General features: G+C 40.1%; 8 protein-coding genes across 11 annotated transcripts in view; 7 read left to right on the forward strand and 1 right to left on the reverse strand.

Annotated features, from left to right (window-relative positions):
* The first annotated feature begins 2,741 nt into the window (after positions 1-2,741).
* cntn2 (contactin 2) lies at positions 2,742-48,623 on the forward strand. 2 transcript variants are annotated; one of them, XR_002751835.1, is made up of 24 exons: positions 2,742-3,044; positions 4,790-4,915; positions 6,102-6,243; positions 7,481-7,653; positions 7,802-7,897; positions 8,507-8,719; positions 9,475-9,577; positions 11,058-11,239; positions 11,349-11,485; positions 11,780-11,909; positions 12,810-12,960; positions 13,427-13,554; positions 14,387-14,562; positions 16,073-16,193; positions 17,056-17,214; positions 19,697-19,846; positions 20,304-20,374; positions 23,775-24,009; positions 25,060-25,172; positions 26,184-26,370; positions 27,188-27,300; positions 27,590-27,758; positions 28,848-30,443; positions 46,890-48,623. XR_002751835.1 is itself a non-coding variant. In XM_005798199.2 (23 exons), exons 2-23 carry the CDS (start codon positions 4,861-4,863, stop codon positions 28,946-28,948), a joined length of 3,105 nt encoding a protein of 1,034 aa, XP_005798256.1. In that variant the 5' UTR covers positions 2,742-3,044; positions 4,790-4,860; the 3' UTR covers positions 28,949-32,165. The 2 variants fall into 2 exon arrangements, 1 of the variants encoding a protein (XP_005798256.1); XM_005798199.2 differs by lacking the exon at positions 46,890-48,623 and having other exon boundaries at positions 28,848-32,165.
* Positions 34,304-39,910, forward strand: LOC102216741 (acidic mammalian chitinase-like). Its single transcript, XM_023324601.1, has 12 exons — positions 34,304-34,381; positions 34,534-34,593; positions 35,562-35,594; positions 35,686-35,890; positions 37,059-37,115; positions 37,210-37,375; positions 37,594-37,718; positions 38,322-38,445; positions 38,735-38,917; positions 39,128-39,244; positions 39,329-39,455; positions 39,554-39,910. Exons 2-12 carry the CDS (start codon positions 34,575-34,577, stop codon positions 39,760-39,762), a joined length of 1,365 nt encoding a protein of 454 aa, XP_023180369.1. The 5' UTR covers positions 34,304-34,381; positions 34,534-34,574; the 3' UTR covers positions 39,763-39,910.
* Positions 48,624-50,435: 1,812 nt separating the features above from the next.
* On the forward strand, positions 50,436-56,363 carry LOC111605809 (acidic mammalian chitinase-like). Its single transcript, XM_023324599.1, has 12 exons — positions 50,436-50,484; positions 50,726-50,785; positions 51,755-51,787; positions 51,879-52,083; positions 53,252-53,308; positions 53,403-53,568; positions 53,787-53,911; positions 54,777-54,900; positions 55,190-55,372; positions 55,583-55,699; positions 55,784-55,910; positions 56,008-56,363. Exons 2-12 carry the CDS (start codon positions 50,767-50,769, stop codon positions 56,214-56,216), a joined length of 1,365 nt encoding a protein of 454 aa, XP_023180367.1. The 5' UTR covers positions 50,436-50,484; positions 50,726-50,766; the 3' UTR covers positions 56,217-56,363.
* Positions 56,364-65,862: 9,499 nt separating this feature from the next.
* On the forward strand, positions 65,863-69,003 carry LOC102223025 (acidic mammalian chitinase-like). Its single transcript, XM_023353499.1, has 12 exons — positions 65,863-65,901; positions 66,006-66,072; positions 66,171-66,197; positions 66,300-66,504; positions 66,639-66,695; positions 66,856-67,021; positions 67,121-67,245; positions 67,316-67,439; positions 67,717-67,899; positions 68,016-68,132; positions 68,209-68,341; positions 68,488-69,003. Exons 2-12 carry the CDS (start codon positions 66,048-66,050, stop codon positions 68,733-68,735), a joined length of 1,410 nt encoding a protein of 469 aa, XP_023209267.1. The 5' UTR covers positions 65,863-65,901; positions 66,006-66,047; the 3' UTR covers positions 68,736-69,003.
* Positions 69,004-73,513: 4,510 nt separating this feature from the next.
* arfrp1 (ADP ribosylation factor related protein 1) lies at positions 73,514-78,322 on the reverse strand. 2 transcript variants are annotated; one of them, XR_002754578.1, is made up of 7 exons: positions 77,985-78,322; positions 77,195-77,282; positions 76,969-77,051; positions 75,865-75,946; positions 75,695-75,778; positions 74,427-74,527; positions 73,514-73,889 (listed from the first exon to the last, which is right to left on the reverse strand). XR_002754578.1 is itself a non-coding variant. In XM_005798197.3 (7 exons), the coding sequence occupies exons 1-7, from the start codon at positions 78,075-78,077 to the stop codon at positions 73,802-73,804; spliced, it is 606 nt and encodes a 201-aa protein (XP_005798254.1). In that variant the 5' UTR covers positions 78,078-78,322; the 3' UTR covers positions 73,514-73,801. The 2 variants fall into 2 exon arrangements, 1 of the variants encoding a protein (XP_005798254.1); XM_005798197.3 differs by having other exon boundaries at positions 75,695-75,765.
* Positions 78,323-86,505: 8,183 nt separating this feature from the next.
* LOC102216482 (ETS-related transcription factor Elf-3-like) lies at positions 86,506-90,561 on the forward strand. Its single transcript, XM_005798265.3, has 9 exons — positions 86,506-86,650; positions 86,790-86,938; positions 87,694-87,927; positions 88,061-88,168; positions 88,255-88,401; positions 88,492-88,566; positions 88,655-88,774; positions 88,898-89,093; positions 89,684-90,561. Exons 2-9 carry the CDS (start codon positions 86,797-86,799, stop codon positions 89,799-89,801), a joined length of 1,140 nt encoding a protein of 379 aa, XP_005798322.2. The 5' UTR covers positions 86,506-86,650; positions 86,790-86,796; the 3' UTR covers positions 89,802-90,561.
* Positions 90,562-103,883: 13,322 nt separating this feature from the next.
* On the forward strand, positions 103,884-116,469 carry p3h1 (prolyl 3-hydroxylase 1). The gene is made up of 15 exons (XM_005798264.2): positions 103,884-104,406; positions 106,293-106,445; positions 107,167-107,356; positions 107,441-107,572; positions 108,347-108,486; positions 109,354-109,443; positions 109,552-109,604; positions 110,600-110,727; positions 110,807-110,934; positions 111,037-111,132; positions 112,023-112,173; positions 113,498-113,615; positions 113,705-113,780; positions 115,681-115,821; positions 115,935-116,469. Exons 1-15 carry the CDS (start codon positions 103,942-103,944, stop codon positions 116,361-116,363), a joined length of 2,490 nt encoding a protein of 829 aa, XP_005798321.1. The 5' UTR covers positions 103,884-103,941; the 3' UTR covers positions 116,364-116,469.
* A 13,759-nt stretch (positions 116,470-130,228) lies between these two features.
* cldn19 (claudin 19) overlaps positions 130,229-142,711 on the forward strand; it is a 13,932-nt gene continuing 1,449 nt past the window's right edge. The window contains exons 1-5 of one of the 2 annotated variants that reach the window (XM_005798195.3): positions 130,229-131,038; positions 135,397-135,561; positions 135,847-135,931; positions 138,080-138,226; positions 141,505-142,711. The exon at positions 141,505-142,711 is cut by the window's right edge and continues 1,449 nt beyond it. In XM_005798195.3, the coding sequence (XP_005798252.1) occupies positions 130,816-131,038; positions 135,397-135,561; positions 135,847-135,931; positions 138,080-138,226; positions 141,505-141,541 (657 nt within the window). In that variant the 5' untranslated portion in view covers positions 130,229-130,815 and the 3' untranslated portion in view covers positions 141,542-142,711. The remainder of the gene's footprint in view (positions 131,039-135,396; positions 135,562-135,846; positions 135,932-138,079; positions 138,227-141,504) is intronic. The other variant, XM_005798194.3, reaches the window with a different exon arrangement.

The following is a 142,711-nucleotide window of genomic DNA, read 5'->3' on the forward strand; positions in this document are numbered from 1 at the left end:
GGCCAACTACATTAACACTTAGATCAAAACGTAGTCATGTGTTAGAATGTCTCAGTCCTAAAATTTGTGGCACGACTTAAAAACTGCTGCTCAGAGATTCTCTTTATTCAACCTGAAGGAGTTTGAGCTGTTTAGCAAAGAAAAACATGCAGACATTTTAGTCACAAGAGCTGATGGGGACTTCCTGCTGCATTAAAGGGCCGGTATTATGTAGTTTTTCAGGCACATAGTTCCATTTTATAGCATAATCAAGTAACTATGTTACCATCAGTTGTCATATAAATGCTATGTATATATCAAAAATGACTTAAAAGAAATTTGACTTTGTAATTTAGTGCCTTGAAATTGGGCCTCTGTCTCTTTAAGAAGCTCCTGCTTTTTCTGAAACTCCGCCTTCATTGCAACAATCTAGTCTCAGTTAAGCCTGTTTCAGACTGAAGTCAAACATGGAGCCCTCACCATAAACCAAAACTGGAACAGCTAATGAATACATATTCTGTACATCTGACCCTGAAACAGCCTAACAGTCTGAAGGATTGGTAGAGTTTCTCTTTAAGCTCCACCCCTCAACCTCCATGTTGATCCTCTTCACCTGTCACTAAGGATTTAAGATGTCGCTCATTGCTGAAACTTTTGTGATTCCTCACAAGCCTTTTATCAAGCAGGATGTCCCCACCACTTATTATTTCAATCAAACTTTTACACATTAAACTCAACTCAAAGGTACAAAGACAAATTGAACAGTAAAAAGCTGTTTAACTGTGGCAGTGCCTGAGCTGGCTCTGTGTTCAACCTTTTTCAAAAATGTTTTGTTCCAGATTATTATTATGAGCAGGGAGAAAGGAAAGGCTCGTCTTTTTTTATTTTTTGAATTTTTCTTTACATGAATATAGCAGCCACGACTGTCGAGTTTTTTGCACAAACACAGTAAATTGGAATTATGTGATGATTTCTGAAGTATTGTGTGACATTCCCAACCCAAATCAGATCTGCTTGCGGTGCAGAACTGGAGAGCCCTCTTTCTTCTTACTGGTAAGACGACTCCACCCACAGCCCAGCTCCCCTGGGAGGAGCAGGGGAGCGGGAGGAGGAAGAGCACGGGAGGAGGAGGAGGAGCTGAGACAGCACCTGCCACCCAGCTTCTGCCTCACTTCTAGGCAGCCAAGGCCCACAAACAAAGGACGCTCACATGGGTCTGCAGCCGGTCCTGAACTGAGCTCAGACTGGTGCTGGTCTTTTCCTTCGTCACTGTGTACTTTTGTTTTGCTAAGCACCCAAACAAGTCTGGAGAAGAGTCAAGAAGTTAAGATTTTCTGCCATTTTCACATCGACGGTAACCAAATGTGATCCTATATTTTACAATGAACCACATTTATCAGCAGGAGGCTTAAAATAGTTTCTGTTTGGTCAGAGATCCAAACAGAAAACGAAAAAAAAGTATCAATGAAAATGAGTTCTAGTAACGGCTGAACTAATTTGTCTTTTTTTTTTTTTTTATTATAGCTTACAGGCCAAGCAGCTTGATGTTAGATGTGGACGAAACTGTCTGGAGAGAGGCTGGGACTCAACGATCTCACAACGGGGCAGAACTGACCCAGAGCCGCATCAGGGGGCAGGAGAAGCTGCCTTATAAAGCTGCTGGAGGCCATTCTGAGGCCCTTAAACCAGGGCCCCAACTCTACCAGGGCCCCAACTCTACCAGGGCCCCAACTCTACCAGGCTTTACCTACAACCCTCCCTGCATCCTTACCCTTACCTTAGCCTAAATCAATCACAAACTACATGCAACTCGTACACTAAAATATTATTTTTTTTTTTGGTTGAATAGAGCTTATACCGTTGTTTTCTGCGCATGCGCTCTCCGTCAGTAACGTTATTATTAAAATTTTTTTAAAACGTAAAAGACTTTCACAAGGGTGTGTGGGGCGTTCAGGTGGTGTTGGGGCTCACGGTGGTCTGCAGCGCTGGTGTGTCGCCCTATGCGCACCAGGCTGTAGGAGCCAAACCGTTACCGGAAACTGACCCGCGTTGCCTTCAGAATAAAAGCTTGAGTTTATGTTTCGTCAGAGTGAATATATACAGGTAAATCTAGACAATCCAAACTTCTTTTGGTGTGAAAAAGTTCGATATTATTTGTCCGTGATTTCAGAAAGTGAAACCTGTCTTTATTTCTTTACATTTTATAATTGGTTACAGTCAATGAAAGCCGCCTTATTCACTTTTTGCTGGAAAAAAATTATTATTGTCAAATTTTGGAAAGTCATGGTGTCATAAGCAACAGGAGCCTCACAAGGAGTCAATATCTTATCAGATAAGTTCTTTTTTTTTTCTTTTGCAAATTAAGGTCCCAGAATCTGCAGGAAGAGTAGAGAGGCACTGAATGCATCTCTGATGCTTCATATCCAGAGTGAAGTTTCCTCAGTCAGTGATTTGAAGCACGGCCTGCTGTAGTATTAATTAAGCATACTTTAAGCCAATTTTTCTGTATTTATAGCTAGTATTTTTTTATTGGTCTGATGTAATTCTAATTTCAAATGTCATGTTTGTATTGGTAGAATCCCATCATAAAGCAAAACATCCATCTCTGTGTAATGCATCTATATGTTGTGTTTCTCTTAGTAATAAAGCTCCAATAAATGGGCTTTTCAATAATATTCGAGTTTATTTACAGACTGAGAGAGAAATAGCATAAAGGCTGTTGTTACTGGTCGTATAAATGAGGGCCGTACTGCAGATTTTTGTGTGCGATAACAGACCGGAAGTCGTTGAATTTCCGCAAACTTGACTACAGTGATGGGACAAGAACGCGATTCAAAGAAAGGAGGGATGACACTGAGGTGATCAGACAGAGGTAGAGAGCAGCGGCGGAACTGGGCTCCACGGGCAGAGACGACGCGACGGTAGCGACGAGGACCGAGTCCGGGAGGAGAGCGCGGAGGACAGCCAGCCCGGCCGGCCGGACAGCCGCCCTCCATCTTCCGTTCCAGCGACCTCCGTCGGAGCTCCGTCCGCATCGCCGCTCCAAGCAGAGCATCTTGGAAAAGGTAAACAACCCGACAGCACCATCCCCTCCCCGGTTCGTTCCAGATCATCTTCCCCTCCGGGATGCTGCTGCTTTTCTTTTTCTTATTTTTTATCTTACTTTGCGGTATGGAGCCAGGGGTTTACACAATAACACATCAGCTTATTGTTTTCCATCGAGCAGAGCTTCCTGCAGACAAACCTGACTCCATTTCCAGGGTCCTCATAGTCTGAGGCTGCTGGTCTGGTCCCTCTGCACAGATCAGGCAAATTATAATGACCACCCAGAGATAAAGTTAATCTCACACATGATCGCTTGATCATGGCACATGTTAGTGGTCGGGATGTATTAGGCAGCAAAATCGTTATTATTAGTTCCTCAGAATTAAGCCTGCAATAAGTAATTAATCAGTGATCAATTAAATTGAGCTCGATAATTTCCATCCTGACGATTAATATTTTTTGAGGGGCAATTTATCATAATCCATTTTACTTAATGGCATCAGTTGTGTGAGATTCATTTATCGCCTTTCATTGTGTTTTATTTTGTCTATTTAAAATATCTTCCATTTGCAGAGTGGAGTTTTCTGTACAAAATTAAAGTTTATTAGTCTTCGAGAGGGCGATTTTTCATTGATCAGAAAGAGATCACTTGAAAAATAGTCTCAAAGACAGCGTTATCGTGTATCGCAACGATTTCTGGGACAATTTATCGTCCAGCAACATTTGCTATTGTGAAGGGCCTACTCAGAGCTGACCTTATAAGGAGAAATAAATAGTAAAAGTATTTGAGGGAGTTTGAAACGGTCCATATTATGTGGGCTAATTCAGAGCGTCTGTTAGAACTGACCAGAGGAAGGAACGATGGCTCACCGATAGAAGAGCCACAGCTTTTTACATGGGCCTCTAGATGCTAAAGCAGTGGCGGCTGGTGAAAAAAATCTTAGTGGGGTTGATGTGCCAGTAGATTTCTCTTCCTAGTCCAGAATAATTATATAATATAGTTCAATTAGCTAAAAGTAAAAAGGTCTTTCACAATTAAATCACAGTCAGTCAAAATGTAGCTTTTCTGACAACAAAAGAAAAAAAACATTAACCAAAAACCCGATAATGTCAAAATGAAGACTGATTTCTACAAACAAAGCCTATTAAGTAAAAATTTTAACATAACATAAGTGACTGCATGAATATTCACTGTAATGGCACTGCAGGGTCCAAATATGCAAGCCTGATTGAAACCTGTCCAGGCTCTGCTGCGATTACAGCCAATGGTGCATCTACTAAATACTGACTTGAAGTGGGTGAATATTTAACATTTTAGGTTAAATATTTTATTTAGTTGTCTTTATTTTTGCAGAAATCCATATTCACTTCGACAATAAAGGTTGTTTAAAAAATCTGAGTTGATTTGTGACGTGTAATCGGAGTTTGTTAAACTTAATTTGTTCATGTTTGTTTGACATGACAACTTAATGAACTTAATATAGTCACTTGAATAAACTTAATTGTATTACTTGTAACAAATTAACTCTTTTTTTAAAGTGGATTACCTGTTTTCGGTTTTCAGTGTAATTTCTGAGTCAGTTTTAAAGGTAGATTTTCAGAGGATGTTTTTTGACTCTTATGTTTTAACCTTGTGCTACAGTTGTGTGAAAATTGCTCAGTGTTGCCGGTACATTCACTTTGTTTGGTTACGTTCATGCAGCAGTAACTGGGATTCCACGTTCTTAGGTTTTTATGAAAGTATTTCTTCATCATTTCTGCTCAGGCACAGAGCGGGCAGTCCTTCCTGGGAGGAAGAGATTTCTCTGCTGATTGTGACCCAGTTGGATTCAGAGGATGGACGTTTTGTTGGGTTTGCTTTTCCTCAGTTCTGCCGCTCTGAAGGCAGCTGGTAAGTTTCAATTTTCACACCTCTGAGTTATTAGACAAATTAATGTTTCTGCTGACAAACACACACATGAGCAGCAACAACTAATACACTCCTGAAACCTTACCGCACCGTTTGGAGGTATTTATTGCAATGATGATCGTAGTGACAATTAAATCATATTAGGTGAAGAGTTTCATCACTCTCCATGTTCCAAAAAATATGAATGTTTTCATGGTTCCTACACAGTCCTGAAAAATTTCCCAATCTGGTTAAGCAGGACAAAAGTAAAACGTTTCGTTTCTAGACTTTCTACTTTGTAGCATCTTCTAAAGGACAAAAGGTTAATAAAGAATGCAGTTTTGATTTTACAGTTTTACACATTTGTTTTTTTTTTTTGACGCACTGGCAGAATGCGTGTTCAGAAATAAATATTAAGTTTTAAATTCATGTTGAACTCGAGTTGTGGTTCTGAAACCTGTTCTAAAATGCCAAAGATTTAAAACGTCAATTTTTAAGAATTTAAAAATGAAAGACAACGAAGTCAAGTTAATGCCCATTAAGTGTAGATTTAACAACCACGTTGCTCATGTAACAAGTTGCAGATTTAGAAACAGGAGTGATCTACATTCATTTATGTGACACAAAAGTATTAAAAATAGCCTTATGCCACACCATGAAACTTTGAAAATAACTTTTACCTCATGAAGTACAACTTTTACTGTAAGTCATGAGATAAAGGCAAAGGACCCTACAGTCATATTGATACTGATAAAAATATTTAGCTTCCTTTGTGAGATGCATTTGTTGCATGCAAAGTTATGAAGGTCATTTTTAGCAGAAGAAACAAGATGCATGTTTTACGTTTGGATGTTTTCTCCCTCATTCATATCTTTTTTGGGTCTTCTACTCTTTCATTACCAAAAGCACCACTGCTGATTTACTCCTAATAGTGATAATAATACACCTACAGCAAAATTTTAACAATTGTAATTCTGATTTTATATGACAAAATGAGGCAATGTTTGAGTACCTCACTGCACAAATTAAGGCGAGTGAGAAGTTTCCTCTGGAAAACATCTCACTAATGCGAACTAGCTTTTTTTTTCTTCTTTTTTTCTTTTTTTAACGTGTTATTAATATTGCACAACAAAGCAAAATGTGGAGATGTTTCTGATCCGCCTTGTCCTCCTTGAAATCTGGTTTCCAGTAGGAAACGTGTGTGTGTCGGGTCACGACAGAGGACCAGTGTTTGAAGAGCAGCCAAGCAGCTTAATTTACCCAGAGGGCTTGACTGAAGGCAAAATAACTCTGAGCTGCCAGGCTAGAGCCAGTCCACCCGCAACCTACTCGTGGGTAACACACACACACACACACACACACACACGCACACACACACACACACACACACACACACACACACACGCACGCACACACACACACACACACACACGCACACACACACACACACACACACAAATTTGTGTTTCTACCCATATTAAGACTGTGTTGACTTCCATTTATTTTTGGTTTCATTTTAACTGCGTTTATGCATGACCAACACATCGGACATTTTTTTTTACCCTAACTGTACTTACTAACCCAAAAAGTGTGTAATTATGGAGTGATTGAAAACATTTCAGCAAATTAATAACCAGAAAGGTTCACATTTACTGTTATTGAGGTTTCATCCATATAACAACATGGATGAACACACACACAGCAGGATATTTAGTGTTTTTTACAAGGTACTTAAAGGTATTTTACTGTAAATTCAAATTGTATCCTTTTACTTAGTTTGTTGAAGTATCGGCAACCGATCGAAGGAAATGCATCCTTTATCTTTTAAAAAAGTTTTTTTTTTAGTTTTTACGTCAAAACCTAAAAGTAGAAGAATTTCCTATAAAGTCTATTTCTGAAAAATGATGTTCTTCTTTCCAAAGTTAATGTAACATTTGTGGCTCTAAACAAGTTTTATTTAGATGCAGTCCAACTTTTCTACATCTGTATGGAGAACTAGTTAATGTCAGAGAGTAGCTGCATTTCCATTACAAATGTGTGCAAAACTTTGTCACTATTCAGCTAATATAACAAAACACAATGTCAAAACAATTGCAGTGTTTCCATTAAGCAAAAAGCGCAATTAAAATCACACAATAAGTTTGTTCTCGTGATAAGTCATTACAAAACCATTATGATCCTCTAACTACTTCCTGTCATCTTCTTCTTCGTGGTTTGCGCCAGTAGAAACATCCGGTTGTTAATAATGTCACTCGTGTGATACAAAAAATGTGTTTCCATTGTAGTTTTGTGAAAGAAACCGATTTGATTTGGCCAAAAAAACTCACCTCATCCTAGCGCCAAAACTTTTGACCAAAAACGAGTTTTTTCAAAATTGCTGTGTTTCCACCAAGCAACTTTATTTTCCGAATGTCAAATTGCACAACTATCTGGTCAACAGACATGCAGCTAGTAAAGCACACCACCAGTTTAAATCTTGGAGAAGAAATTGACTGGTGGCCCATATAAAGTAAAACACGTGAAATTTGTACGTTTTTTGTTTTTATTCCGTTGACTCTGACCCTGCAGGTGGAAACTGAACGGCACAGTCCTGGAGCTGGGGTTGAGCCGGCTCACTCTGGTGGCTGGCAGCCTGGTGATCAGCAGCCCTGACAGTTCCCAAGATACCGGATCGTACCAGTGTCTGGCTAAGAACCCGTGTGGGACGATCATCAGCCGAGCTGCTAATCTCAAGTTTGGCTGTGAGTCAGACCTTTCTGGATGAGTTGCTCTTTGTTTAATTTAGTACCAAATCTTCATGATTTTAAAACATTATTCCTCCTTTAAGCCCTCCATGTATCAGGAGTCTTTGGTGTTTGATATTTCCACCTTAATCTCATCTTTCTTCAGACCTTCATGACTTCCCTCCTGACAGCAGGACGTCACAAACCGTGTTTGAAGGCGCCGGCACTTTCCTTGCCTGTCATCCGCCCCCACATTACCCAGGTAGCACCTCTGCTGCAGTGCTTCAGCATAATGCTGCCAACACTCACACTAGCCCAGCAAGTAATACTAATGTGACCTGTTATATATAACATTGTAATAAAGTGTCTGTTGGAATAGATAATAAACTGGACATGATCCCTGTTTTTGTAAAATCTAATATATTTATTTACTTTCTTAGTGGAAATGCAAACCTGTGAGCCCCGTTTGAGATCACCATGACAACCCTGACACTTGCATATGTCTTATTACCTATATACTGTCATATGTGTGACGTAAATCACCATGTGCAAAGTACCCTTTGACCTTTGCAAGTCATCAGAAAGAAACTGTACTAGTACAAAGTCACGTTTTTAAGTTCTAACATAAAAATACATTTTGAAGTTCTTTTCATTGGAACCATAACAGAGTAAATTAGATGTATGTGTCTGAAAAATGAGTTGTAGGTTAAAGCTGTTGGGTAAAAACCTTCAAATTCTTTGGACTAAGAGCAAGTAACAGCTGAAATGCCCTTAACATGCAACTCTCTGTAACCATAACCCCACATAAGTGATCAGTGTAATTCCTGATTGCGATATCTTTCACAGTATATGGCCTCTTTGTCTTCTGCAGCTCTGTCCTATCGCTGGTACTTCAACGAGTTTCCCAACTTCATCAGAAAGGACGACGGACGCTGGTTTGTGTCGCAAGTCACTGGGAACCTGTACTTGGCCAAAGCAGAGTTAAATGACACTGGGAACTACTTCTGCTTTACTACCATCAATATGGACATCAGCACCAAAAGCACTTTTAGCAAGGGCAGCCTGCTCACTGTAATGCCAGATGGTAAGATCACCGGATGTCTTTCTGCTACTGTGGTGGAATAATTATGTTGGTTGTTTTTCAGTTTTAGGATTCAAGCATGCATTTTTATCAGAATGTACACATCAGGTGTGTGTCTGGGCGTGTGTGTGTGTGTGTGCGTGTGTGTGTGTGTGTGTGTGCAACACAACCAGCCACCCTGTCCTGTGAAGCTGATCACCTGACATAAAAAGATAGATTTCAACAGTCATATAGCCACGTTGTTGAAATTTTACAGCTGTTGAAATTTTACAAAAGTTGCATTAAGAGTCCAGGGTAACTTACAACATCAGTGAACAGACTGGATTGGTTGAAAATTCCACACACAAACAATAAGAAAGGATTCAGTATAAATATGCCCCACCTGGTATGAAAGATTTTTGAATGACATAAAACTTTTATTTTGAGTCCAGTTTGATGACGAAGTTTTGATATTTGCCACTTTTCCACTACCAACGAATTGGCGTCCAAAGTGGGGCCTGGAAGTTTGGTTCTGAGAAATCAGAGAGCAGAACATTTCTGTCTCAGTTTTGAGAAAGTTTAGTATAAAGAACATTTATGACTCTTCGAATCCTCCAGAGCTTTTATTGTGACTGATGTTTCATGTCTGTCCATATTTATAGTGATTTTAAAGAACTTTATTATTCATGTAATTGGATCAGAATTTTGATAATTTTTCGATGTCAGAGCCCCAACTAATTCTGCACCATTAAATGATCTGTTTTTCTTTTCTTTTTCAGCCAATCCCAGGAGGTCAGCACCAAGCATCAGACTGCGCTTCCCAGCGGAGACTTACGCCCTTGCTGGACACACCGCCCAGTTGGAATGCTTTGCGAACGGAAAGTACGTTTTCAACAAGAAATTAGAGAATATTCTAGAAGAACTTTAATGGAGACATTTTTAACTCAACTCACCTCTAACTTCATTTTTTAGAGCAGAACAGAACTTGATCAGAGGGTGGATGAAAGCAAAGAATCTGTAAAAATACACGACTTATTCAAAACACGGTACAATATAATTCTTTTTTTTAGGAAGCCAAATTTGCACACTGTACATGGAACAGGAATTTATATATATACTTTGTATATTATTAAAATGAAAATACATTTATTCTCAAAATTTCTGTAAAGTTATATGTCAACACTATAGTGGTTTATATACTATGTCAGTGCAAGTCACTAAAATGATAAGGAAGGAACTTTTTTGGTAATTACACTAATAAATTTCAATTATGAAAGAAGGGAAATAAATAAATAAAATGGTAACATAAAAATACTTTATACATTTCTAAATTATAAGACAGATTGAAAGTAAGCACTCAGATGGTCTTTAACACATTAAACATTTAACTTAAAAACAATAAAACTGGAGCTTGTTTTTATTTAAGGTTGCTCCGATTATTGCAGCAGTGGTAAAATAAAATGAAATCAGGCAGCAGCGTCTTATGGAAAATGTGGTAAAATGGGTTTTAGCTCAATTTCTCATATATAGAACGACATACAGTATATGCAACACATAGGACCTCTGTTTATATAAATATGTACTGTTTTATTAAAAAAATATAATTTTATTTAGAAACAAATTCATATATAGAGAATGACTTCGTTCACAAGGAGTAATTCTCCTCTTGTGAAAGTAAATCTGTGCAGTGGGATCAGTCGTATCAGAGACCTGCTGACTCAGCATGTTCAGACCTAAATGAGGAGAGGCGCCGTCGGAACATCGTCACTGAAAAATCTGAGTTATGCAGAAACTGTTGGTTCCTTTAAATCGCGACTAAAAACATTTTGATCACAGATTCCGAACGATGAAATGTTTGCCTTTGTTAAGCACAAGGGTAAAGACTCAATTTGGACACAAAGTTTTCTTTATTATTGGTGTTTTGACCATTGTTTAGAAGTTTTACTGCTTTCTTTTCCCACAGATCAATGTTGTTTTCTTGTTGTCTTTCCTTTGATGTCCTGTGAAGCTCTTTGCCTGGGTTTTAACATGAATGTTGCTCTATAAATAAACTGGCCTTGTCTTAATTATGGAATTTGTAGCAATCCAGCAGCCAGTCAGGCGTAATGATGCCCCCTGCAGCTTAACCGTAGAAATGAAACGCTATCATTCAATTCAAATGAAAAACCCACCACTTTGGCTTGTGAGTTCAGTAGCTTCACAACTTCATAAAGTTCCTGGATAAGCTTCAGACATTCATTAAAACCTGCGTTTTAATCCAGACTCACTTGCCATCGCTCCAGTGACTGAGCAGTCATACGTGACTCACTGATTTGTTGGTTTTCTGACTGTAAGTATGTCTAAATTCTTTTGTATTTTTCAGTCCAGTCCCAAAGCTTCGGTGGAGGAAGGTCGATGGTTTAATGCCGTCCAAAGCAGGCTCCTCTACACAGAGTCACACCCTCACCCTACCTGAACTCTCTTTTGATGATGAGGGAATTTATGAGTGTGAAGCCTACAACTCAGAAGGACGTGACACATTCCAGGGACGCATCATTGTGCAAGGTACCACGCATAGAAGATTGTAGTGAAATATGCCATTTATCTGGGGTGTCTTGTCTCTGTTTGACCAGCCTCTCCGTCTCTCTCTCTCTCTCTCTCTCCATTCCTGCAGCTCAGCCGGAGTGGTTGCAGGTGATGAGCGACTCGGAGGTGGAGATCAGCTCAGAGCTTCACTGGAGCTGCTTAGCTGCTGGAAAACCTCGACCCGCTGTCCGCTGGATACGCAACGGATTGTTTCTCACCACACAGGTAACACAACAGAACCTCTGTTGATCATTTCTGCTCCTTTCGATATCCTGTTTTAGATATTTTGTTTCTGAGCTCAGAGAGTCCTGATTTTACGTCATGCCTGGTGAAATTCTAGTTTTAAATAATTTACAGCTCTACCGCTGCTCTGGCAGAACAGCATTGAGGTTCTTGGTTTTTATCCATAACTAAATTAGCTCTTGCTCAGTCGCTTTGCTGTTCAGTTGAAGACAGTACTGACAATTACTTCACTCTTTCCTTCACGTTATTTGGTTCATGCTTCCTGTCGTGAAAAAGGATCGGGTGATGGTGAACGGAGCGCATCTGAAAATCAGCAACCTGGCCCTGGAGGATTCAGGGATGTACCAGTGTGTGGCTGAGAACAAACACGGCACTATTTATTCATCTGCCGAGCTGAGGGTCCAAGGTAAGAGAGGCAGTGCAGTTAGAGACATTTTTAACCGCACACTCGGACAAACCGATAAAGTGAAGTGTGGAATTTTTTAAGGATTTTATGCCAGTCAGAAACACCCAATCAGAGCCAGGAGGAGGGTCTTAGAGCTGTCAGTCAACCTTCTGCACTCGTTGCTTAATGTGCTGATGGCAGAAAACAACTTACCTTTCCAGGAAAACTGTTTATCCGCCGTCATTGTCAGGTATGCTAACTAGCATTAGCGTTCATGGTAGGCTGTGCTATCAGGACTAAACTGTAGCAAAGCAGAGAAGAAGGAGGAGGCTGTGAGCAGCCCATACTCAAACTGACTGATTGCAATAAGACCCTCCCCTTGGCTCCGATTGGTCGTTTCTGACAGTGCGTTGTATTTCAGCAGATGGCTGTAGGACCACAGGAAAAACACAAAGGAGCTTGATTTTTTTTTTTTATTAACGAAACTCCCCCAGGTCGGCTACAGATGTTTAAAAATGCTTGTGTTAGGCTTTTAAACACCATGTGAACTCTCTCTCTGTGAGTTGGAGAACTGTGGACTCAGTCGTCTTTTTTAAAAAAAAAAAAGCAGCTCTTTGTAAAATGAGGTAATGCTCTTGTCCATTCGTTTGTTACTCTGGAGTTTCGTTTTGTATCATGTCATTGCAGTAATTTTAGCCTTACAACATTAAACCCACTTCTGTTACCTTTTCTCTTTTTCATTTGCTTCTAATACTTTTTGTGCACCACTGTTTTATACTGTATAATTTTATAACTTACTGTGAATCATCTTTTTTTCTTTTTTTTTTTTTTTATCTGGGAAAGGAGTTGCATAAATAAAATGTGTTTACACACTGAATGACGCTGCATTCTGACTTCCTGCATGCCGTGTCCCTGTTCCAGTCCAGGCTCCGGATTTCAGGCTGAAACCAGTGAGGAAGCTGATCCCGGCGGCCAGAGGCGGCCAGGTGGTGATCGAGTGTCGCCCTCGTGCGGCACCAAAGCCCATCCTGTTCTGGAGCCGTGGGACGGAGCTTCTGACCAACAGTAGCAGGTACCAGACTGTAGCAGAAACAGGAAAACATACATTGTTGCTCCCAGGCAGAAGAAAGACAAACATTTCTGAGATTTGATTTTTTTTCCCCCTTCGACATTCCACAACAACGTCTTACAAAGTCATAATGCTGAAGGCAAACTTTGGTGCCTTCAGTGGAGTATTATATAAAAAGTTGTATATTACAGGGCACAACCATTTTCCTGCTCACACTGCCATACTCTGCTAATCATCAGAAAAGAAGTTGATCTTATGCTAAATCGAGTCAGATTTGAAAAAATCTACATATTGTCAGACATTGAAATTTCATAATAAATTAAAAAGTCTTTTTTTTTTTCTTTTTAACCGATAAATAGATGATATGAAAATAAGACAGAAAACTGTGCTTATATCTGTTAGCAGAGCTCTGGTGATCCGCCTGTGTGTTTGTGTTTTTGTTTTACGCTTTGCGTTTGTCTCCTCCCAGAATCACAGTAACTCCAGATGGCACGCTGTGGATCTACAACATCAGCCGGGCAGATGAAGGAAAATACACCTGCTTTGCTGAGAACTACCTGGGCAAAGCCAACAGCACCGGACACCTGTCTGTCAGAGGTAAACTGTGGCTTCACGTCTCAGTGATGCCTAACATTCTGCACTCTGGCTGGGTCCCTGTTGCCAACTTGAAGTTCATCCAATTTGTTTGCCGCAGATGTAATGTTGCCCATTATCATTGATGGAAGAGATGGTTTGAACTCTGCTGCTATATCTAGGACTGTAGTTCAGCTACTATGTGAGTTTTTGAGATGCTAATCAGATGCTACCTGTTGTGTAAGAAAAACACTTTGTTGCTGTAATCAACAGATCATGACAACTCATTTGTGATCTGTGACCAAATGTTGACCAAACTTTTCAACATTAGCTTCATCTGACCACAAACGTTGCCTCAAAAAATGCTGTAGCTTTTTCCCTAAGTGCATTTATTCAATCTCTAATCTGGCTTCTGTTTGTGTTTCATTTTGAATAATGGCCTCCTCCCTTCTGAGTGACTTTACAGCTAACACAGGACTTGTTCAATGTAAACATTAACAACTGCTGATAATTGGCATACTGTGTTGGTGACTGTCTGAAAATCAAGGCCCGGTCCTAGTTTGCATGGAATATATTTGCAACAAATTGGAAACTTTAGGAACCATCTGTGTAAAGCTCCATCATTTACATATACCTAGATTTTTTTTATTATTTTGCAGATTAAAGTGCCAACCAGGTTTGGTTCAATACTTGTTTCTATGTCACTCTTCTTACTGTGTTGCCGTCTGTCCCAGCTTTTGCTCTTAGGAACGAGAAGATAACTAAAGATCCCTAAAGAGAGTCTCTACCTCTTGCACTTTGCTAGCCCAGCTCAATATTATCTCTTAACATTTACAGACATGTATTTAACTTGCAGATGCCACCAAAATCACACTGGCTCCCTCCAACGCTGACATCAACCAGGGGGAGAACGTGACGCTGCAGTGCCACGCCTCCCATGACCCCACCATGGACTTGACCTTCACCTGGGCCCTCAACGGGGTTCCGCTGGACCTGGAGAACTCGGCTGGGCCGTTCCAGCGGGTGGAGGCGGTGAGCGCCGTGACCCAGAGCCTCATAACCTCATCTCTGTGGCACAGCCTGAAGTCCTGATTGTAGAAGGACGTTTCAGTCTGCTGTGGGATCCTCCGTCTTTTATGATCCATTTGTCATGATTAGGCCTTTCAAGACAACAGACTTTCTCGGACGATAATTGTCCCAAAAATTATTGTAATTCATAACAATATTGTCATTTTGACCCCATTTTCAACTAATATGACGATAACGGCATAATAATCCAAGTACCCCTCAGCCTGTCGCGATTCATTTTACTGGATGATAAATTGCCCTAGAAATTATTGTGATAAACGATAATATTATTGTTTTCAGGCAATTTTCAAGAAATATATTTGTAATGACATAATAATTCAAGTGTGTCCCCGTAAACACAAATAAACATGAATTTTGTTAAGAACACTTCACACTGGAACTGGAAGACATTTTATTAAATATCCAAAATAAAGCAACCAAACGCAATTTAAAAAATAAAGGAAAGGAGAGCTACACACAACTGAAACCATAAATAAAACGGATTACGAAGTCTCTGTAAACCAAATTCCCCTTCAAAAGATATGAATCATCAAAATGAAAAATATTGAGCTCATTTTCATTAATTATGTAATTGATTAATTGCTTATCCGACAGGCATAGCAGGCATGGTCATGATTGAAGGTGACAAGGTAGAGAAATTGTGAAGAAAACATTTTCTATCTTAGCACTCTGCTGCTGATTTCTGTTACACCACACCTGGAATTCACAGCACAGTCAGCGCTTTCATTACTGTTCTATTTTCAAGTATGGCCCTTCTATGAATAAGAATAAAATTACACTATACATAACACAAAGGATTCAGCTGCTTGTGACTAAAATAGAACGCTTGGTGACTTTACAGCAAAGAACCTTCACAGGAGATGCTACATCTGATTAGTTTCTTATTTCATTCATTTGTACTGAAATATTTTTAATGTACTCTTAAAGCCAGATCCTCTAAGTGTACCAGTAGCTACATTTCCCGCTACATATGGGCGCGAAACATTTCTGATATATTCCGCTAATGTCGAATCGCCCCCTTCCTCCCCTCTGGCGCCCTCCGAGATTTTGTAACTGCGGAGTTGCGCAGTGACAATCACGCGTGAAAAAAGTTGTTCAAGCGATAAGTCATTAAAAACACATCATCCATGCTCCAGCTGCTTCCTGTCTTTTTCTTCGCCTCGTCCGCCTGTAGCAACCGTCGGGATGTTGATCACGTGACTCGTGTGACGCGATACAGATGAAAAACCACCTCATTCTGGCGCAAAAAACCAAATTCGATAGAAAAACAAACAACGAGGTGTTGTTTTTTCCAAAATTGCCGTGTTTCCATTAAGCGAATTTATTTTTGTAATTCCTCTTTGCGCAATTATACATTTAATGGAAACGCCGCTAGTGACTTCACAGATTGTTTTCCGTCGGCAGAGCAGAACCTAACTCCCGATGTACTCCGTCTGTCCCTCTGTCCTTTCAGAAGGAAAACATCGGCGACCTGCTGATTGTAAACGCTCAGCTGAGTCAGGCCGGAATATTTACCTGCACAGCTCAGACTGTGGTGGACAGCGCTTCTTCTTCTGCTAAACTGGTTGTGCGAGGTGAGTAACATCAGAGCTTCTGACACCTGCTTCATTTTTAGAAAATGGGAGAGAATGTTCAGGATGTTATGCTATATAACTTTCATTTTTATGCCATTATCAACACATTATTTTGAAACTGTCTCATTTCCCAACACTTTCATATATATATATATATATATATATATATATATATATATATATATATATATTTTTTTTTTTTTTTTTTTTTTTTTTTTTTTTTAATTAAATCATTCAAAGTCCCACTGATATCGATCTGTTTAGCTGGTACTGAACAGAGTTGGAATGTTTAATGATGTTGAAAGTGTTGGGAAATGAGACAGTTTCAAAGTAACATGTTGATAATGGCGTAATAATGCAAGTTCACCCTCTCAAAGATCAACACACGTCCATGTTGTAAAGAACACTCCTCACTGGAACTGGAAGACATTTTAAATATCCAAAATAACACAAACAAAATCCCACAAGCATCCAAATCCACAAATAAAACAGATCATTTATCTGCTGTCAGGAAAATATTAATGATCAGAATGGAAATAATCAGGCTCATTTTAATTTATCGTGCGGCTGATCGGCTCATCTCTATTGTTTTAGCATATTTATGTTTGCAGTTTAAACACTAAACTCGCAGCCATACAGCTTTAGCAGCGGTTTGCTCTACATGTCGACTGCTGTAAGATAATATACTTACATTTATGTGATACAAGATTTTATTTTATTTTTTGCATCTGCTGCTGAATTTCTGCAGTTGCAGAGACAAATTGCTAACCATGTTGATTTGATTTGAGGCGTGGAGTCAAAGCCCAGCTTCCGACTGATTCATGTGAATACTGTGGACACAACGTGCTGTTTTGGTGCCCAGGACCCCCAGGACCACCCGGTGGTCTGCTGGTGAAGAACGTGGCCGAGACGTCGGTGGAACTCAAGTGGAGCCGTGGCTATGACAACCACAGTCCCATCGGCAGATACGTCATAATGGGTCGATCGTCTCTCTCGTCAGAGTGGAGGAAGATGATGACAGGTGTGTGATGATGTGGCGTTTGGTCCAATGGGCAAAATGTCGTCATGTGCAAAATCACTTTTTGAGCCAGAAAGTGAGAGAGACAAATTTTCCAGAGGTTTGTTGAGCGATTTATCGTCCTCTCACGTTTAATAGAACCTCTCCACTCCATTATTAGCAGCTACAATGTAGCTCCAAGGGACTTTAGTTCTATAAACTATAGTATATATGAACAAAATGTCAAGTTTGAGCTTCCAAACTCTAGTTGACAATTACCCTTGAACATCTACAGTGTGAATAGCGAGATCATCAAGTGCCGAACGTTCAGTAAAATACCATTCCAGTGTGCAAATTATTACTTCACACAAATAGAATGGAAGTGACAGGGTAACAAGTAATAAGCCACGTCATTTCATTTAAAGACATGAACGTAGAAAGTGTCACAACACTTAACACACTGACCTTTTAGTCAAGTGCGATGGCACAGAGGTAGAAAACGAAACCAATTGGGCTAACAAAAAAACCAGCCTGTCCTACCAAATAGAAATGAAAGACTTAAACGCACAAATTAAGCAAATCATTGTTTACGTTTAAACAATAACTAAACATTTGTTTTACAAGATGTTAAAAAGTGTTTCTTCCTCCATGTTTTTTTTTTTTTTTTTGTAAAACGCAAACATGAAGTGCAAAACTAAGAATCTTGATTAATGTTCTTAAAAGGATATGTTCCTTTTAAAATGCTCAAAAAATATGTCACATAAAGCAAAACAACAACCTGCAGACAGTAAAAACTTGAGCGGACTTCCTAGTGACCAGGGGCCTCATGCATAAAGCCTGCGTGCGCACAAAAAAAATGTGCGGCGCCATATTTTACGCACAAGTCAGCATGTATAAAAATGAACTATGTATCAAAGTTTGCGGAAATATACGCACACTTTTTTACTGGCGTGAAAATGTGCGGCAGCCACGCAAACCTTTTCTGTGGACAATATCAAACTGCAAAGCGTCAAAACTCACCTAAATACACTGAAATCTGACGACATTCAGTTATTTAGACCAAGAAGCACCAAACCCGATGTTTTTCTTTATCCTCAGACAATAAGCTAACACACAGACAAAATAAAGAAAATAAAAATAAAAGTATGTGAAAACCTCGCTCGAATGTAAATAGTACCATTCCTCAGTTTTTGTCTCATAAAGATGTAACGCATTGGTCCGTGACTCCGAAGTGCATGGAACGCATCTATGGGGTCATTTCATTCTCACTAAAAGAAGAAAACAGGTTTGGATCAGCAGATGAACTCAAACCTGCTGATTAAAAATAATATTTTTAAGGTGATCAAGGTGTGTATGCAAACACACGTATATAAGTAGCTGCGCAAAGGTGAACCGCGTAATTGTGGAGCTTTGGCTCTGATGGAGAACATCACCAATGGCAGGATTCAGATTGATTGATTGATCAGAGATCATATTGACCTGCTGGGAAATGTTGATGATGGTTTATGAGCGTTTAGATTAATCCAGACTGATCATCCTGGAGCTCTGAGTAAAACTTAAAGAAGAAGCCGTGCGGTACCGGTACCGGTCCAGCTGCAGTCATCCTTCAGTCGAGCTGCCCGCTTTGTGAATGCGCCTTATTGACACGAAGCATCTCTATTCTGTAAATGTCCAACTCATGCACATATTTAGAATAATAATTTATTTAATAAATTTAGAATAATCGTCCACATTCCCACTCAATGACTCTGACTCGCTGTCTGCCTTTAAATCCCGGCTGAACGCGCTGCTGTTCTAACAGGCATTTGCACAATCTCCTTATTTTTTATTTAATTTTTTTTTTTTTTATGTATTTTTATTTTTATGAGGTGACATTATGTGTCCTCAAAGCACTTTTCAAATAAAATATACAATAATTATTATTAGAAATACTTACACTGCTTCAAACTAGGACGTTGCCATGGTTATTGCTTCACCTGGTGGCAGACTTCCGGGTATTTATACTAATTTACGTATGTATTTATGGTGGCGACAGGGCGGACCAGCAGCTGCGCTCTAAATTTTTCCGTACGCCAAGTTTTAGTGTGAAAACTGCGCACTCTTCTATGCATGAGGCCCCTGAAACTATGTTCATTTTCATTTCCTCCTTCTGTCCCGGACATTTCCAGTGAAGTAACGACTGACTGTCTGTGTTTTGATGTTTAGCCTTTGTGTCATCAGTACATCGCGATAAAATGTATGATTTTTTTAAATTGGTATCGCAAATTATATGATGGGCCGTCCCAGCCATACATCTGCTATTCAGGCAGGGTGAGAAATGTAAAAGCGATGTGCTGTACAGCTACGTTCTTTGCTGTTGTTTGTGGTTATTTAAAGAGAGTCCAAATGTAACCCACTGTTCTTTAAAACAACAAAAAATCTTGACACATTTCTTTCTGTGTTCCACCTCGTCGTTCGAAATACGCCGCAAAGCCCATAGAAATAAACTCCTTAATGTTCACACCAGAACCAGCGAACATCGAGGGGAATGCAGAGTCGGCGCGGGTGACCGGATTGATTCCCTGGATGGATTATGAATTCCAGGTCATCGCCAGCAACATTCTGGGCAGCGGGGAGCCCAGCATGCCGTCCCACGTCATCCGCACAAAGCAAGCAGGTAACGTCCCAAAAAGAGACCCCAGTCTCACACCGGCGCCCTGGCAACCGTTTCAACACAGTCATTTTTGCTGTAAGTGAAATTCTCTAGAGCGGCCTAGCCAAACCGTTGAAAAATTATTGAACTTAACAAATAATTAGGATACATTAACGTTTGAGTAGAGACTCAAGAGTTGTGTTTGTGTTTTAGGGTTTTAAAACCATAGAAAGCCAACATGTTAGAGATGCCGAGGCTGGAGTTGCTCACCCAGAGCTAGTGAGGAAATAAATTACCGGACCTCTGACGACCAGAACTGTGCAGTTCTTAACTTCTGCAAATGTTAGGAAATATTTTGTTTCCAAGGCTACTTCTCCCTTAAATGCTTTAACTATTTTCCAGGCAGATTGTACTTTTTAAGCTAACGGCTAACCTAGAGGTTTCACACCTCGTGTTTTATGTTCTCATGTTTGGATCACAGCACCTACGGTGGCCCCAAGTGGACTCGGTGGAGGGGGAGGAAACCGCAATGAACTGATTATTACCTGGACGGTGAGTAGCTGGTCTTCAGCTTTTGTGTTGTCCATGACTACACACTGTCTTATTATTCATGTGACATTCACAGTAGAGTGCTGCTCTGCAACAAAACCAAATTTCATTTAATTTTTCCCCTTCCATTGAGGATTTACTGATAATATTTCAGAGAATGGGGTAGACCTTACAGGGTAACACAGGCACAAAGAAAGGCTGTGTAATTACAACTTGTCACATTAATAGCAACGTTTCACACAATGGTCTTAAAATTCCTGTTAATTTCACAAGTGACTTAATCAATAATCATATGCATACAATTTGGATTGTAATGATATCAAACAGTTTTGACCACAATTTAGTGGAAACTGTCATGTTTTGGCTTTTACGCTGCGATTCGTCCAACCACACATTTCCAGACGCAGCTGTGCTCAAAACGCCCCAGCAGTTTTACTCCTCACACTCTACTGGAGAAAAAGAGACCAATATTTCCATAAATAACTTTCTGTTATTTAGCTCTGTACTCATAGAATGTATTGATTCAGAGGAGGATCTATACACACCGACTATAAAGAGCAGGGGTGGGCACTCCCGGTCCTCGAGGGCCGGTGTCCTGCAACTCTTAGATGTCTCCCTGGTCCAACACACCTGAATCCAACAGCTGAATCTCCTCCTAAGTGCAGTCAAGTTCTCCAGAGTCCTGTTAACGACCTCATTATTTGACTCAGGTGTGTTGAAGTAGAGATGCATCTAAAAGTTGCAGGACACCGGCCCTCGAGGACCAGGAGTGCCCACCCCTGATAAAGAGCCTCACTCTTTATAGTCCGTGTAGAAAAATTAACACATAGATTTTGTTTTTCATCTTTTATTTGAAATTCTTCATTTTTAGCACCTCAGTCCCCAGATTGAATCTGGCATTAACCAAACAGTGATTAGTGGGTAGAGTAGTTGTCTTGTAATCAGAAAATTGTAGGTTCAGTGATCCGCCTTAATCTCACCATGTTAATGTGCTCCAATTCACTTTATCTCCAAATTGCCTACCAATCTGTGTATTGCTGCGTAAACAGGGGTCAAGTGCCTTGTTTTGACAGGAAAAGTGCTCCATAAGTTTTGTCCATTCCCAACTTTTATTTCCTCTCACCTAATCAAATCAGAACGTCTCATTGCACTAAAACTTTTCTTGCTCTTCTGTTGTCCACCCATGTTTAATCACTCAACATTTAACAATGTCATTAAGCTATGCTACAACTGAATACCTGATGAAATTGAGTTCCTGCGCAAGGATGCTGCCCCCTGCTGTCATCAGTTGCTCACAGACAATGGAGGAGGTGGCAAATTGTTTACTGGGGTATTTCTTTCCATAATTAATGTGGTAAAGTTCTAGTGCTTTAAAAAAGATAGTATGGGCCACTTTGTGTGGGTTTGCAGTAGGCCAGATGGTTCTGGTGTGGCATATCTATTATATTCGGCAGTGGTTCAATGATGATGATGAAACCAGGTGGGGTGTTTCGGGGGAACCACTCGTCGTCAAGGTTCCAGTCTCCAAGACGAACCAAACCAAGAACCAGACGAGGATTTTGGTATTGAGAGGAAGAGATTAGGCTTGTCACAATAAACAATAAATCAATTAATTGCATGATAAATTAAAATGAGTTCAATCATTTTTATTTGCATAATTTATCGTTTCTCTCTTTCTACCAAAAACTGGATGATAAAAGTCTCCATAATTAATTTTATTTGTGTTTTTCTGTTGTTTATTTTGGATATTTAAAATGTCATCCAGTTCCAGTGCTACATGTTCATTAAAATTTAAAGTTTATTCATCTTTGAGAATGTGTTCTTACATTATTATGCCTTTACCATTATATTGCTTAAAAATAGTCCCAAAGCAACAATATTATCATTTATCGCAATAACTTCTGGGACAATTTATTGTCCAATAAAATTTGTTATTGTGACAGGCCTGATTACACAATTAATGGAGTCTTTAAAATATGTTTTGAGCCAGTTTGGCACAGAATGATTGTAACAGATTGATCTTGGACCGCTCACATCTTGGTCAGGTCATTCTCAAACTGCGGTCTGATGGCGCCCCCTCGTGGTCCGCGAGGTACTGCATGGAAACCACCGTTAACTTGCCATAACGTGAGCTCAAAACTTAGCTTACCAAAAGATTGTGTTTAAAAATAATAAATGATAAATGACTTAAAACCGGATCACTCAAAAGAGAGACTGAAGATGGCAGAAATACTGTATGATCGGAGGAAGCCAAGTCATACGTGCTCAGATTATTGGCGTGACGTTCGTGAGAGATTCGATTCTTTTGAGCGAGTCTCTGTTGGTCTGAACTGTTCTGTTTTTTACGACTTTGCTTGCTTATAATGCTATGCTCTCACGTCAACAGCTAGCTATTTTTTATTTGATTGAAAATGATTTAATTTACAAATAAATACAATTGACTGAAAATGGTGGATAACTTTTATATTTAATGGTGCAGAAGAGGATATTTGTTTCTACCAAAGTAACTCGATTTTATTTTTCTTTTATTGTGTTTCTAAATTACAGATAGCGCCAAAATGTTATTAATGCATACAAACATTGGTAGTAAAGAACAACTTCTTCTTTTTTGATTTCCATGTAGTTGACTGTAGGAGCTATTTCTCCATTATTTTCAGTTAAAGTTTAGAATGTAGATTATTTAGTTTATTTTTTTGTTTTATAGTTGATTTATAATTAGAATGTTTATTTTGTTGTTTCTAAATAAGTTTTTGGTTAGTAATTCACTTAATTAGTTAATTGATTTCAGTTTGGGAAGTGGGTGTGTTTCACAGTATAAATACGTAGAGTTTAGATGAGTCTTTAGGCACATGGGTGGTCATATGGTTTTTTACCTGTCCGTCTGTCATCAGTCAGTGTTATCAGTGAGAACAGGTGCAGGAGTTAGGATAGGTTTATCCGAAGCCTGTAACTTGTTTTAGCAAAAGATTGAATAAAAGTAAACTAAGAGCATTTTGACTGTTTGACCTTTGTTGTACTGCGTAAACCAGAACCCATGATGCCCAGTATTGACTGTTTGAGTTTATTTCATTTTGTTTTGACCACTTTTTGAGATTTGAATTTTTTGATTTTGGAATTAAGTTTTCGGGACAAATAGTCAATACAGTTGACATAATTGGAAAGTTTTGAATCCACACATACAGAATCTGTAAATAACTCCAACCGACCCTGAGTAGATGTGTTCATGACTTTGTTGTGGCCAGTCCCATTTACAAAACAGCACCTCCCTTCTCACTAGGATGGACAAAGAAAACGACAATAAGAGACTAATATTTGAATTTTATGGACAGGCTAGTAATGCAAACAATAACAACTCCGTTGACGCTTTGCCTTTCTTGTTCTTGCTTTGTCCTCAATTGTCCAGCCCATGGCCAGGGAGTACCAGAACGGGGACGGCTTTGGCTACATCCTGGCCTTCAGGAAGAAAGACACGCCACCGTGGTCGGAGGTGCAAATCCCGCATGTCGAGTCCTCCCGCTACGTCTACTACAATGAAAGCCTGACGCCTTACACTCCTTTCGAAGTAAAGATCAAAGCGTATAACCGCAGAGGTGAAGGTCCGTTCAGCCAGATCTCAGACGTCTACTCCGCAGAGGAAGGCGAGTCTTTCAGCTCAGCTTTGAACTCTCACCGATCATATTCTCGTGGATTCTTGCAATGTTTGATCATTTGAGATTATTAATAGATCTAATTTAAAGTGTGATTAAATGCATTGGAAGTTGGGCTCTAAATATATGCAGTGAGATCATTTTGGGGGGGAAAAACATTCACACAGGTATTGTCAAAGGACCACAAATGGCGCCCAGGCCACACTTTCTACATCCCTGCCATAGATGGTCATAGAAACTCCCCACTGTAAGACGAACAGGAAAATCCTCCTTTACATTTTCTCCAAGGGCAATGTTCTCTTCCACCACTAGAGAGCAGTCACAGCTTTGGCACAACCGTGAAATATTTACATGTTGTGTCAGTTTGTACATAAAAATAAGACCTTTATTTATCCAGAAGAAATTGCTTTTTTAACTGTGACTAATGGAAGGTGACGGAGAAGGAGTTATAACATTGAGCAGCATTTAAAGTGACACAACTAGACGATATAAACATAAAAGAACCCAATAAACTAGTTATCGCTTGTTATCTGACGAGATGTGAGTGTGTCTGGATTTCCTGCATCAGACTTAAAGGACAACAAGCCTGTTACAAAGTTTTAGGAGCTGATAACAAAATGAAGTTTGCATATTGATTTGATCTTTGTCTGCAAACTGTCAGTGTATTAAAAAACACAGAGTGTAGTCAAGTCCGACTCCCAAATTTAGACATTCAGGAACCCTTTTTAAAGAAATTCCATCAAGGGTATGGATAGTTGATTGTAAATGGCATTTTTTTTGTTTGTTTTTACCAAACCACAGGACTTTGGTCTTAAAGGTATTTACCTGAAGATTTCAAAAGGATTGCACTGAGACTAAGTTGAAGTTGTTGGAAGACACAAGTAGAGAATTGTGTCATCAACATAGAGCTGTATACATGAAACCACACCAGATTTAGCTGCTTTAGTAGTAAATTGGTCAGACTGGCGGGGTCAAGTCGTAGAACGTTAGTTGGTATATTATAATTTAGTTTGCTTTATGACGTTTGTCGCCCCTCCGTAGAGCCAACTGTGAGACCTTCAGGCATCAACGCCACAGCACTGTCAGCCTTTGAGATCCAGGTGTCATGGGAACCCATCCAGCCGCTTAGCAATGGCATCCTACGAGGATATGAGGTAAGCAGCTTCACTCGCACTAACATGGCTGCAAATCAAATGCCATGGTCATTTCTGTGTGTTTTCATGGGAAAACCAGCCCCCAAAGCAGAGCAACCTGTACCAAATAGTTGAAGGGGGTTTTATGGTCAACAAGTTGCCCAGTCAGGGCAGCGTCAGAGAACCGAGGTGCATTTGGCAACCAAATATATGCATTTGTTAGTATGAACCGTTTCAGTTTCTGGTAATCTGGTGTAATTTCTATGAAAGGAAAGTTGTTTGATGAAAGAGCCAGCAGGATAATAAATCACTATCTGTTCTCTCAGACAGTTTTCATTGCTGCTTATGCAGATAAATTGCTTTGATCTATTGTAAAAGGTGGACTGATTGTTTATTACTCCACATTGCCATAATCCAGGCTCACATTATCAGCTTTTTTGGTTCCAGTCCAGTTCAAAGCAAAGGTGCTGACGTCAGCAGCTGATTACTGGTTGATAAGATTTATGACAATCAATTTTTATTTTCCTGTTTGTCAACCTCAGCTGGTCATTACGTGTGCACTGCAAAAGCACAAAATTTCACCCAGCATTTTTGGTCTATTATCTAGCGAAATATCTTAGTACATTTTAAATAAGACAAAACTAACTTACAAGTAACTTTTCAGCAAGATATAGAAGCTTGTTTAAAGTAAACAATTTCTTAATATTGATGAAGTATTTGTTCCATTAGCAGATTATTGAACTTAAAACACTGAAAAAAATTCTTGTTAGTGAAATAATTTGCCATTGGAACTAGAACGTTTTCATCAATATTAAGGCATTATTCACTGAAATGAGCTCCTATATCTTACTGGAAACTTACTTATGAGTTAGTTTTGTATTATTTCAAATGTATTAAGATATTTGCACTGGAAACTAGACCAAAACTACTGCATAAGATTTTGTGTTTTTGCAGTGCAAAGACTGGAAAACCCTAACTACGAACGAAGGGGCAGAGGAAACCTAAGTGTCTGCGTTCTGTGTTTGTCCTCAGATCCGATACTGGCGGCAGCACGAGAGAGAGGCGGCCGCGGACCGGGTGAGGACGGCCGGGCTGCAGCCGACGGCCCGGGTGTCCGGCCTTCGACCGAGCACGCGGTACAACGTGGCCGTTCTGGCGTACAACAGCGCCGGCACGGGGCCTCCGTCGCCTCGTACCGCCGTCACCACCAGGAAACCACGTACGGCCGCAGTTCTCCCCTAGCAACGCATGCATTCCAGTCCCAACACCACTCAGGCCTGGAGAGCTCTTTTAGGCTTTCACAAAGTGACTTTACCAAAGTCCAGCATACAGTAATTCTGTTCGCTTTACTACTTCAGCTTCCTGCAGTTTTAAAAAACAAAATCTTTTTTATTAGAGCCAAACAAACAAATTACAATACACAATTCTTATTGCACATATACACCCATCAACACACTTAGAAAATCAGAAATACAATGCACCAGTTTCAGCCCTTCTTGGTTGCTTTTTCAACAAAATGAAAACATTTTTTTATTGAAAATGAAACTAGAGAACAATCCCAACCAAGCCAGCCAAAAAAAAGACAACAAAAAACAAAACTTTGTTTTGTGCATGTTTCTTTGAGCATTGAAAAGACAAATAAATTACAATTAGTAACAAAAATTGTACAGAAGTGTAAAGCTAATTGTGATGACAGTCTGGATGTTTCCTGGTCACCTCTAGTCAGGGCAGACTTTCTATACCTTAGCTGTATATATATAATACCTTATTTGTATATGATATATATATATATATATATATATATATATATATATATATATATATATATATATATATATATATATATATATATACAGTATATACTATATATTACTCTGAATTTGAATCTCTGAGCAATTACAACCCAACATGTAAATTTTCTTAACTTTGTTGACTCCTATCAGAAAACTGGATCATTTCTGCCATTTTCCAAACCTGCCTTAGTTAATTTTAGTATTTTATATATAATATTTTTAACGCCTGTGCTTCAATTTCAGCTCCCAATCGTCCTCCGGGCAACGTGTCAACTGAAACCAAAGGCTCTGAGGTAACGCTGAAGTGGAGTCATGTGACGGCGATGCACAACGAGTCAGCCGTGTTGGGCTATAAGGTCAGTTCTCTGAACACAGGAAGTCTAACTGGTCAGCACTGACCTCAGCTGCAGCTCAAAGCAACAACAGGACAAAGGAATTTCTTCCATTTTGGTTCGTTTTAGTTTTATGCAAATCTCCTGTTTCCAAAATGCTCTCCTGTCCCTGTAACGAAAGTAAATCTTTATTTCAAGAGACTTTACAGATGCATTCATGTTGAAGATCCTGCCTCGCCGTTTCCCTATGAAAACTAATTTTGTTTGTTTTTTTTGTTTTTTTTTAAGAGCTGCTTGCGTTGCTATTTTTCAGATTCTGTACAGACACGAAGACCAGACTGTAATGAAGTTTCTGGACAAGTCGAAGACGTCAGTGACTCTGCCGCTAACTAAAGACTACGGCTACACGCTGCTGGAGATCCGGACGTGGGGCGAGGGCGGAGACGGGCCGTCTCAGGAGGTTATCGTGTCCCAGGACCCTGGTAAGATGTGACAGCCTGAGTGACATCTTTCACTATTGAGAAGTAAAATGAGATAATTAGAGGAAGCAGAAGAAGTTACCATGAACACCCACTCTTCTTTTTCTGCTTTAAACTGTTTTCCCCGTTTTTCTCCTTTTTTCCATCCATCCATTTTCTAACACCCTTGACCCTAGTGGGGTCAGCCCACTAGGGTCCATCTCCAGCCAACGTTTCGGGCGAGAGGCCCTGGACAGGTCACCAGTCTGTCGCAGCTTTCTTCTTCTTTTTCATACCATATCTGTGTCCCTTACGTTTGAAATAAACTAAACGCAAATTTGAATAAATAAATTTTTTTTTTATATATATATACATATAATCTGTAACACTCTGCTTGTGAAAGAAAATCTAACTATCATTCAAACAACAACGCTGAGAGCCACATTACCAGACAGGACATGGTAAAAAACCCCAGAAATGGACAGCAATAAATCAAATAATCACATGGTAAATTAAAACAAACTCAACAGTTTCCATTTGGATGATTTACCATTTTTTTCTTTTCTCTCTTTCTGTCCAAAATTTCAATGATAAAAGTCTTCACTCTGGTGCTTTGGTCTCAATTGTCCCATTTCTCGAAGGACAATTTTGTTTTCAGACACATCATAATTCAGTTTATTTGATATTTCTGTTGTAGTGTTTGTGTTAAATGTTAATTAGAATTTAAAGTTTATTGATCTTTGAGAATGTGTTCTTGCATTATTTTGTCATAACCATTATGCTACTTGAAAATGGTCTCAAAACAACAATATTATCGTGTATCGCAATAACATCTGGGACGATTTATCATCCAGCAGAATTTTATCTTGTGACAGGCCTATTTGTACCAGTTTTTAGCTTTTAACTAATTTTTGTCTGTTGTACCTTTGGCAAGTCAAAATACAAAAAAAAACAACTTAAGAACAGTTGACTGTATGTAGATCCATCTCTGTGAGTCTGAATATTTCAGTTTAAACCAAAAAGCTGAGACTCTTTCCTCCATTCAGCCCCACAGACACAGAAAAACACTCTGACCCACACTGAGCCGTGCTGTTCTCTCTCTCCATTTCACAGGAACCGGAATGATGGTGCAGAAGGACGCCTCCTCCGCCCTGACCAGCTCCCTCCTCCACATGGCCACCGGCCCGGTTCTGTTGGCCCTCAGCCTCCTGTGATCCTGTCTGTTACTGTTAGTGAAGCGAAGGCTGCAGGTGGACTTTAGATTTCATTCCTAATAATGACAGTTTTAACATCTCAATGCAGTGGAGAGAACCAGAACTTACCGCTCTGGGTTCTTTATGAACATAAGCTCTTAAGGTACAAACAGAACCGAGTGAGTGGATGGTCAGCATTGTTAACTTCTAGATGTGTGATCTGAAATTCACTCTAAGAGCAGCTATCTACATCGTTTAATTTGGCAAAAATCTTTCATCTGCTGCAGTTGTTTTCTGCATGCCAGGTCTCACTGTCTTCCTGTTATCCTGGACATGCATGGAGCAGCGTAACCCGACGGAATGAAGGCTGCATGTTGTTCCCTCCATCCCCTCGTCTCCACCCCAACGCCGCTGCAACTCCATCTTTAGAGAGGAGGGTCTTAATTGTTTCTGCAAAACCAGGGCCTGAGCACATGCTTTAAACTGGTTAAAGTTGAGTTGAAGCTTTTAACTTTAAAATATTTTTATATATATATATGTTTTGTTTTTTTACTTTTTGCCCTAATAAGCATGGCATTTCTGGGGTTAATATGGTTTCACTCTGCATTCACAGATATTTTAGGGAGGATGATTGGACAGCTGGGGCGGTCAGCTCTAAAAATATTGTGGCCATTCTGAAACCAAGAAAATCAGAATTTTGTACTCTGATGAAAACGAAGAGTTTTGTGTAACAAACCGCTGTAGCCGCCAGGTTAGTGCCTCAGCACGGCAGAAGAAAATGATTTGTTTCTGTTGCGCTCGTATTTCAGATTAGCTCATGGTAGCAAGTGTTAATGCAGAATATAGGCTTTTGTCTTTAAGTAAAAAAAAAAGTTGACGCCTTCAAAACAACAACTTAAGTTCCCGTAGATTAGAAAAATAAATGTCCTTTCTGCCATTTGCTCTGACCGCAGCAATCGGACGGACCTCTAAACTGACTCGCTTTGTTTGTGTTTTTGTCTCTGCTGTACCGCAGCAGACAGCAGAACATGTTCGCTCTTTTTATCAGTGATGGATTTGTGCCTGCAGTGTAAAAAAAAAACGTTCATGTTCGATGTGTTTATTGCCGATCGTTTTCTGCCGATAAGGCTAATCAGAGGGAGAGATGACAGAGTCGTCAGGACTACTGAGCTGTGGTCAGGCCACCGGCGCTGACGCAACACGTCTGATCCTCTGCGGTTCCCAGAACCCACCGAGCCTCTGGAACGCTCGCCGCCTTCTGTCGTTTCTGACGGTTCTTGCTGTTATTTATTTATTTTATTTTTTTTGCCTTATTTATTTAAATGTGTTGATTTTTATTTATATATTTCTTGTTTTGCCGAGAACTGTATTTTTTTTTATATATTTGCGCCATTTTTTTTGGTCAATGTTTGCACCATCTTTTATTTGTTATGCAGGATTTTGTTCAGGGGTGTCCAAAGTGTGGCTGGGGGGCCATTTGTGGCCCAAAACATTTAAAATGGTCTGTTTTGCTTAGGTAACAGTCCAAAGTCCTTTTTGTGTTTTAGATCTTCGATTACATTCATATTTCATAAAAGTTTGTTTATTGTTGAAAAGGTGAAAGAATAGACAAAAAAATCCCAATAAACCTTTTTTTTTATTTCATGAATCTTGTGACTCATCAGTAGTTTAAATTGGCCCGTTTGGACCCAGAGCTGCTGTTCTGTAACTTCTGCGCTGACTGGAAAATGGGATTATAGCCTATTTATCAAAACATCAGTGCATAGAGCAGATATGAAACGTTCTGGTTTTAATTTAAAGCTGCAATTCTGCTCATAACAATTATGATCCAAGACGTTTGGCTGATTTCATCATTTGAATAAACGGCAGCTATTACTGATAGTCTTCTGTGACCATTAGCCTCTGATCTGAGTCCATAAACTGGCAGGAAGTTATACAACAGCCTGTTTCTGCATCCTGTTTGTGCCCCTAAGCTTTCATCTGAAGCGGTCGGCAAAGTTTGGGTCCGCTTTCTCTTCAAGTGAAGACTGAAGCACTTACAAGAAAATGAGCCTGGTGCAAATGTTTCCGTCAAACTCTAGATGAAGTCCTAGTTAGACTTAAACTATACAGGTGATTTTACGAGTCTGACCTGTTGTCAACCTCTGTTGAAAACGAGATCTAGATCTCAACGGGGTTTACCCGATTAAATAAAGGAATATAAATATATAACCTGCAGTCTTTATATAGTGACAGAATTGTGAAGGAAGACTGCAGAGTTAATATTTAAATCAAATGCAAAAAAAGGGTAGAAATGTCCCCTTTTGTCAGTTTTGAAGGCAAACCTTTAGTTTATCGTTGAGTTGTGCCTAAATCCTTGAACGTCTTCGTATTTAAATGGCTTTGACGGCCAGACTTGTTTACTTTGCTGGTGGTTGGATAATAGACTTCTTGATTGTACACATGCAAATGCTTTATTAGGTCATTTCAACATATTTTGTGTTGCTGTTTTATGATTTTGAGTCAGTCAGTTTGTGATGTAACAGGAAACGTTTCCTGTAGTCAGCGATGCGTAGGGGTGGTGGTGGTGGTGGCAGATGAGTGCAGTGTAATGTTGCTGCTGGTTGTCTCCAGCAGTGGGTGTGAAGTTAAAACCTGGGAAACTTTTTCTATATTAGCTGGGAAAACAATGAAAACCAGATTATTTTCTTCTTGACATATGTAATCTATATTCCTCTTAGTGCTTACATTTTCTGAAGACAGTAGGTTGCCATTTTGCCTAATAGTTTTTAATTTGGGCTCTACTCTGAGGCAACGTGACCCACCATTCAACCCCTCATCCAGAACAGCTTATGAAATACATAACCTGTTTATACACGACTTTTAACGCCTGCTCTGTCTTCCACTCCCAAATGTAAAGCATCACACAGCAGTTGTCAGAACCACTGAATGTAGTTATGGTGTGTGTCGTTGTGCTTTATACTCTGTACAGTGTTGTTTTTTTGTGTTTTTTTTATGCCTTCAGTGTTCAACGCAGAGCCATAAGGATGTGTGACCATATATGGGAGCGCTGGCCAAACAGACCTGGCTGTATGCTTAGAGTTTACCTGCCTTCAGGTGGTTCCAGTCATGAGCTTGAATCAGTTCTGGCTTATTTTGCCTTTGGGTCTTTATTATTTTATTTTATTGTAACTGAATGGAAGAGGCAAGAAGGTTGCTACATGTAAAGCTGTTTTTAAATAAACACATTGGAATTATATTTGAGCAAAGTGTTTATTTTCTTTTATGTCAACTCATAAAAATCACTGCCTGACCCTTGTTGTTTTTTAATTTTATTCAAATAAAATGCAAGTAACCCCCACAAAGTTGGTGAATTCAGTTCAGTTCAAAAATATATTAATTCCAAAAGGAAATCAAATGTTTTTTGCCACTTGATGACTGGACAGGAAGGATTTCTTATACAAACACAATTATGTTCATATAAGACCAAAATATCCAACATGAAGAACAGAGAGAATTAAACTAGTGGGTTTGTTCCCCTCTGTTTACCAATAATAACTCATCCATTTCAACAAATGAATGATTCCTAAATCCATACATAATCCAAGTGGATGATGGGATGTATGAATTCATCACATTAAGTTCTGCTTTGTCTATCTATTGTAATGGTAAAAGCAGAATCAGCCAGAACCCAAAACAAGAGGATGGTTAACCAAAAAGTTTTATTACTAAAGTAAATGGTGTAGAAGGATGTGGTCACAATAGTGGGTCAGGGACAAGGAATCCACAGGGGTCAGGAGTCCAGCCGGGGGAGGGGTGGGTGAATGGACAAGGGGAGAGCTGTGGTGGTCTCAGGGGACAAACAGACGACAGGGACAAAATCCACCAACCAGAGGCTGAGTCGTGAAACGGTCCAGGGTCATGCACGGGAGGGTCTCAGGCAGTGAAAATCCAGAATCCAGAAGGCAGGAGGCAGGGTCAGAAACAGGACTTTCAACAGCAAAAGGATAAGGCAAAAATCTGTGGTCAAAAAGAGGCAGGATCAGAAACCAGAAAACACTTTGAAACATGAGACAAGGCTTGAAGGCTGTGACAGGGGCAACAGACGATCTCACACTGAGCTGGTGACGAGCAACTGTTTAAGTAGGGACCAACTCAGTGCAGGTGAGGGCAATGAGCAATCAGCACAGCCAAGCCAGAGCTGGAGGGCTGGAATCATGACATCTGTCCTCTGATTCACAACAAATGTGGCCTGAAAAACATGGAAAAAAAACAATTGTATAAAGAAAGATAGTCAGTTCAATCTATTGATATGAACTGAGCATGCATGTGGTGACAGTGGAAAGGAAAACTGCTTTAACAGGAAGCTGACCAGCCGTCTGCCATGACACAAAGAGAGAAACACGAGAAAAATCATTCAGCTTTTTGATGTAGAAAAATGACAAAAGAATTTGAACTTTTTTTGTCCATCATATTTGCTGGATGTAGCATCATGAAGCGTTTATCTGCTGATTTAATACCAACAAATAGCATCTGGATCTGAACAGCAGGAAAACCACAACATTCAAAACTATTTACTGATTTAGTCATTAACCAAGACTTATTGGAATTGAAAGAACTTTTTTTTCTGATTGTGTGTATTAAATTTAAAATGTGATTGTATTAATCACAATGCCTCAAATGAATTAAATAGATTTTTTTAATTGTTCCGCCTCAAGATTGAAGTCGTTTTTCAAAGTTTTTAAATCTTTCCTCACTTTTTAAAAGTAAAATGTAAATAGAAATAGAAAACGATTTGTTTTTATTCCTTTTACCATGTTTTAATTTGTTTTTAAAAATGTCAGAAACTATCATGTTGATTCAATTAAAAATAATGACATACTGATTCAATCTTAATGACATGATCTAACTGTACATGATATGGTTTTCTGCCCTTCCTCTGACTCTAACCCCTGATTTAACACAAGAAATGAATTAACTTTCAGGGTAAATATGAGTGACAGGAAGTTTGACATAACGTCTGAATCCTGAAAGGTTATTCCAGTTTCTCTTTAACGGTGTGGACACTTTTGCAACCATCACAAAGGCAATAAAGCTTTATTGTCTTTGTTCATAACACCATCTCAGTTATTACAAAGAAAAAAAAAAACTCAGGTAAGTTTGTAATTGTCATTTTGTGAAACTCTACATGTAAAACTTCTTAGTCGGCTGTAATATAGTTTTAAAGTTGAGTAAGCCAGCAACGTACAAATGTAGTGTTTGTGTGGAATTGCCCCTTTAATAGTAGCTCCCTTTTGGCTCATTAAATGCGCCTGGCCCCAGGGTCAAAGTTCATCGGGACGCAAATCAACATTCCAAGCAGGAAGTTGCAAGCTTCCTTCTCAGAGATATATCTAACCCTTTACTAGTACCGTAATATAAATAAGAACCCTCTTTAGTGAAGTCAGGACTCTGCCTTGTTCCTCGTGAAGAACGGTACTGACTTTTGTCTTATGCACAAACAGAATATTATTACTTAGAGAGAAATTTAATTGGTATTATATATATATATATATATATATATATATATTTTTTTTTTTTTTTCAAAACCTCCACCCTTTCTGTTATTAATTTCCTTGGTGTTGCAGATCTGCAGCAGTGAAGGGACTGGAACTCCAAACGGGACAAAATGACTAAACTACTCCTAGGTAAACCTTCTTCATTCACTCTTCAAGCCGATGAGCATTCAAAGCAAAGAATGGATTTTATTGTGTGTCAAATATATACGATTGTCAAGCTGCTGTTGCCGCTCCTCCTTCTACCTGCTCATCATGATCATAATCATTATGTAAAGTTTGGATTATAGATTTTAACTGTTTAGATGATCATTTAGTATAGATAATAAGATGATATAGGAGTCGGTACCTCAAACATTAAGAGCTTAGCAGCTGAGAAATAGTCTAACTTTCTTTTCAGTTATAGGTATGTCCAAATATTGAGATAAAGTAACATGGCAACATGAGAAATGAAAACCTTGTTTGTAATTGTGGCTGAACAAAAATGTAAGAAACTGAATTTCCTGTCAACAGTCCAGTGAAACAAAGAAAATGCAGCTTTGAAGTTTGTTTTTTTCGACTTGCTTCAAAACGCAGGGAGGACACTGAAGGCCAAAACACAAAAACAGCAATATATTTTTTATTTAGACCGAAACGTGTTAGTTATTATTATTATTATCATTGGCCAATGAGCCGATGCAAGAAAACTTTCTAAATTATTTGAATATTAAACTGAGTTTTATGCACTGTTTGATAACTACATAAGATTAATTGGAATGTATGTGTGATTGAATTGAAATTACATTTTTTGCAGTTTTTTGTGACAAGGTTTGTTGTGCGACAGAGCTGCAGAAATAAACTGAATTGAATTGAATTATTTGTACAGCTGTTGAAATATTTAAATTATATATATATATATAAATATATATATATACAAAAAGATACATACCGGAACAAATATGAACCAGACCATAGAAGCACAACAAATATATTTTATCTGCCAATCATGAATGCCATGGTCTTGCTGTTTTTTTATTAAGATGTGACATTTTATTTTTGTCAGTAAAGCATAATCTATAATTACTATATTTATAATCGTCCTTTCTCTCTTTGTCTGTCAGCCGCCGTGGGCTTTCTGGTCCTCGCCCACATCGGTGAGTTTCAGCTGTAAAATAAATAATAAAGTTGCTTTTTTTTTTGACCGAATGCTGACCATCTTTACGGCTTCTCTCCAAATGCCCTCAGCTTCATCCAATAAGCTGGTGTGTCACATGACCAACTGGGCCCAGTACAGACCCATCGGTGGTAAATTCACCCCGGACAACATTGACCCGTTCCTCTGCACCCATGTCATCTACGCTCTGGCCACCATCAACAGCTTCAACCAGATCACTACCATTGAGTGGAATGATCAGGAGATGTACGCCAGACTTGACGGCCTCAAGAAATAGTAAGTCTGCATAGCAACGCAATTTCTCATGTCTGTATTTGCCGAGTCCAAGAGCATCTGTCTGCCTTGGCCACCGATATTATTTCTGGGGCACAAAATTGACTAAAAACATAATGGAACCCTGAAAGCAACGCCAAGAAAGATAAAAACAAAACTGTTGTGGTGATAAATCTAATGGAAGTCTGTTACTTACCCTTAAACCTGAATCAAATTTCATTATCCAGAATGCTGGACCGCATACTGAAGAGGCAGTTCAGCGTTTTGATTCCAGCGTGTTGGAAAAAGACACGTCTAAAAGTCACAGAGCTTGTGTGCTGTGGTGGCGCAGGGGTTTAGCACAACCCATAAATGGAGGCCTTAGTCCTCGACTCGGCCGTCGCAGGTTCAATTCCCGGCCTGGTGACCTTTGCAGCACATCTTTCCCTTTTTTCAACTTTCCTGTCAGTTAACTATCAATTAAAGGCCTCTAGAGCCAACAAAACCTTTAAAAAAAAGTTGCAGAGCCATCAAAGACTGGAGTTTGACTCTCCTGATCAAAGAAAACCAAGCACAGTTAGCCAAAGCATTAACTTGCAGCATGCACTCCTCCTACGATGGTTCCAACTTTTAGGAAAGAGGACTAGAGAGTATGTTCCAACTCTCAAGAGACGGTACCTTCCTTACCAGGTGATATGGAAGAGACTCAGATGAATTGTTGAACCTTGGGCCATGTCCCATGGGGGACTTTGTGGGGGAATACTTCAGGAGTATGATGTATCTAGGATTGGAGAAACCTTTTCAACAATCTGTTGTAATGAACAGGATCTCAAAGCCCAGTTGTTCAAGAGTGGTTGGTTATTTGATTAGTTTGCTTTCTGTGCCTCCTTTGGAAGATTTCCCTGGGGAAGAGCCAAAACTCACATGAGAGATTATGTATCCCAGCTGGCCAAGGAATCCTTGGGATTCCCCAAAATGAGTTGTGGGTGTCACAAAGAAGAGGGGCATCAGGGATTTCCCCTGGACTTGATCCCAGATAACCACAAAGTAATGAATGGATGGATGGAAATGTTACGTTTTTCTAGCTCACTGCTAAGCTGTTTAAACTACATTGGCCTGGCATGATTATGATGGAAAATTTCTTCACTTGTTTTAAGGTTTACCCTATTTTCTGCCTGTCTTTGTCACTTAGCAACCCCGCACTGAAGACTCTGCTGTCTGTGGGAGGCACTGTAAATGGAGTGAGCCCGTAAGTCCCAATTTATCAAAACTTACTGTTAAATGCAGTGAACGTTTCTTAAGTACTGAATCCTTATAGCAGATATAAAATGTTTTCCTTTCAGATTCATTGCCATGGTTGGCAAACCAGAGACTCGACAAGCCTTCATTATGTCAGCAATCAGCTTCCTGCGCACCCATAACTTTGACGGGCTGAATCTGGACTGGGAGTATCCTGGACACAACGGCAGCCCACCGGAGGACAAGGACAGCTTCACTCTGCTGGTCTCGGTAAGCAGACCGTTCCTCACTACCCCTTACAGCAACTTCTAATGTGCTGTTATCTGTTATTTAACTTCTGCTTTGGAGAAGTTTGTCCTTAGTCCTTATGTAAGATAGGATCATTCAATTGTAGATGGAACAGTACATTAGATTGTTGCTTATTTTCAGTGTCAAAACAAAGGTTCTCATTTAAAAATTGAAATCTTTGTCTGTCTTTCTGCGTACAGGAGCTGGCCAATGCGTTCCAGGATGACGCCACAGAAAACAGGAAGACAAGGCTGCTGCTTTCAGCCAATGTGGCCGGCTTCATTTCGACCATTGACAAGGCGTACGACGTCAGCAATATCGCACCGTAAGTTTCGCGACCCTGAAGTCATTTATGCTTTTAATGTAATGTGCAGTCGTTATCTATTCCAGTCCAGACTGAGAGGAACAGAGACAGACTTAAATACCAGATCAGCAAACTAGTAAAAGCAACTGCTTATATAGAGGCAGTCACACTTGCTGATTGTTAAGAAAGGGAATTTAATCTGCAGCACCTGCTGCTTATTTTCCTCTTAAGCTTTATACAAGGAGCGAAGATCTTTGATTCTCACAAACAGGGTTAATCTTTATTTAACAAGTATTAAAAGTAGCTGCCTGTCGCATGATGTTGTACAGTTGGGGTCAAGTCTAAATGATTTTAAGATCTGGGAAATATCACATCCTTTTTGTCATACCCCTAAACACATGACCCTAGAAAAGGAGGATGGATTGTTTTATTACCATAATTTAATATTCTCAGCAAACAAAGATATTAAGAACATATTTTGTTTCATTTTTTTTTATTAATTGTTTGCTATCCTATACAGTTTTAAAAAAAATTTTTGTATATACAATGCTTTTACAGATCAATACTTGCATATGTGCACTAATTCACTCTTGCTTTTCCATTTTTCTCTCTGTATTCCAACAGCCACATGGACTTCATGAACATCATGACCTACGATTTCCATGGATACTGGGAGGCAGTGACTGGACACAACAGCCCACTGTACCGCAGCTCTGTTGACATCGGATCACAATTTCACTACAACATTGTAAGGAACTAGAACTAGATCACACTGGACACTGGACTGACTTGTAAATACAAGTCAATAACTTGTATTCAATCTACATTCACACTGAGTGAATATAGATTGAATAAAAAAGTGTGTCACCAGTACTTTAAAGTGGTATTTATTGTAAATATCGTATTCTAAAGTGAAGATCCTAGTTTACCGTTGCTTGTCAACCCAACCAGCCTTCTGGACAGACTTCATCAAATTTGAGTGAATGTTTTATATCCACATTGTAAAACCTTTCACTTTCTAAACTATTTTTCCACAGAACTCCTCAGTGGCTCACTGGAGGTCTCTGGGGGCCCCAGCGGAGAAGCTGCTCCTGGGTTTCCCAACATACGGCCGGACCTACCGTCTCAGCACATCGGCGAACGGCCTGGGAGCTCCATCCAACGGCCCCGCAGACGCTGGGCCCTACACCCGTACAGCTGGCTTCTGGGCCTACTACGAGGTACGGCTTCAACATTAACGAACTCGGTTCACTTTTTTGGCACAAGTCAGAAATAATTATGATAATGAGCAATTTTTGTAAAAAACAGTGGAATAAAATCAACGTGTAATGAGAAAAGACACATTTAGAGCAGAAAGTTGGATCTTTACGTTAGTTGTGCCAAGTTTAATTGCTTTATAACTCAATGTTCTGTTTGGGTTCTGCTCCCAGACCTGCGACTTCACCAACAATGCTGTAGTTTCCTGGATCTCTGAGCAGCATGTTCCTTATGCCACCTACGGCAGTGCTTGGGTGGGCTACGATGACAAACGCAGCTTTTCTTCCAAGGTAAGTAAAGCTGTTTTTCATTCATTGGTTCAGTCATAGTTCCTGTTTCTATCAACCTGATGGCCTTTTTTATTGCTCTTGTAGGTCCAGTTTATGACTGCAGAGTCTTTGGGCGGCGCTCATGTGTGGACTCTGGACATGGATGACTTTAGCGGATCGTTCTGTTCAGAAGGACCGTACCCCCTGATCAACCACCTCAGAATGTCAATGGGTACATTTTCTTCTCCTCTTCTACTATCTCTTAGCATGTTCTTTTTTAACCACTTAATCTACAGATTGATTTTTTTTTTCTGTTGTCCTCATATGAAGGTTTCGCTCCAAAGCCAACCACTACACCACGACCCACAACCACCAGGGATCCCATTGCCAGTTTTTGCGTTGGCCGTCCTGATGGGCTGTACGAGAATGCAGCTGATAAGAACACCTACTTCCAGTGTTTCCAGGGAAACACTTACCTCCACCACTGTCAGCCTGGTCTCGTCTACTGGGATCCCTGCAAGTGCTGCAACTGGCCCTAAGCCAGACAAGCATCCTCAAGAAATGATGACATCTCATTGAATGTTCACACCCAGAGCTACATGTTAGAGAAATCTGTCCACAGTGTCCATTACTGCTTAACCTCAAGTGTGCTGCTCAAGAGCCCAAAATAAATCAGTGATAAAATTTCATTGTGTCTGACTCAGTTCTGAAGACAAAAGAGGGTTTTTGAACAAATGCAACAAATATGATCCATATCACAATATCATATCGCTTTAAAAGACAATTTGTGTAAGGTGGTACCAGGTGGTACCAGGGCTTTGAGGTGCGTCGCGACTCGTGGTGATTGAGTTGTTTGGCAGACTGGAGGTAGGCTAAGTTTTTATGGTCCGTCCAGACTACCACTGGGTGTTCAGCACCCTCCAGCCAATGCCGCCACTCCTCCAGCGCCAGCTTGATGGCTAGTAACTCACGATCGCCCACATCGTAGTTACGTTCAGCGGGTGACAGTCTGCGAGAAAAAAACGCACACGGATGAGTCTTTTTGTCAGCGTCGGAGAACTGAGAAAGTACGGCTCCGACTCCTGTTTCAGAGGCGTCCACCTCCACTATAAACTGTCTATTAGAATGGGGTTGAATGAGAACCGGCGCCTGAGCGAAAAGTGATTTGAGGTGGAGAAAAGCCCTTTCAGCTTCGGGTGTTCATTCAAACGGTATTTTGGTGGAAATGAGAGCAGTGAGGGGTAGGGCCGTTTGGCTGTAGTTGCAGATAAAACGTCTGTAGAAGTTAGCGAAGCCCAAGAATCTCTGCAACTGTTTGCGGGTCTGCGGCACTGGCCACTCCAACACTGCTTTGATCTTTTCCGTTGTTGGCCTTACCTGCCCGCCCTCGAGTATGAACCCTAAGAATGTCACAGATGTTTGGTGGAACTCGCACTTTTCAGCTTATTCTCTAAGAGACGTTGAAGGACCATCCGGACATGTCTTTTGTGTTCTGCAATGTTCCTGGAAAAAATAAGAATATCATCGAGATAAACAAAGATGAAAATGTTGAGAAAGTCTCGGAGAACATCATTAACTAGGGCCTGAAAAAAGGCTGGGGCGTTGGATAAACCAAAGGGCATAACTAGATACTCGAAGTGACCTAGAGGGGTCTTGAATGCAGTCTTCCATTCATCCCCCTGGCGGATGCGGAGCAGGTGATAAGCATTCCGTAGGTCCAGTTTTGTGAAAACCGTAGCACCATGAACAGGTTCTAGAGCAGAAGAAAGAAGAGGTAATGGATACTTGTTTTTAACTGTAATCAAGTTCAATCCCCTATAATCAATGCATGGTCTTAACGATCCATCCTTCTTCCCTACAAAAAAAAATCCCGCTCCTAAAGGAGAGGATGAGGGACGAATGATGCCTGCAGCCAAGGAGTCCTTAATATAGGTCTCCATGGCCTCACGTTTGAGACGAGAGATGTTATAGAGGCGACTGGATGGTAAAGGGGCTCCGGGGAGGAGATCTATTGCGCAGTCATATGGTCGATGAGGGGGAAGTGAGAGCGCTTTAGTCTTACTGAAGACTGCTGCTAGGTCCCGATACTCCGCAGGGATTAGGGACATGTCGGAAGGGTCTACCTCCTGCGTAACCGCCGGTGGTGAACTTGGAGGCACTGCAGAGTGGAGACAATCTGAGTGACAGCGGAGATACCAGGATTCAATATGCGAATCTGCCCAGTTTATATGAGGGTTATACTTCTGAAGCCAATTGAATCCCAGGACTATAGCGGAGGTAGCTGACGGAAAGACAAAGAAAGAAATCAGTTCACTGTGGTTACCCGAAATGACTAATCCTAGTGGTTTAGTTTTGTGAGTTATTGGTGGTAGAAATTTACCGTCTAGGGCGGTAACGCAGAGAGGAACCGAAAGGGGAATGGTAGTGATGTTACGTGATGTGCCGAGGCTTCGAGGCGTGTGTCGAGTAATGGAGGGGGCGTTTCCGTAAAGCGCATATCGAGGCTTGCTTCATTTAGGGGAGGAGCCGAAAACGATGACGTCCGAAGCCTCGCTGCCCGGCTGTACCACGTGACTGCTTCGGGAAGTGGCTCAGATCTTGGCGCGGGGTTTGACAGCTTTAGAAACCCCACAGGCTCCATTCAAAATGTGGGTTGTTGTAGGCGAGTTACGGTCAGTTGAGAGAGTGGATAGAGTTTTGATAGTTTGGATAGCAGAGTTTGGATAGTGGTTATTTAGTTTGAGACAGTTAGTTTGGTGTTTGGAGAGTTTAGGAGATAGATAGATAGATAGATAGATAGATAGGAGATTTAGGAGTGCGAGGACAGGATAGGAGTAGGATGGAGCCGGCGAGAAAGAGGAGGATTTCCCCTATGTGGGAACATTTTGATTTGATAAGCCCTAACAAGGTAAGGTGAACTGAACATTTGCAGATGCATTAGTTTGCTTATGAGGAACTGTATTTTTCACTGTTTCTTATTTTCTGTAAAGGTGAGGTGTTTATTGTGCTCCAAGGAGTTGGGGTACAATAATAACACCTCATCCATGTAGTGTCAAAAAAGAGAACTCGTTTGAAACCAAAAACTGTGGAGAAATTGTTGTTTCTTAATAAAAATACATGAAATCATCCAAGTTACACAAGCATTAGCCTATTCACGACCCCCTCCCTAGTTCCACAAGCACTTTCACTGTCCTCTGCCTGATTAAGCCCATGCCATTTTTCTAGAGTCACAGAAAAACATTACACAACATGCCATATCACATGACACTACTATTTTGGGAATAATTACACACACAGAATACATTCAAACAATATTTTATTACACACATATGTGTATACATAATTTATGTAGACAAATGATTTCGTCCTACACCTTTTGTGAAGTTATTCCCAAGAGCCATAATAGACAAAAATTCAATGCATCACACGTGTTAAGATACAGCTGGCTGTGATTTTACACCTGGCCAGTAGGTGGTTTCGTGTGCACATGAAGCTTCAAGAAATGAACCCTTTCTCGAACCAGTTGGCTCAAGTGGTTCAATGCCTCATGAGGCTTCATCTCACCATCACTAGGGAATGGTTTCAATTGCCATCTGTTTGACTAAGGTGGAATCTATGAGATTCTGTTCGCACCCAGAATCTATGAGTACGGAAAAATTTAAAGAATCATTTCTGACAAACAGAGTGGCAGGGAGAAGTAGTCGAGGAGAATCTCTCTTTTCTTGTTTTAACTGGCCCGCCAGCCTCCTCTCATCTACTGACGGGCCTGGGCTTTTGCCCGACTAGGACAGGCAGCGATGTAATGGCCTGGCGACCCGCAGTACAGACACAGATGGGAACTCAGCCTCTTTTGCCGTTCCTCGGGAGTCAGTCAAGCTCTCCCAATCTGCATGGGTTCTGGTTCTGACAGGGTCTGTGAGGGAAATGGAGGTTGAGATAATTGTGACACTGGAGAGAGAGCAAACTTCAGAGGCGGACTCCTCCTGGTCTTTTCTTTATTACGATCCCTCATACGGTTGTCTAAACAAATAGCGAGGGAAATTAAGTCATTCAGAGAGTTTGGTTCATCTGTAGTGGCTAGTTCGTCCTTTAGTGACTCATTAAGGGCTTGAAAAAACATGCTTTTCAGAGCCCGTTCATTCCATCCTGAAGAGGCTGCCCTGATCCTGAAGTCTACAGCAAAATCTGCCACAGATCTTGGCCCTTGTTTAATAGACCATAGATTTCTAGAACTAGAGGCGTTATCGGGTTCTTGACAGAAAGTCTGTTTAAACTCCACCAGGAACTCGTCAAACGAGCAGCCAAAGTTGGATGGATCTTTAAATCTAGCCTCTGCCCAATCCAGAGCTCTCCCTGACAGATGGGAAATTATGTATGAAATCTTAGTTCCGTCATGAGCAAAACTCCGTGGAGAGTTATTAAAAGCTAGGGAGCATTGTAAAAGGAATCCCCCACAACGATTGATTTCACCTGAGTATTTCTCTGGGTTGGGCAGGCGAGTCTCAGAAAACCCGGGATGGACTGGAGGTGATGGATCTGGAGCCGAGTCTGGAGCAGGGACTGGATTGGGAGCTGGAGCGGCGCCGGCAGCAGCGCCCTGTTGAAGAGCCCTTTGTAACAGGTTAGCCAGGTTGTCCAAACGCTGGTTGGTTTCATGCTGTTGGTTGCCAAGGATCCTTAACGCTGCCTCATGCGATTGAATGAGTGAGTTTTGTTCTGCTACTGTTCTCCTGAGTGCTTCCGCTGGGTCAGTATGCAGGCCGGAGTGTTCTGTCATGTTGGACGCTATTCGCTTAACCCACATGCAGAACACAAACAGGAGATGAAGGAATCAGATAAATAAAATTTATTGATGAACAGATCAACAGTGAGAAATGTGAGTAAGTTCGAGCCCCCACTGGATCCGGGGCGTCAGTGATCTGAAGACTGGAGAGATGACAGGTAAGTGGTGTAGTAGTAATTATGGGGAAGGAGGAATGGAGCGGGCTTACTGGGAGAGAGGAAGAGGATTCGCCAGGGAGGTAGGTCGTAGAGAGGCTGGAGTCCGGGTTCTTGCACAAGAGAGGGGTTCCGATGGCGGGGAGTAGCCGAAGGGAGGCACGTCGGAGGGCGGGCAGGGAATCGGACCGTAGTCGACCGAGGGACGGTTCCACGGGAGGAATCCTGAGAGAAGGTCAGAGGAAAAAGGCTCAGATTAGCAGAGTACACGAATTAATTCTCAGAGAACTACGCTCAGAGGGGCTCAGGGTACCAAAACAGGTATAATACTCCGGCGCCGGCGAACTGGCCACCCGCTCCTCTTATGCTGGTGTTGATGAGGCTGATAACACACAGGTGCGCGGTGACCATCCTCCTCCAGAAGCCTCCTTGTGGCTCCCCCTGGTGGACAAAACAGCTCGCTACAAAAACTCCAGCCTCTAACAGTCCCGCTATTGCAAGGACGATTATGAAAATATAAATAGAAACAGTTTTTCTAACGTCAACATCAGACCTACATTTTTATTCACAAACCAGTGTATGAAAAAATATTCTTGCCCATAATTTGATAGTTAGAGGGCAGATCCTCCCTCCTCCTCCTCACCATGGACCAGGAGTCTGAACAACATGGAGGCTCTGAGAGTCATTATTACACTGAGGGCAGCCAGACTAGCTTATTTTGCTAAATTATTATATTTAGCTAAATATTATTGCTGAGGGACACAAACAGGCCTTATGACATACAGATTAAAAATAAATAGAAAAACAATTTTTGAAAAATAAAAAGGGCATTATTAGGGCTGTGTTTATTTATTTATTTATTTAGAATTAAGAGAGTCATGTGTCAGTAAATGCCATTTTAAACATCACTTAGAAATGTTTCTGCCATTTTCAAGGTGATTAATACATTTTTTTCTTCATCAAAAAATTCTGTGGAAATTAGCCTCTTGAAGATAGCTGTTATGAAATCAGAGAACAAAGCATAGATCCAGACCTAATAGATACCTAATAGATCAGACCTTATGCATAGGCCACATTGTCACTGATACCAGATCTAGAATAGTTTTTAGTATCAGGTCGGTGCATATCTAGTAGGCCCCAGATTATCTCTATGCTTTGCTGAAGCTTTACGTTCAGAAGTCATTCATAAGTGAGAGCTGCATGCACATGTGGATAAAAATGTCAATACCTTTCTGTTAATGTTTGAAAATCCCACAAAGAGCACTGAAATAACTTAAAAAGCAATAATCGATAAAAATATTAAATATTAATGATTAAAAATTTGATGTTACTTTTGAATTATTATTCAATCAAATCATTCTAAATAATACACTAATGATGATGATGATGATACCTCTAAAAAGACAACATAACTTGAACACAGGGACATGTTAAAGGCGTGTCCTCTAATTAGCATCACAGATGTTTTCAAGCTTGTAATCAGTTAGTTGGCCTTTTAATAGAATGACAGGTAGTTAATGTTTTACACTTTTTATATTTAGCAATATATATACATATACGTTCTTTGCTTATATGGCAATATATTGGAAAATACGAATTTCCCAGATATGAAATCTCATATATGGGAATATATTGCTTGATGTATTGAGTGATATTCTCCAATAAACAGCAACGTAGTTTTGTTTCGGAGCCTACGTGACTTTAGGTTGAAACTTATGGATTTCATATGACAGAATTTTAATATATTTGTTCTTCACTTAATTTTTATTCCCCTGAATTTTTATTCAGGGGAATAAAAATAATGAAACATTTGATTGAAATGATCTGATCTTACAAAGTGATAAGTGATATGCATAGTCAACATATCACTTATGTTATCAACAGAGAGATTAATCATTTACCTTTATTCTCTTACATAAACAGGATACAAGGTATAAAAAATAACAATGACTTTTTACACCCAGCTTAACGGCTTTCGTGTTTCTTGAAATATAAAAGATAAAGGCAATATAGATATGGATTCAGATCAAAAACCTCAGCTTACACTAGACTGATGGTTGCTACGTATGTCTGTTAGTGTCTGAGCTCACCTTGGCAACCAGTCTTACAGCGTCAACACACACTTCATGTGTATGCATGATTTTGGTCAACATGATGTAATAAAAAAGAATCTGGTTCTACAATGTTTTTGAGTTTTGAATGGCTGACTGAACTGCTGCCTGTACCTATTCATGGACTTTGGTTCTGACTTCAACACAATCACACAAAGAACACAGATGTAAAATTGTAAAAATACCAGTAGTTTCATTTATTAATGACTTTATTCAACTGGTGATAAGGAAGAACATGTCACCCAAAGACAAGGAAACAACACTAGACGTGTAAAACGTGTTAGCTATCACGCTAATAAATATTTATAGCGCAGTTAGATAAACAGGCCACTTTGATGACAACTTACAACATAAATCGCTAGTTCAAAGGAATCGCTGAAATTTGTTTTTTGCCTTATTTATTTCAATGTGTTGATTTTTATTTATATATTTCTTGTTTTGCCGAGAACTCTATTTTATTTTATATTTGTGCCATTTTTTTTGGTCAATGTTTGCACCATCTTTTATTTGTTATGCAGGATTTAGTTCAGGGGTGCCCAAAGTGTGGCTGGGGGGCCATTTGTGCCCCCCCTCCCCTCCTTCACCCCAAAACATTTAAAATGGTCTGTTCTGCTTAGGTAACAGTCCAAAGTCCTTTTTGTGTTTTAGATCTTCGATTACATTCATATTTCATAAAAGTTTGTTTATTGTTGAAAAGGTGAAAGAATAGACAAAAAAATCCCAATACATTTTTTTTCTTTCTTTTTTTTTATTTCATGAATCTTGTGACTCATCAGTAGTTTAAATTGGCCCGTTTGGACCCAGAGCTGCTGTTCTGTAACTTCTGCGCTGACTGGAAAATGGGATTATAGCCTATTTATCAAAACATCAGTGCATAGAGCAGATTTGAAACGTTCTGGTTTTAATTTAAAGCTGCAATTCTGCTCATAACAATTATGATCCAAGACGTTTGGCTGATTTTATCATTTGAATAAACGGCAGCTATTACTGATAGTCTTCTGTGACCATTAGCCTCTGATCTGAGTCCATAAACTGGCAGGAAGTTATACAACAGCCTGTTTCTGCATCCTGTTTGTGCCCCTAAGCTTTCATCTGAAGCGGTCGGCAAAGTTTGGGTCCGCTTTCTCTTCAAGTGAAGACTGAAGCACTTACAAGAAAATGAGCCTGGTGCAAATGTTTCCGTCAAACTCTAGATGAAGTCCTAGTTAGACTTAAACTATACAGGTGATTTTACGAGTCTGACCTGTTGTCAACCTCTGTTGAAAACGAGATCTAGATCTCAACGGGGTTTACCCGATTAAATGAAGGAATATAAATATATAACCTGCAGTCTTTATATAGTGACAGAATTGTGAAGGAAGACTGCAGAGTTAATATTTAAATCAAATGCAAAAAAAGGGTAGAAATGTCCCCTTTTTGTCAGTTTTGAAGGCAAACCTTTAGTTTATCGTTGAGTTGTGCCTAAATCCTTGAACGTCTTCGTATTTAAATGGCTTTGACGGCCAGACTTGTTTACTTTGCTGGTGGTTGGATAATAGACTTCTTGATTGTACACATGCAAATGCTTTATTAGGTCATTTCAACATATTTTGTGTTGCTGTTTTATGATTTTGAGTCAGTCAGTTTGTGATGTAACAGGAAACGTTTCCTGTAGTCAGCGATGCGTAGGGGTGGTGGTGGTGGTGGCAGATGAGTGCAGTGTAATGTTGCTGCTGGTTGTCTCCAGCAGTGGGTGTGAAGTTAAAACCTGGGAAACTTTTTCTATATTAGCTGGGAAAACAATGAAAACCAGATTATTTTCTTCTTGACATATGTAATCTATATTCCTCTTAGTGCTTACATTTTCTGAAGACAGTAGGTTGCCATTTTGCCTAATAGTTTTTAATTTGGGCTCTACTCTGAGGCAACGTGACCCACCATTCAACCCCTCATCCAGAACAGCTTATGAAATACATAACCTGTTTATACACGACTTTTAACGCCTGCTCTGTCTTCCACTCCCAAATGTAAAGCATCACACAGCAGTTGTCAGAACCACTGAATGTAGTTATGGTGTGTGTCGTTGTGCTTTATACTCTGTACAGTGTTGTTTTTTTGTGTTTTTTTTATGCCTTCAGTGTTCAACGCAGAGCCATAAGGATGTGTGACCATATATGGGAGCGCTGGCCAAACAGACCTGGCTGTATGCTTAGAGTTTACCTGCCTTCAGGTGGTTCCAGTCACGAGCTTGAATCAGTTCTGGCTTATTTTGCCTTTGGGTCTTTATTATTTTATTTTATTGTAACTGAATGGAAGAGGCAAGAAGGTTGCTACATGTAAAGCTGTTTTTAAATAAACACATTGGAATTATATTTGAGCAAAGTGTTTATTTTCTTTTATGTCAACTCATAAAAATCACTGCCTGACCCTTGTTGTTTTTTAATTTTATTCAAATAAAATGCAAGTAACCCCCACAAAGTTGGTGAATTCAGTTCAGTTCAAAAATATGATATTAATTCCAAAAGGAAATCAAATGTTTTTTGCCACTTGATGACTGGACAGGAAGGATTTCTTATACAAACACAATTATGTTCATATAAGACCAAAATATCCAACATGAAGAACAGAGAGAATTAAACTAGTGGGGTTTTTCCCCTCTGTTTACCAATAATAACTCATCCATTTCAACAAATGAATGATTCCTAAATCCATACATAATCCAAGTGGATGATGGGATGTATGAATTCATCACATTAAGTTCTGCTTTGTCTATCCTCTGATTCACAACAAATGTGGCCTGAAAAACATGGAAAAAAACAATTGTATAGAGAAAGATAGTCAGTTCAATCTATTGATATGAACTGAGCATGCATGTGGTGACAGTGGAAAGGAAAACTGCTTTAACAGGAAGCTGACCAGCCTTCTGCCATGACACAAAGAGAGAAACACGAGAAAAAGTCATTCAGCTTTTTGATGTAGAAAAATGACAAAAGAATTTGAACTTTTTTTGTCCATCATATTTGCTGGATGTAGCATCATGAAGCGTTTATCTGCTGATTTAATACCAACAAATAGCATCTGGATCTGAACAGCAGGAAAACCACAACATTCAAAACTATTTACTGATTTAGTCATTAACCAAGACTTATTGGAATTGAAAGAACTTTTTTTCCTGATTGTATTAAATTTAAAATGTTATTATATTAATCACAAAGCCTCCAATAAATTAAATAGATTTTTTTAATTGTTCCGCCTCAAGATTGAAGTCGTTTTTCAAAGTTTTTAAATCTTTCCTCACTTTTTAAAAGTAAAATGTAAATAGAAATAGAAAACGATTTGTTTTTATTCCTTTTACCATGTTTTAATTTGTTTTTAAAAATGTCAGAAACTATCATGTTGATTCAATTAAAAATAATGACATACTGATTCAATCTTAATGACATGATCTAACTGTACATGATATGGTTTTCTGCCCTTCCTCTGACTCTAACCCCTGATTTAACACAAGAAATGAATTAACTTTCAGGGTAAATATGAGTGACAGGAAGTTTGACATAACGTCTGAATCCTGAAAGGTTATTCCAGTTTCTCTTTAAGGGTGTGGACACTTTTGCAACCATCACAAAGGCAATAAAGCTTTATTGTCTTTGTTCATAACACCATCTCAGTTATTACAAAAAAAAAAAACTCAGGTAAGTTTGTAATTGTCATTTTGTGAAACTCTACATGTAAAACTTCTTAGTCGGCTGTAATATAGTTTTAAAGTTGAGTAAGCCAGCAACGTACAAATGTAGTGTTTGTGTGGAATTGCCCCTTTAATAGTAGCTCCCTTTTGGCTCATTAAATGCGCCTGGCCCCAGGGTCAAAGTTCATCGGGACGCAAATCAACATTCCAAGCAGGAAGTTGCAAGCTTCCTTCTCAGAGATATATCTAACCCTTTACTAGTAATATTTTATTTTATCACCTTTCTTTGTATCGTTTTCATTTATAGAGATGCTGTATAAACTGATTGCACCTCCCAGCCTGATACTGCGGCACATGTTCCCGGACCTCCAGATGTTTGACCGCTCTGCCCTTCAAGTCCTTTTATTAATCAATGTCATCAGCTCTCCATCACGCCGAGTTCTTATCAGCTGCACTTTGCCACCTTCTATTAGTCATTAATAAGAATAATATAAATAAGACCCCTCTTTAGTGAAGTCAGGACTCTGCCTTGTTCCTCGTGAAGAACGGTACCGACTTTTGTCTTATGTACAAACAGAATATTATATATATATATATATATATATATATATATATATATATATATATATATATATATATATATATATATATATATATATATATATATATATATATATACATACATATATATATATATATATATATATATAAATTTTATTAAATTAATTAAATTTTTTTAAGTTTTCAAAACCTCCACCCTTTCTGTTATTAATTTCCTTGGTGTTGCAGATCTGCAGCAGTGAAGGGACTGGAACTCCAAACGGGACAAAATGACTAAACTACTCCTAGGTAAACCTTCTTCATTCACTCTTCAAGCCGATGAGCATTCAAAGCAAAGAATGGATTTTATTGTGTGTCAAATATATACGATTGTCAAGCTGCTGTTGCCGCTCCTCCTTCTACCTGCTCATCATGGTCATAATCATTATGTAAAGTTTGGATTATAGATTTGAACTGTTTAGATGATCATTTAGTATAGATAATAAGATGATATAGGAGTCGGTACCTCAAACATTAAGAGCTTAGCAGCTGAGAAATAGTCTAACTTTCTTTTCAGTTATAGGTATGTCCAAATATTGAGATAAAGTAACATGGCAACATGAGAAATGAAAACCTTGTTTGTAATTGTGGCTGAACAAAAATGTAAGAAACTGAATTTCCTGTCAACAGTCCAGTGAAACAAAGAAAATGCAGCTTTGAAGTTTGTTTTTTTCGACTTGCTTCAAAACGCAGGGAGGACACTGAAGGCCAAAACACAAAAACAGCAATATATTTTTTATTTAGACCGAAACGTGTTAGTTATTATTATTATTATCATAGGCCAATGAGCCGATGCAAGAAAACTTTTTAAACTATTTGAATATTAAACTGAGTTTTATGCACTGTTTGATAACTACGTAAGATTAATTGGAATGTATGTGTGATTGAATTGAAATTAAATTTTTTGCAGTTTTTTGTGACAAGGTTTGTTGTGCGACAGAGCTGCAGAAATAAACTGAATTGAATTGAATTATTTGTACAGCTGTTGAAATATTTAAATTATATATATATATATAAATATATATATATACAAAAAGATACATACCGGAACAAATATGAACCAGACCATAGAAGCACAACAAATATATTTTATCTGCCAATCATGAATGCCATGGTCTTGCTGTTTTTTTATTAAGATGTGACATTTTATTTTTGGTCAGTAAAGCATAATCTATAATTACTATATTTATAATCGTCCTTTCTCTCTTTGTCTGTCAGCCGCCGTGGGCTTTCTGGTCCTCGCCCACATCGGTGAGTTTCAGCTGTAAAATAAATAATAAAGTTGCTTTTTTTTTTGACCGAATGCTGACCATCTTTACGGCTTCTCTCCAAATGCCCTCAGCTTCATCCAATAAGCTGGTGTGTCACATGACCAACTGGGCCCAGTACAGACCCATCGGTGGTAAATTCACCCCGGACAACATTGACCCGTTCCTCTGCACCCATGTCATCTACGCTCTGGCCACCATCAACAGCTTCAACCAGATCACTACCGTCGAGTGGAATGATCAGGAGATGTACGCCAGCCTTGACGGCCTCAAGAAATAGTAAGTCTGCATAGCGACGCAATTTCTCATGTCTGTATTTGCCGAGTCCAAGAGCATCTGTCTGCCTTGGCCACCGATATTATTTCTGGGGCACAAAATTGACTAAAAACATAATGGAACCCTGAAAGCAACGCCAAGAGAGATAAAAACAAAACTGTTGTGGTGATAAATCTAATGGAAGTCTGTTACTTACCCTTAAACCTGAATCAAATTTCATTATCCAGAATGCTGGACCGCATACTGAAGAGGCAGTTCAGCGTTTTGATTCCAGCGTGTTGGAAAAAGACACGTCTAAAAGTCACAGAGCTTGTGTGCTGTGGTGGCGCAGGGGTTTAGCACAACCCATAAATGGAGGCCTTAGTCCTCGACTCGGCCGTCGCAGGTTCAATTCCTGGCCTGTTGACCTTTGCAGCACATCTTTCCCTTTTTTCAACTTTCCTGTCAGTTAACTATCAATTAAAGGCCTCTAGAGCCAACAAAACCTTTAAAAAAAAGTTGCAGAGCCATCAAAGACTGGAGTTTGACTCTCCTGATCAAAGAAAACCAAGCACAGTTAGCCAAAGCATTAACTTGCAGCATGCACTCCTCCTACGATAGTTGCAACTTTTAGGAAAGAGGACTAGAGAGTATGTTCCAACTCTCAAGAGACGGTACCTTCCTTACCAGGTGATATGGAAGAGACTCAGATGAATTGTTGAACCTTGGGCCATGTCCCATGGGGGATTTTGTGGGGGAATACTTCAGGAGTATGATGTATCTAGGATTGGAGAAACCTTTTCAACAATCTGTTGTAATGAACAGGATCTCAAGGCCCAGTTGTTCAGGAGTGGTTGGTTATTTGATTAGTTTGCTTTCTGTGCCTCCTTTGGAAGATTTCCCTGGGGAAGAGCCCAAACTCACATGAGAGATTATGTATCCCAGCTGGCCAAGGAATCCTTGGGATTCCCCAAAATGAGTTGTGGGTGTCACAAAGAAGAGGGGCATCAGGGATTTCCCCTGGACTTGATCCCAGATAACCACAAAGTAATGAATGGATGGATGGAAATGTTACGTTTTTCTAGCTCACTGCTAAGCTGTTTAAACTACATTGGCCTGGCATGATTATGATGGCAAATTTCTTCACTTGTTTTAAGGTTTACCCTATTTTCTGCCTGTCTTTGTCACTTAGCAACCCCGCACTGAAGACTCTGCTGTCTGTGGGAGGCACTGTAAATGGAGTGAGCCCGTAAGTCCCAATTTATCAAAACTTACTGTTAAATGCAGTGAACGTTTCTTAAGTACTGAATCCTTATAGCAGATATAAAATGTTTTCCTTTCAGATTCATTGCCATGGTTGGCAAACCAGAGACTCGACAAGCCTTCATTAAGTCAGCAATCAGCTTCCTGCGCACCCATAACTTTGACGGGCTGAATCTGGCCTGGGAGTATCCTGGACACAACGGCAGCCCACCGGAGGACAAGGACAGCTTCACTCTGCTGGTCTCGGTAAGCAGACCGTTCCTCACTACCCCTTACAGCAACTTCTAATGTGCTGTTATCTGTTATTTAACTTCTGCTTTGGAGAAGTTTGTCCTTAGTCCTTATGTAAGATAGGATCATTCAATTGTAGATGGAACAGTACATTAGATTGTTGCTTATTTTCAGTGTCAAAACAAAGGTTCTCATTTAAAAATTGAAATCTTTGTCTGTCTTTCTGCGTACAGGAGCTGGCCAATGCGTTCCAGGATGACGCCACAGAAAACAAGAAGACAAGGCTGCTGCTTTCAGCCAATGTGGCCAGCTTCATTTCGACCATTGACAAGGCGTACGACGTCAGCAAGATCGCACCGTAAGTTTCGCGACCCTGAAGTCATTTATGCTTTTAATGTAATGTGCAGTCGTTATCTATTCCAGTCCAGACTGAGAGGAACAGAGACAGACTTAAATACCAGATCAGCAAACTAGTAAAAGCAACTGCTTATATAGAGGCAGTCACACTTGCTGATTGTTAAGAAAGGGAATTTAATCTGCAGCACCTGCTGCTTATTTTCCTCTTAAGCTTTATACAAGGAGCGAAGATCTTTGATTCTCACAAACAGGGTTAATCTTTATTTAACAAGTATTAAAAGTAGCTGCCTGTCGCATGATGTTGTACAGTTGGGGTCAAGTCTAAATGATTTTAAGATCTGGGAAATATCACATCCTTTTTGTCATACCCCTAAACACATGACCCTAGAAAAGGAGGATGGATTGTTTTATTACCATAATTTAATATTCTCAGCAAACAAAGATATTAAGAACATATTTTGTTTCAGATTAAGTGTTTTTTTTAATAAATTGTTTGCTATCCTATACAGTTTTTTAAAAAAAAATGTGTATATACAATGCTTTTACAGATCAATACTTGCATATGTGCACTAATTCACTCTTGCTTTTCCATTTTTGTAAAAAATAACTACATATTAGTAGCAAGAAAGTAGTAAGAAAGAGAAATTATATTTTTAAATATTTCTGTTCCAATTTTCTTCATTGAGATAAATCTGATTCTGAAATAGTTTGAAATCGTTCATTGACCAAAGTGAATGGGATCAGCAGACAGCCACACAGCAGCCGCTCACAGGACCTAATTGTTAAGAACAGCCTCATTTTCCAGGTTTCTATGAATTTTGCCTTCATGTTAATCAAAAATGCTGTTTCTATCTGTATTCCAACAGCCACATGGACTTCATGAACATCATGACCTACGATTTCCATGGACACTGGGAGGCAGTGACTGGACACAACAGCCCACTGTACCGCAGCTCTGTTGACATCGGATCACAATTTCACTACAACATTGTAAGGAACTAGAACTAGATCACACTGGACACTGGACCGACTTGTAAATACAAGTCAATAACTTGTATTCAATCTACATTCACACTGAGTGAATATAGATTGAATAAAAAAGTGTGTCACCAGTACTTTAAAGTGGTATTTATTGTAAATATCGTATTCTAAAGTGAAGATCCTAGTTTACCGTTGCTTGTCAACCCAACCAGCCTTCTGGACAGACTTCATCAAATTTGAGTGAATGTTTTATATCCACATTGTAAAACCTTTCACTTTCTAAACTATTTTTCCACAGAACTCCTCAGTGGCTCACTGGAGGTCTCTGGGGGCCCCAGCGGAGAAGCTGCTCCTGGGTTTCCCAACATACGGCCGGACCTACCGTCTCAGCACATCGGCGAACGGCCTGGGAGCTCCATCCAACGGCCCCGCAGACGCTGGGCCCTACACCCGTACAGCTGGCTTCTGGGCCTACTACGAGGTACGGCTTCAACATTAACGAACTCGGTTCACTTTTTTGGCACAAGTCAGAAATAATTATGATAATGAGCAATTTTTGTAAAAAACAGTGGAATAAAATCAACGTGTAATGAGAAAAGACACATTTAGAGCAGAAAGTTGGATCTTTACGTTAGTTGTGCCAAGTTTAATTGCTTTATAACTCAACGTTCTGTTTGGGTTCTGCTCCCAGACCTGCGACTTCACCAACAATGCTGTAGTTTCCTGGATCTCTGAGCAGCATGTTCCTTATGCCACCTACGGCAGTGCTTGGTTGGGCTACGATGACAAACGCAGCTTTTCTTCCAAGGTAAGTAAAGCTGTTTTTCATTCATTGGTTCAGTCATAGTTCCTGTTTCTATCAACCTGATGGCCTTTTCTATTGCTCTTGTAGGTCCAGTTTATGACTGCAGAGTCTTTGGGCGGCGCTCATGTGTGGACTCTGGACATGGATGACTTTAGCGGATCGTTCTGTTCAGAAGGACCGTACCCCCTGATCAACCACCTCAGAATGTCAATGGGTACATTTTCTTCTTCTCTTCTACTATCTCTTAGCATGTTCTTTTTTAACCACTTAATCTACAGATTGATTTTTTTTTCTGTTGTCCTCATATGAAGGTTTCGCTCCAAAGCCAACCACTACACCACGACCCACAACCACCAGGGATCCCATTGCCAGTTTTTGCGTTGGCCGTCCTGATGGGCTGTACGAGAATGCAGCTGATAAGACCACCTACTTCCAGTGTTTCCAGGGAAACACTTACCTCCACCACTGTCAGCCTGGTCTCGTCTACTGGGATTCCTGCAAGTGCTGCGACTGGCCCTAAGCCAGACAAGCATCCTCAAGAAATAACATCTCATTGAATGTTCACACCCAGAGCTACATGTTAGAGAAATCTGTCCACAGTGTCCATTACTGCTTAACCTCAAGTGTGTTGCTCAAGAGCCCAAAATAAATCAGTGATAAAATCTCATTGTGTCTGACTCAGTTCTGAAGACAAAAGAGGGTTTTTGAACAAATGCAACAAATATGATCCATATCACAATATCATATCGCTTTATAAGACAATTTGTGCAATCCAGCTAAGGTGTGACAAAATGTTTAACGCAAGACAGTCGTTGCATTTTGGTGGCAATTTCAAACATTGTTGTGTCGACATTAGCTTTTAAAAAAAAAGAAATATTGCTACATGACCGGTTTTTAAAGGAGGTTCCTGTCATATAATCCGTCAGACACGGTTCAGAGAAAAAAATAAACAGCAAAGCAGTCTCAGTGGAAAACGTTTAAATAATAAGACAAACCACCGGCTGCCTGATAACCCTGACCCAGTAAATGACCCAGTAAAGAGATGAACAATTCTTCATCAGACAAAATCAGATTTAGACTTGTTGATACAAATCCCCAAGCTGTGACCAACCTATCTTTTTTTATATATATGTTCAAATTCAGGTTCTCACACAGAATCTCACATTCAATGAACTTTATCTGTAAAGGTTGTCAAAAACAGAGAATTCCTTCTGCTAGAGCGCATCAATAACATATGAAAAGCAATTTAACGAGGTCTTACAAGACAACCAATGTCTAAAAGCAAAAACAACCAAATGTGTTCATTTTAAGAAGCCACAAGGAAATCATAAGAGCAGTCGCAGGTGTTACATCAAACTGAGTTAGAGATGTTACAGGATTTCTCTCATCTGTATGCTGATATATTTTAGTGTTGGGCCATTCACAGGAGGTTCGTTGAGAAGGAGAAAGTGTTACAGGTGGAAACAAGCAATATTTTCATCCCGTTGTTCCCGAGAAAGACACTAGGGGGTGCTGTTACATTTATCAATTCACTTTCGCAACCGGCTTTGAGGCGACTCAAACCCTCCCTCACGTTGTTGCATAAAAACTCTCAGACGCTTCTGACAAATGAAGCATTTGCCCTGTGGTGACAGGAAAAGGAGGTTTGTGTTACAGGTTAGTTGGTTCTAGGTCCAGTTTGGGTGAGTTAAACATCCTAACTGACCTGAAATGCTAATAAATGAAATTCACAACTGCACTGACATATTTCTATATGTAAAGGAGACAATTTAGCATTTTGAGAAGCGGTTGAATATTAGACCGCTTAGCAAGATAATCTGTTTGCAGCAATAACACAGGCTGGACTTTCTACTGTGTGAAATATTTCATGTTGCAGGCAACAAGAAAATAACTTACTGACCTTGTAGTGTATGCAGGGCCGTGCAGAGACCTTTGGAGGGGTCAAAGTTAAAAAGGGGCACATTGAACAAGATCTTAAAACACTGTACAACAACATAGCAATAACCCATATTAATCAATAATTTAATTGGATCCTACTGTATACAATGATGGCATAGTTACTTTGATAAAGTAACTTTAATTGGATTACTGATTACTCCTTGAAAAAGTAACTCATTTAGATTACTGATTACTTGATTTGGAAAGTAACTAAGTTACATTAAAAGTAACTTTTTTAATTACTTTCAGCAGCTGCTGACAACAACACTGTGAAAATTACATTGAGCTTTGCCAAAACTTCATTAATTGCAAATTATTTTATAATGGTAACATCAACAATGTATCTCCACTTAAAAGGTTGAACTGAAGGGGAAATTGTTTAAAGGTTGCAACAGCATAAAAAAAACTTTTGTAATGTGTGTTTGTTTTTGTGTGTTCCAGTATTGACTGGAAAACTATAAATAGGATTTTAACCCGCCCCGGCGTCCAGGTTCTGCGTTACGGCCCAGATGTCCCGCTACACAGACTTGTGACACTTCTCTTAATATTAATAATTATAATGGCGTTTAGTGGCACAATTTTACAGACACGTTCATTTGTGGCTGTTTTCACGACTATTGTGCTGCTCATATTAGTCTCGATGTGTGCAGGTTTTTTTGGATCGCAAAAAGCTCGACGTCAGTCACAGCAAATATATTAACTTGACATTAACAAAGACACAGCAGGACAGATCATCCAGGAAATGATGGACAGGCAGAGCCTGACTAAAACTAACTGGAGGTCAGACACATTCTGAAGTTTATGTCTGCTTATTTCAAGCCTCCAGCCCAGATCCAGTCAGCAGCGGCTTTAACCTGCCTGGTAGAAACGTTAAGGAGAAGCAGAGCGAACAGAGAGCAGGTGGTACCAGGTGGTACCAGGTGGTACCAGGGCTTTGAGGTGCATCGCGACTCGTGGTGATAGTCGCAGTACCGTGTCTTATATCAGGACGTCTGATATAAAGACAGATATTCTTTATATCAGTCGGTGGGACAGACTCAGACTGCCTGTAGTGAACCGGGCCTTTAGCAGAATGATAGTCAGAAGTTTCTCTGCAGCATTTCTGTGTTTAGTGGTGAGGCGGGTTTTGTCCCGCTATTGCAAGGACGATTATGAAAATATAAATAGAAACAGTTTTTCTAACGTCAACATCAGACCTACATTTTTATTCACAAACCAGTGTATGAAAAAATATTCTTGCCCATAATTTGATAGTTAGAGGGCAGATCCTCCCTCCTCCTCCTCACCATGGACCAGGAGTCTGAACAACATGGAGGCTCTGAGAGTCATTATTACACTGAGGGCAGCCAGACTAGCTTATTTTGCTAAATTATTATATTTAGCTAAATATTATTGCTGAGGGACACAAACAGGCCTTATGACATACAGATTAAAAATAAATAGAAAAACAATTTTTGAAAAATAAAAAGGGCATTATTAGGGCTGTGTTTATTTATTTATTTATTTAGAATTAAGAGAGTCATGTGTCAGTAAATGCCATTTTAAACATCACTTAGAAATGTTTCTGCCATTTTCAAGGTGATTAATACATTTTTTTCTTCATCAAAAAATTCTGTGGAAATTAGCCTCTTGAAGATAGCTGTTATGAAATCAGAGAACAAAGCATAGATCCAGACCTAATAGATACCTAATAGATCAGACCTTATGCATAGGCCACATTGTCACTGATACCAGATCTAGAATAGTTTTTAGTATCAGGTCGGTGCATATCTAGTAGGCCCCAGATTATCTCTATGCTTTGCTGAAGCTTTACGTTCAGAAGTCATTCATAAGTGAGAGCTGCATGCACATGTGGATAAAAATGTCAATACCTTTCTGTTAATGTTTGAAAATCCCACAAAGAGCACTGAAATAACTTAAAAAGCAATAATCGATAAAACATATTAAATATTAATGATTAAAAATCTGATATTACTTTTGAATTATTATTCAATCAAATCATTCTAAATAATACACTAATGATGATGATGATGATACCTCTAAAAAGACAACATAACTTGAACATAGGGACATGTTAAAGGCGTGTCCTCTAATTAGCATCACAGATGTTTTCAAGCTTGTAATCAGTTAGTTGGCCGTTTTAAAAGAATGACAAGTAGTTAGTGTGTTACACTTTTTATATTTAGCAATATATATACATATACACTCTTTGCTTATATGGCAGTATATTGGAAAATACGAATTTCCCAGATATGAAATCTCATATATGGGAATATATTGCTGGTGTATTGAGTGATATTCTCCAATAAACAGCAACGTAGTTTTGTTTCGGAGCCTACGTGACTTTAGGTTGAAACTTATGGATTTCATATGACAGAATTTTAATATATTTGTTCTTCACTTAATTTTTATTCCCCTGAATAAAAATTCAGGGGAATAAAAATAATGAAACATTTGATTGAAATGATCTGATCTTACAAAGTGATAAGTGATATGCATAGTCAACATATCACTTATGTTATCAATAGAGAGATTAATCATTTACCTTTATCCTCTCACATAAACAGGATACAAGATATAAAAAATAACAATGACTTTTTACACCCAGCTTAACGGCTTTCGTGTTTCTTGAAATATAAAAGATAAAGGCAATATAGATATGGATTCAGATCAAAAACCTCAGCTTACACTAGACTGATGGTTGCTACGTATGTCTGTTAGTGTCTGAGCTCACCTTGGCAACCAGTCTTACAGCGTCAACACACACTTCATGTGTATGCATGATTTTGGTCAACATGATGTAATAAAAAAGAATCTGGTTCTACAATGTTTTTGAGTTTTGAATGGCTGACTGAACTGCTGCCTGTACCTATTCATGGACTTTGGTTCTGACTTCAACACAATCACACAAAGAACACAGATCAGTCCCCTGGTCAGAGTTAGTCTCTGTTTCTGTGTCAGGTCTTACTACGTCTGACCCCGTCCTCCATGTTCGTGACACCCATTACCTGCTCTTCACACATTACAACAACACCGTCAGCAAACTTAAGCGATGACCCAACTTTAGTAGGTCTCATTTCGGAAGAGGAGGAGATGACGCACAGAGGCGAGACCCTTGAAGCTTGAGCTGCCAGCTGCACAGATAACAATAGTCCAGAGGTCATCGGCACAGCCTGAGAAAATCAGGGCAGTTAAAGATCAGGACCTCCTTCAGATTCTGTATTTGAACTGTGACCCTCAAAAGGAGTTGTAGGGTATTAAAGTCAAGGCCGATCAAATTGGTTTTATATGCATAAAGTTGAACAACAACAACTTTACAACTTTACAATACAATAATTGTGTATACAATTATTGTATTGTATACATAATACAATAATTGTGTATATTTATATGTATGTATGCATTTTTTAGAGTTACATTGCTCAATAAAGGTTTATTTTTCTAGACTAGGCTATTTGAAAATACACTTATGATTAACATGAATAGAATGTTACAGCTGAACCCAGATAGTTATGAATACTGTAAGTAATATGTTTTTTCTTTACTGCCTGGCATTGAATCAGACTAAAGATTTTGTGTTCCAGTTTTGATGAACAAAGTTAAAAAGTTCTTCAAATTCTGAAGTTTTCAAACATTTCCTTAAAATGAACATTTCTGTAGGATGGCCTATAAATTGTTTGACTTGGATCAAGTACTTTGGGTTTCCTACAGAAATCTCTTCAAATGAGTTCACTGGAAGTTTGGCCCATTCCTCCTGACAGAACTGGTGTTACTATATAATAATATAATCATCTGGGCTTTTCCTAACCGTTTAAAGGCATAGTAATCCTACTGAATGTAAACTTATGTTTCAATTTCTATGCCCATAATAGTTGGTTGGGTCTCCTTTAGCATGAATTACTGTGTCAATGCGGCACAGAATGCATAGTCAAGTCAAGTCAGGTTGATTTGTATAGCACCTTTCAGCTACAAGGCAGTTCAAAGTGCTTTACATCATAAAAACAATCAATATAAAGTCATAGAACACAGTCACCAATTGAAGCATCACATTAATAAAAGCCTCTCTGTTGCTTTCTAATGGATACCGCCCCTTTACACCTTTAGGGTCAACTTCCCAGGACTCCAACTCAGTGGCCGTCAACGATCTCTATTCAGAGAAGCCAAGGTCAAATGACCGTATATCTTCCTTTAGACTAGTGGTGCCCAAAGTGGGTTCTCGAGGGCCAGCATCCTACATGTTTTAGTTCTCTTCCTGGTTTAACGCTGGATCAAATGATGGCTCATTAGAATCGTCTAACTCTACATTCAGTCATTGACAACCAAATGGTGGTAAGCTACAGCCTGTCAGACTGCTGGGGTCATAGAGGTCATGCACTGGCACCTCCAGACTCTCTGAGCACCACCAGCAGGCAACTCAAGTGAAGTGTTTTGCCCAAGGTCACAACAGCAGAGCGAGGTCTTGAATGGGCAATCCACCGATTGAGAGACAAACTCCTACCACCGTCACCACCATCTACCACAACAATTTAAGACACTTTACTCTGATCTGCGCCAACCTGTTATAAATTCTCATCCTTTCCACTTGAACAATCATTTATTAGACATGTAAAACTACCAGTAGTTTCATTTATTAATGACTTTATTCAACCGGTGATAAGGAAGAACATGACACCCAGAGACAAGGAAACAACACTAGACGTGTAAAGCGTGTTAGCTATCACGCTAATAAATATTTATAGCGCAGTTAGATAAACAGGCCACTTTGATGACAACATACAGCATAAATCGGTAGTTCAAAGGAATCGCTGAAATTTGTTTCGTAACCTGTCTTTTGCTTGTTTCTGTAGTTTTTACTGGCAAAACGTCACATTGATCTTGACTGAACCTTTACTGGAGATATCAAAGAGGTTTTTCTATATTAAGGAATCCGTAGCAAAGTCATGTAATATCTGAAACCTGAAAAGACGACCACCGTTTGCTCTATAGAATCCTTTAATATCAGAAAGTTCAAAGATCAAAAAGTATTTGTCTTTTCCGACTTTATTTTGTCGAAAGATGCGGCCGTTTCTAAATCATGTCAAAGTAACGCTAAATCTGTAGTTTTGTGCAAACGTGTGTACACCGACTGACCCATATCAATTCTGAACAAAATATTTTGCACGGAATTGCTTCCCCCAACAAGATTTTCAAGCGATTGTTCCTACGTGTTTGTCCAGGAAGAATGAATGCTGCAAGCCAAAGACTCGATGCTATTTGCTTGGTTTCCTTACATAGCAACATTTTAATCTACTTTGAATAATTAATTGAGCATACTGTACAGTTTGATGACTGGGGCCAAATGGAATGGACGTCTGACTGAATTGAAACGATTTCTCTGTAAAGCACCTTGAAATGACATTTGTTGTGAATTACTGCTATAGAAATAAACTGACTTGAATTGACTGATGTCTCAAGTTATGCTGGAGAGATTCTCAATTAGCCTTTGTGTTTGCATGTCAGTGCGTAACTTCAATAACTATATAACAATAATTAGTAACTTTTTGTCACCTTGTTGCACAGATGGTTTATATGTATTGAGTTTCATGTTGATGCTGTCACGTCATTGCTGCAGCGCTTGGAACTCTAATAAAGATTTCAGCTGATAAACGGGAAGGTTTATCCTGGTGTTTGTGTCCTGCACATCAATTACATAAGTATCATTATATTTTATTGTTTAACACTGTAATCATAAGAGAGACATTAAAATACCATGGTAAATAAATTTGAACTATAAATCTACTTGAACTAGAAGGTTGATAGTACTCATTACAAAATTTTGTGCTGACATGAGACGTTAGTAGAGGTGGGCAGAGTGCCCAAAACTAGTAGTCCAGGAAGAGTAGCCCTACTTCAACATATTTTTACTCAACTAAAAGTAAAAAGCAGTCGTCCAAGAAATTATTCAAGTAAGAGAAAAATGTATTTAGTGAAAAAGTCTATTCAAGTACTAACTGATCCAAATATCAATCATTTAATATTTAAATATTACATGATCAGATGGACCGAAATATAAAGTCAAGTGGAAGTTTTGGTATTTTAAGGACAAAAATGACAATAATTCACATAAGTAACAAAAACAACAAAATCATGCAAAATAAAATTGTTCAAAATCAGTTTCTTTGAATAATAATTATGAAACTTTAACAAAAACTGGAGTTGTGTCTGGTGAATGTTTGCTTTGTTTGTTTTTCATTCAGTGGGTAGAGAATCCAGAAATTTTAGTCAAGTAAAAGTAGAAATACTAAAATAAAATGACTCAAGTAAAGGTAAAAGTACAGCGTAGTGAAAATAATCCTAAAAGTACATTTTTAAAAATACTTAAGTAAATGTAATAGAGTAAATGTAATTAGTTACTATCAAACTGAATGTTAGTAAAGTAATTTAATGAAATGTTTTGTTCGGGACTTTTACATAGTTATACTTAAGGATATTTTTAAAGTGGTCTCTCCACTTTAATATGCACTCAGTAAACAATTTGTCACGCTGAAATATATCATATTTTAATGTTCTTGTTTTGCTTTGACATCTGGCATTACATTTGTGATTTTATTATTGCTGCAAGGTATATGCATCAAGGTAATGATTCATCACAATTGCCAGTAATTTAACTGGCAATTAAATGTCAGGTTATCAAATATTGCCGAGTTTATTTGTGTCGGCTTTATGTCCCCCTTATGTAACTCTGAATCTGAACTGCTCAGCTGATTGTGTTGTTTTCATCCCAGTTTTGTGTCCCAGGCTGGATCCGTACTGCAGTTCTCAATCACCGAGGGCGGAAATATGACCTGTAAGCTGCAGAATATATTGTTGAATGACAGTCAGTGGTTTCTTAAAGAAGGAAGATAGAGCAAATAAAGCTCTGAATAGAAAAAAACTCAAATTATGCTGGATAAATACTCCATTAGCCTTTCTGCTAGCTTGCCAGAGTGTGAACGCAAAATAGAAAAATCTCGCCCTTTTGAAGTTATTCCATTTTCTGTCTTATGTTGTTGCATGTTTTTTAGGTATACAGTGAACCGCCATATCGCGGTTCACCTTTCACGATCTCTCTGCTTCACGGATTTGCATCGTGCATTGTGTTCTGCATTCTGATTGGCTAAACAGTCTCTCCGCTTCTTCTCTACCTGTGTGTCAACAACGTTGCGGTTTAATATGTACACGTACGTAAAACAGTTTGCCAAATTTAACATAACCGATGGTTGCATGTCGGTTTATAAGAATCTTTTTGCCCAGAAGAAAAAAGAGCGACAACAGCTACCGATAACTATGTTCTTCTCTCGAAAAAACACACCTGCACCGCGGGCTTTAGAAAAAAAACCCCGCTACACAGCGGAGTCAGGATGCAGCGGCTCAGTCAAAAGAGCAGTGAAATACACGTGAGTCACTATTTGTCCTACTGTACTTTGTTTTGTTTTATTTCCTAATCATTTTTTATTTTCTTCCGTTCTAATCCAATGACTCGGGTCGCGGTGGGGCGGCGCTGATCTCCGCAATTCGGGCACAGGAATCCGCCTTCATTTCGTATTAAAATTATTATTTTACAGTACAGCAGTTATTTGTAAAAAAAAAAAAAAAAAGAAAAAAAAAGAGTTTATACAGTACTTTTTATTTGTTAAACAAATGTTTGGGCCTGTAAAAAGGTTTTGTTCTTTGGATTCAATGTATTATGGAGTATTTCATTGTATAAATAAAGGTTTCTAATTCGCGGACGGGTTCTTTTTGGACCGTAACCCCCGCACCCCCTCTCCCCCCCAACAACGAGGGTTCACTGTATAACGTAACAATTAATGTATAAATATAATAGCAAATTGAAGTACATCATTATCTTTGTGAAAAGGATGCCATTTCTGCGGCTGACTTATGTATTTTATTTGCTTCACTATTTTGGCCCTATCTATTCCCCTAGCAAGTTCTCATGACAACAGCAACAATATTGTACTGATGTACAGTGCTCAAAGGTCTTTTTGGCTGATCAATGATATGATAATATGTAATCTGTTGCACAATCTCAATGACACCTAGACCCTGACTAAGTCAATTATTGTCCATATGTAGCATGGTACCGTCTTATCTTTACATGTTCTAATAATCATTATATTTACGATTCTAGTTTGTTGGAGGTTGGTACAACTTTTGCTCGCTCTCTCCCTTGCCCACTTTCTCTCTTCAGCAGTGTATAAAAGACCACAGTTTGCTGCCACTCGTTGGATTTTTGGTCTGGTCCCACGGTGAGTCGATGAGGGGAAGGACATCCTCTTAGCTGAAACTGGCTTTGTGCTGACTTTCCTGTGTTACTCATTTAAAAACTCTTTGTTTATTTTTTTCCTTGTAGTCATCTGAAGAAGTTGTGAGAAAAACAACAACAAATTACAACATGGCAAAGCTCGTATTGCTTACAGGTATTGTAGAAATCGCGGTTCAACAACCATTATGAGGTCCATCTATGTTGTTGAATGTATGGTTTAATTTGTCTCCCTGTTCTTTTTTTCCACCAAAGCCTTGTGTCTGGTGCTTGTCCAGCTGGGTAAGATATGATATACTTTCATCAACCGACATGACTAACATACTTAATTTTGAAGAACTGCACTTTGAGGATATAATTTCATATTTTGCTGCTCTTTCACAGCATACACAAGCAGAATGGAGTGCTATTTCACCAACTGGTCTCAGTACAGGCCTGGTGATGGCAAATTCCTGCCACAAAACGTAGACCCCTTTCTGTGTACCAGTCTGATCTATGCCTTTTCCATCATCAATCACGCCAACGAGCTGGTAACCTATGAGTGGAACGACGATGTCCTCTACAAGGCCTTCAACGACCTGAAGCTGAAGTAAGTCAACTCACTTGAGGTCATTACGTCCGATGACAGAATATGCTACAATGAACATTTAAAGCTTAAAGCAGTTTCACTTCTATTCAGCACTGCATTACAGGCTCTTCAAATCCTCTGTTTTCTTTTTCTAGGAATCCTCACTTGAAGACTCTGCTGGCTGTCGGTGGCTGGAACTTTGGCTCCACTCAGTAAGTAACTGTGCAAATCAAAATGTTACCAAATATGACTTCCTGACACAAGGATGACACATCTTGATTGTCTTTTAAACTCCTGAGACAAATGACCTTGATAACTATTGGCTGACTTTGTCTAAAAAGTGTCTTGGTCCTTAAAATCTGTCTCCTGCAGGTTTTCCATCATGGTGTCCACACCAGAAAACCGTCAGAAGTTCATCCAGTCTTCAGTCAAATTCCTGAGGCTTCATGGATTTGATGGACTGGATCTGGACTGGGAGTACCCAGGTGCCCGTGGAAGCCCCCCTGAGGATAAGCAGAAGTTTACTTTTCTCTGCAGGGTAGGTTGGAAAAAAAAGAGGCTTCTTTTGCAAACCTAAACTATATTTCCATGTTTTATTTTGACCTCCATCCTCACAGTTTTGGGGTGATTATTGCAGGAACTTGCTGCAGCTTTTGCCGCAGAGGCTGCAGCCACAGGTAAACCTCGGCTCATGCTGACTGCTGCAGTGCCTGCTGGAAAGGGAACCATCGATGGTGGATTCGAGGTCGCTGAGGTTGCCAGGTAAGCGCTGCGACAAGTTGTTTCTCATAGGAAGTCTGGGAGTTGTTGACTAAGGGTTTTGTTTACCTAGGGAATTGGACTTCATCAATGTCATGACCTATGACTTCCATGGAACTTGGGAGACGTTCACTGGCCATAACAGCCCACTGTACCAAGGATCTGAGGATTCAGGCGACCTCATCTATTTCAATACTGTAAGAATCCTTTAGCATCCTTATACCATCCTAAAACATACGTCAGGTTAAATGTCCCCTAACTTGCCATTAGGTGTGATTGTGTGCAAGATTATTAGCTCTGAGTGAATCTGTATTGCCCTGTCCAGAGTGCACCCCACCTGCCATCCATATGAGATAGGGCCCCCATTCCTGTGATCTTGCCAGGGCTACCGGTGCAAGTGCAGAAAATGGATGGATTGTTTTGGTGCCATGGTATTTTTATTTATTTACCTTTTTGTTCAATCAAAATTCTTAGGACTACGCAATGAGGTACTGGAAAGACAATGGCGCCCCATTGGAGAAGCTGAGAATGGGATTCGCAGCCTACGGTCGTACCTTCCGCCTAACATCATCAAACACAAGTGTTGGAGCCCCTGCTAGTGGACCCGCTTCAGCCGGACCATACACCCGTGAAGCTGGATTCTGGTCCTACTATGAAGTAAACAACTGCCTTTGGATACTTACTTATGTATCATATTAGTAGTATTTGACGGGCAATGGCCTACAAGCAAAATACAAAGTTCTATATTCCTGACAATGTTTTATATTGTTTAGATCTGCAACTTCTTGAAGGACACCACCATCCAATGGATCGATGACCAGAAAGTTCCATATGCAACTAAAAACAATGAGTGGGTAGGATTTGACAACAAGGAAAGCTACAGGACCAAGGTACGTAGAAGTTCTCCCAGAACACTTAGTGTGTGTGAGGTAATTCCAACAACATCTCTTATTTGTGGTCAAACAGGTCAACTACCTGCAGGAGCAGAAGTTTGGTGGAGCCTTTGTTTGGGCCCTTGATTTAGACGACTTTTCTGGAAAATTCTGTGGCGAAGGAAGCCACCCTCTACTGTCCCATCTCCGCAGTCTTCTCAATATCGGTAAGGCATGGTAGCATTCGACCTCAGTCTACACTAGAAAGATACAATGCCTTCATCAATGCTATTCAGTGTTTTCTTTTTACAAGAGGGAAATACGAATTTATGAGTAGTATTTATGTGGTAATACTACAATTCTGCCTGTACAGAGCTTCCACCAATGCCCTCAACCACCACCGCCAAGCCTGGCGCTAGCACTACGTCTACAACCACCACCACCACCACCACTACACATGCTCCGGGATCTGGCTACTGCAACGGCAAGCCTGATGGCCTCTATGCCCACCCCGACGAGAGGGCCAAGTTCTACATGTGCGCTGGAGGCACCACGTACGAGCGGATCTGCGGAACCGGATCCGTCTTCGATGATGGCTGCAAGTGCTGTGCTTGGCCTTGAGTGTTCAGTGGCAGCGATGTAAAATGTAGCTCAAACCAACAATCAAAAAGACTTCAAATCTCCTCTTTCATTCATTGTTTGTAAAAGCATGTACTTACCTTTATTATAACTTGATGCAGAAAAAAAATAATGTAGTTTTGGGAAAATATGTGATGAAAAATAAAATTTGCCAACAAACAGCTATCAGAAACTACCTTGGTACCCCTGACTACATTATTGAGAGCTGTCAAAAATACATGTTATTCGAAATAAAGTAATAAAAACATTATTTCTGTGTAATTTTCTTGTAAATAAAGTAGATAACATCATGTAAGGACCACTTTGATGTTTGCAAAAGAAAGAGGGAAGTGTGTGAACCTCAGACCTCCATCTTAAGGAACAAATATAATGTAGAAATATTGAAGCAACATTTCTTAATATCAGCCAAGTTAAAGTAAAAGCACAAACAGATCTTCCAAACTGCAGATAGTCCAAAGACTCCAATCCAGGATGGCTTAAACGACGATACAAATCTACATTTCGGAGCAGCCATCACAAAGTCCCAATCTCAGTTGTACGGAAAATCTGTGAGCAGATCTGTAAAGGTGAGTTCTGTGTACTTAAACTTGAGTACACAGAACACAGCCGGTTTAAGCCATGCAATGCATTACATTTATTACTGGAACACATCTATCAAGAGAAAGATCCCAATTTAAACGGATTTAAGCTGTGGCTCACAGATTCCTCCTCCCTCACGGTGCCACCAAATGGTGCAGAAAACATTTAGTTTTGGGAAAATGCAAATCCTTGCCCACAAGCATGTGGTGAGTGTAGGTATGTTTTGTTCTGTATTCAACGTTCACCAAAAAAGTAAATAAGCATTTTTGGCTGATTGGAGTTCAGGAAAAAAATGTTCTCCAATGCTTCGACCTAATACTTAAGGATATGCAGAAGGAAGTTTTGATGCAAGACTAAAAAAATATTGCTATCACACAGTTTGTTGGGGCCCAATTGTTTTCACATACAAAGTTTCTTCCCGTCTACAAATATCCACATTTTTCTGATTGACAGCTCCTGCAGGACATGGAGGCACAGCTAAGCCTTCTGCTAACCGCTCACTGTACATAAGAAGGAGAAAAGCAGGCAACACTGTGAGCCCTGTGTTCCTTTTTTCCCCTCCAGTTTAACTCAAATCAGCTCTGTCAGAATCTCTAGAATTAATGATTACCTAACAACAGACCACAGTTTGAAACTGACGGACTGTATGTCCAACCACAAGGAACTCTCACCATTCCTTCTCCGACTTCCAGTATAAAACATCTTCCTGTCGTTTGCAGAAATACTCAGATGCCTCTGCAGTTGTCAGGTGTACCAAAGGTGGTCAAGAAGCTGCGTAGAGACAACTGGTGTGAAAACAACCATCTTATGCTGAATGTAAATAGCGCAAAAATCTTTCGTTTTCTCCAGAAACAGATCAAACACTTTCAATCATGGTAGGATGAGCGGAGGTTATAGAGGAGTATAACTATGCCAGTGTTCACCTAGATGCACCAGGGGTGTCAAACTCCTCAAGGGCCGCTGTCCTGCAGGTTTTAGATGTGCCACAGGTACAAAACACTGGAATGAAATGACTTAATGACCTCCTCCTTGTGTAGATCAGTTCTCCAGAGCCTTAATGACCTAATTATTCTATTCAGCTGTGGTGCTGCAGAGGCACATCTAAAAGTTGCAGGACACCGGGCCTTGAGGACTGGAGTTTGAGACCCCTGAGTCAAGCTGTTTACAAGAAGAATCAGAATTGAATGCACTTACTGAGGAAGCGTTGGTCCCTCAGTACAAGACGCAGCACATCTTCTATAAGTCTGTCATGGAGAGTTGTTCAATATCGTCATCACTTGGTTAGCAGCATCAGAGCCAGCGACTTAAAAAAATGTCGCAGAAGCTCGTTGAGAAGGGTTGTCTCTTTTTTTCTATGGAGGCTGCTCTGGACACTCTGGGGATTATTAGGACGTAAACTTTGCACATTCATTTTAATTCATGAAAATGCGAGTCAGCTGAATTTCTCTCCTGCCACCTTATTAGAAGAGAGCACGTACTTGCTTAAGAATAAGGAGCAGCTCTGGGCATCAAAAGGGCAATGTATTGCAAGTCAGACTGTTTTACACAATATGAATCAAGATCACAGTGGTGGGTCAGTTCATGGTTGGTCTCCTGTCCTGAATGTAATGCATTGCTGATGCATTACATGCAATCCATGATATCGCTGCTACGTGTCCCGAATAGATACTCCAGCAGATAAACATCAGGTTTATCCTGGTAGATACTTCGTTACCAATTGAGATTATCTGGAAACTGTTCTGAACAATATGCACTGAGAGAACCATTCTGTCTGCGTACATGTCTGCCGTGTGTGGAAGTCAGAAACGATAAGATATAACACATTTACGAGTGCCTTATCTGTCGAGTACCTCGTCCTGTCGGGTCTGACCCAGATGGCTGCATTCGTCTGAGATTCTGGGTCACAGCTGATTTTTCACATACAGTCCGTCCGTCCCCTCATCCCCCTGCAGCCCTGAGCATCCTCTCCATAAGACTGGGATCCAACAGAGAGTGTCTTCAGTCAGAAGCTTATCCACAAACTCTGTATTACTGACTGCTACAGGAGACCCTTCCTGCCCTTCCAGCTATCATCACTATCTACAACATGTCCATAGAAAAGCCTTTATAATCTGCCGTAACTATTTATTTCCCTTTGATGTTAATGTTATTTTGGGTTAAATTTATTGAAATCAAACGACTTGAGGAAATAAAATGGGGTAGGGAGAGATGTTGGAAGATTACTATTTTTATTTATTTTTTTATGTAAGAATTATTTCATTATCAACAAAACTACATTTTCGTCCTTAAACTAGTCAAGTGAATTGCATTAATCTATTTTTTTAAATAAAAGATTCCCAATTTCGTCACAGAACCCAGTGCGCTTGTGTAAAGCATTAACATCAAAGCAGCCACAAAACAATGACACTCTTTTACTCTAAGCCGTTTCTTTCCTCCATCTAACTTTCCAGACCTTAAAGTAAGGAAGTTATAGCAAGAAAAAAAAGGAAAGAAGACTTTTGACTAAGTCTATCTAGGTCTTCCTTGGAATTCTTCACTCTGTTTCAAGTGGCAAGAGATACTGAGAGTGTTTATTTGGTTTCAAAGATCAATAGTTACAGAATAACCCCTCTTATCATCAAGCCCTCCCTGTTTTTCAGACCCAGATCCACACCTCCCATCTCTCAGCCAAATCTGCCGTGTGGTGGCAGCCATCTTCTATGGTGTAGTAAGTTGTGGAGTGTGATACTTTTAGTGGGATCTTCTTTGTTGACAAGCAGCAGTTTACAGCTGAGAGGAAGAAGTTAGAAAAGCTAATGAGGAAGGCCAGCTCTGACCCAGGATGCTTCCTCCACCTATTGCAGGTATTTGAGAGACAAATGGCCGATCAAAAATAACATCCCCGAGGGACAATGTCTCCCACCACATCCATAAAGCTGTGGCAGAACCGCAGAGCTCCTTCAGTCTGTTTCCTTTATAAGTGTGCGTAAAACCTATAGTCCACTCACGTGAAAAAACACACACAATTTCAGTTACTGTGTTTCCATTAAATAAGAAACGCAATTAAAAGTTGCTCGCAAAACATTCTGCGCCATAATCTTCCTACCTCTTCCTGTTGTCTTCTTCGTCCTTTCCGCCTGTCGCAAAACATTTGTTGATCATATGACTGCCTCTGATGCGAATAAAGTTGTTTCCATTGTTGTTTTGTGAAATACACTAATTTTATCTCATGCTAGCGTAAAACCTATTTTATTGAAAATGTGTTTTTTTTTTACTGGTGTATTTCTAAGTCAATTTATTTTCATAATTCCAATTATAAGGTCAGTGGAAAAGCAGCTAGTTACATGTGTACATGTTTAAATGATCTTAGAGGATCTGACTGTTTTCATCATGTTGTACATTTCGTCTTAGTTTACATCCTGTTGTCATTATTATTGATTATCTGAACGCTTCCATCTGCTGCGGCCTCTGGCATACTGAAGTCATTCTGTCTGCGACTGTGCAACCTGTCCGACCAACGCTGACAACGTGAAGGAACACTTTGGCCACTAGAGGGAAGTGTTGCTCCACAGATGACTCCACAGAAAGTCAACGTCACTTCCTCATACCAACCTGCAGCTTTCACATAACGACTTTAACTATGTCTATTCCAGGTGTGCAAATGTGTAAACCTTAATAGTGTTTATTTTTTTTATTGTATCTTTTGTACTGAAAGATAATAAAATACGCTTGACTCTAATCATCTGGATTATTCTGCAGCCAGTTCCCACCAGTTTTCCATTTCCCACAGCTGAGCTGCTTCCCTTTACGTTACACGCATGTGGTCTTTGATGCACTTGCTTTTTTCCACCCACTGTAACCTGATGTAGTTTCAGAGAAACACTGTCATATTTTGTTGCACAATTTCACATGAAGAATAAAATGACAAATGCATTTGATTGTTCAAACGAATACACAGCAGGCAACCTTTTAAGCAGGCCACCCTGCTTACATGCAGCAGAGCATGAACAAAAGAGACTTTCAAGAAAAAGTATTTAAATAAAAAGAATGTTTGAACCTTCATTTTGTTTTACCCTTTGTCCTCAAATATGTTGTGCCCTTTCTGGACGAAACCGATATTAAATGTTGACCTTAGTGCTTCATGGCCAGACACGCCTAAACCTGGAAATAAAGGAAAAATGAATTTAAGGACCCGACTAAAGTAGTGAAAACTTGATGTATTTATAAGAGAAGTGACGTATCAATGTTTCCTTGCTATCAGTGAGGCTCAGCTGACTGTGCAGTCCGATACTGATCTCTAGAAAACGTGTCGCCCCGAGTTCACAGTGCAAATTCAACCTGTACAGCCACACCGTAACGAGAGTCCAAAGGGAAAAACTTCCAACTAGAGTAAAACTAGAAAAACAGAATGTCTTCAACTCCAGGGGTCGCATGGAATGTCCTTGTCAAAAATTCCGCCAACGTCCAGAATATGTGGGGTCAGCCGTGTTTTAGGTGATGTCCTTCTGCCTGGGCGGCCGGTGAATGTTCCTCACCACACACTTCACCATCCACTGAATGCCTTCGTTCACTCCGTCCCTGCAGCACAACGAGGGAAGAATCAGCAACAGGTGGATTCTTTTTTTCCACAAAGTGTCTCAAACAGATGTTGACCTGAATCTCCTGAATCCGAAAGATGTTGATAAAATGTCTCTGACATTTTCTACCTCTTATTATTCTGGCACTTAGAATTTCTAAAATCATTTCTAACTACCTAAAACAAGAGAAGCTTTACCTGGTTTAACTTAAGACAGTGAGAAAAAAGTAAATAAGAGTTTGTTTTTTTTTATTCGGTGTATGTAAACTGTATCTAATGCATCCACTTGTCTCTTCAAAAAATGATATGTTGTTAATGTTTGTGGTGAAAGGAGTGATTTCTGTTTTCTTTTAGGCAGTGACCACATTTAAATGTGAGGATGCCCTCGTCATGTGCCAACTGTCCAAACATTAAATACACTCAGTGTGCATTCAACCAGCTACAAGTCTTAACATTCCCACATTTATTAAGTGCCAAAAACACAAATAACTCTATATTGTCGGCTGAAACACAGCGTTACAGCCCAGAAGTATTCATACCCTGTGAGGGCAGTGCAGGGCTGCACTAAACAGTCTCTTTTGCCGATCTTTGGTGCCGAATCACTGAAGGCTGTTTTGATGTCCGGCACCGACAAACAACTCTGAGAAGAGAAAAATACACACGACAACCGTCAAAAGCAACACGAGGGCAAAGCATGACACTCACAAACTCATTCCTGGTTTGTCAAATACTGTCGATATTTTTATTTGCCGTTTTTAACAAGTCAAAATGGACAAAGAGAAAAAAGAAAAATCAACGATCACTAAAGCCAAATATCATAAGATTATTATTCTGCATAAAAAAGAGTCATGAACCGTCAGACCCAGAGGAAAAGAAGATTGATTTCTGCTGTTATAACATTGCTGCCATCTCTATGTAAAGTCAGGAGTGTAAAAAGTTGGTTTTGTTCCTTTTTTGTTCTTCTGAGTCAAAATCACCACCTGTTCTCAACAGAGTACGACTTTTACAGTAGCTGCATCATTTTCTTTACAAATGTGAGCAAATCTTTGTCTATATTCTGCTAATGTCCCCCAAAAAATGTTCACAATTGCAGTGTTTCCATTAAATAAGAAATGAATACATGAATGAGCTTGTTCACACGATAAGTCATTAAAACTCATGGCAGGGACGGATGTAAACAGTTACATGAGATATATTCATAATTCAGCGTTCATCATCTCAGCCATCAACTTTTTATAAACTGTGATGCAGCGACAGCTGAAAAATGTGGGTTTTATTCAAAACTGCGGTGCTTCCATTAAGCGGACTTGTGCAGTTCCATGGGTAATGGAAACGCAGCTATTGTTTGAAATTGGTGGTAAGCAGGTTGCGGTTTTCTCACAGAGTGTCTCGAAGCATTCTGTGAGATCGAGCCTTTAAAAGACCGGATAGCGATTTTGGCTGATGCCGAATTTGTTCTCCGAAAAGTCCTTAAACATAGCGACCAAGTCACTGAGTCGGAAACAGTGGGGTAACTGATGCTAACTGCACAGGTGCAGATGTGACCTGGTGGGTTATAAGATAGTTTCACATGCAAATGTCAGTCGATTGCCAATCTCCTAAAAATGAGGGAAATCGGGTAGCCCGATTGGAAACGGAGACAAACAGTGCTGCTGTTTGATATTTCCAAGGTATTCACCAAGGTTGTAATTTTGCAGATTTTCACATGTATTTATATGGGATCAAACCGCAGAGATCTTTGTGAATTTGCCCCTCGTCTCTGTGTGAATATGAACATGAATAACAAAGTAATAAAGGGTTACTGTACCGGTACATCCTGCTTGTTGGCAAGAATGAGGAGTGGAACGCCTTCTAATGCCTCGCTGCAGATCATTTTCTCTGGAAAACAATCCTGATACAATTCATGTAGGTCTAAAAGGTTATTTATCTTTTTACTACAATAAAGTCACCTGCCCATAAAATCCAAACAGAACTTACCAAAGGCTTCCTTCGATTCTGAAAGGCGGTCTTCATCAGTTGAATCAATCACATAGATGACTCCGTGAGACTCTGCGTAGTACTACAGCACGAACGAAAAGTTAGTTTTTCCAACAACAGAATGTTTTACAGGCAGTTCTGGAGGTCGTACTGGACGAGCAAAAAACTAAAATCAACTCACTGGATCCTGGGTTCACTACATCCTAACCCAGGGGTGGGCAACTCCAGGCCTCGAGGGCCGGTCTCCTGCAACTTTTAGATGCATCTCTACTTCAGCACACCTGAGTCAAATAATGAGGACCGCAGGACTCTGGAGAACTGGACTGCACTTAGGAGGTGATTCAGCTGTTGGATTCAACTATGTTGGACCAGGGAGACGTCTAAGAGTTGCAGGACACCGGCCCTCGAGGACCAGGATCGCCCACCCCTGTCCTAACCTTTGGGTGTGTTTATTGGGATAAAATTTGATCATTTTAAAAAGTACTTAAGAATTCAAACATTTTTTCCCCCCTGAAATATTCAACCTAAACATTTACTGCAGATGTACAATAGCAATTTATTTTGGACCGAAGTTTTTAACATATTTCCAGACGCACACCTTGAAAGTCAGCCTCTGCTTGTGTCATTGCTAGTCTAATGAAGAATAGTCGATATGGACTTGGGACTTTATCGCAATATTTCGGGGTACTAAATTTGTGATGACAGTCAGGATTATGATAAAAGAACAATCTAATATTTATATTTTAGGTATCTTTATGGGTGTTGTTGCATGGCACTGCATTCATAGTGCCACAAACACAAATATGGTTCTTGAAAAACGTTCCCATTTGAAATAGGCAATTTAAAGAAACTGTAATTTGTATCACCAAGCTACACAGTAACTGCATTTAATCTTACTTTTGAATTTACCGATACTTATTGATGCTCTCATGGAACAAACAGTGCAGGAAATAGTAAAAATCCCGTTCCCAACCATACTGTCAATTTAGATTTTTTTGGACTGTCATTTCTTGTGACCACTACAAATCCTAATTCTTATTTTTCACGATACGATAAACCCCTAACAGAGAATTTCACATTGCTGGTGCTTCGTTTGTAGCATACTTTGTCCCAGAGAGACTGCAGCTCCTCCTGACCTCCCAGATCCCAGAACATTAGGCGAGCCTTGCCGACGTCAATGGTACCAACTGCGAAGAAAAGAGAAAGATCCGGGAGGAATGAGCCGACACAACGGAACCATTTCAAGCTGCTTCTGTTTGTAACCACAGAAGTCTGAACAACAGGCACAAGTATCTGAAGCCTTCGAAACATGATTTAAATATCAACTTACTGTTTAACCCAACTGTTGTTGTGACTTTGGACAGATTCATCCCCTTGTAGTTTTTACTGAACTTAGTCTTGGTCTGTTCCAGAAAGGTCTGCAGAAGGAGAGAGAGCAACAGTTGGTTGTCTGGATCATAGAGGACATACAAGCTGCAACTCTACAGCGGATCCAACAGGTTCCGGACCAAACTAAATATGGATTCTGATCTTCATCTAACCAGAACAAAGCTGAAGATGTGTAAAAAAAATAACTGTCACTATGACAAAAAGTTGGTCTTGCTTGGTGAAGAGGATGGTGAACGAGTGTTGAGGTTACCAGGTCTCCAAAACAGCTTCTAGATGCTGTCTGTGTAGCAACCAGCTCTTTAGGAGCAATATGGCTAAAAATCCTTTATTATTTAGTTAAATCCAACCACTAAGTACTGTGGAGGAAATGTGATGTTGTGAGTTTGCATATGTTCCGAGGTACATGGAACCTGATCTGTGTCCCTGAAACAAATGAGATTTAGTGTGAGGTGAGTAAAGAAAAGCTAAAAACCTCCTGAAGCTGATGGCTAAAACTGGTACCACAGTGTTTAGCGTCCAGTTTCTGTACAAACATCAATGGCTGAAATGCCACTCAGAAAAGAAGAAGCAGTTTCTCCAACAGCGATATAAGAGGCAGCTTACTGCAGTCACTGACTCTTGGACCAAACAGAATATTCTCTTTGCACTTTTTTTTACAACCACTCAATCAACATTAGAGGAAGAAAAACGAGAAGTAAACGTCAGGACGCCACTGACAGCAGACAACATACCGTCTTTCCTGCATTATCCAGCCCCAGGATCAACACGCAGTATTCGTCCTTCTGAAACATGTATTTGTACAACCCAGACAGCAGAGTGTACATTTTGGATCAGCTGAAAGAAGTGCTGATGCGCAACTCCGGCTAACTCCTGCTGTTAGCCTGGTTTAGCTAAATAACCGTGAGTCTGTCACGGCAAGACGTTTCACTTAGACGTCATCATATACAGAAAACAGCTAGCTGTGCTAAAACAGCCCGATAACCGTAAACGCGTCTAATAACTACTGGAAACCAAATACGCAGCGTTACACGACGACAAAAGCTCTTCTTCTTCGTCGTCTTTTTTCTTCTTCTTGACAATGCAAAAGCCGAAATGTGAATTGTCGCCACCTACTGGTCTGGAGTGTGTGTGTGTGTGTGTGTGTGGGGGGGGGGGGGGGGGGGGGGGGAAATATAAAAGAGGGAAAAACCCCGATTCTTTTTATACAGTTGATTTGTAAATATTGTAACTATTCGAAAAAATACATAAATAAATAAAATCTATTTGGCTGTACACACTTTGAGAGACCCTCCACAGTTAATTACTCAAAGTATAGTAGAATGTTTACATCTTTTCTTTTAAATTTTTTATATTTGTGTTGCCACGAGGTAAATCTTTCAAATTTCACTCGTGTGTTTAGGGAGGAAAAAACAAAAACTTCCACAGCGCTCCGATGTAAAGATGCAAAACAAAAATTTAGTCCACAGTTTTTGCGTAATTCTTTTACAGGAGCAATTGGTTCTTACCTAACCTCCACAAACAAACTTGAAAACCCGTGTGGTTCTGTCCATCTACTTGCAGCGCCTTCCCTTCTCCACTTTCTCTCCTTCGTTGACGCTCCACCTTATTTGAATAAATTGCGAAGTGGCCAATTAAGCTATAAAACATACAAACTTCTAATAAAACACTTATTTACAATAAGACATTATGAAATGATCCACACAACTCTACCTATTTCTGGACTACAAATGCACTTATTGAATTACTAATTAAACAAATCCATTTTAAAAGTGACTGAATATTTAAACATTAACTTATATAAGTTAATGTACAACATTTTGGTTTACTGTAATGCACACATTGCATTTCAATAAATTGTGTTACATGAGCTATGTTGTTTTGGCTGATCGCAATAACAACACAGCTCAGTTTGGTACTTACATGATTTATAATATGACTTGTTCAGTGCCCTGCGACAGACTGGCGACCTGTCCAGGGTGAACCCCGCCTCTCGCCCGGAACGTAGCTGGAGATGGGCACCAGCAACCCTCCCGACCCCATTAGGGACAAGGGTGAACAGAAAATGGATGGATGGATGGATGGACTTGTTCAGTCCAGCATGTTCTACAGTAAGTCGAGTAATTTCATTCGTTTCTATTTCCTTTTCCTAGCTCATTCATCAACCAATAAAATGTTGAGGATTTAAACGTACCTTCCTCTATCATTACTGTCCCATTACTCTTGCCAAATCTAACAAGTACAGTGCCTATACAAAGTGCTGCTTGTGACCAACAGGGACGCGGCACTTTAAATGAGAATAAAAATCACTAAATGCATGAAAACACTTGCGGCATGAAAAGGCCGATGTAATCCTGAAGGCCTGTGAGGTTGCTCCTGTTCTGCTCTACTCAACATCTTGACAAGTTTGTCAAATTTTAAATGAAGATAGAAAATGACACCAAGATGTGCTACGTCTGAGACTTGTTCAGTAATTTGTCCACTAACCTTTACATTAGAATAATTACTGATACTAATTAATAAACCCTACGAAAAAGGAGAAAAATGACAGTTGTGTTTAGATTCATTGTGACACAGAGACAGCTGAGATGACACTGATATGACTGAAAACTTACCAGCTACATAAACAACGTCATCAGTATAGGTCTGGAAACCTGCATCAGGACACAAATGTGGTAAATCCTTTATTTAAAAACATAAATGAAGCAGATATTATCTGTGGCCATTAGGTGTCAGTGCAAAGCTATGATACGATATGATAGGAATGTTTGCAGATCTTCAGAGGAATATGATCTGCTAAATAAAGAAGTGATATGCAGTCTCTTTGGAGTAATCAAGACTGTTAGAGTTAAAAAAAACAAACAAACTACAATTTTTCTAAGGAGGGGAGCAAATCCTTTTAAAAAGGCTAAACATCTGCCAACTGTGGTATATGACAGAACTCTGACAGACTGATATCTGCCTCGGTGATCGTTCTGAAGGGCTGCCACAGGCTCTGAGCCTCAGGCATCAACAATCCATCCCAACACCAACAGACTGAGCAGCAGCAGGCGTCAAGTTTAACACGAGGCAAAGAGATCTAGATGTAAAGTTCAAAGCAACTTTCTTCAGAACCAAGCATTTCAATTTTGTTTCACATTGTCCAAAATATAAATGCACTGAATGGTTAACTTTCTGTCTGCGGGAAACTGTCTGCGTCTCAGTGAATTGAACACAGGAAGAGTACTTGCACAAGCAAAAACCTGACCTCTGACCCTAAAGGCAGCACACAATTGTTTGATTCTTCTGTATCTTGAAAATTGATTTGGTCACAATTGTTTCCAGGACTCTGAAAATGCAGGTAAAATACCGACTGGCTTGTAATTGTGTCTTGGATCACAGCTCCATACTTGATTTTTTTTTAACCTGCAGCAAAATACACCCACTGATAACAGACAAATTATTTAAGTTGAGTAATTGGCAATAACAATACCTTTGATTTGATTCGTGAATTGTAACATGCTTGTCATAGCTTGCCTGTGTCTAAAGCCAGAAACACATAAATTCTTTTTTTTTTTTTTTTTACCCAATTTTACCCACAATTTCTATCCGGGGAAAGTGGGCAGCAGTTTGCACTGTTGTTGCTGAATGCCAATGAAAAACAGAAACTGAGACTCGACAACAGCAGCGTGATCCATTTTTGTCCCTCGAAAATGTTATCTGTAACGTTACCAACACAAACACAGAACAGCAGCGGGCAAAATACACGAAACATTACACTGGCATAATAAACGGACGTAAAGAAATGCTGGGAGACAGACAAAAATGGCTCCAGTTAGTATTAACCGAAGGCAACTTTAAAGAAATCTACGTTTAGCCATATTTTTAAAAGAACTCAGTGTTTCAATATTACTGTTTTCTGGAAATTTGTTCCAGATTAGTGGAGTCTGAAAACTGAGAAGCTGCTGTTCCATGTTTGGTTCTGATTCTGGGGATGCAGAGTAGACTAAAACCAGAAGACCTGAGTGGTCTGGAAGGTTCATATGACAACAGATCTATAACGTCGTATTGATTGCGAAGCCACCAAAAGTGTTTAAATGTTCTCTGAGAATCATAGCGCCAGTGCAGAGCTGGACGCAGGCAGCAGCATTCTACATCTAGATTGTCTTGTTAGACAGACTGGTGAAGACTCTGTTGCAGTAATCAATTCAACTAAGAACCTAACTAAGTCCTTCTCCTTTCAGTAAGACTCAAACCAGTCAAGTACTTTACCAGAAAGTGCAGCCCAGTTCTCCAGTCACTTCAGTATTTTGGTCAACAGTGTCAAATGTTACCAAGCGGCATCTTCCTCAGTCTGTTTTTATGTGGCAATCATTGAAAATGTTGACAAGGGCAGTCTCAATACTGTGGTGAGCACCGAATCTGGACTGAAAGACGTGTATGTTAATAATGTATACCATTAGTGTACACAGCATGCAGTGACAGAGGAGAAGGTGCCGAGCTTACTACAAAATGTTGTGTATCACAATGCTTCTGGAATGTGATAGTTAATTATTACAAACACAGTTGTTGTTGCTCCTGCATTCTGGTGAGCTGAAGTCTCCACTTACACTGGAAGCGTGAGGAAACAGCTGCATTTGCAGATGATCACCATTTTGGCTGTAGCCTCGTAACCCCGGCCGTTGGTCTGCAAATGAAATTGTTTCCTAACTGGAGTCTTCAGCTCACCAGACCCTTTCTGTGCACCTTGGAAGTTGTGATAGAAACCTTTAAGGTTCCTGCAACCCACAGACACCAGGAGTAGAAAAAAAATGAGTTGACGGAATGAGCGATTGCTTTGACAGCTTCCTGGTCATTCAGAAATGTTGCACTTAGTGTACACGACTCCCTCCCTGCACAGGTTCTGGAATCAAAGAACCCTTGTAAATTAGAGCCCCAACTAACACAGGAGTCTAGTTCTAGTCCAGGGCATTTACATTTTAGTTAGTCAGAACTTCACAATAAAATACTCACAGTGCTGCATTGTTAGCAAGCGCTTTCATTGCTTGCTAACAAGGCAACATACTAGGTATGGATGTATTTGTGGGTGTTTAGTTGTGATTGCACTGAGGAATGACAAAGCACAGAGTACTTCCAACGTTTCTTGTTTTTTGCACATGTAGCATGAAGGGCAGAAATTCCCAAAGCACTTCGGTGCTCAAAAAACTGCGAAGCGACACTGTACTTCAGGGTGTTCAGGATCCAAACATAAACTTTCCCATCTTAAAATCATGACTCTTTTCTCACTCGGATTTTCTAAATGCCCCACAAATGTTTACGGAAAGTCCCCTCCTTAAGTAATAATTCTGGTGTACAATAGAAATGTTGTGCAGTGGAAGAAGTGACGAGATGAATTTTCTGTTGTCTCCAAGGCCACTCAAGTTTCTTGGCATTACAGAGAGTAAAAAACCAGCCGGGCTGCATTCTTCCAGCGCTGGTGGAAACTGGGCATAATTGCTGTTATGAAATTGTCATCAAAAGTGCAGTTTCACTGGCTGTTACTGACGTAAGACAACGCAATGGGCAAAAAGGAGAAAATAGGCCCACTTATCCCCACAACATATGGTTCACTGTGCCATCAATGGCACCACCATATAAAGCTGCAGTCCTTTCTGACTTCTCAGTTTACTGAACTTTTTATTCAGCAGCAGTATTGTCAAGGTTTCAATGCCTTCAGCATAACAATAGCGGATTATTTCCACACACAATTCCTATTTATGTAAACCACAAAACATCAGCTTGCCCAGGAGTTTAAACGTAATGAAGTTGCTTTTATTGAGTGAACAAAAAATGGAACCACTTTCAGTAACTTTGTGATTATTCAGCCAATGTTCAAGAGAAAACATGATTTTCAAGAATTCTTGCTTTAGAAACTACACCGGATATTTTAAGGTTAATTGAAAATAAACCTTTTCTCCTTTAACACTAACCACAAAACTGCCTCCTTTTTTGGTTTCAGACATAAACAGCCGCCCATTGTTTAGCAGATACATCAGATCCTTACAAACCGATTTATTTACCTATAGACTCATTAATGATTGGCATGTTAGGTGTTTTAGAGCAAATACTCCAACACTTCTGCTGTATTCTGTCTTTACGTGTTGCTGTCTTGAAAGCATAGTGTTACTTTACATCAAAAGTACAATTCCTCTTCATTTTTATCCTCTGGATGCAAGAAAAATCTGAAATCATTGTGTATATTACCAAAAGTTGACCGTGTGTTTAATTAAAATGTTATATATTCTAGATATTTACTATCCTCAACAACATAGAAATATTACACCGAGTCTCTGCATTCTGAAACTTGTCCATATCTATAAAATTGCACCTTGTAGTTTGCTTTGTGCTAATTTTCTGTGATTTCTTAATTATGCAACAGTAGCGAACCAAACAACGTGGGATCATTTACGACCTGAAGTTCTGCAGCGTGTGGAACAGTAAAAAGTTGCTGCATAGCAAAAACTGTAAAGTTATGAAGCTGTTCAGACAAACTGGTATGAACTTCATTCCTCGCGCAACTAATGAAAGCCCTTAAAGTAAAGTCTTGAAGTGGTGAGCTGAGCAGTTAATGTCTTCCTCATATCTGAGTTTGACAAGCTAGACAGAGAAAGCCTGAAAGTCAGATCCACTTTGCAAATTATGATTTAAGTGAATAAATGTAACTGCAAAAACATAAAATCTTAGCAAGTATTTTTGATCTAGTTTCTAGTGCAAATATCTTTAAATAAGCAAAGACTAAGTTCTAATTAACTTCTCAGCAAGATATAGGAGCTTGTTTTAAGTAAATAATTGCTTAATATTGATGAAAATGTTCTATTTCCATTGGCAGATTATTTCACTAAAAACATTGGGAAAATATCTTGTTACAAGAGAAAATAATCTGCCAATGGAGCAAATATTAAGGAATAATTGACTTAAAACAAGCTCATTTTTCTTGCTGAAATGTTATTTGTAAATTAGTTTTGTCTTATTTCAAGTGTACTAAAAGGTTTGCACTAAAAACGAAACCAAAGCTACTAAGATTTTGTGTTTTTGCAGTGTAACAACAGTTAGTGTTGGCCATACTAAATATGGCTACAATGCTTAAACTACATTTACTTCATAATATTTTTAATCATTGATTAAAATTGACATATGTTCCCCAGTGGGGCTTTCTTTTATTCAGTATGGATGCAGACCCCTCCAGGATAAGTGTGTTGCATAAATGGATGGATGGACTGATGCACAAAACCACTGAGCCATATGTTTAAAATATGTTCATGGATATTTCAACAACAAAAAACAAAGACAGCAGTCATAAAGAGAACCAGGATGAACTGGAATAACCAGATCTCATGTCCAAGAACCTGTCATGACTTGCAAATCAGCACCGTTTTCTAACACAACTGTCACGCAAGCAGACCGATGATGGATCCGTCTAACCACTTCGCCCCACACGTCTGATGTACTATCCAGACGTAGTAAATCAAACCTTTGCCTGTCAATGCATCTGAACTGATTAAAAATGTTGAACTCATCTCTCTTATCAGACTTTAAAACAACAGCTATCCAACTACTGCCACAAAAGAACAATCTGGACAAGTTGCTATTGAAAAATGACGAGCCAATCTCCAACCTTCCACATCATCAAGTGTTGGGAAAAAGCTCTATTGAAAAAGCTTTTTCTGATCTTAAATAGCTTCCCAACAATGACCAAGCACTCTGTTCAATGACATCCATCTAAACACAAGCTGTGGAAGAACCACAGTGTTGGTTCTGTTGGACCTCAGTGCAACATGGTCATTTGTTGACCGTGGACTGGGGAACTGTGTTGGACCTTCTGGCACAGCAGCTGACTGGTTCGAAACTTACCTAAAGAACCGGGACTTCTTTATGTCAGCAGGTAACTTCTCATCACAGCAGACTAAAGATTAAAGTTCTGTTCCCCAAGAACAGAACTTTAATCTTTTCTTGGGGCCCCTCAAGAAAAAAAAATCCTAGCCCTAACCCTACATCAAAAATGTTGGTCGATGTTTCATTTATCATGGTTCAAAAGCAACTGTATGCAGACGGGTTTTCAGTCTAGATTTAAAGGAACTCGGTGTTTCAGCTGTTTTGTCGTTTTCTAGAAGTTTGTTCCAGATTTGTGGTACATAGACCCTGAATGCTGCTTCTCCATGTTTGGTTCTGGTTCTGGGGATACAGAGCAGGACAAGAAACCAGAAGACCTGAGAGGTCTGGAAGGTTGCTATGACAACAGCAAATCTTTAATGTATTGTGGTGCTAAGCTGCCAGGTTTAAAATAACAGTATTGCTCCACAGGCAACAAACTTGTTGCTTTTGTTAGGCATTTGCCGGGTGACCTAGATTGATCCACATGATGGCGTGACTGTGAATGTTATCTACCCGCACCTTGCCACGGTAAAATGCATGACCAGTGCAATTATTTAAGCCTTTCAGTTCAAACGCGCCACGGAGACTGAAACAGAAAAATGAGCCGGTCTTTGTACTCGGCGCCTTTTCTTTGGGTTATCGCTGCAGCCATTATCATGCAGTAAGAGCTACCTGAGTGAGAGCTGAGATCTCAAGGATGACTATTCTTTTTTGTGTGAAGGTGTGTGTGTGTGATTACATGTATGAGTTTGCACATATAATTTCATGTATGATGTATATTTGCAACAATAAGTAACTGCATGTAATCCCAGGACTTAAGTGAGCAAATTAGACAGAAAAACAGTCTTGGTAAGGTTTGCTCATCGTCTGGTGAAACTGATAAAACCACTTGCTCACATGCTCATCTTCAATCTGTCATTGTCAGAGTTTCTATTTAAGGCTCTAACTCAGCCTTCTTCCTCCTTTCTGTGGATGTATTCCCATGGACAACAGCAAAAAAAAAAACACCATTAAGTCACAAAGTCCAACTAGATTATTACAACTGAAAATGACATTTTCTTGGTTAAAAAAATAAAGGTCTGTGCTAAAACATTGTTGTTTGCGGCCGAGTTAAAGGAATCCAGTCAGGCAAAGCAGATAAATTTACAGTAACTGAATCTGTCAGGCAAGAACTTATCTAATCTTCAGCGATGATGGGTAAGAGACGGTAAAGCTTAGAAAGGAAAACAGGACAGGTGAGTGTTGTTGATCGAGTTCTCTGGAAAGCGGAGGAGGGATGGAGGTGTGGCCACCCTCAGGTGGAATTCCCCTGAATTTACCTCTCCATCCCCCACCCCCCCACAGGGATATAAACATGTTGACTTCCAACCGAAAGCGCTTTTTTGCCTTGGAGACAGGAACCTTATGAAGAACAGACCGAAACAAAGACCGAAGAGACAACACACAAATTAAAGTGGGATCGTTTTGAATTTAGTTTTTTTTAACCAAACGGTGGCTTGTGCTGAAAGAGGTAAATGACTCCAAAGAATTATTTAACACAATTCATGTAGAGGAGACGCTCACATTTTAAGTTGCAACAATGTGAAAAACGTTACTTTTGACAGAAAATGCTCAGAATGACTGATTTGTAACTTCTCGATGACTCTCAGAGACTCCATGTCGTCGCCGTGCCTCAGCAGCATCTTGACTCACGCCAACCTGACGATGTATCAGACTGGCTTACCCGACACCCCCCCACAGCAGCTCCATGTGCTGCCCACCATCCACACTCTGGAGAGCAGAAGTTACAACACGAGAGGTAAGAGGATCGTCGGACGTCGTGCTGGTTTACCTGCTTTCGTGGGAGAATGTTTCAGGTCAACGTGGGACCTCCACTTAAACCCAAATGTAGAGAACTAGCCTTTTGTTTGAAGTTTGCTTCTGACTGAGTGTGATGCATCGATCTCCCACACATTCAAATTATTACTACTTCCAATCAAACGAGATATTTCGATGAAATATTTGTCTTTTACTTTAAATCTAAATCTCCAAGGTGTATGAATAATGTTTGGGCTCCACTGAAATTGACACCAGAAAACTATCGAGAAGCTTGGAAGCTCCTCTTTGTCATCATAATCGACATCCTGTACAGTGATGGTTATATAGTGGAATATTATTCTTCTTGTACATGAGCCACATGATCCTGACTTAAGATAACCGAACCATGAGGTCACTTTACTTTGACCTAATTGCGCTAATGATTCACCGAACTGTCAATGTTTAACTGAACCCGACACACAAAGCAGAGAAATGCTGTGACCTCCTGCTTGGTCAGCGGGGCTGGCTATATTTGTCTGACCTTGTCTGATCCCTAAGTTAGGTGTTGTTTCACTCTTGCATTGTTTCGTGGATAAAACACCAGAAAATGTAGATGTGTTTGGAAAAAGAAAATGTTTCCAGCAGAGTTTTTGTTTGGCTTTGAACTTTACTGGAGATCAAGACAGACTGATTAAAAAATGTTGTTAGCACTTTTGTCAGAAGAACATGAGGTAATAAATGTCTCTCATTCCTCAGGTTACTGGTACAAACAGATCAGCCCTCACCACTGGACGGCAGAGCAAGTTCTAGAGTGGATCAGCGACCATGTGGAGAGCAACAAGTTTGATGCCAGCACCCTGAGTCTGGATTTCTGCTCCATTGAAGGCCCAAACCTCTGCCGCATGAGCCAGGAAGAAATGACTGCCGCTTTCGGCCCACAGCTCGGCCCACATCTTTACCAGAACTTAGAAGAGTACAAGACCAAATATGGTAAATTAAATCTCTAAAATGTATCATTTTATTGTTCAAATCCACTGATATCAATCTGTCTACATGCAATCAATCATCAACCCGTCTTCAGAGATGGTAAAAACGTAACAAATTATTCTTTTTTTCCCCCCAGAACTGCAGAGTCTCTCTGGACCAGAACTAAGTGAGACATGTCAACTTCTTGATAACTTCCTGGACAACTTGAACTTCCCTTTGCTGACCACGCTCAAAATTGGCCATGGTACATTTTGATATTTATTTATGGAGATAGCACAAGTTTATAATGTTAGAGAAAGCTTTGGAATAACACATCCATCTACCACACAGGTGAAGAAGCTGAGATCAAGAGAAACTTTGAATACCGCGATGGTTATGATTTGACCAGATTCACCATGGAGTCCCTCACAAGTCTGGACGACACCGATTACCTTTCCGACAATCCATCTGACAGTGAATGCAGCTCCTCGGCCAACAGTTAGTATACGGCTAGCGTCTTGTCGACGTTTGTTGAAGTTCGTCATATCAAGACGTTTCTTTTCTCAAACGTGTGTGATGTGTGTTCAGGTGGCACGTTTAGATTCATGAGCTCCCCAGAGTCCGGCAGCAGCGAATCAGACCCTGAGTTCTACCCAGTGTCAAGTGAGTATGCAGGCAAACTTGGTCTCAGCATTCTGGTCTTACGGTACAGTCGAGGTTCGGCGCGGTAAACGAATTGCTGTGTTGACAGAGGTCCACATCAAAACCGAAGATGGAGACTGTCGCATCAAGAGACCCCGAGGGCGGCCTCCTAAAGTCAATCGTGGACACAGCAGCAGCATATACGACAACCCAAAGAAAAGCAAACATGGTACGCTTTCTACATTACAACTAGTTTTTTTCCTCAGGTCAAGAACGCCTTTATATTTGGGTGTTCATGCTAATACTTCCCCCACCTGGAAACAGCGAGCTGATTTGTGTCTGTTCTTTGCAGCACCACGTGGCACCCACCTGTGGGAGTTCATCAGAGACATCCTCATCCACCCCGAGAAGAACCAGGGCCTGATGAAGTGGGAGGACCGTCGGGAGGGGGTGTTCAAATTCCTCAAGTCCGAGGCTGTCGCCCAGATGTGGGGCCAGAAGAAGAAGAACACCAGCATGACCTATGAGAAACTCAGCCGGGCCATGAGGTGAGCTCCTACTGCACACAGCAAACCCAGAGCTCATTATGAAGGGATTTTTTTTTTCTTAGCTGCACAATAAAAAAAAAGGAGTCCAAAATTTGTGTCAACAAGTCTGAAAACCTAAAATGTGTTCATTCTCTCAAATATGAATTTGCATTCGTAAACCACTGAACAAAACCCAGATTTAATTTGTTAAATACGGGCTCACTGCAGGTTTTTTCAAAGGGGTGGCCTGACTGGGCCAGAAAAGATTTTGGGCTGGCACAACAAAAAAAAAAAAAGAGGATGACTACTACTGTGTTGCAAGACTTCATTGTGCACAGATGATGTTTGCAAAGTAAAGTTTAAATCCTTTGTTTGAACCCTATAAACTAAACTTTATTGGTTTATAGTTATGCATGTTGGCAACAATCACCAAAAAGCCAAGATAAATACATATTTTATGAGAAGTAGACTACCACGGCATGTCAGTTCAGGGAATTATTTTCCATCATCAGAGTATTATCATCAGCATTAGTACACCAGTGGTTGCTTTAGAACATTTTCTTCTCGTACAGGCCGTTGGAATCCCTAAGGTGATGTGTCTCTACTTGCAGGTATTACTACAAGAGAGAGATTCTGGAGCGGGTTGACGGCAGGAGACTTGTGTACAAGTTTGGAAAGAATTCCAGTGGGTGGAAGACAGAGGAGATTGGCAGCAGTCTGAGCAGATAGAGATCACGAAGCCGACCAGTGCAGAAGTTTAGGAACCAGAAAAGCCTGTTTTTTGCCTGGCTGGAGAAAAAAGTCGTTACTATCTGAAATTTTAAAGACGAAACTTCCTCTTACAGGGAAGGTGTTGCAGAAAATGTAAGCCATTGTGTTTGGCTCCAGTAGGTTTTATGAACCAATATTAATGTTTCACGTGTTTTATATTTTGATCCTCGTTACAGAAACTTTAGACATAGTTTTACTGAAGTTTTTGAGCCTTTGTAAACAAAGTAACGGTTGTACAATATTCACCGTAGTTTGCATATAGTGTGTGTTTTTTTTGGTTTTTTTTTTTTGTAAATTTATGACCGACTAATCTCTGTGCTTAAAGTTTGTGCTGTGGTACATGGGTATAAATAACTGACACTGGAAATATCGAATTTTCTTTATTATTCTGTCATGGTTCCGTTCACATGCGAAACTCAATTGTGGCTCTGAACGTGAGATTCGGAAAGCACAAATTAAAGGCAGAACAGAGAGAAATAAATGTAGGTGATGTTTTTTGTCACGTCAACATTTACCTTATGTTCCGCCTATCTGTATGACTTGTTATAAAGTGTGTAAAGCGTGTCCTCACAATGTTTATTAAAGAATAACAGATGAGTAGTCCTACTATGTAGTTTACGTATTTTATGATTAGAATTTTTTTCACATAATAAATGTTTGACTCGTCAATCTCTGTGTTGGTGGATGTGAGAAATAAACCACATTGTGTAAATGCTAATCGGTCCATTTATCTTTTCTTTGACTTCATGTAGATTTACCAGATGTTCCAATCATTATGCCCCTCACATAAGCCACACACACACACAAAACTCAGACCATGCATATTTATACCTCTAATAAATATTAGCACTCTACATATGGAGCGCTTTTACCCTTTTCATTAACAAGTTCCCTGCAGTTTTGATCAAACCCTATGATTTCCTAATATAGTTTAAATGATTTGTGTCGCAGAACATCAGTATCTTGAGAGTTAAACTTGGTATTTAAGGCTCTCCATAAGTGTGAAATAATAATTATGTTTTTTAATGGTTTTTTTCCCTTTCATTTTTGGCTGGAAAGAAAAAATAAATGTAAATAGTTGGCAGCATTTAGTCATGTGAATTTTAATCTGAATAAGAATAAGTTATACCTAAATCCAGCTCCATTCAGTTGAGCGTTACTTCATTAGAGCCAAAGAGAAATTGAATGATGTCATAACTCAGTTCACCCAAATATCTTCTAAGAGTCATTGTGTGCAGGAAGGATCTCCAGTAGCAGTCAGTCTTGCAACCAATTTGAAGAGGCCTCTGACTGAAGACTGAGAATGTTCTAGCCTCTTTACTGCTGTGACACGTTAATGTTGTGTTCACACCAAATGCGTTTTGAGCGTCAGGCGTCCAACGCTCCACATAAACTGTGAATGTGAACCAGAGGCGCCTGATGCTCAAAATGGGTTTGTTGTGACCGTACCATAACAGCTCAACATCTGGACAGCAGAGATGCTGTTCCACAGTGACGCCATCAGCTGTTACTGCTGCGCTGCTAATTTGGTTTTCCTTCTCTTTGAATCTGCCTCTGAGTCGTCTCTCCGATTGATGGAAGCAACGGTTTGAAATTTATACTGATAGATACTGATAGAATTCAGTCAGAAAGACGAGTTCTGCCTCCCTCATGTGTCGTTCTAAGCCTGAGCTATCTCTGTAGCTCTGCTGGTATAAGCTTAGGCTGCTGCTGTTTCCAGTTGTTTTTCTCTACGCAGAAGCCACACCAGGCCTGGAGTTCCTCTTGGCTGCTTCATCTTCCTGGAGGAAGGTGCTCAACTAAACGTTATTAACTTTTTACTTTTCATTGACAGAAAATACTCCATCAGTTTCTTTGTTTCTTTTTTTTGTGTGTATCTGCTCTGTTTTCTCAAACCTCCAGTCGGTTGTGGCAAACGGACGTTTGTTCTGAGCCAGGTTCTGGTTCTGCTGGAGGTTTGCTAAAGGGGAGTTTTTCTTCCCACTGTCTCTGCATTCATATGCTTGATATGAGGGATTGCTGTAAAGTCAACGAAGCAATGCAACGTGTTCGTCCAGGAGGAGTGAATGCTGACGGTCAATGATGCAATGCAACCTGCTGGGTTTCCTTGGAAACATTTTTGACTAATTGAATAATGACCTGAGCTTATTGCACTATTAATAACTAGGATCACTTGGAAAGTGACCGAACTGAAATGAGTTGTCTGTAAAGTGGCTAAAGATGACATGCATTGTGAATTGGCAACATATACATGAACTGAACCAAACTTATTTTGGACTTTTCTCCTTAAATTGAACATTTTAATACAATTTTCACTGATTGCTTCAACAGCTTCATGTGATTTGCAGTAAAACCTTTTTTTTTTTAGCCATACAGTATGTGCTGGATAATCATCAACTGAGCAAATAAAAATGTCCAACGCAGTCACGCCAAATCGTACTCAGCATGTTAGTAGAAAACACGCTAGTGAGGAAGGAGTAATAAAGATGCCCATAAAACATCTTTAACATCAGAACCTTCTAGCGAGCCACAATTAAGACTAGCTGTTCAGAGCCACGGTGGCTACATATGCAGGTTGTATTTGCAAATACAAAACTAACCGGTCAGTAATAAATTCTGCAGTAGTCTTGTTTTTCTGTAGGAAGGGAGCAGGATGACTGATGAGTCTCATGTGGGTTTTAATCTGAATTAGTCCGTAAACCACACTATATTTTTTTATTCATTTATTGTTTTGGTCCATCTCAACGTGACAAAGCATAGCCATCATTTTTGAAAAGTTGCATGTTGTTAACTCTCGTGTCAGTGATGTCACTGGATACCACTGGGCTAAAAAGAAATGTATCTAGTTTAGCTTAGATGAAAAGTGGGGAAAATTATTATTATTATTTTTTAACAGGCTGTAGTGACCACTGTTTTCATCAGTGTTTTTCAGTCTCTCTTAAACACTGATGAAAATTAAATGAAAGTCAAGAGAGTCCCCTTTAAGATAACACCAAACACTGTATTATAGACCTCTTTGATAAATGTCCATATGATGAGCCTGAACTGGTCACACACCAGTCTCCAAAAGCAGAGTATATTGTCTTCGTGTTCTAATAACAGTGACTAAGCTACCACTTTGGAAGGGCTGTCATAACATTATCTAGAGACATGTATCTTTTTAAATACTGTGGTTCAGTTTTGCCTCCCTCAGATGAACCAAAATGTAAAAGTTTGGTCTCTGAATTCAAATTTTCAACACTCTTAAAGATATTACTGTGAGCCTCGTCACGATCTCTGCGACTGCACCAACGACGACAAGACAGTTTTTATTTATTTTATTTTACTGTTGCATGACAACACATTGCAAAAACACATCGGGTGGAGCTTCAGTCTGGGCAGATAAGCCTGACCTAGTAGGTGAGTCTAAGCAAAATGTTTGTTCTTCTGACGTTATTGATACGGCAGATTTACAATTTACCAAAACCGCACGACCTTCTGACCGCTGCTGGTTTAAATTCATTGTGATGAAATTAGTCACTTATTTGCTTAAAACCTTTTTTGTCATCACAGGGCAAGCATGCAGACACATGGGCCTGCAGTCGAAGTCATGCACCAGAAACCTGCTTGCCGTGGGGCGACGCATCTGACAGCCCTATCACTGCGCTGCCCTTGTTTATCTATAGTGTCATATTGCGCCTTTGGGATCACAGTAGGACTCTCTATGACCTCAATGAGAGCCATATTGTAAAGTCTGAAGAAGATAACCCATTTCGTCCCGGTTGAAAATCACCGTTTGCTGAGATAAAAGCAAAACGGCAAGAATCCAGTCAGATCCAACATGTTCTCTGACAAACTCACAGCAACAACTGACGACACGTTTCAGATGTTTTATGATTAAAAATCTTAAACGTGTGAACATTTATGACTGTTCTCTCTTTACAGCCTTTCCAAACTTTATAAGTTGACTTGTGAGATGTTTTCCAATCGTCCAGGTTGGATGGGTTAATTATCTAACCACTCTACTTAGCAACTCTGACACACACAGAGAGAGGTGAGAGCAACTTCTCCTCCCACAAAGTCAACATACCTGTCGAGCAGGTAGGCTGGCACGCTGCCAGGTCTGTGTGTTGCACGTAGCTTACTGGAAACCACTTGATCTGTGCCAGAAAAAATACCGGCGACAGAGGGAGTGGTAGATTTTTTTTTTCTTTCTTTCTTTTTTACTGCCGTGATCTCATCACATTGCCACTTGATAAACACATGCAGTCAGAAAGCCAGTCGCCTGTGTTATACATTAAACTGACCTCTAACACCTCTCTGCCTGGTAAATCATAAAATCACCCATTACAGAAACCCAGCATGGAACTATCTGTGAAACATAGGAGGTGAGATAGAGAGAGAGAAGCAGTAAAAGATCACGTGTCACGTGGCCTGCATTGACGTTATAATAGGACTTTATGCTTTATGTTTTATGCGTAGGGGCCAACGTTTGCATGGACAGAAACTCCAAGTGTGAGTCATAAAGTGGAAAATATTAAAGTGCTGTAAGAATATAAGAGCACTGCTCAAGTTTCACTGGATTAAATAAATATATATTTTTTAAAAATGCAAGAATTGTACTTTGAAAATCAGACTTTTGGTGGCTTTTGTAACGCTGGTTGCTTTTCTGTGCCCTTCGTTTAGAGACAACGGGCTAAATCCAAGCAGATGAAGTAAAACTCAAAGTTGCTGCAAGGCATAAACTCCGGTGAACCCGGGAAGAAGGCGTGTGACACAAGCTTATCTACAAATGACGGCACAAACATGAGTTCTGGTGAAAGCAAGAAACAGAACAGTGGATACCAACAATATTACTCAGCCGAAGACAAACACTGGCAGCGAAGTGAAACCAATAAAGCACCATTGTAGTGTTTAACAACTAAGATCAGGTGGAACGTGTGTTGGTGTGCGTGTGTGTGTGTGTGTGTGTGTGTGTGTGTGTGTGTGTGTGTGTATGTGACTGAATCGAAATAACTTGTTTATTAAAATGTCTCGAGACGACATTTGTCGTGAATTGGAGCGATGCAATAAAAACCGAATAGAAAAGAGCTGAATTAAATTGAAACGAAACAGTGTTACAAAATAACACGATATGTAGTTTTAAACAGAAATCTGGTCTTGCAGCACTCGGTGTTGTTGGGTTGGATGGCCTCAGTCTTTGCGGTGTTGGATGTGGTTGCATGGTGCAGGTCTGCTCTCATTGTGTTTAAAGGGTCGGATTCTCTGAAGTCGCTGCTGTCCAAAAACAATAACCACAGTGTCTGCTTCCCTTGGGCGACATCTTCAGGAAACACAAATAAATGTGTTTTTATGCTGATGACAGACATGTTTGCTTTCCTCTTAAATGAGAAGACTTCCAGTCCATTCAGTCTTTATTAAAGAGTCTTGAACAAGTAAGAGTCCAGATGACTCTGACGCCCTTAAATGTAAAGACTGAAACACAGAGGTTTTGGCCTCCTGTTCATTCATTTTAACATTTGTTTGTATTTATTTTTAGAATCTTCACATGCTCTAGCTCTACAATCGCTACTTTCATGGTCTTGTTGAGAAGCTCAGAGAGGGCAGAAACATTTCGGTAGCAGCTCAGTGGTTATGGAATTCACTCTTAGCTGTGTTTTTGTTTTTAAATCTCTGCTCTGCTTTTTTAAATCCCCTTAGCTGTCCTCTGTTAGGCAGTAATGTAATTGCAGAGATTATTAAAACCAACACAGAAGAAAGAGATGGAGCTGAGATCACTGCATTACTTAAAGATACTCTAAGTGTTACTGACAGAGCAGTGGAGGCTTTGATTTCTGCCCTTCAGGTTTCAACCTCTGATGAGGCTCCCCATTGCAGTGTGAGGACTGGTAATAAAGGTGTGATCATCCCTGCAGGACATATTTGTGAAGTGGAGTGCAGATTAGGGAATGGCCAAGAGGTGGTTCAATGCCATTCCAGACTAGTGTTGAGAATAATTGCCCTGAAGGTCTAGAGCTTTTCCCAGCTCTTGTTGAGTTTCTCAGTGAGTAAACAGCTGTTGTTAAAATCCCCTTTCAAAATCCCACTAAACATGACATCTACCTTTTCAGAGAACAGTTATAGGAAATTTAGAGGTCATAGAAGTGAATCCAGTTCAGTACAACCAAAATGATTCATGGACGACCCCTCACCTTCCTGTAACCTCATGCATTGCACAGTTAATACCAGAAAGCAGTGAGACACAAGATGAGACGTGTCTGAGGTGGCATCCTGCTGTTGATTTGTCTCACTTGGGGGAGAATGAGCAGAAATTAGTCAGGGATATGTTGTATGAGGAGTCGGAAGTCTTTGCTAAGCATGACTCTGACATTGGCTGCATTCCAAATTTGCAGTTGAAAATTCACCTTAAGGACAAAACACCTGTCCAGATGTCCTATAATGGAATTCCTAAACCCCTAAATAAGGAGGTGAAAGAATATGTACAAAATCTTTCTGACCATGATTGGATTAGGAAATCCACCTCACCATATTCGTATCCTGTCGTCTGCTTCAGAAAGAAAGATCAGAGTTTACGACTTTGTATTGATTTTAGAAAACTGAACCAAAGAACTATTGCTGACCGCCACCCATGTCCACGTATCCAATCTGGGGGGTTACTCGTGGTTTTCACTAGTTGACCAAGGCAGTGCAAACCATCAAGGCTTTGTTGATGAGAGTTCAAGACACATGACTGCATTCAGCAAACCTTGGGGCTTGTATGAGTGGCTCCGCCTCCCATTTGGCCTTACTAAAGCCCCAGTTGCTTTCCAAAGGTGCATGGAAGGGATCGTTGATGGTCTGAGGGACGAGTGCTGCTCTCCATATTTGGATGATGTGCTTTGTTTTTCCAGAACTTTCCAGGATCACATTGATGATTTGAGGCTTGTGCTTCGCTGCCTGCGAGAGCGTGGTGTCAAATTGCGACCAAAAAAATGTGAGTTTTTTTAAACGTCAGGTCAGATATGTTGGCCGATTAGTGACTGGTGAAGGTGTTCAGATTGACCCACAAGATCTTGAGGAGGTGAGACAACTTAAAGACAGAGAACCAAAAAATGTGGGAGTGTCATGAAGTGGTGTGGTGAGGGTTGGTGAGGCAGACGCAGCGGACCCAGGTAAGATGAATAATGTAATTTAATGATGAAACCACTGTCCAAACAACAGGCAGCACGCACATAGACGCATTGACAAGACATTGACAAGGACCTGACGAGGAACAAGGAACACAGGTGGAGTTAAATACACAGCGGGTAATCATAGAACGAGACACATCTGGGAACAATCAAGGGGAAGACAGGACAACGAAGAGACTCAAGGACACAGAAAACTCTAAATAAACACAGAAAAACACAGATCCTGACAGGGAGAGGTTAGGGCCCTACTAGGTTTCCTAGGCTATTACCACACTTTCATTCAGGACTTTTCCAGGGTAGCTAGACCATTGTTCAAACTCATAGAAAGCTCCAAAGAGTCTAATCAGAAACCTGACTCAGCTAATTCCAAAACTTAGCCGACTTTCATTTCACCATAAAGTATAGACCTGGAAAAACTAATACTGATGCTGACAGCCTCTCACGTTACTCTGGAGAATCATCTGAGTGAATATACAGAAGTCATGCCCCCGGAGGTGGTCTCTGCAATCTGGCAGGGGGACAAAGCTATGAGAGATGGTGATGTACCATGGGTGGCTGCATTCAGTTTGCGGCGCATTGATGATGACACAAACATTGAAGGCACCCCAGTTATTACCCCAGATAATATTAGTGTGGCACAGAGGGATGATGCTGTCACCTGTGAGGTGATAAACCTGAAAATGAAAGGGTGGAAGCCAAACAGTAAAGATAAGAGTCAGATGGGTCGAAAGACACGCAGGCTTGTAAATGAGTGGAAAAGACTAACATTGGACAGGGAAGTGTTGTAAAGACAGACAGGACACAGGAAACAGCTAGTTTTACCCAGTAAACTGAAGCAAACTGTGTTAAAAATGCTACATGATGATATGGGGCATGTTGGTGCTGACAAAGTCCTCCAGCTTGCCAGAGAGAGGTTTTATTGGCCTTTTATGCAAAACGACATTGAAGATCATGTCATTCGTCAGTGCAGTTGTGTCGAGCAGAAACAACCAAACAAGCTTCAGAAAGAAACAATGGGTTCAATAACAACCAGCGACCCTTTTGAGATCATTTCTATAGATCATTTGAACCTTGAACCAAGCAGAGGTGGCTATGAGTACATTCTGGTACTGGTTGATCATTTTACTCGCTTCGCACAAGCCTATGCAACTAAGAGCAAATCAGGCAAAACGGCAACTGAGAAGATTTTTTTATGACTTTATTCCCCGCTTTGGCTACCCTGAAAAGTTACATCATGACCAGGGAAAAGAGTTTGAGAACAATCTGTTCCACCGACTCCAACAGCTAGCAGGAATAACCCATTCTCGAACAACTCCATATCATCCCCAGAGGAACCCAGCTGAGAGTCTAAACCGAACTCTTCTTCAGATGCTCTGCACCCTGCATGAGGAAAAAAAATCTGAGTGGAAAGACCACCTACCACACACAGTTCATGCACACAATTGTACTAAACACGAGTCTACAGGTTACTCGCCTTTCTTTCTTCTGTATGGCAGAGATCCCTGTTTGCCAGTTAATTTGCTTTTTGATTTAAAATCTGAAGAGAATCAACATTCTAGACATGAGTATGCACAAAAATGGGCTCCACAGATGCAGGAGGCATATAAAATTCAGAGAACAGTGCAAAATCCTCTGCAAAAGGGAAACAATATTATGATCGACATGTTAAAGGGGTTGCATTACAACTAGGAGAGCTGGTTCTTGTAAGAAATCTATCTGAGAGAGGTGGTCCAGGGAAACTCCGTGCTTATTGGGAGAAAAATATTCAGTGTTGTTCACAGGATCAGTGATGGGCCAACCAGAAACTGGAAACAAAACATTCCGTGTTTTGCATCGTAATCTACTGCTACCTGTTAATGAATTGCCCTTTGAACAAGATGAACGGATTAAATCCTCAAACCAAACGCGAAGACAGAATGAATGACAGAAACATGACAATCTGGCAGTTGAGCAGAAATATGAAAACTCTGACGAGGAAGAAGAGTACAACTATGTCCTCAGAACTGTTCCTGTTTATGAAAGGAGTAAAGTACACCCCCATGTTCCTCAGCCAAATGTCCACAGTAATCTCAGAGCAGTAGCTTCAGAGTTCCAGCCTGCAGGACATTTAACACAAAATGCTGAAATGCAGCAGCAAAGTTCAACAGTTAGTGGTTGTCCCAGAATTTGTGCCTGTACTGACTGAAGAACTGTACGGAGAACCATCGATGGAGAATGAGGTGGAAAATGGAGGGGATAGTTCCGAACCTGGCATGCACACACCAGAGGAGGACGTGCTGCCAGTAAGGAGGTCAGCCAGAGCTGCAAAGCCTAGAGAGCTACTCACATATGACCAGCTGGTCAACCATCCTATCACTCATTGCAGCCTGGAGTAAATCTGATGATTGCATGTCTTCATTGCCCCATAATGTCTTACCAAGCTACATCTGACTGTATGCCAACATGGACATTTTAGGGCAATGACACTTTTACAAGTGATAGACATTTCACGCGACAACCCTGACTTTTCATGGTTATATTTGTTAATTCTATTCCAGATATCTGGAGACATTTTTTACAACGGGGGAGAGTGTAATGGGTTGAGAAACAGTAAAAATTAAAAATGAATACACCCCCTATTTTTGAATCAGAATTGGTCTTGCCTGTTGTCTTTTTCTTTTTTCTTACGTATATCTACGTGTTTGTTGTGTGCATGTATGTTCCAGTTGACACACACTGGACCTGCTTATCAGTAAGGGTGTGAATATTTCCAATCTCTCTGTAACTGATGTCGCCCTGTCGGATCACTTTGCTGTTATCTTTGAAAGTTCTTTATCTTTTAACCCACTTGGACAAACAGCAACCATTACTAAACGTTCTCTCAGTGAAAACACAGCAGAAACTTTTAATCAAATCTACTCTTCTTCCTCACCCTTAAGCTGTAATGACGTAGATAAGTTGGTAAATGATTTTCAGTCTAAAGTTTCAGATATTATTGATTCCACTGCCCCAATTAAAATGAAGGTTGTGTCTGCTGGAAGAAATCTCCATGGAGAAATGCACAAACAGTTAGATCTGCAAGACAACTCTGCCGCAGGGCAGAACGAAAATGGCGTAAAACTCAACTCCACGTTCATTGTGACATCTATAAAGAAAAACTACGTAACTATCATTTAACACTAAAACATGCAAGAGAGGCTTTCTTTGCAGATGTCATAATCAAAAACATTAACAATGCTCGAGCTTTATTTGCAACAGTTGACAGAATCACAAACCCTCCTGTGACGTTACCGCCTGAATTCCAATGTATTGCCACCTGCAACCAGTTTTCCAGCTTCTTTTCAGAGAAAATTCAAAAAATCAGAGGATTAATCTGTACATCCACTATAAAGTCAGTACCAATGCTGTGCCCAAACAAAACAAATACAGGAAAAATGACCCAATTTTAACTACTTAATTAAAAAACCCTACAGGAAATTATAAGTCAATAAGCTCCAGTTCCTGCTGTCTGGATGTCCTAGATCTATAACTCTAGAACATTTCTTTAAGAAAGTTCTGCCTGTTGTTGCTGCTGATCTGATCCAAATAGTAAACTCATTGCTCTCATCAGGCGTTTCCCCCCAGGCTTTGAAAACAGCAGTAATCAAACCACTTATAAAAAAGAACAATCTGGACAAATCACTACTGCAGAATTACAGGCTGACCTCTGACCTCCCATTCATCAGCAAAGTTATTGAAAAAGCTGTGTGTAAACAATTAACTAGCTTCCTAACTATAACCAACCACTTTGACTCCTTCCAGTCTGGTTTCCAGTCTCACCACAGCACGGAGACTGGCCTAGTCAAAGTGTTCAATGACATCCATATAAATACGGACTGTGGCAGAACCACAGTGCTGGTTCTGTTGGACCTTCAATTGAAACCTTTTCATCAAAGAGGTCAAAGGTCACATGTGGGGTACCCCAAGGTTCAATCCTAGGACCCCTTTTATTCAATATTTATATGCTCCCACTAGCTCAGGTTATAACAGGAAATAATATTAGCTATCTTAACTATGCAGATGACACACAGCTCTACATTATGATGTCACCAGGTGACTCAGAGCCCATCCAATCACTGAACAGATGCTTAGAACAGATAAATGTGTGGATGTGCCAAAACTTTCTCCAGCTGAACAGAAACAAAACTGAAGTTATTATTTTTGGACCTAAAGAGGAACGATCTAGAGTTATAGATCTAGAGTCAATGCACAGCTTCAGTTATTACAACTGAAAACCAGCGATCAGCCCCAAACCTGGGAGTAGTGATGGACTCTGACCTGAACCTCCAGAGCCACATAAAGACAGTTACAAAGTCGGCCTTCTATCACCTGAAGCACATTTCCAGGATTAAAGGACTAATGTCTCAGCAAGATCTAGAGAAACTCATCCATGCGTTCATCTTCAGTCGTTTTGATTATTGCAACAGTGTCTTCACAGGTCTGTCCAACAAATCAATCAAACAGCTGCAGCTGATCCAGAATGCTGCTGCTGGCATTCTCACTAAAACCAGGAAGATAGAGCACATAACATCAGTTTTAAAGTCCCTCCACTGGCTCCCTGTAGCTCAAAGAATAGACTTTAAAATACTGTTGTTAGTTTATAAATCACTGAGCGGCTTAGCACCACAATACATTAAAGATCTGCTGTTGTTGTATCAACCTTCCAAACCTCTCAGGTCTCCCGGTTCTGGTTCTGCTCTGCGTCTCCAGAACCAGGACCAAACAAGGAGAAGCAGCTTTCAGCATCTATGCACCACAAATTTGGAACAAACTTCCAGAAAACTGTAAAACAGCTGAAACACTGACTTCTTTTAAATCTCAACTAAAAACCCACCTGTTTAGAATTGTATTTGAAATGTAATCAATTACAAATTTATTGATGGAACTTGACTTAATGCTGTGTTTTGATTATTGATTCTATGTTGCTTTGTGTTTCTGTGTTTGTAATGATGTAAAGCACTTTGAAATGCCTTGCTGCTGAAATGTGCTATACAAATAAAATTTGATTTTGATTTTCTGTGCAGCACTTGATACTGGCTCAGATTCCCCTAGATCTGGTGCTGGTAACATTTAGAAGTATATGAATTTAAAACCTCAGCATTTTGTGCCTAAAGAACGGCTAAACATTTATATATTTCTAAACGTCCAAAGAGAAATTGAGCTTTCACAAAGATTTAAGGGGGACTTACATTGCTAGTTTTAAGTGCTGGAGAGAAGTTACATCATACGGCATCATGTGCTACAGGGCCTTGAATTGATATTAGATGTTAATATCATCTAAAACAAATGAAGGAATTACAAGATTATCCCAGTCACCCTTCAGATCATTATTGAACAATTTTATGTAACTAGAAACACAATGCCGTGTTTCACTTTATGACTGAAAATAGCTTCAGTAAGATTTCTTTTTAAAGAGATTTTAATTAAATTGATTCAATTAAAATCCTATATTTTAGGCTACTGGTGGCTGTTCCTGAAAGGCGGTGGTTTTTTTGTGCACTCAATTGATTCATAATGCCGATCTTCAGTTTGACTTATAATAAAGTCATTTATCATCAGAACAATGTCCATTGTCTTACTATTTCCATTTAGATCCACATAAATTCGACATCAATCCAAACCAGTAGAAAACTGTTGCCTCTTCCCATTAACACCTGAACAGAATCATGGTTGACCTTAAATAACCCCATCCCCCATCAGACACTCAGAACTCAAAATGATATCGCCCCCTGGTGGCGATAAACACAGGAAATGAGAAATGGCTCCTACAGATTGTATAGCTGGATCGTAAATGGGACACGTGTCTATCCTGAGACAATTAAACAATATAAATCACTCCTTGACATTGTTTCGTTAAGACCCCTTGTCAGCTGCTCCGAGATCCCCTGAAGTTTTTGACCTTTAGGTTTTGATCCTGAAGGTCAACCCCTCCCCCTCCCCCCGATCCACACACCAAGGGAAATGTTTCATTCTTTGACATGAAATCAGAGCAATCCTCCATCCAGACATGGATGCTGGCGAACACTTTGAACTGTGATGCGTCAACAGCGCCCCTCTGTGGACTGATGCGGTAATAAATGCAATACCTTGAAAAGGACTTGTGCGCCGCAAAAACACAAAATCCTACCAGGTATTTTTTTTCTCCCCTAGATTCTCATGCAAATATCTTAGCACACTTGAAATGAGACAAAACTGACTTACAAGCAACAATTCAACAAAAATATATCAGCTGTTTTAAGTAAATAATTCCTTAATATTGATTTAAAAATAATACAAGCTCTAATGTCAGTCCTAACAGATTTTGACAAGATATTTTCCCCATGTTGTAAAAAAAAAATTTAAATAAATAAAAATAATAAAAATTGTCCAGTATTCCGACTTCCTCCCACGGTTCGTACTGTTGGATTCATTTTTTCTCTAAATTTCCCTTCGATACGAGTGTGCGTGTTTCTCACTATGATTATCTGGTGACCCGTCGAGGTCACCAGATCTCACTGGAGATAGACACCAGTCCCTTCACAAACCTGCAACATAATTCATATCACACTGGGCTACATTGATCATTTCAAGTAACACGTCCACAAAACCAAACATCTCTACAGTTGTTGAAGTGGCTGTGGGTTGAAAGGTTGCTCTGCGAGATTAAAGGATTTCTCAAACATGCATGGAATAATCAAAGCAACACGCCATGCATGTTTCTGATGAAGGAATAACATTATATCATTATATCATGACCAATGTTTTTTTTAGCTTTAATAATATAATAATAAAAATTGTGTACTTTTTTGTGTGTGTGTCAGTATGTAAAATATTTTGAAGGTGTTGGGGGTGGAACAGGGGTTCTCAAATGTCCAATCCCGCCTCCAAACTAAAGTTCCTGTCTGGGGGAGAAGGGCCTCCTTCTCTGTGCTGTCCTGGCTCCGGACCCCATCATGGGACCCCGCAGCGCGCTGATCTGGACATGTCTCTGGCTCACTGCGGGCTTCTGCAGGCCAGACTCCAGTCTGAGTAACTCAACTTTGGTGCCGTATGATTTCCTCTTCGACGCGGCGGTGGAAGCCTACTACAAAGGGGACTGGCTGGCGGTCATCCTGAACATGGAGAAGGCCCTCAGGAACAAAGCTGCGGTCCGAAACGTGAAGGTTCAGTGTCGGCTGCGTTGTGACAACCAGTCCGCTCTCGGCGAGCCTTTGCGGGGCTTGGAATTGCCAATCCCCGGTGCCGGTTCGGTGGAGGATCTAAGCTTTTTCCAGAACATTCTGAAGCGGGCAGACTGTGTGAACTCGTGCGAAACCGAGAAACTCGGTTCTCCAACTTTGCATCAAGTCAGCGAGGAAGTGGAGCTGGAGTTTGGGAAGAGGACTCCGTACAACTACCTACAAGTGGCCTATTTCAAGGTAACTTCATGGTCGGATTGTAAACTTTCTGCTTGATTATGGATTTCATATTTTCATTCAGAGCTGAGACAGGTCTGCCTTGTAGACACCCAGCCCCCTCCTTCGGACGGAGACTTCTCTGCCACGTCTTAAATTGAATTCTGCCTCTACGCAAATCTGACGTTGGGACGTAGAAGTTCAGCATTGTGTAGTTTGAAGAGTCGAAAATAGCGGAAACGCTGGAGTTTGTAAAATAACTGTGCGCTTCTTGGTAGTCGGTCGTTTCATTTTTAACTATTTTCAAGGCTTCTTTAGGTTTCTATGAAGTGAAAATATTCTGTGTTACCCATTTAAAACTCGGCATTATTTTAAAAACTGCACACAGTCAGATGTACAATAACACAACACACGTTGTCAGAAATAATATCAGTTTGGCAAAATGCAGAAAAATATGTAAAACAGACAAAACTACATCCCTTATTCATCTTATGGGACCTCTGCATCCATCGATTTGAGTATCTGTCTGTATCTATGATATAGACAAACACAGTTGAAGCCAGAAGTTTACATACAGCTGTTCAGATCTAACAGCTTCACCACAGGACTGAGATCAGGACTATGCCATGGCTGCGCTAAAACACTCACCCTGTAACCACTGTGACTTTATTGTCCATTTTTTTTTAGATCCATCTGTACTCAAGCTTTAACTTCCTGGTTAATGCCTTTAGATGTTACTTCAATATACAAAAGAAGAACATGTATATAACAGATGTAACTTCAATATTCCCACATAATATCCTTTCCTCATGATGCTATCTATTTCATAAAACATCCCCACAGCATGAGGATGGTATTGCCGGTCGTACAAGCGATCCCCTCTGGTTCCACTTTAGTCTCATCATGCATCCAAAAATGAAAGTCTTTGTCTCTGCGTGCTTTTGCAAACTGCAGTCGGACTTTTTGACGTTTCTTTTAGAGCAACTGCTTCTTCCTTGCCGAGTGGCTTCTTAGCCCATACTGGTATAGAACAAGTTTCACTGTGGACACTGACTGTCTTACCAGCTTCAGCCAGCATCTTCCATTATTCTCTGGCTTTTGTTCTGGGGTCGATTTGCAGATTTTGGACCAAGACTCGTTCACCTCAGGGACACAGAAGCCGTCTCCTTCCTGAGCCGTCTGATGGTTTTACATTCCCATCATGTTAAACATCAGCATGTGAACGTTGTTCCCAAGGACGAACCAGATTTGTGCAGCTCTGCGGTTCTCTTCCTGATAACTTGGCCGTCTTCTTGTGACTTTCCAATCACGTCAAAGCTGAAAGCAGAGTGCTCCAGGTGTGGCCTTGAAATACATCCACAGGTGTGCCTCCAATTAACTCAAATGTGTCAGTTAACCTATCAGCAGTTCCCATGGCAATAGCAATCACCATCTTGGATTTCTCTCCTGGTCTAGAAACATGGTTATCATTCTGTATGTTGACTTCTGATTTTGAAGACATTAATAAAGAAGTCTCTGACATATTCTATCTCTCTAAAACGAGAGACGTTTGGTCTGATTTAACCTCAGACAGTGAAAAAAATAGTTTATATATATATATATATTTTTTTTTTTATTCGGTGTATGTAAACTACTGGTGTTAACTGTACCTGCAGGGTTTTTCTGATACTCTTAAATTTCTACGGCAACTATGAAATTTGACACCTGCTGTCTGCTTACCTTCATCCCATGTATTGACTACCTCCTTGGCAAACGTAATCATTTCCGTTTCCATAATTGCCAGTACACAGACATTAATGTTTTAGTTCTACTCAGACTGATGCAGGGCTTTCACTGTGCTTCTCCATCTGCTTTGTGAATTTATTTCACCAAGAACGTCCGGTGAACAGAAGTGATCTGTGTCGTTTCAGATCAATAAGCTGGACAAGGCGGTGGCAGCTGCCCACACCTTCTCCCAGGCCAACCCAGACCACCTGGAGATGAAGCAGAACCTGGAGTACTACAGGATGATGGCAAGAGTAGAGGAGGAGAACTTCAGAGATCTGGAGGCGAAGCCACACATGGTGAGAACTAGAGATGCACCAATCCTCTTTTTTCACTTCTGATATTTAATTATTATTTAATGACAAAGAATTAGACTGAGGAGGTCTGCCGTTCCATCGGCAGAGTTGGCGGTAACTACGGTAGTTACATTTACTCAATTGCATTTACTTGAGTAACATTTTCAAAAGAGTGTACTTTTAGGTGTATTTTTTTACTATGCTGTGCTTTTTTCTTGAGTCATTTTATTATGAAGTGTCTCTACTTTTACTTGAGTAAAATTTCTGGATTTTCTACCCACAGAATGGAAAACAAACACGTTTTAATCAAAACGTTACCAAAGAGACACACAGCTGCAGTTTTTGTTGGTTTTGTAAGTTTTTTTATTGAGTGAAACTGATTTGGAAAATGTTTTTTTTTTTTGTCATGTATATGAATTATTGTCATTTATGTCCTTATTTCCACTTAACTTTATATTTTGCTCCTTCTGGTGATGTAATTTTTAAATAAATTATTTTTTACTCTTGCTTGAGTAATTTATTAGATCATTACTTTTTATTCTAGTGAAATATTTTGTTCATATTTTACTTGAATAAAAATATTTAGATGTAGTTCTACTCTAACTTGAGTCTAATTTTTGGGTGCTCGGCCCAACTCTGTAGATCAGACACATACCTGACAACCGATACCCGATCAGGAAATTGTTTTCAAAATCGGTAGCGGTAACGTGGAGTCTTTCCTCAGGCTGAGTTTCTGCTGGGGAAGAGCTTCTATAGCGACGACTCTTTCGGACTGGCAGCCAAACACTTTGAGAACGCCCTGGAGGAATACTTCACCGCCTACAAGGAGTGCAGAGCTCTGTGTGAGGGGGGGTACCGCTTCGACGGATACGCCTACATGGAGTACAGCGCCGACCTGTTCCAGGCCGTGACAGGTGAGGCAGAGGAGGTGAAATGCGTTTGCACGCCGCGGTTTCATGTTTGATGGCACTCATGTAAATGCGACGGTTTGTTGTCAGATCACTACATGCAGCTGCTGAACTGCAAGCAGCACTGCGCCGTGGAACTGGCCTCCGCTGCTGGCAGAGATGCTCCTTTCGAGGACTTCCTGCCCTCTCACTTCAACTACCTGCAGTTCTCCTACTACAACAGTAAGTCTGTCAGCCTGTTGACGTGAAATAAAGCCTGACTTGAGCAAATGTCGGTGTACAAACACTCTAGTGCAGCTGATACCCGTTGTGTGTTTTCACATTTTGTCACGTTACAACTAGAGGTGGACATCTATCGTATCGTTTATCGTGATAAATTCCTTACTGTGACGGGATTCTGATTCATCTTTGTGATAAATTCCAGTCAATGATGTTTAAAAAAAAACCCAACTGAAACTGTCGGCATTGTGGGGATTTTTTTAAAACTATTTTTCTCTACTGTTTGTCAAATAAAAGCATCGAGGCATATCAGTAAGTATCAAAATAGGATTAAATGCAGTTACTGCGTACAGCGCGGTGATGCAGAGTCACGTGTCTTTAAGTGACTGGCTCCTCAAACACATGTGTTACAATTGGATATGTATTTCTAGAGCAGTATGGAGCCTAAATGTTTTGGAGAACTATTCGGTTTGAATATCTGTAGGATAAAACGAATCGTCCTCACAAGCTGAGCGATCCGGACAACTTCTGCCAGGCAGAATGGGCAAATATTGCTTTGTTAAAATTCCGTCCTAAAATTACAGTAAGAGTGTTTAACTTCCAGAAGTTAACCTAGAAGTTAAGGCACTCATCAGCACTCATGATTTGCTGAAAACTGTTCCATTCAGAAAGCTTGAAATGAGAAAATAAAACTCCCAACCCAGCTCAACCCCAAGGCAACCCGACCTGACTGAAGCAGATGATGCTGATGCTCCTCCCCCCTCTTCCTTTCTGCAGGTGAGAAGTATGAGCATGCCGTAGAGTGTGCTAAGACCTTCCTGTTGTTCCACCCTGAGGACGAGATGATGAACCAGAACCTCAACTATTATTCTGCTGTGCTGGGTGAGGAAAAGGCCGCAGCCATATCAGCCAGACAGGTACTGCTACATTCACAACGCTTGGCTTGATCGATTTTTATCAGTGTTACCACCTTTTTAATATGTGCCGACAGAAACAAAATACCAGTTAACTCCCCATCAAGAGGCAACTTTGTTTTTTTGAAAATCGGTTAAGTTTTGGCTTGATGCTCATCAATATGTCATGTTCTTCAGTTGCAGTATAAAATATCATTTTTTGCATCAACATTTCGATGTGCTTATCAAAAGAAATAGTCCTGAAATGTTTTTTCTTTTTTAATTATCTATGTATTTTTCTAGAGTAAGACAATCTGAACCTTTGAAAATGTCTTTGTAGATCAGTTTGTTTTGGCCTCAGTCCTACCCTGCAAAAACACAAAATCTTTGCAAGTATTTTTGATCTAGTTTCTAGCTATCAAGTAACTTCTCAGAAAGATATAGCAGCTTGTTTCAAGTCAATAATTCTTTAATATTGATGAAGAAGTACTAGTTTCATTGGCAGATTATTTCACTAAAAAATATCCTGTTATAATTGAAATAATCTGTCACTGGAACAAGTAATTTTTCATCAATATTAAGGAATTACTGACTCAAAATTTGCTCAAATGTTCTGCTGAAAAGTTATTTTTAAGTTAGTTTTGTCTTATTTCAAGTGTAAGATATTTTCATTTGAAACTAAACCAATACTACTTGGTAAGATGTTGTGTTTTTGCAGTGTACCTTCAAGTTTATCACTATTACTATGAATTTAGGGCTAAAGAGTTTGGCTCTTATCTAACGAGCAAAACATTTTGAACCACAAACAATAGTAAAATGACTGATAATTAGCTGACTTTGTGTTTATTAGATGTGTCACAAGCTTGGATTTGGTGTCTGCTCTGTAACCAGGTGGTGAAGCAGTACATCCAGCAGTCCATACTGGAGAAGGAGCTGCTGTACTTTGGATACGAAGCTTTTGGAATCACCTTCGTAGATCCGGTGAGAAGACAAAAACGGCCGCATCCCGTTTTGCCTTATCGTTATGGAACGCCGATAACTGAATGTTCTCTTTCTGCCATGTAAATGTAATGTTGTTGTCACTGCAAGGACACCTGGACTCCAGAGGATGTGATGCCAAAGAAGCTGAGGAACAAACACAAGTAAGACTCACGGCACTTTGGCAAAATGAGCCAAGCATTGCATTGCATTGCAATGTTAATTTATTCTTGACACTTCTATTACAGTAGGTGTGTTTTCAGTTTGCATGTCTTAAGGATGTGAATTTCTTACTTTATTCGGCAGAATATTTGCTACTGCAGAAAGCCCACGTGTGTTAGACTTGAACCTGCAGAAACGTTTCACGCAATCTTGCTCTTAATGGGAAGTTTCAGGAAACAAATCAAAAATGTGTAAAATTACACACAAAGGTACTAACACCAACAACCAAACAGCTCATCAGGTATTTGGATACTTTTGTTAAACTGGCATCAATTTTCCCACCACAATTACATGTTTGCTGCGAAACGTGCCACATCATGTGGCCCTAATGTCCACATCCAACATATAAAAAGGAGCTGTGATGTAAAAAATCGTTGAATTAATCTTATTTAGTAATTGGTACGTCGTTAACTAGAGTATACTCGCTCGAAAAGGGCAATTTGCTGAAAGAAAAACACACTCAGAGCAGTAGTGAAGCCAAAAACAAACAAATTATAAAACAAAACAAAACAAAGCAAAAAAAAAACCAACAAACAACAACAAAAATATATATACACTAATACACAATTTACATTTAAGACAAAACGCCTTTCTCTGTAAGCATGTTCTGCCCAGAACTCTTCAAGTGGCATAGTTTTAGTTTCCCCGGGTTTCTGCTCCAGTCGACAGTGAATTCATGGAATAGAAATATGCATTTTTTTGTCCCACACCGGGGACATCCGAATGCCAATTGAATGAGCATTTTAGTGTATTTATTACATTGTCTAAGAAGGATATAGTGGTTTGTCGCGTCCTTCTAAGCTCCAAAACCAAAATTAGTCCAAAACCAACTGTCAGAAGAATTGATAGTTGCGGGCCTACACACGAGCTCCTGCAGTGTGAGTTATGCTAATCTCCATCTGCTCCTCTGTCACTCTGGAATGACTGCGTATCTCAGAGCCGAGAGAGAGACTGCGGCGAGGATCACGGAGGAGATCGGAAACCTAATGAAGGAGATTGAAACTCTGGTTGAGGAGAAGAAGAAGGATTCTTCGGACATGGCCAAGATAATCGCGCCCCAAGAAGGTGACCGTTCAAACGCCAGAGTCCACTGGGACCCTTCATCCGAGAGCTACAGAAATGTACTGTGACCTGCTTCCTCTAGGGGGTGCAGTGCTGTACGATAACGTCAGAGTTACCATGACGTCCAAGCAGCTGAACGGCTCTCAGCGGGTGCTGCTGGACGAGGTGATCAGCGACGATGACTGCAGGGAGCTGCAGCGCCTCTCCAACGTGAGTCCAAGCGAAAAGGAGCTTCGTCCTGGATGGCTTTTGTGAGAATTTGACCAAAAGAGCGTCTCACGTCAGCGTAACGATCCTACACTCCTCTCCCAGGCTGCCGCTCTGAAAGGCGACGGCTACAGCGGCCACCCATCCCCACACACACCTAGTGAGATGTTCCAGGGGGTCACTGTCCTGAAGGCTATCAAGGTCTGCAGCGCCACACTGTCACACAATCACAAACATGTTTTATTTTACAGAGTAGTGAATGACTGGGTTGTAGAAAACATATGGTCACCTTCTTGAAAATAATGGTCATTATTGACAAAAGTGATTATGGTAAAAAAGAAAAAAAAAAAAATATATATATATATATATATATTTTTTTTTTTTTACCAATTTCACTTTTGTCAAAAATGACTTAGGCCATTATTTTCAGGAAACATATGAATTACATAAGTTTTATAACCTCATAAGTTTCATGAAAATAATGGCCTAAGTCATTTTTGACAAAAGTGATTATGGTAAAAAGAAAAAAAAACAACAATCCAAAAAAAAAAAAAAAAAAAAAAAAGCTCTTTGTTTCCAAAATATGAGACTCAGGCTATTATTTTAGGATATGATACATAATTATATATTTTTAAAGTGTGTCTTCTCACCTGATAGTCCAGTAAACTCGGTTTGATTGGGGACCAAAGTTGCATTTTCGGCTGGTGCTGTTCACTTTCTCTCTACAGTACATTGTGTCAAACGATTCAGTCATTACAAACCTGTTCCCCTCCTCGCCTGTGGTGGCGCTGCACCAAGAATCACTGAAGGAAACGACACAAAAACCTTAGAAGGAAACATGAGCGCAACTTCAACTTCCCTCTTCACTAAATGTAAACAGACATAGTGTGGCACCAGATTCTAGAGGTTGTAGGATTTCTCTTTTGTAAAATACCTCGAGCCATTTCTCACCACCAGCATTAGATTCTGACGTTTGTTTTGGTTGTATTTACCCAGAATGCCGAACAAATTTACACACAAACTTCTCTCTGCGTGTAAAAGGCTTGACTCGTTGCATGCTGGCCGTTATATTGTGTTTTTATGTTTCGCAGCTCGGCCAGGAGGGAAAGGTTTCTCTGAAGAGCGCCCGTATGTTCTTCGACCTGAGTGAGAAAGTCCGCAAGGTGTTGGAGTCCTACTTCCGACTGGACACGCCTCTGTACTTCTCCTACTCTCATCTGGTGTGTCGCTCTGCCATCGATGGTGAGCTCAGCCACTAGGGGGTGATCATGCTCTCTGTCTGAGACTTGCACAGCTTACGGAAAAACCACTTCCAGTTTCTAGTGATGAGACTAGTTCAGTCTAATGTAAGAGTAAAGTTAGAATTTTTTTTTTTATGAACAGTAGTGCAGGGTGTGTTATTTTAATGTGGGGCTTTTTTTGGTTTATAAAGCACAAACCTTACTGTTGTCACCAGTTAATGACAGAGTTTATGAACGTGACCAAGCCTCAAATGCCAGCTACTTCCCATTAAAACACAAAAGTGAAATTACCTCCACATATAAGATCGTAGCTCCACCATAATCAAAGACAACACTTACTTAAATAATTTGGTGGGGATTGAGTCTAACATAGTAAGACTGACATGAAGCTAATATTGATGCAGCTACCACAAATCTGCTGCAGAGCAGAAAATGCAGTGACCTTAAACCTAAACGCTGCAAATATATATGCAGCACATATATGATCTAAGCACACCAGTAAGTCGACATCTGAATGATTCAAATAAATAGGGTTTAGGAGTGGCCTAGTCAAAGTCTGAAACTACATGAAATTGAGATTCTGATGCAGGATCTTACAGAGACTTTCCTTGATCAATTCACCCAGCGTGGCTCAATTAATACAATTCTGCACAGAGGATCGGGTCAAAATTTCTTCCTGGCAAAGTAAAACATGTGTTACCAGTTAATCATAAACACTTTATGGCAGATATTAGGTTGACATGCAAATCATTTGTTTTCCAAATTTGCTTGAATAGTTAACTTCCGTTAATAAAGAACATGATAATGTGAAAACAGCATTTTGTGTTTCCTCAGATTATCTTGACTTGATATTTAAATGAGTTTTATGCGCGACATCTTAAACATTCTTGCAAACCAGGTGGGATGATTTCATTCCAACTGACTTTTGAAAATATTTTCTGTCATTTGCAATTTATTTATTAAAAAGGAAATTGAGCAAAAAAAAAATCTGATATGAAAATATCCAGACAAAATTATGCCAGAAGGCATAAAAAAATTATATTTTCTCTGCAACTTAAGAAGAAAATAAGGTATTTAATGTTAGAGGTGTTTCTCATAAGCTAATTTTTAGTTGAACCCAGGTTTTGCTGCAAATTTCTGCACTTAGTTACGGTGAGCCAAAAAAAAAAAAGTAGAAGCAAAAACGGAAGAAATATGTAAGCAGCAAAATACTTTTCCATGGCACTATTGTTACTCCACCTGGATTTGTCAGCCTGATGCGCTGTAGGTCAGAGGTCGTGTGACAGTGGGATGGTTAACTTGTCTTTCTGCCGCCGCTCATTCAGAAAAGCAGGAGGACCGGAAGGACCTGAGCCATCCTGTTCACGCCGACAACTGTGTCCTGGTTTCCGACCTCAATCAGTGTAAAAAAGAACCTCCTGCTTACACTCACAGAGACTACAGGTGAGGTAAAACAAAAAAAAAAAAAAACATTCTGAGGAGACCTTTGTGTTTTTTGTTTTCTGCCTAACGTTGCAGTGTCGTTCTTTCAGTGCCATCTTGTATCTAAATGATGACTTTGAGGGAGGAGAGTTTATTTTCACTGAGCTGGATGCAAAAACAGTCACCGTAAGTAATAGTTCCACTTAAACACATCATCTCCACAGCAGGGGCCGATGGGAAAATGAGTGACACTAACTAGGGGGCATTTCTGGAAGATTAGTGTTCAGAACAAAAACATGTTCTCGATTGAGTTCATCCAGGTTAAAATGTTCGTAGTTCACCATCTACCGTATTTTGAACTAAGTACACAGATCCAACTATGACTAATTCTTTCTGATTTCAAATAAAGTGTGTGTATTTATTAGTGCCACTGCCTGTCCTTTATTTTATTGTTCCCCGTTGTCTTTGCTCGAGAGTTAAATTCCTAAAACATGTCTTATTCGCATATTTTAATACGTTCATTCACAGAAAAGAAAACTTGGACAAAAAAGTGTCTGTTTTAGCTGCTGTCTTTACTGCGATCATTCTTAATCCTCTTACTAGCATCAATATGACGCAGATGAGATTTGTCAGGAGTTTTCTTTATCCCTTTAAGCTGTTATTGCAAAGTCAAAAACCCACCGTAATTCAGAATAATGGTCAAAAACTGGAAGCAGAAGTCGTCTTGGACATAAAGTACTTTTCACACAATTATTTTACAATTATTAAACTATGCAATGAAGAGAAATTTAGGGCACATAAATGTATTTCTTATCCAAAGTTAAATATCCAAAGTTTACCCTAAAAGAAACGGCTTAAATTCACAACATATCACTACACCACCAATGTTCTCAATATCTCAAAAATGTGACCTGAACTCATGAATGCAGTGTTTAAAATGTGTTTGTGCACAACACTGAAACAGAACGAGGGGTGAAGACAGTGTCCAAAAACGCTTTTTATACTGAGGTCCACTTAACCTTGTTGTAACTACAAATGTGAAATTCAGCAACATTTACTACGTTTTGAACTTAATGGCCAGAATAATAGTTTTAAGCAATACTAGGCCTCTATCTCCAAACGAACACTCTTACAAACAGAGATCACACATGCAGACTTAATGAGATACAGTTGCTAACTATGCTAACTATTTAGACTAAACAAAGTGACAACGTGCTTATTACTGCAGAAATCACTAGAGAAAAGAGGGGGAAAAAGAAAGCGAGAGAGGCGGGAAAGGAAAGGAAATAAGAATGGAGCAGAGAAAGAAGCACAAGAAAGAAAAGACCCTAGCAGTCTGCTTGTGCACCTGCAGTACGAGAGAAAACAGAGAAACCACTGTGAACAAAGAAATCACCGTTCTAATTTATTAGGGCCGGGAGTTTAACACGTTAATTACGATGAATCAATTCTGTAGGTTTTTAACATATTACAAATTTTAACGTGTTTAACCAAATTTTTTTTTATAAAAAATTTTTTTACACACAAAAGTCCAGACTCTGAACTTTTGTATTCATGTGTTTCCGGTACGCACCGATCACAGACGTCCCCGATGCCAACGACGTCGGCGTCCACATCCACATTTCTGAAGAAGTTTCATGAATGATCAGGAGTTATTGAAACACTGGAAAGACGAATGGATAGACTATCACTCTGCTCCAATCTGATGATTAAAATAATAAATAAGATTGGAAACAAAAAATGTATTTTTTGTCACGTGTTTGTTTAATCTATCATTTAGCAACAAAAAGGGATTTTGAATTCAAAATGTTTCTTATTTTGTCAATATATTTTCATTGCTTTGCTAGTTACAGACCCTGCCATCAAGTCAAATTTTAAAATGTGACTGACTGATGGCCACACTTTTCAGATTTTTGTAAGCACATAAACGTGTCCTTTATCTCCTTTATAGTGCAACGTGTGACACAATGGTTCATCACATACAATCCTAATATTATAAATAGATGTAAAATGCTGCACTGTGACGATGTTAAATGTGCTGAGCGTGTCGCCTGCGTTGTAACGTTTGTCTTCATGCCCTCTGCAGGCTGAGGTTCACCCCCGCTGCGGCCGCGTTGTCGGGTTCGGAGCAGGGAAAGAAAACCCTCACGGCGTCCGGGCCGTCACTAAAGGTCAGAGATGTGCGGTGGCTCTGTGGTTCACCTTGGATCCCACTCACGAAGAAAAGGTAATGCATCTAAGACTCGTCCGCTGACTTCGCTCAATGTGAACAAATAAAAAAGATTTATTTGGAGGTGTTCTTTTAAATTTGCCTCTTTTTTTTTTTTTTGCCCTTACCAGGAGAGAATCCAGGCTCAGGACATGCTGAACATGTTTTCCACACCTGTAAATGCAGAGTTCAGCCAGAAAGAGTCACAGGACTCCGGCGAGTCTGTGCCGGCTGCTTCACAGGCTAGCCAGTTGGCAGCGGATAAACGGGAAAAGAAACTGGACGCAGCTTCTGCCGGACAATCAGCCGATCGGCTAGAGGGCACGGCTGAGAAAAAAAGGACTACCAAACCTGCTGCTGAGGCCAAAGCTCCGGCAAAGGCAAAAAACAAAGCTGGAGACGCAACCAAGGCCGCAGCTGCCACCAAAGCTGCAAAACAGAAAGCGAAGCAGGGCAATAAAAAAGGTGCAGCTCCTGCCGCTAAAAAGACGATAAAAGGTTCTTCCAAGAAAGACTCAATGTCAGCCTCTGAGAGCAAAAGTGGAAAAGAGGAGCTGTGACGTGTGCAGGTGTGAGTGTGTCAATGTGGCGTCTACTTTTTTTTTTTTCTTACTTCTCAAGGTCTTCACTGTGGATGGATGAATAAAAGAAAATGGCGTGTTACAATAATTGGATTTGCTTTAGAATGCATTATTGGGCACCTTTCATCGCGGGAAAAAATGCAGTTTTGCGAAATATATTTATTTTGATACGGCTGAGAAAGCACATCGTCCTAGCACAAAAAACCCGCTTAATCAAAAGTTTAAAATCAAGAATTTGAAAAAAAAAAAGAAAGAAGTGAATTTAAAAGTACTACGTAAACTTTCAGCAGGGACTGATCAGATTTCTTTGGGTCAGAAGAAATGCTTAGAGCTTTTCTTCAAGTTGCCTCCATGTTCAGGATTTATTAGCAAAGCTGGCGTCTACTTTAAAAAGTAGCAGTTCAAAAGTCAAATTACAATTCAAATTAGCATGTCAAGAAACAGACAGAGGAAGTTCCACTTTTGTCTCATCAGTCAGCAGAATATTTTCCCCAAATTCTTGAGGATCATTATGATATTTACTGGGCAGATGTGAGATGAGACTTCATGTTCTTTTTGGCCATCAGTGGTTTTGGCCTTGAACTAGCCCGTTGCATTTTTCTCCAGTTGTGGATTATGGCTCTCAATGTGGTCTGCTGATCTGAGTCTTAGAAATGACTTTTCTAGGAAAGGTTTTTTTAAGTTTCACCAGGTAAATTGATCTCAGCTTTCTAAGAAAAAAGCAGATAGTTTTTCATCAAACACAAGGAACACTTACTTTTTCTTTTTTTTTTACACAGAACCAGGTTGGTTTGGATAGCTTTTTCGGTAACACTTTATTTGGTGTGCTTAAGACTGACAGGACACTGTCATAAACATGACATAACAGCTGTTATGAACATGAAAGAGTCTTTACCTGCAACTTTTAATGCATCTTTAAATGCAAACATGCATTCAAAGATGCATTAAAAGTGTCAAATTAGCATTATTTAGTAAATAACAAAATTTTTGTCCAAAGTTGCATTAAAACTTCCATTAAAAGTGTCATTATTTACTGAACAACACTTAATGACAACAGTCATAAACATTCATGAAGAGTCCTTCATGTTCATGACATGTTATGTTTTGTTTATAATGTCAGCTTTTTCTCTTAATGACCAAAATCATCTTTTGAAAACCGAGAAGGGAAATCCTAACAACTGCGCAAAACTGACACCACTCCATTTTTGTCTACATTTTGTGAAGAAGGAAGTTGCGCTCGGTGTCTTCTTCAGAGGTTTTCATGTCATTTCCTTCAGCGGTTCTCGGTGCACAGTTGAGGGTGGGGTTTGGATCGTTTGACACAGTGCAGTGTGAAAGCGAACCGCACCAATCGAACAATGTAACAAACTTTGGTCCCCAAACAGAGTCTACCAGACTATCAGGCGTGAAAACACCCTGCGTCTGACAGACGAGACTCGTCTGGACGTATATTTTATTTTACTGAGCATGACTGTACATTACTTCTATAAATGATTTTGTTTAGCAGTACAAAACTTGTGGTTGGTGAACTACCAAGAAAACATCCACCAGCTATAACTTATGCTAATAAACTGAAGATACTTTATGAAAGAGTTCTGCAATGGGAAGTAAAGTGTGTAGGTGTGTACTGGTTCCACTGCTGGCCTTACAGATAAAGTCCATGCCATGATTACGAGTCAGCTTTGGCGTGTGAGCCAAGTGTTCAGTGTAACTTTCCTTTAACCCTGTTCAAACACATAGTCGAGTTGGTGTACACACCCACCAACTCAAGCAGTAAGCTCATAGAACAGCATCAAGTCTATCCATCATTGTAGACAAAAGCAGAGTCTGTCCAGTCCCACTGCAGAGATCTCTGATGAATCTCTTTAAGGTACTTTTTTATTTTAGTGTGATTGAGCTCGCAGGCGTACTCATGAAGGTCAGATGGAGTCGGCCGTCGCGCGCAAGACGACCCTCCCACAGCAATGAATACATGAGCAGGATCCCTCCGCTCCGCTGCAGCGTGCGCACTCGTGTCCCGCTGTCAGTGCTTTCTTTGTGTCATCTTTCTCCCCTTCGTTCGCAAGAGGGAGAGAGGCGCACACAGGCAACTTTGTTTTTCTTTTTTGTTTGAGGCTCATGGATTCACCCATTGTTTCTGCAACACAGAGGAGTAGAGAAGAGGGAGGGTGGCCGGTGGCTGAGTGGGTCAGCGTGTTTACAGTAGACAACGGGGATCTACTCCGCGATTGGCACAGCCATCTCTGACTGTCCACACTGCATTTTGATACGTGTGATGCAGACTGTTAATCTAAAGTCTAAATTTGATTGTTTTCTTTCAGAAAATGTCCTCAGAGTGTGTCCTTGGCACAGTACTGTGGTGGTACCTGGAGAGAGCACTAGAGGTTTTACGTTGGCCACAAGCAGGACATGGAGCCCAAACTGTGACTCTGGGCACGGAGGGCCGACTTTGGTCCTCTGTCGACTGAAGGCACCATCTGGCAAAGAAGGTGTTTCAGTAACAGGTTTTAATATTAGACTCTCACAAGTCTACTTAAAAAAAACAATGCTCATTTATTGAGCTATAGAAAAATGGACAACCTGCAGGTTTGTGAAGCATTACAGTTCACATTAAAGTCAAAGTGTATCTCAGTTCCATTGCTGCTACTGGGCTCTGGGCTCTTGTGTCTAAAACCAATCTTGTGTTTTTTGAAACAAAGGGCTCCTTTGTTTTGGTGGTTGTTCAAATGGATGCCTGTCCAATGACTTCAACTCCTCCATCAACCATCTCCTTATTCTTCTAAAGAACTAGGATCACAGCCGTGCCGGTCTGGGCATGGGACCACTGCTGAGAGGGATCTATAGAGCCAGACTGCTTCATGGTGTCAGGAAAAGGAATAGAAACACTTTAAAGCAAGTCGTGATTGCAGTTAACACAGGTGACGACTGATTGGCCTCAGCATACCATGTGGCTTGCATGTTGCTGTTTTGAAAATCTCGACTTCTAAATTTGTTTCTAGTCTCATAAATCATTTTGATAGTAGAAATCAGATGTGTGTTTTGTCCTTTCACTCTACTAAACGGTTAGTAAACAGTTAAAATGTGACACTTACACCCACTTTATGAAAAGATTGTTTGTCCTTTTTACCCAAATCAGATGAATTCTTCCCTGATTTAGGTCAGTTACGATTACCATCATTGTTAATGTTTGCTAAGCAGCACTCCATTGCCAACAGAATGATGTTCACAGCCTTGCAAGCCATGTTCACACTCATACCAAAGGACAATTACTGAGAGACCAGTTAACCTGACAGTCTCGTTTTTGGCCAGTTTACCTGGAGAGATCTTAGGCCAACCCAGCCAAGTGATTGGTTGTTACCTCCCATGTGGAGGTAACTCACCTGCAGAGACTCCTCTGGAACAAGCAATTACTCCCCAAAGCAGGTGGTGGCAGCAGCGATAACATTAATATACCACTGTGGGAAATTCCCAGAAGACAATTGTATTACTAAGAATAAGAATTTGCAGTTTAGCTTATAAATCTGTGGTCGATATAAAAATTCTTTAGTCTGTTTGTTCACACATTCTTCCTTTTACAATATCTTTATTGCTTGTTTGCTTTTTGCCCACAGGGTGGAAACCAGAAGACAAGAAAAAATAAAATCACAAATACAAAGTAACCCATCCAAGAATAGGACAGGTATGCATTTATGTGACCTTAATGCTACCAGAGCTCTGGCTCCTTGGTCCACCCACACTAGTTGGTTCAGGTGATACTTCAGACCAGCACTACTTGAGTGTTTTTCTTTTTTTAATGAAGAAGTAAAAAGTAGTTATCCCCCCTACCCCCTCTATTCTGTTCTTTTTTATTTATTTATTTCAAAAAGTCACTCAACAAAAATGTTACTACCCACCTCTGGCTTGAGCCCGCTCTTACCAGCACCGGATGTAAGCAGTCTCACAGTAACAAAACCCTGTCAGCTCCCCTCCCTTTACCTACAGCAACTCCACAAGAGTGCTCCAGTTGCTCTCTGCTGCTTATGCTGACTGTTTTATCCCTTCAACTCTCTTCTTTGAGGATCAATTCAGTAGTGTGTTCAAAGGAGTTCAAGGCACTGGTTCTAGCCTGGAAACGCAGGTGCAGCTAATTTCGTTTCAGCTCCAGGAAGAGGAGAAGGCTTGAAGAAGGTGCCAGAAAGGAACGAATGAAGGCAAAGACATGAATGAGTGTTGCCCGTGTTATATATGTCTGCACTGGAGAAAAAAAAAAAAAACAAAAAAAGAAAAGGTGGGGGGCAGCAAACAACAAAAAAAAGTTTAGTAAACTTTGTGGTGTTAGGGGCCTTTATGCAGACACCCCAACATAAAAACCAGTGCAGCCTTCACACCTTAGAAGTCACTTTATTGGTAAATAATCAATATGTGTGTAACTGAATTCCATTACAAATCCAGTCGTTCTGGAAAAGATACTGGACTTAAGTTTAGTGCAGGAAGAGCAGTGTGTTAATTCAGATGCTTAAGCAACTCCTTAAAATTTAAATGATCTAAAAGGCCAATGCAGTTAATATAGGTTGCTAAATAGAAGTACTAAAAGTTGGGCTCATTGGATCTTTGAATGAATGATTTCCTTGGCCAATGCTGTTTTTAACTCCAAACATAAAAATAGATAAAAAAAAAAAAACAAATTCACTAAGAGCTGTTTATTATGAATTGCATACTCTAGGCGTTGAGCTAGGCACTCAACTAGCTCATGAAACCATTTAGAAGTATTCAAAATGTTTCTATTGCATTCCCCTTATTCATCACTAGCCTCTGATCAGGCAATCTTTCGCTGTGCGTCCTGTACACTGTCACCCAGTTGGCCTGAGGTCCAGGCTGCATGGGTTCTGCTGAAGGGCCACTTGATGTTCCTGTTCTTGCTAGCTCCGAACCAGCTAATCTGCCCAGAGCCGCACCCCAAGCTACAAAATGTTACACTTATTACATGTACGATGATGGCTAGAAGGAGGCAGAGAAGAAGCTAAAAATCTGACACAGAAAAAGAAGCTAGAAGACTCAGACAGAGAAGAAGAAACAGCAGGAGAGACAGAAGGAGTAGCCATAGTGGCGCTGATGCTAAGCTAGCAAGCACTTATCAGGCAAAAATAAGACACAAAACAAAAGAAGTGTGAAACACAAAGGGTTCCCAAAAAGTAAAGTCTGGCAACAGAAAATATGTTTTAATTTGCTGTCCGCCTCTTCTGACAACAACCATTTGGATCTCACATGATCTTGTTTTTCCCTGCTCAGTACCAATAACTCTCATCTCTTCTGACATAAAAACTAAATCATAATAAATAACTCTCAACATACAATTCTACACCATCCAGGCTGTCCATAGGGTCGGGTACCTGAACCCTAAACTTAGGGGAGCTTTGGGATGAAAAGAAGGGTGAAAACCCAAATTTCTTATGTCCCAAATTCATTAGACGCAGGAGGCAGAGCTGGTAAACTCTTTCTAGCTGGCACAACAGGATGATACAACAGGGATTCCTTCAAAACGGTGGACGTTCCAGGTGAGGCAGGTGGGATAAATGTCAGAAAGGAAGAGCAGAGTCGCAACAATAATTTCCTTTGGTTCCTTTCACAACACACCAAGGGCAGGTGCCTTCTCTCACGTTCATGCATCTGGTCATGCATGACCAGATCTAATACATGTGGAAGAGGCATCACACTTCGACACAGTGATGCCTCTGTAGAAGGTGCGCATGACAGGGGCTGAGCTCTTGGCTGTTCTCAGTTTGTGGAGGGAGCAGATGCTGTTTTGGCTTTACTGATGAGTGATGCAACGCTATCAGTCTCTCCACTCATTGAGAAAAACCATTGCAACATGGACCTGGGCGTCTTGCACAAGAACCCCAGCGTCTAACTCACGACCTTCAAATCAGCCGACAACAACTCTGTCAGAGTTGATTCAAATATGTTCAGCAACACTCAAACTTTTATATCTGTAGTAAATGTATGAGCTGTCATAGCGGATGCTATCATTAACAGTGTTTATTTATCCATGTGATAATAAAAGGCTTGGTAAATAAGAAGAATATGTCTTACTCATAGTAAAGGCACACTGCAATTTTTAGCAACCAAATCTGCAGGTTTGGTGTAGGCTCAGTTTGGACTAATTCTGTCTCAAGCAATAAAAGATCTGTATGTACAATGTGACATCGTGTTGCTTGCTGTACAAAGGGGAACAGAGGCAAGCTGCCCAACAAAGGACAGAGAAAGAGGGAAGAGCTTTTAGGGCTAATGAGAGTCATGATAGGGGGCCCAGAGTGAGGGCCCCTATCAAAGAGTCCAAATGTCAAGAACATGGTGGACAGAAGAAGAGAAGAAATTTAGGGTAGGCTATGAAGACCCAGTTCTAAGATGTAAAACTAGAGAGGACTAGCAGAATGTTCCAAAGACCTGAGATGTTTTTCAGCTAGAATCATTTCATTTTAGCGGACGCCAACATGTTAAGATATGTCACATACATTTTATGGAGTATTAAAGCCTGTAAAGGCCACACACAAAGTATCCATAAAGAAAACATAAACTGGTGAGCACATATTTCGACAAAATAAAATGATAAGCAGGAAGCAAAACATCTTGGTTGCAAGTGTCTAGAAGGGTTCTTTGATAATGATGTCGCATTTCCTTAAGTCTCTTCTTAGGTGTCATATAGTGTTTATTTTCCCCACTTTTTCACCAAGATGTCAGCTTTTAATCTGCTAATGACGGACACTCGTTCCATCACATCAATTTCCAAATATTCAGCCATTTTAGTAAAACTGTTCATCTGGGAACTTCTGAATCGTTTCGGGTCATTCGATCTAACACATAGAGCCGACGGTTGGCTTTCATCCCCCCACATTCATTCCAATTACAGTAAGTCTATAGTGGTGTAAACCCAATGGGAGGTCCTATGTCACTGGGAACTCTCGCCTCTTGTTAGCCACTGCATGGCCACGGTCTTTGATCAGCTCAGCTGACTGCTAAGCTCGGCTTAGCACGACAGGGGTCTGGAAAATGTGGGGAGAGGAAAAGAAAACCGACATAACTGGTAGAAGCCACTGTACCCTGTCGAGGAGCTGCACGGGTTGGGAGCAGAGAGAGAGAGGAGATATTGGGGAAAATGAGTCCATCGGTGTGAGCTCCTCTCGGTTTGAGCCCCGCAGGTTGGTTAGAAAACATTAATGAAGAAATAGCATCACAAAAGACCAAGAGACAAAACAAACAGGCCAGGGATGAAAGGTTTGGCAAGATTGAAAACAGCAGCTGTGCAGCTGGAGTTAGGTACAATTACTTTTATATGTGACACATATCTGCCAATATGTGTCACAGCAGACAGACATCATAATTTCACAGCTTATACAGCAGTTTTCCTTTCCTTCAGTCTCCTTCTCTGCATCGTCTCTCTCACAGACGGTTTTACATGACAGGGAATTTGCCTCAGTGTTTCCTGGCCTGTAAATGGTGGAGTCAGGTTAAGATGTGCAAAGTTGGTAGAGACAAACCTCAGAAATTGCATCAACAAGTAATAATTCATTAATGACTATTTTATTTATCAATAATAGAGTAAATTCAACTTCAACGTGTGGAAAATCCTATATTATTTTCCTCATTATTACAGAATTATACACTTTTAATCTTGGACATGGCCCCTCACCTAAAACCTCAGCAAAACACATTGACGTTTTTTTGTATTGTGTCAAAATGTGAACAAATGAAGTGATATGAATAGTTTTTTGCAGGAAACCACTGTCATTCCTGCCCTTTATATCAATGCGGTTTTTTTAGGAAACAGCCAGGTGAAAAGAGTGGAACCTTTTGAGTTTCATTAGACATTCAAAACTCTAATAACACTTTTGAAAGTTCTCCCTTTAATCTTTCACAGTCACTTTACGACAACACGAAAGCAAACCAAGACAAGACAGCCAAACATTAGGCTGCCAAAGCAATCATTTTGTTTGGGGATACAACAATTGTCTGCTATCTACAACAGGCCACAGTCGCTCTGTTTACTGCCCGTAATAAGTCTCTTGGAGGGGGCCTTCAGCTGGACCGGAAGAGCTCAGACATTCATTATTCATTTCTGAGGTTAATCTGCATTCATTCACTCGGACACCGCTTTCTCATACGAGCTCTTTGCGCAAATCATTAGCAGGAAAACTTGGGTGTGTGGTAATTGCTGCTTACAGCCAGCATGGTTTATGGGATTATTGCAACAAGAACATAAACTATTGTAATTATTGTAATGTGACTTGAAGCGTCTTTCATATTGCATAAATTGTCTCCATGTAGTATTGAAAATATATAAATTCATATGCTTCAAACACTGATAGTGACTGCCTTTGCTTTTTTGATGATCCAAAAAACAGCTTATACAGCAGTTCTCCTTTCCTTCAGTCTCCTTCTCTGCATCGTCTCTCTCACAGACGGTTTTACATGACAGGGAATCTGCCTCAGTGTTTCCTGGCCTGTAAATGGTGGATGACTTTAATCAGAAACTGACTCAAAACTTGAGTGGAAAGACTTAAAACGTACTTTGTGACTTGGAAAATGAATGACTTGGTTCCACCTCTGAGAATAGCCCACAACTTGTCAGCTTTGTTTTATATCGTAATAGTCTTATACCATTTACATGTCCACAAGGGTTTCTCAGTAGTCATGACAGGCTTAATCTGATGGGCCCATGAGATTTTTATTGTCTGTGCACGGACATGAGAATGTGCTAACCACGTGTGGTGCTTTCCTAATTGCAGGAGATTTGTCTCACAGGGGTATAAACCAAGAGGCACAAGGGCAGTGCGAGTGTATCCACAGCAACAATGTTGTTGGTACATATCCCGACAACAGAGTGAATGTCAGATCAAGGTCAGGTGTTGCACCATGTTGAAACTGTTGGACTTTTTCAATGTTTAACACAGATATTTACTGCAAATGAGGCAGACTTTTGATCTGCATTGTGCGTCCGTTTCTTTGGACTTTCGCTCCTTATCCAGTCATGATCTGTTGATTGGCTGAGCAACTTCAGAGAAGTTTCTCAAACCCCTTAACGCTGACGTATGAACCATTCATGTAGACAAAGTTGTCTAAATGTACAATGTGAATCAGTTTCATGACAACAAAACAGGCGACTTTGAAAACAATTAGTACAAAATTCTATCTGTTCTTTTATAAATTCAATTCAGAAAGTGCTTTATGACACGAAATAGTATAGTCAGGTTAAGGTTGAAGAGGTGCAGCAGAGTCCCAGAGAAACTGCTCTACAGAGGCCTTTCGGGTTCTGGGGCTGGCACCATTTGGATCTGCAGTCGTGTTCCGGTTCAGTTGCTTCTGATGTTTCATCATCTTCATGCCTTCCTGGAGACAGACAGGTGGGAGGCTGAGGTAAAGGGAGTACCAGCTTTTCCTGATTTGGCAGAAGACAAACATGTAGAAGCAGAACCTCTGAGATGTGACAGAGAAGCTGAGGATCAAAGGAGGACATGATGTTTTCTGGCTTGGGGCAGGAAAGGAGGTTTCTGAGTTTATTGAATTAAACCTGCTAAAGAACGTGATCAGTTCACTGACCCTGTCCAGACTTTCATCTGTCCTATCCTCTCTCTGGTTGAAGCCTGTGATCCCCTTCTTCCTCGATCACACATTTTTGACATTGTTCTGCCAGAGCTTGCTCTTCAGTATTATGTCTTCTTGATGTCTCAATCTTGACTTTAAGCTGCTTTTTTTATGCTCTTCATAAATCTCTGTCTTTAGCTCCATTAGGAATGCATGCAAATCTTTCTGACAATGACGAAAAAGCACAATCTCGCATTTGTGGTGTTTTCATTAAATAATGAATGAAATTAAAATGACACATGAGCGAGCTTGTTAATATAACTTTAAAAATCACGGCAGCGACGGATGTAAACAGTTAAATGAGGTAAATTCATAATTCATCCATGGCACTAGCGCTCATCATCTATCAGCAATCAGGTGAGACGTTGGCGTTTTGTTCAGGCATTGGAACGACAAGCCCCTTATTCCTGGGAGCGGCTGTGTAGGCAGCGTTTTGGGGAAATTATAGTTTTCTCTATAAAGAAAATAGAGAAAACTATAGAGCAAACTATTTCTCTATCTGGTAAAGCAGCTGACAACAGTTGAAATGTTGGAAGAGAGTGGGGAGGGATCAACACGACCAGATTTTGCCACAGATGCATTGGAGCTAAGTCTTTAAAAATCACAGAAGTGACGAATATAAACAAGTGACGAGTGTCGTGTTTGCAGCTTAGAAAGGCTGAACTAATGACCTCACATGCTGTGTTGCCATCAGCTGACAACGGAGCGTTAACGATAGCCAACATACCACTAGTGAACTCTCTTGCTAAGTACCGTAGTATGGATGAAAATTCATGTCAACATCCAGGGTGTTGACGCAACACTTCTTGGTAACATGTCCTGGATTACAGCATCTGTTGTGCACAAGCACTGTTAATCCACGTCCTTTGCTTTTGCCACTCTTCTTTAAACCTCTGTCTGCTGATATGGCCAGACAACCAGTCAGAAAGAGTTTGGCGTTGAAGATATGATCCTGGAACCTTGTCTCAGTGAAACACACAACACTGCACTCTGTGAGGGTCCTTGTTAGCGCTTGGAGTTGATCTCATTTGATTGCCAAGAAACTCATGTTGTCCATTATGATCAGTGAAATGGGCGGTCTGAACTTCCTCCTCCTCTTTGTTTCTGCTCTGCATCCACAACACCAGCTTTTCGACTCATCTTGGGTGTGAGGCTGCTGCGAGCAGAGGTAGGAGAGAAAGGGGTTGGTTGTCACAGTCGATACAAATAGCAGCCTAGAGGGAGCTGTTACAAAAATGTTTGTGTGTGAATTTCCAAAATAGTTGTCACAGACTAGGTACATTTTTTATTTTCGCAGTTTGACACTTGACATCGAGGTGTGAGAAGTTTTTGTGTTTTTCACATCATAACGTAACTTTTGATTCTTTCAGTTTTCCTATTCAATAGACAATGGATTTAGATTAGAATGTAGCACTTAGCATTTAAAAGTACAAAGGCAGAGTTATAGTGAGAATAGATTTGTTCTTTGCTAGAGATATATTCAGTAGATAAAATAATAGAGACTTGAATGGACCAAGTCTCTATTATTTGCAGACAATTTGATTTGTTTTTTACACTGTTTTGACAATTGGATAGCCTATATTGGATTTTTTTTTCAGCCATTATATTAAATGAAACATTGTAAATTGAAAGATTATATTAAAAGTAATCTAGCAGCCTCCTTTCTAAATAATTTTTCACTGAAACAAACCTGGGACAACCAACCACACAGTGGGACAAATGTGCTTCCATCTCCCCTTTAGCGCAGTAGCTCTTTTTCAGAAATACCAAAAAACCACTTCTACTGAGTGTAAAACCTTTTTTGCAAACTTGAGGAAGTTATTTTGAAATTGACCATTTCCATCAACTTTTTCTTACTTCAAAATGGGCAACCCCTCTCCCACACACTTCCTCCAATTGAAACAAGACTTTTGAGAGTCACACCACCAATGACTCCGCCCCATTGTCACTCCAGGCTGACTTGGTGCGCAAAGGAAGTGGGTTTTGAAAAAGGCCTGGTACCGCATAGCATTTACTAGTGGAAAAGCCATTTAACTGAGTAGAGGCAAGTAACGCCACACTAAGTAGGGCTGTTAATGCTCCAAACCAACTCAGTCCAAGGTTGGTGGACAGAAGGTGGCTTAGACCTCCATCCTGATACTTGCAGAATTTGTATTGTAAGCAAAAGTAGTTTAGGGCTTAGTTATAATTAAGTAAAATGATCAACATAGACAAAGGAAAATATGGCTGTGGTAAAAAAGATTTTAAGGCTCCCATAGGTTTGCTAGTCCTTAAAGTATCTGCACTGAATAGCTTTCTACCAGTCTTGACTTCCAAACAGTGCTTTTGGCATTTCAATGTTTGACGTTCCTCAGAGTTTCATACTTTACCAGCTGTAAGCCTCAACCAGATGGTGCTGCAGATATTTACAACCCAATGAATCTGAACACAAAAGAAAAACAATGGCAGGTAATTTTATTCAAACTATCAAATTAGCGCAAAACCTGGAGTGGATGATTTTTAGCAGAGCTGTCACTTTAAGACCAACGTCAGAAAGTTGTTATGATTCAAAGTCGGAAGGACCTCTCAGCCCCTCTGGAGCACCAGCCACTCGACCCGGCTCTCACAGAACTGAGCACTTGTTTTTCTCCTCTTTCATCTCCTTGCTGGCTCAGCCGGCCTCCTCGCCCCGACCACATCCAGCCCAAAGATGTCAAGTCTGTCATTTAACAGAAAGCTGCGTTAGCCTTACAAACGTGCACAAAACATTGTTGATATTCCGCTGATGTCGAAAAACACAATTTCGCAATTGCGGTGTTTCCGTTTCATAAGAGACACAGTTAAAATCACACGTGATTAAGTTTGTTCACAGCGCTCTAAGTCAGTAAAAAAAACATGCAGCGTCTCGTCATCCTAATGCCACTTCCTGTCGTCTTCTTCGTCTTTTCCACCAGGAGTAACAACTAGTTGTTCGACAAAATGCACTAATCTTGATACTGCCAAGAAACAACCTCAGCTTAGCGCAAAAACTTTTTATTGTAAAAGTGAGTTTTTTGGAAGTTGACATATTTCTATTAAGCAAATTCATTTTGTAATTCCAATTTGCTGGATTGCATGGCTAGAGGAAACCCAGCTACACATACACATGGGCAAACTATCCAGATCTACTCAGGATAAAGAAAGCCGTTTTGTGCCGGTGTGTGTGTGTGATGTTGTGGCAGGTTGAGTTCAAGTTCAAGGCTGAAAACATATATGAGCAGAAAGAACACTTTCCTTTTTTTGCACAGGAAGGTGGAAAGAAACTTCATGTAACCCACCTGAGCATCCGTCACGCACTGACGAGGCCAAGTCCGATGCAAGAATCTGCGAGAAGTTACGCATGGACATGCTTGTCGTGTAGACAGGCTGAGTGTGTGTGACAGAGAGTGTTACTGGTAGGGGTGAGACATGTCTCTTGCAGACGCGAGGAACGGCCATGTCTCTGAGAACGGCCGTGTGGACAGTCTAATAGGCAGAATGGAATTAGTGTGTTAGTCTGGAGTGAATTTAAGCTAATTTAATGAGCTGAGTGAAAGTAGAGCTGACGGGCCGAGCAGCTGTGGGAAAATGGGTTGCTGTGCCCCCCGCACCAACCCTTCCCCCCTCCCTCACACACACACACACACACACATAAAAGGCAGAAGTTTGACTGTGTTTGCAGCTCGCAAGGCTGTACAGTTGGGTGAACTCTTGTTTGCTCCTGTGTGAATCTCTCCCTTGAGTCATCTGGGTTTCCGTGGTGATGAGGGGTGGCATGCTTTGGTGGACCATAATTTCCTGAGAGCCTGTCTGAATGTGACATGTCCTTTTCAGCAGCTGCTTTGTTTTGGGGCTGATTTACATGCATTTGTTGCATTTCGCCCCCCATCTCCCTCCACACCTCCGGTCTGGGTTGGCCAACTCTTCAGGGATGAATTCATCCGACAGCCAATCAAACAGGATCAACTAGAGTTTCTTAGGGAAAACTAAGAAGTTATATTTTCAACTTGAGTTGAAAATATAAGATAAAAAAAATAAAAACCTCATTTGGACTTGTAGTAGGTTTCTGCCTGACCAGCATTTTATTTTCTACTTTCTCTTTGTCTCTCTTTAAAGTCTTTGCTTCTTCACCCCCTCCTCCCAGTTGGTCCATCCCTCTTCCCTCCCATAGGCGTTGCTAAAACACGCCAGAATCCAATCATAAGTCAATTCTGTTACCCATCCTTTCATGTTCAGCCTGTTGTTTCCACAAGTTCTTTGTTGATTTTTTTTTTTTGCTTTTCACTTTCCTCTGCTTCCTCTCACTTAGCCACTTGAGCTTGCACCAGTTGAAAGGACTTTATTGGGGGGGAGAGAGCGCGCAAACAGCAGAAAGAAAGAGAAGGAACCGACGGAAGCCATGCAAACAGTGAGTCGGCCCAGCGATTTTCCTCAACAAGCCTAATCTCTGACCAGCACAAATTGTTTTTGACTCATCCCTGGAGAGGTGCCCAAAGAAACCGGATAGGACAGACCTCGAGGAGGAGAGTTTTGTTCATCATTCTGGCTGACAGGCAAGACAAGCATCCAAGTTGTGGGTACAAGCCAAGAAAGAGTTAACATTGAGATAAAGTGGAGAATCACACAAATGTGAGTTGAAGCAGACAGAAGGGGTGATGCTTAGAGGGACAAGAAAGTGAGGAGAAAAGTCAAACGAGAAGCAGCAACAACACAAAGACTGCCCACAGAGAAACGAGAAGTCTTGAGAGTAAGCTGCTCCAAGTCAGGTGGAGAGAAAGAGAAATAGAACAAGTAGAAACAGATTTTCAGAGCGAGGATGGCCAACTCGGGTCTTCAGTTGCTGGGGTACTTTCTGGCGTTGGGCGGCTGGATCGGCATCATCTCCACCACCGCGCTGCCCCAGTGGAAGCAGTCGTCTTATGCCGGGGATGCCATCATCACAGCTGTCGGTCTGTATGAGGGGCTTTGGATGAGTTGTGCGTCGCAGAGTACGGGACAGGTGCAGTGCAAGATCTTTGACTCCATGCTCTCGCTGGACAGTGAGTATGATATTTAAATTTGATTGGGTAAAACACGAAAAGGTGCTTGGAGTTATTGCAGCGTGTGCTAATACCTTTGACCACTCTACTTTCTGTCATTTTTATGTTTTTTTCTTACCCACAAGGGTTTGTTGTGTACAGCTGTATGATTATATTGTTAGTTTGAAGTACTAAAACTAGCAGGGTACGGTTCAGAGCAACTGTGTGGTCATTTTTTAATGACTTCAATAAAGCCAAACTCTACTAACATCACCACAAGTGGCATGTCTACGTTTCTTTAGATACTCTGTGTCACTCAGACTGTTTTCTTTGTTAGATTTTCTTTGAATGACGATTAGCAGTCGTTCAAAGTTGTGGCTTTGAACGACTGCTAATCAGCTGCCTCATCGTTTTCCTCTGAACTCTTTTACAAATGTTGTTGAGCTGCAAATCATAATAGTTATTGTAGTTGGCCTATTCATATCCTCACACCCCCTGAGTGATTGATGTCATCTCGACTCGCAGAAGTTCCCAAGCTGTAAATCTCACTTAAACACGCAGCATCTTTTAATGAAGTTGTGTTCATGTAATGTGAGAAAAGTGGTGAAAGGCTAAGGAATGTAGGGTTCAGACATAAATTAGCTCCAAATATGAGCCTCTTGTCATTGCCGATCTTTTAAGGAGGACGCAGAGACTCTTAATTATGGATTATATGAGTCGATCCATCTTCTAGTCCACTTAAATCATTCACTACAGTTTCTAATGAAATAATTGGGGGGAGCTGAAGTGGTGCACAGTAAGTAAAAACATGTTGTTTTTCATAGAACTAAACTTTATGGCGCTCTCTTGAAAGTGCAAACACTTCGGTGACTTTGTGCATCAGTTGTATTAAGACATTTTCAACGCCAGGACACCCAAACTGAACCTCTATCTCCTTTGAACCATTGCAGCAATAAGAACAGCGTATTGTCTTTGCGGATGAATAGCCGCTATTACGAGAAGAAAGGGGCAGTGTTGAGGCAAACACTAAAGATATTCCCAGAATGTGTTTCGTCTTCCCCACACACGTGCATTGTTCCCCGTTGTTCGCTTACACACCCAGTGACCAAAGACAAACATCCAAGTTAAATCTTTAAAAGCTGTCGTTTGTGAAGCGCATGTTCCTCCCTTCACTGCCGTGGACAGGAGCCCCGGAGCTTAGGAGAAGACGCAGCAGGTGTGATTTAAATTTTGTTTTGATCTGGCAGTGAGAGCACCATGAGACCTCTGCTGTTCTGGATGCACTTGCAACAGGAGCAGCATGTGACAGTGGGCATAATTGTTCACCAGACTGTGCTTTGTCTGCTTGAACTGTCAAGCAAACATAATGGAGAGTAACGCTTGGTTTGCTGAGCTCCTTGCTGAAGGTGAAGCTGAAAGCCGAAGGTACGATTAGTCGTTAGTTACGATGGGTTGTGGAAGCTAGTAGTCCTGAAAGGACAGCTTGTTGCAACTTACATGCAATCACCTGGACTATTTTCTTAAATCTACTCAAATCAGTTTGTTGTTGCTTGGAGGCATTGAAAAGACTAGCTGTCCTCCCCTTTGAAAAATGTTTTCAAATTATGTTCCTTTTTTTCTTAATCAACAAACACATAAGTGACAATCTTGCCAATTAGGTTTAATTCTGACAATGAATAGTCACAATAAAGCAAATAAATCAATCAATCCACAGTTCTGTAATAAACACAAAGCTCTTTCACAAGCGTGCCGTCACACAGCCACAAAGACAAACTCGCTGCTGAGCTGGCATCGCGAGGCCAAGGCAGGACCGGAGCGGAGCTGTGCATACACTGTGGGAAGGAACGAGCGTGTCAGTGGAATACGAAGCCTTCTCAGTTTGATTCCATTTTCAAAAGTTATAACTTCTGAAGGAACCTTGGCCCGGGTCCAATGATCCGTTCCGTCTCACTGCACTTCACCGAAACCCATCCAGTGTGTGTTAACAGCAGGGAATGATGTGTGCCGCGCACTTGTCCAGTGGTGGTCCCACATCTCCACCGACCAGCTGTGTCACACAGACCGCCTGTCATGGCAACATCACATCAAGCTGGATTCATTTATTCTCTGTTTGGGATCAATAAAGTATTTTTGAATTTGAAATCCAGCTAGCCCCTACATTAGTAGACTATTACAGGCCTGTGACTGCCTCCTTTGGTGGCTCACGCTTTCTCTGTAGAGATGCTTTGTGTTCTTACACAAAACATCTAGAAAAGAATTAGTGTGTTTTGTTATTTCAGCTGATGGCTTCTTACGGAGCCCATAGAACCAGGCAGAAATCGCTGGACCCTTTGAAAGCAAAATACCGCTAGCCAAAGGAAAAACAGCAAAATTAAAATTAATTCTGGGGCAATAATTTAAGCATCATGAGTCTAAGAAGCATTTTTTTTATGGAAAATAGCTGGAAGTGTTTACTGGATCAGATATCTGATATGATATTGTGGTGGACAAAGTACTCGACTCTAGTACTTGAGTAACAGCATTGATACTCTTGGTGACATCTCACTGAACTTTACCTTTGCTACAGGTACAGATTGCTTGGTCAGAAGTTTACTCAAGTTAAAGTACTGAAGTACTTACTTTTGAAAATACTTAAGTATTCAAAAGTATAAATTATATTTTCTAACATCAGTACATCGCTGTATTGTTTTCTGAACGCTTTTACAGAACCTTGTAACTTGCTGAAAACCACTCTGCTACAAAACGTCTGCGCCACCTCTGAAAAACGTCAGCATAAACATGCAGTAAAAGATGACAGCTATCTACATACTTTAAAAAAAACAATAACAAAAACTTCTCTCACCTGCCTTCCCAAAATAAGATACAGGAGAGAATTTTTTTTTCAAAAGTACAACATTTGTCTTTGAAATGTAGAGGAATGAAAGTCATAAATTCCTCCAATAATTTTATGGGGAATTTTTTTTCACTGGGGAAAAAAAAAGAAGATATTCATTTTTTCACTCAAAAAATGAATATACGATACTGAAACATTTTTCTTAAGTACAGTACTCGAGTAAATATACTCTGTTACTGTCCACTGCTGGATATTCCAATTAGCTATGAGTGAAATCACAATGAGATCTCACTGCCTGCACACACACACACGCACACACACACACACACACACACACACACACACACACACACACACACACCCACAAGCTCACCCCCACACAAGTTCACATTTACCAGCAGGCACATTGAAAGTGTGGCTGGCAGTACCAGTCTTAGTTTAGACAGAGGAGGCTAACCATGAGCCTGCTGCCACCGCCTGTCCCTGTCACAGCCTGTGACTGGGCAGCACAAAGGCAATGAGCCTTTAACTTAAAATAAAGATTAAAACACAGAGTAGATAAATAAAAAAAAAATCAAGACTCTTTTCTGTTCAAGATCTTTAAAAGCAGCTGTGGAGCAATAAATCAGACATCAAAGTTAGTTCATCCTGTTGCTGTCGTCGTAAATCGTCCCAGTTCAGCCTCTGCAGCGCCGTGAATGGATCTGTGTGTTTTTCTGTCAAATAACGAATTGTGCGTCAGGCCGGTGCTGAAACACTTCCCTCACTTCTACATGGGGTGTGGTTGAATTTGAATTTTCTTTTTTTCCTCTTGTGACACTGTGTTCAAAGACTGTCAGGGTAACTTTTTCATTTCAGTGACCGCGGTTGCCACACAGTATGTCCGTAAACAGCATCAATGGAGGCCTGAATGAAAACAATCTAGCTTTGTTGCCGAGCCACACTAATTTCTCTGTGTGAAACATGGAGAACAGGACCTCCTACAGCTGCTCAGTGCCAGAGAAAGAGCTTCATCTGTGTCTGTCCCACCTACAGCAGCTGCATATATACAGACATTGTGCGCTCTGTACGTTTGTGTGTGCGTGTGTATGGTTCTATGTAATTTTGTTCCTCCCACAAGTTATGTGTGTTGAGGTCAGTGTGGGCAATAGATTAAAATTTTTAAAAAGCACAGCCACACTGGAATGAGGATTTGGACGTCTAGAGTCTCACAGCTCTGACAAATAAATAGCTGGAGATAACGATGCTGCGAAAAGTGGGACAGTGGTGAACTAATGAGCCGTCATAAATGCATGCGGTCTCCCATCAGTCCTTTGTGGCAACTGTATTGTAATTCCTTCGAAATTATCACTTTAATGTCCAGAGTTTTTCTGGGCGTTTTTCCAACTGAAGAACTGAGAAATTATTTGTTTTTAAAACTGTCCACCACTTTCTTTCCTCCTCTTAATCCTTCTGCGACTTTTCTAAGCATCTGTAACACCGACCCCCTGCTACTCCGTGCTACGCTCTATGTTTCCTGCTCATTTCTTCTCTCTCCTTTATCTAGTCCACATCCAGACATGCCGGGCTCTCATGGTGATATCAGTGCTCCTTGGCTTTATCGGCATCATCGTCAGCGTCGTAGGGATGAAGTGCACCAAGGTGGGAGATAACAACCCGTCCACTAAAACCCGGATTGCTGTCACCGGAGGAGCTCTCTTCCTGCTCGCAGGTGGGGTTAATCTCCAGAAAGGAACACACGGTGTAGCTTCAGTAAAGTGTGTGTTTCACAACAGATCTCACATTTTTCTAGCCTGAATGTAGGATTCTGTTAGGCAGTTAAGGCCCCTGCTGTAAACAGGAAGTGGTCATTTTAGCTGCTGACCTCAGACATAAATTAAACTCATCCCTGAGGGGAAGATGACCTAAACACAGATCCACTGCGTTCCATTTATGTTTAGTTGTAGCACCCCTAGTTAAAGCAGGGAGACGAATCTCTTGCCTTTTTCCTTTGCAGGTCTCTGCACACTGGTGTCTGTGTCCTGGTATGCCACTCAAGTGTCCTACCAGTTCTTTAACCCAAATACACCGCTCAATGCCAGGTATGTACTTGCTCGGGTTATGTCTCATACTCTTGTAAAGTTGCTATTTGTTGTCTAACAAAATGTATCATCCATGGCATTACATCCTGATTCTGCAGCTGAGACCTCACCGTCTGCTAGGAAGCTAAATACATTTTCAACTTACAGGTTATCCCTCTAACTCCAACCTCTCCTTAGTATCAATATTGATAATGCAATGGTGTGACCATTGATCAAAACAAACAGAAGACTCAACATCGGTTTTGAATTATTTGAAAAAAAAAAAAAGTACCAACCACAGGAGCCCATCCTCAAAAGTGGAACAGAAATGTCATCTGGCAGATGACCTCAGAAGATGCTACTGGCAGCCATTCACACCTCTCACTATCTCTTCCACATCCCAGGCTACATTTACACAAATGTTGCCTGGAAACTGTCTGTATTTTTGGATGCTGGTATGGGAAAGGTTCCACAGATAGATGAGACCACCAAGACACCTTGAATCAGCTGTAATTGTCATGCCAGTCCACCTGATGGCGCTGTAAATTTGGCATATTGTCAAAGCACTCATGCAGCTTCCACCTCATTTAGAAAACTGTAACCTGTCTCTGATGAACCAGGCGCTCATGTCACATTGTGTATTCTGTAAAAGCAGTTGCGTTAAACAGAACAGGTTCAGTACCACACACAGCCCAATGCTAGCCACCAATGTTTTTGTTGCCATCTGCCTGCACGTGCCTGGAACAAACCCTGTTGGTGTCAGAGACTCCACTGGAGATTACAGACTGGACACTCTGACACAAAAACTCCCTATGCATCAAAAACTCTCCTCTCCTCCCCCTACCTGGACTTGAGATCTCTGAGGAAGATGTCAATAGGCTCTTTCAACAAATCTCCATGATATGCAATCCCTCTCTTGCCTGCGCTGACCAATTGGCCCAGATCTTCAGCAGGTCTCTTGAGTTGAGTGAGGTTCCCTAGTCTTTCAAACGTTCCACAATCATCCCTGTCCCCAAGAAATGCACAATCAGTGAGTTAAAAGATAATAGTATTTCACCCTGATGCCTGGGGTCATGAAATTCTTTTAGCAACAAGTGTTGAACCTTCTCAAACACCCTTTTGGGCCCTTTCCAATTTGTTATTGCAAAGGGCCCATCAGTTCAACAGTTGAAGCAGTCAACTAAACTTCACCCTGCAGCGCCTCGACTACTAAAGGACATAGGACAGGATCTTGCTTGTGGACTTCAGTTTGGTCTTCAACATGTTCACAGTAAACAGCATCAATGGTCCATAGCACCATAGGTCTAGGGTCAGGAAAAGGGCAGCTAACATCTCTACAGATGCCACCCATCTGTTTCAACACAAACTGTTTCAATGCTTACCTTCAGGTAGGCGCAACAGAACGCTTTGCAACAACCCGCTGCCACAGAGACTGTTTCTTCCCGTAGGCCTTCTCTCTGATGAACCTGCAACAAAGTGCCCAGATCAATACCGTGTATATTTCCACTAATTCAACCATGTTTTCCTTTTCGATTGTATGTCATTGTTTTCATTTTGAGTGTTCTTTATATATGTCTTTTTTTAATATCTTTATTGAGAGCAAAGCCGAACAAAAGTCAGATTGTGTGTGCAGACTTGGTGAATAGCGATGATTCTGATAAAAACCTAACTACTTAAACAAGGTTCTCAAAGGGTGGAGGTTTTAACAATCTGCTTTTTATTAATAAATATATCTCATATTCTTTGTCCCATTATTACGGCATTTGGCAAATATCTATGTAATTTTGGTAATTCTTACTGACCTGAAACAAGAAAAGTTTGGTGTCTTTTTATTAGGTGTATGTAAACTTCTAGTTTCGACAGTAAACTAGAGGTTTCAAACCACTGACCTCAACCAGGGTTTATAATATTTGCTCACCCTTACTTAACCTGAAATCACATGCTGACAGCAATTAGTTAACGCGTCATGGGACAGGATTTCTTATGACGAAAAATGTTGCAACACAAGATGTGCTCTAAATTAGAAGTGTGCCAACAACTCTGAGGTGGATCGATTTATTCAAGTTATTAAATTGAAAACAGGTAAACAGTTTTGTGAAACTTTGATCTAAACTCTTTTGAATGACTATAAATGCTTTCCTGCCTCTTTCCACTCTTTTTCCTGCTCAGGTATGAGTTCGGCTCGGCTCTGTTCGTGGGCTGGGCCGCTGCCAGCCTGACCGTTCTGGGCGGCTCCTTGCTGTGCTGCTCCTGCTCTAAAGACGACATGCGAGGGCAACAGTATTACCGTCAATCACAACCTTCCACAGCCAGGGAGTACGTGTAAAAAAAAACAAACCCCAACCCCAACACCTCCAGCAGTTCCCCAAACAGAGAGCAGAGGACACGCTGGGCACCAACCTGTGTTTTCTCTCTTTCTCTCTTTTACTCTCTTTCTTTCTTTCTTCCTTTCTTTTGTTCTTTCGTTCTCTCAAATAATGAAAAATTAAATAAAAACAAACAGAAAGACTATCCTTTGCGCTATCACACAGCACTTACACACTAGACTAAGACACAATCACATTATTTACCAGCATCACAGGAAGAAGTGTTTGTCTAGCCTGATGTTACACAGTGTTAAGCTAATGCAGTGAGTGGAAAGAGCTCATCTGCCGCAAAGTCACTATACAGTGTTTTGCAGAAAATAAAAAAATCTTAACCTTCTCTATATGGAACTACTGTGTCAGTGATAATTCTAATGACTTAATGAGAACTCGACACTCTGTTTTGATTCTTGAACTTTGTTCTTGGTCTCCCTGTTTTGCTTTCAAAAGCCAAGAGCAAAGCTATTTTGTTTAGGCATGTAAGGTTACCACAAAGTGAAAACCCAAGAATGTACACAACGTCACTTCATGGTGAAAAAAAAAAGAAGAAGCCACATAAAATGTGTATGACAGCTCATGTCTTATTCATTTTATTTGAGTCTTGCAATTTGGGTTCGGATGTAAAAGTTCCCACACAGATAAACTCAGAGTCTTTACCTGCATGTCCTGTGCTTCCTGGTTGGAGCTCTGTTGGAGTTCTTAATCCTCAATAACTTGTCTGATTCCACTTGGTGCAGTGAGGTTGTGTGACATCAGAAATCCGAGAAACTGTAAAAAAAGAAAAAAAAACAACAACAACCTACCAATCATTTTCAGTCCATGTTTTTATATTGGTAAATAAAGTATTAATGAATGTACTGAGGTGTCCAGAATGCTCCAGTGCCTTTTTCATTTCCAAAGAACCAGCTTGGTTTTCACCTGACTTAAATCATGAGACACAATCTGAACTGCAACAGCGGAAGTGAATTGTTCCATTAGCCTATTGCTTTATCTCTAATGAGCATGTCTGTGGCTGATTACCATTGGTTTCTGCATGAAGAGAAAGAGGGCAAGTTTTCATTATGTTCCACTTACTAACACTGAAGGTCCTGCTTTAAACACTGCCTCATTTAATACTTTTTTCTAAGCTATCTTGCAGACACAAAAAATGAGCAATAAGCTACTTTGTAATGCAATTGCACTGTATCTGAAAAAAAGACCATAAGCTAATATTAAACTTTAAAAAAAAACACTTGTATAATTTAATCGCAGTAAGAAAATATTTTAACATATCATTTGTAGCAACAGATTTTAAGAAATACGACCTAAAAACGGACAAAACAGAAGCATTACCTGCTGCTAAACCCAGGTTCAAACATTTTACAGCTGAACTGTGCAGTTACATTAAATTGGCTCTTGAGTTTCCTCTTGGTGCTCCCACATCACTTTGGCCTCATTTGTGTATATGAAAGGGCTGGTCCGTTACTGTTCCAGATAATAAAGCCATTAACTTTTCCAAGAAAAGGTCACAGTTGGCTTGCTCCTTTTTCCTGCATAGTCTTTTCCTCAAAAACACTTGTTTCTGGAGTGCCCTGTTATTGTCAGACTGGAGAAGCTGTAGAGCTATAGGAAATTCCTTTTCTCCTTTTAAATAAGAAAGAATGTCAAGTAATGTAAAAGAAGGGCTTCCAGTAGTTTTTACTGAACCACAGTTAAGAAAAGCTATCAGTCATAGAAAGGTAAAAGATTTAGGGTTTAAACAAAATCTTTTCCATTTTTTATTTTTGGTTGAAACGTTAATATTAATTCAGCTTTAGGTGGCAACATTGATGTCATGCCTGTACTTTTACATAATACCTGCCAGCTAAGTGAGCGCTAGCATAGAGGTCTAAGCTAATGCGGTTTTAGCTAACGGTCTAGCATCTACAGAGGTTTAATGTTTGCAATACTGGGCAGTTTAGGAAGTAATAAAAACAGATGCAATATCATATGAACACTACTTTGCTTTAAATTGACAATTTTCTCTACTTAGGCTTTGGCAGGGAAGTTATGAGTAGTCCTACCTGGAGAAGATAACTCAACAGCTTATTGAAAAAGTCCAGACCATATAATGCTTACAGTATTGTACAGTACAAACACTTTATTAACCATTACAGAGGGTTCAGGTTTGAGAAATGCCATTTTGCAGGGAGGCGGAGAAGAAGTGTACATATCCTCAGACTGGTGGAAAGCTAACAGCTAGCTAACAGCTAGCCTGACAAGGCACCCCCATTTCAGCCTAATTTCTGTCATTTAAAACAATTTGAGCTGAATATATAAATGTCACTTGAATACAACGACATTTAGCGGATATTAAAAATTTTGCGAGTTGTTGAGTTGGCTGCTATTTCCTCAGCTGAACAACAAGTTGTTGCTCCATGATTTTGTTAGTTGTGCTTTTTTGTTGCCTCATTAGCAGATGAAGGCCAATAATGAGGCTTTAATCACCAAGAGAAGAGGAAGGTTTTGGAATTTGCAGCAAACTGTTACATGTGAAACATTAAAAACTGCGCTTTTTTTATAGGTCTTAGTTACTTTGAACTTATCTGGAAAGATTATTGATCGCCCAATCAGGTGAACTGGTTTTGTTAGCAACCTCAGCCAATATGATTTTGCGTCAGAAATCAGTTTTTTAGTCAAAATTAGCAACTATCTCTTGTGATACTTTAGAGCGTTAATATTCACTGATTTAACATTTCTCCTTATCTAAGCTACCGAGTTATCAACTTCAGAAAACAGACTCACTCATAACTTTTCATAGAGCTCTGCTTCAGAAAGGTTAAACATCTCTAGGTATGCTTGTAGGCAATTTCTAGTTCCCTTTGGGCAGACATAAAGTGTTCATCTAAATCCAGACATTTGCTAAGCTGTCATTGCTGTGGCAGCATATCTGGAGACACCTTAACCCTATCATACAGTCTGAGCACTGAAACAAAATAAAAATGATTGATTTCGTCCAATTAATTGATTTTGTTTTATTTTTAATAAACAGTCCTTGGAGACTAATTTCTCAGTGAAACTTCATTTTATCCCTCACATTTTTAGCCAGCTGCCATGTAGTCAAACCTCCCATCTTTGTCACTTTGTACTAACACCTCAAAGAGATTTTGACTTTGTAACACAGGAAATCTCAGAAGTATTGTTGTGTTCCTTACTTCCCCTCCTGTCTTACCCTGTTCTTCTGTGATTGTCTTCTTCTCTCCTCTAATTCAGGGCAGAGTTGTTGAGTGAAACTAGTTTCCCTGACTGATCAGCCCCGCCTTTTTATCGAGGACTATCTGACTGTCCAACCACTGAATTCCCCTCTATCGTTCCTGTCACATTATTGGCCCCAAATTTGGACCTCTTGATCAGGATTCCCATTTTCTTCCACCTTGCCAGTTTTAATGGAAAAACGTAGGCTAGGTCTTCTTTCATTTCACCACCTTTTGAGTCTTCATTGTAAATAGAAATTGTTAAAAGATACTTTTCTTTGAGAAGTAAGAAATTATCCCTGTCTATGCCTTCCATACCTCCCTTTGTGTCCTGTCGTTGGCTGAAGGTTAAGAATGAATTGAAACATGACATTGTGCTGATTTGTGGTGTCGACTACAGTGATCTCTAGGTGTTACAAATGTGTCTTTCTGGTATAATTTGTTCTCTGTGACTGTATTTTCACTGAAACATGTCTTTTTTCCCCTCTGAATTGCAGACCAAATGTTAAAAGTACCCCACCAGAGAAAAGGGAGCAGTACTTGTAGTTGGGGAGAGTCTTCTGGCCTTGCCATGGCTTAGATTCTGTCAACAGGCTAAACCCTCCCAAATGAGGAATTGAAACCAGACAAGAAACAAATTTCTGAACTGAACTCAAAACAATTTGCAGCAGAATAATTTTCGGGGTTATAGGAAGTGCTTGGGGAGGTTTGCAAATTTTTGAAGTGTTAGGGGGCAGAGAAATCAGAACCTTGTCTTTGTTGTTGACTTTGGGAGAGACACAGTCATTCAGGGTATGTTTTCTATAACATGTTAAAATGCCTGGGTGTGTATATCACCTACTCCATACTGTTTAAAAAAAAAATACTACATATGTAATATTTTACTACAATTCCTTATAACAAGTTTGTGCAAATGTAATTGGTTATGTATTTGATGATATGAACCCTTTCACTGTCCTTTCCTGTCTGAGTTGTGGATGTCCTTTGCCAGTAGTTCTGTATACCTTTTTTATGTTGGATTTCTAGGAATGAATATGTAACTACTCTGCAGTATCACTTATGAACAAAAATAATATTAGCAAATATGTGCTGTCTTATGTCATTGTTTTGATGAAGAATTTTTGCTTGTTGCCAAACTGCCTGGATCACGGATGAATCATTTCCCTTTACTGTGTCTGTCTTTAAGTTTTCATCTGCATAGGCTGTTGCTGACCATATCAGAAAAT

Source organism: Xiphophorus maculatus, chromosome 20, assembly GCF_002775205.1.
Source record: "Xiphophorus maculatus strain JP 163 A chromosome 20, X_maculatus-5.0-male, whole genome shotgun sequence".
NCBI classification, from domain to species: Eukaryota; Metazoa; Chordata; class Actinopteri; order Cyprinodontiformes; family Poeciliidae; genus Xiphophorus; species Xiphophorus maculatus.

What these genes read in the sequence shown, in the direction of transcription:
- p3h1 (XM_005798264.2), top strand. Translation starts at nt 103,942, where the DNA reads ATGGGACCCCGCAGCGCGCTGATCTGGACATGTCTCTGGCTCACTGCG. An exon ending in AGCTGCAGCGCCTCTCCAAC is followed by an intron (nt 110,935 to 111,036) that starts GTGAGTCCAAGC and finishes CTCCTCTCCCAG; the next exon opens with GCTGCCGCTCTGAAAGGCGA. An exon ending in ATCCCACTCACGAAGAAAAG is followed by an intron (nt 115,822 to 115,934) that starts GTAATGCATCTA and finishes TGCCCTTACCAG; the next exon opens with GAGAGAATCCAGGCTCAGGA.
- LOC102223025 (XM_023353499.1), top strand. Translation starts at nt 66,048, where the DNA reads ATGGCAAAGCTCGTATTGCTTACAG. An exon ending in AAAGCTCGTATTGCTTACAG is followed by an intron (nt 66,073 to 66,170) that starts GTATTGTAGAAA and finishes TTTCCACCAAAG; the next exon opens with CCTTGTGTCTGGTGCTTGTC. An exon ending in AGGAAAGCTACAGGACCAAG is followed by an intron (nt 68,133 to 68,208) that starts GTACGTAGAAGT and finishes GTGGTCAAACAG; the next exon opens with GTCAACTACCTGCAGGAGCA.
- LOC102216741 (XM_023324601.1), top strand. An exon ending in GACGTCAGCAATATCGCACC is followed by an intron (nt 37,719 to 38,321) that starts GTAAGTTTCGCG and finishes GTATTCCAACAG; the next exon opens with CCACATGGACTTCATGAACA. An exon ending in AACGCAGCTTTTCTTCCAAG is followed by an intron (nt 39,245 to 39,328) that starts GTAAGTAAAGCT and finishes TTGCTCTTGTAG; the next exon opens with GTCCAGTTTATGACTGCAGA.
- LOC102216482 (XM_005798265.3), top strand. Translation starts at nt 86,797, where the DNA reads ATGTCGTCGCCGTGCCTCAGCAGCATCTTGACTCACGCCAACCTGACG. An exon ending in TGAGTTCTACCCAGTGTCAA is followed by an intron (nt 88,567 to 88,654) that starts GTGAGTATGCAG and finishes CTGTGTTGACAG; the next exon opens with AGGTCCACATCAAAACCGAA. An exon ending in AAACTCAGCCGGGCCATGAG is followed by an intron (nt 89,094 to 89,683) that starts GTGAGCTCCTAC and finishes CTCTACTTGCAG; the next exon opens with GTATTACTACAAGAGAGAGA.
- arfrp1 (XM_005798197.3), bottom strand. Translation starts at nt 78,077, where the DNA reads ATGTACACTCTGCTGTCTGGGTTGTACAAATACATGTTTCAGAAGGAC. An exon ending in TGGATAATGCAGGAAAGACG is followed by an intron (nt 77,283 to 77,984) that starts GTATGTTGTCTG and finishes CTCCTTCTGCAG; the next exon opens with ACCTTTCTGGAACAGACCAA. An exon ending in TGCAGTCTCTCTGGGACAAA is followed by an intron (nt 75,947 to 76,968) that starts GTATGCTACAAA and finishes TTCGTGCTGTAG; the next exon opens with TACTACGCAGAGTCTCACGG.
- LOC111605809 (XM_023324599.1), top strand. An exon ending in GCTTCACTCTGCTGGTCTCG is followed by an intron (nt 53,569 to 53,786) that starts GTAAGCAGACCG and finishes TTCTGCGTACAG; the next exon opens with GAGCTGGCCAATGCGTTCCA. An exon ending in GACGTCAGCAAGATCGCACC is followed by an intron (nt 53,912 to 54,776) that starts GTAAGTTTCGCG and finishes GTATTCCAACAG; the next exon opens with CCACATGGACTTCATGAACA.
- cntn2 (XM_005798199.2), top strand. Translation starts at nt 4,861, where the DNA reads ATGGACGTTTTGTTGGGTTTGCTTTTCCTCAGTTCTGCCGCTCTGAAG. An exon ending in TGCTAATCTCAAGTTTGGCT is followed by an intron (nt 7,654 to 7,801) that starts GTGAGTCAGACC and finishes ATCTTTCTTCAG; the next exon opens with ACCTTCATGACTTCCCTCCT. An exon ending in TCCGCCCCCACATTACCCAG is followed by an intron (nt 7,898 to 8,506) that starts GTAGCACCTCTG and finishes TGTCTTCTGCAG; the next exon opens with CTCTGTCCTATCGCTGGTAC.